The 133012-nt window shown below is 36.4% G+C and overlaps 4 protein-coding genes and 1 pseudogene across 4 annotated transcripts; 2 read left to right on the plus strand and 3 right to left on the minus strand.

Moving 5' to 3' along the window:
* Window positions 1-14422: 14422 nt before the first annotated feature.
* LOC132552367 (protein fem-1 homolog CG6966-like) lies at window positions 14423-20289 on the minus strand. Its single transcript, XM_060216530.1, has 3 exons — window positions 20251-20289; window positions 17781-19038; window positions 14423-15909 (listed from the first exon to the last, which is right to left on the minus strand). The coding sequence occupies exons 2-3, from the start codon at window positions 19008-19010 to the stop codon at window positions 15262-15264; spliced, it is 1878 nt and encodes a 625-aa protein (XP_060072513.1). The 5' UTR covers window positions 19011-19038; window positions 20251-20289; the 3' UTR covers window positions 14423-15261.
* Window positions 20290-22452: 2163 nt separating this feature from the next.
* On the minus strand, window positions 22453-23406 carry LOC132552387 (uncharacterized; annotated as a pseudogene).
* Window positions 23407-30807: 7401 nt separating this feature from the next.
* LOC132552389 (uncharacterized) lies at window positions 30808-76105 on the plus strand. The gene is made up of 17 exons (XM_060216557.1): window positions 30808-30937; window positions 39509-48940; window positions 49299-49425; window positions 50002-50134; window positions 52071-52220; window positions 54459-54523; window positions 54725-54883; window positions 57312-57443; window positions 59258-59459; window positions 60287-60385; window positions 61232-61348; window positions 61634-61640; window positions 65828-66082; window positions 66910-67047; window positions 68538-68558; window positions 71088-71678; window positions 72644-76105. The coding sequence occupies exons 1-17, from the start codon at window positions 30808-30810 to the stop codon at window positions 72760-72762; spliced, it is 11877 nt and encodes a 3958-aa protein (XP_060072540.1). The 3' UTR covers window positions 72763-76105.
* Window positions 76106-81613: 5508 nt separating this feature from the next.
* LOC132552371 (bleomycin hydrolase-like) lies at window positions 81614-94706 on the plus strand. Its single transcript, XM_060216536.1, has 11 exons — window positions 81614-81640; window positions 84160-84314; window positions 85122-85271; window positions 85727-85957; window positions 86948-87040; window positions 88187-88342; window positions 88524-88682; window positions 88941-89008; window positions 89651-89768; window positions 90896-90959; window positions 92643-94706. Exons 1-11 carry the CDS (start codon window positions 81625-81627, stop codon window positions 92819-92821), a joined length of 1389 nt encoding a protein of 462 aa, XP_060072519.1. The 5' UTR covers window positions 81614-81624; the 3' UTR covers window positions 92822-94706.
* A 1084-nt stretch (window positions 94707-95790) lies between these two features.
* On the minus strand, window positions 95791-105776 carry LOC132552361 (T-complex protein 1 subunit eta-like). Its single transcript, XM_060216522.1, has 12 exons — window positions 105750-105776; window positions 104809-104962; window positions 104164-104270; window positions 103715-103840; window positions 103366-103418; window positions 102721-102892; window positions 101527-101691; window positions 101232-101365; window positions 99123-99275; window positions 97806-97957; window positions 97193-97381; window positions 95791-96800 (listed from the first exon to the last, which is right to left on the minus strand). Exons 1-12 carry the CDS (start codon window positions 105750-105752, stop codon window positions 96583-96585), a joined length of 1626 nt encoding a protein of 541 aa, XP_060072505.1. The 5' UTR covers window positions 105753-105776; the 3' UTR covers window positions 95791-96582.
* Between the last annotated feature and the right edge of the window lie 27236 nt (window positions 105777-133012).

The following is a 133012-nucleotide window of genomic DNA, read 5'->3' on the forward strand; positions in this document are numbered from 1 at the left end:
ACTCGTAATGTGTGTACCAGTAGCCAGAGTTGCTATGGTGATCTGAGATCAGCTATGATGCAAGATGATGTTAGTGACTTTCAGCATGATTTTGAAGGAAATAGTGAAGAAACATTCGTAAAAGAGCCTGTAAGTGTTCAAAATGTCACGGGTGACTGTGATCCTATGTATCCCTCCACCTATGATGTCCCTGTCGATTTGGTTCATTGTGTTCCACAGGCCCATTCCCCTGTATTACCCCAGTCATCAAACCATAATCGGTCACATAATCAAGAGTTAATCGATTATATAGACAGTAAAGTTATCAATCTCGCAAGAGATGAATATGTGAAGAAAATTACCGAGATATGTGAGCAATCAGAGGGGACTGTGATCTGGTATAGAAACATTTTACTTGGCCGAGCGATGAACATTTCAGAATGTCCAAAAGGAAAGCCTGTCGTCAGGAAAACTACGTCTGCAAGCCCGAGTTATATAAAATATGCTAAAGACTGCTATGTTATTCAAGCCTTTATTTCTGGTGATAATTCCGAGATAGACTCTGTATTCAGTAAAGGTAGAGCTACTGGTGTGGGGGCTCTCGATGGGACAATTCCGGGTAGTCAATTCTCTGGTTCACATCTTCGTGAAAGTACTCAGTCTGAGCTCTCACAGGGGATATTACGTCACCATATCCAAGATGTTGGTACTGCAATTGAAAACAATAGTATAGTTCATTCCATCTGTGAACGACTGAAAGCAGTAGAAAACGCACTGAAAGACAGTCAAGTAAGAGAGTGTCGAATGCTCAAATTAATGGAGGAAATGAAAACGGACAATAAACATCTTGCTGATACTGTCATAGAATTACGAAATGCACTTTCATGTCTTACAATTAAAACTGGAACAATCCCGAAGTCATATTCGGACGTTTTGCGGGGCGACAGTGGAGGTATAACTCCTGCACGGAACCCCACCGTACCACTGGCTCAAATTCCTAACGGGACCGTCTCACCTGGCGAAGGTGTGAGCGATACTACCTTACCTGTCACCAGTCAACAAGGACCCTACGGAAGCCCTCCGAACCGACAACACCGCCGTCGAGGATTAAACCTACGCCAGTTGGTAACGATGGGCCACTTATAAGCGCTAATCAACCAGGTACGACAAGGTCAACAAAAACAAATAGAAACAATGCATCGACAGTGAAATTAAATCACGACGCCAAAGAGGACAATGACGTGTTTATTGGTGTTCATCGTAAACAAACAGCGCGTTACTATTTAAGTGGAATCGGATCTGAAAGTACCAAAAACGGTATTCTCAAATTCATTCGAAACAAAGGAGTAAAAGTTACTGACTTACGAATGTTCGAACAGCGTAACGGTTCCTTTACAGCAAAGGTCAATGTTTCCGCAGCCCATGCGTACTTGGTAGAGATTCCAGATTTCTGGCCCAACAGTGTAACTTGCAGACCTTGGCTCAGCAGCAAAGAATGGCAAGAAAAGCTAGACGAGCGTAAAAACTCCGATCGCGATTCGTCTTGGAAATCACGTAATGACTTCAGTAATCCGAACACAGATGATTACGAATGGCGTAATGACAATGGAGACTATTACAGCAATTACGACCGTGATTCCGAAAATTACTGGCGCTACAACGACCGTCATTAGTGAAACACATCCATATTGATAAAACAGAATGTTACAAACAGCGTTATATTTATACCTAATGGCATTCTCCATACTTACATGGAATGTTCGAGGAGCGTTTTCATCAGCAAAAGGTTTGTCTACGCTATTAAAGCAATCGAACTGTGACATCGCCGTTATAACCGAACATAAACTGAGTCATAAATCACTACCTTTCTTGGACACGATAAACTCTGATTATTACGCAATTAACGCCAATACTGTCGAATGTTCTAGTAATGGTACTGGTGTTTCGCTTTTGGTGAAAAAGTCGCTACGATATTGCATTTCTTCCTTAGAAGAAGTTACTAATAATCGTATTGCTGCTATAAAAATGACAACAGTTTCCGAGCAATCCGTTTACTTTTTTGGAGTATATATGCAAAGTGATAATGACATTAAAGAGTATAGAGACACTCTGCAGTATCTATATGACATACTTACCTTCTACTCACTAAGAGGAAAAGTTGTAATAGCTGGTGACTTTAATGCGCGTATTTTAGATAATCCCCAATATTACGCGGCGAAACAGAAAGTCAGTGCATTGAACGACCTTATAAACGATTTGAACTTGTGTGTCGTAAATACACTGCCGATTTGCAAAGGGCCAAAGTATACGTTTAGACCTTGCAAAACTACTTTAGATTATATTCTTGTTGATGATAGTACACTTAGCAATATATCCCATAGTAATATCACAGACAGTGCCGATATTGAGATCGCTTCGGATCACCTTCCAATCGTTTGTGGGTTTGATTTCAGCGCTCCAAATCACAAAATACAACCGAAAGATAACGTGGACCATATTGCGTGGAGCAAAGCTACCGTTGATCATCTGATTTCATATCAGCTAACCTTGGCGTATAAGCTACGTAATATTCATGAATATGACATGTCGACACAGTTTGGTATCGATGCATTATATGAACAGTTAACCTTATGCATGGCAATATCAGCTGATGAAACTATCCCTAAACGACGTTTTAGGGAGTATCTTAAACCGTATTGGACAGGAGAGCTTGAAAGTGCTCACAATGCAGCACTGAGGTACCGTCAGGTATGGATTAATGAAAACAGACCTCGTGGGCTACAATATGATTCATACAGGAACTATAAAAACGCAAAGAACGTCTTTCGGAACCTACATAGAGAAACACACGATAAATATTTAGATCAAGTTAATAGCGAGCTAGACGAGACAGCGGATGTGGATGCTAGATTATTCTGGAGAATTGTGCGGAAGCGTAAAAACAAAACACTCGATGCTTGCACGGAACTAGTCTACGAGGGAACACTTGCCCGTGACCCCCAAAGCATAGTCGAAACGTTTGCGGACTTTTACGAAAAATTATATGCAGATAACACGATCATCGATGACTGTAATTTGCAATTCGCAGTAAAGGACGATCTTGATAGCAAGTTCACTTTTGAAGAAATCGTATCAGCTGTCAGGCAGATGAAACTTGGAAAAGCTCCTGGAGCAGATATGATATCAAACGAACACGTTCGCTTTGGAGGAAAAGCCCTCATCGAAGTTATCCAAAAACTAATGAACTCCATCCGAACCACAGGATATATTCCAAAAACGTGGAAACGAGGAATCCTTGTTCCTATTCATAAAGGAGGCTTTAAGAAAAAGAATGACCCTAACAACTATAGACCGATTTCCTTGCTACCGGTACTCTACAAACTTATGGAAAGAGTGATTTGCAAACGAGTATCACGCTGGCTTCATGATTCCCACGTTGAATTTCCTTCTGCTCAACAACAGGGTTTTCAGAAAGGTTTAAGCTGTATAACTACAGCATTTAGTCTGCGCGAGTGTATATATGAGAATTTAGAACAGAACAGCAAAGTCTATGTAGCATTCTTAGATACATATAAAGCTTTTGACACGGTGCAACACAACAGTATATTCAGTAAGCTTTACAAGATTGGAGTCACTGGAAATTTGTACAGAATATTGCGTAACGCATATCAGGACATATACAGCGCGGTAGTTTACAATCGTGCCCGATCTCGTTGGTTCAAGGTCCAAAGATCAGTCAGACAAGGTGGAATCATCTCGACATTTCTATACTTGCTGCATATTAATGATATGCTAATTGAATTGGAGACTACTAACGTTGGCACGAAAGTACAATCCATTGAATGTGGCAATCCATGTTTAGCTGATGACGTTGCCCTTGTTACTACTAGCCCTAGGGCCTTACAAACTCTGCTAGGTGTCACACAAAGGTATGCTGAAAAATGGAAATTTCAGTTTAATGCATCAAAATGCAACATAGTAGCTTTTCGAAGTACATGCAGAAATCTGAATTGGATGATTAATAGCAACCCACTTCGTATAGTCGATAAGGAGGTACACTTAGGAGTACTTCTGTCCTCCAACCTGAAAAACGCCGACGCCGTTGACAACGCTTGTAAGAAAGGCCGTAACATGTTACACTCAATCACACGCATGGGAACTGACTGTACTTATACGAAACCGCTTACTCTTATTAGCATCTACAGGAAAGTTATACTTCCGTCGATGTTATATGGATGCGAATTATGGAATAATCTAACTAAATGCGATATCCGAAAGCTCGAAACTTTCCAACACTATGCAGTAAAGCATATACTTAATCTACGGACATCCACTCGATCGGATATGTGCGAAAGTATAGTCGGACTACACAGGATCCAGTGTGAAATTGAGAAAAGAAAAATGTACTTCTTACGTTGTATTGTTGATTGTTCACCAAACAGCATTCCAAAAAGTATTTTTATTCGTAGAGTTCTTAAATATATAGATGGACCGAAATCAAAGCAAATGGGGTTTATCCCTGATATCCTAGCAATCTTAACCAAATATGAATTATTAGAATGGATACAGTATTATATCCTATGCGCAGATTCCCGTCCAAGGCTCAATGGAAACTTTTAGTTAAAGGAGCTATTCAAATACGCGAAGATCGCTTATTGATCGAGAGAATGAACAGTGATGACGAATTCGTTCGATATCGATCTGTCCACTCTACCTATAATAAGCCGTATGTCATGCTCAAAACACCGGACATCGACAAAAGGACAGTCTTTTATATTTGTAAAATGCTAACGTGTGTTCCTGTAGAACAGTACAATACATGTAGGTTGTGTAACAATCCGTTTTACGACACAATAAGACATTTTGTCACAGAATGTACAAGTACATTTATTTTGAGAGACACATTCATGACAAAAGTGGTGGATTATTACGGTGTACAACCATATTTGATCATGTCCAGCCTTGCAGAAGAACTCCTGCTCCAGACAGTATTTAGAGGGAACATTTCGGGATTTGAATTTGAAAGTAATTCTATAACAGAGGAATTTACAAAGGACTGTGCCTATCTACTGCATAAAACAGCGGAAATCTATTTCCATGCTGGTGAACTGTGAAATATAAATGTATTTTGAGCTCAGAAAATTGGTCAAAAGTGATCCTTGATTGCAATGTGCTTTTAGCACTCATTTTCTTCATGTAAATTTATCCATTTCGCTTTAAACTTTCTTTTTCTGTACTCTCAGCTTTGAGGAATAAAGAATGATGATGATGATGATGGCTGACAGGAGGCCATCTTTGATTTTGACTATGAAAGTTTCTTATTACTTTTTCTTGAGAAGTACATTATGGATCTCTCAAATGTCATGTCGGCGCCTTGGTTCAAAGGTGTACCCATGTAATTTAACAGAATGGCCGAAAGACGGTCATTTTGGGTCTTAACTTTGAAAGATTATTTTTGCCATTTCTTGAGAAGAACTGGATGGATATTTCTTAAAATGCATATGTAGGTAGCCTTTGGCCCCTAGTTCTCAAATTTCATGTGTATGCTTTCCTTGATTCCTAATTGTGCCCATTTGATTTTGGTACTGATCGGAAAAAACAAAATGGCCCACAAGCGGCCATCTTGGCTTTTGACGTCAAAAGTTTGATATCACTAATACTTGAAAACTACACTAAAGATCTTTCTCAAATTTGTAGTGTAGTTTCCTTTACGTCCCTTGTTTTGCCTGTTTGATGCAGCCATCTTGTGTCTTGCCGAGTAAAGATTGTTATTGTTATTTCTTAAGTACTGTATGGATATCTCAAATTTCATATTTATGTTCCTTTTAGTAGCTACTTGTGCTCGTTTGATTTTGGGACTGACCAGAAGAAACAAAATGGCTTTTAAGTGGCCAGTTTGGATTTTGCAGGTAAAGATTCTCATCGCTATTTCCGCAAAGGCGTATTCAAAAGGCTAATCATTAAGAGCAAACACAGAGAAAAGAAGGGAAACGATCCAACCTTCAAAGAGCATCGAAAGATCAAACATTGGTTGGCGCCAAGATCAACCTAGTAGAACTTGCAAACCAATTTTGCCTAGTAACGAGTGCCTCAGTAATGACCCTGACGGGCTGCCGTACACCATGGTTTACCTGATCAAGGTCTCTCGGTGACGTATCCGGTTATCTGGAATCGATTCCATAATCGGGAAATGACTCATTGTGGCGCATTAAAGTGTGCAACCACAGTTCGTTGTGACCTGCTTGCAGCATCCCGATTGCTCGACCAGCCTCTGCAGCTGTCGTGTGACGTCTCATGCAAATAAATGTTCAATACAGGATGCAAAATGACAGGACAAAATTTGTTGATTCATTTGACGTCAAGACTACACAGAATTCCAATAAAACCAGAATTAAAAGTTTGATTTGAACCTTGTGTTACATGATGTCTTGTTGCACGTTTACTGTAGGTTACACTGGCAAATCATTACTGAAAAGTTTTTGTGCAAACTTTGGTGATAAAACAAGTGGTCAAGGAGTGCTATTTTAATGGCAGAAAAATTCACATCTATTTATCCTGAATGTTTTGTGTACATTATATGTTGGTGCTATCACGGAACGATTTTGTTGTATCAGTGTACCGTAATCCGTTGAAATTTCTGCTAAATTCCCAGATTGATGTTTCACAACTTGTGACTACTAAGTAATCGAATCTGAGCATAAGTGCATCCATTAGTAAATTTGTATGAAGTGCTATTTAGTTTTGTACCACATCCTTTTAAGCATTTTACAAACAATAAATAAACGGTCATCAACATATTAACAGAATCTTTATTCAAGATCGGATTGTGCGGTATGAATGGTTCGACATTAGTACGTCCTGTTCATTTCATAGTAATTGACGATGTTGTCATTTTGAAAACGTAACATTTGGATTAACGAAAATTTGCATGGCGAATGTCAACAATGAAGCAGAAGACGCTTGCACTTCCAGAACACTTGGTCTTATTATCGGTTTTCTTTTTTTTAGTTGTCTCCGATTTGTATTTTCTGTATAGTTTGCCTTCGTCGTATGAATTTGAAGTTTGAATTAGGACTTCAATGACCTGTATTTTTGTGTGTATATTTTTAGATGTAATTAGATAAATACCAAAATGAGTACAGTCATAATCCAAATTCAATTGAATACGGGCAAAATATGAACAGAAGAGCGACAAGATTTTACATGGAGACTTCTGAAAAAGTACAGAGGAAATAAGACCACATGTTTCGCAAGAGAATGCGTCTTCTATTCCGTGGACGGCACAAAAAATTAACATTTATGGGATCATTATGACGAATATAGTTCGTGAAGTCTTGGAGGAGATTTACAAAAACTCAGAAATGTGTTTGTGTGATTGATTTATTCCGTCAATTTTCTTTTGTAAATGGAGACTACGTCCACCAAGCTGCCCTCAATTTTATTCACACAAGCTCTTGCATGTAATTCAGTCACTAATCAGGGTACCACGGAAATAGTCTCTGAATTCATCTAAAGCATATCTTCGAAACTTGCAATATATAATTGCAATATTTTTTCCCCACTGCACATTTTCAAAGAACTTACGTTATTTTATTATTATTTCTTTTTTCATTGTATCGGTAGAAACGCGTTATTAATCTACAAAATTCGGTAACCGTTAAACGATTGAAACACTGAAATTAGAAATTATGAATAGCCGTGATATTTGTGAAGATGATTAAAGAGAAGTTCACCTGCAAAATTAAAATGACTATCGATGAATTATCTTACCCCGTGCGTGTGAATTTTAATAAAGCCGTAGAATGCCTTTGGGAGATTTTCCAAGAACGCTAGGTTGTATCGAGACACAGCTGAAGCCGGGAGACATTGGAACAAACCCGATATCCTGACTTGCTCTAGGGCGCTCTTCCCATTCAAGTTTCTAGCATGTACGTAGTTATCTAGAAGACACTCGGACGCTTTGTGACTCTCTGGTTTTGTACAGTAATGGTGGACTATGTAGCGGTAGTTGTCCATACTATCTGTATTGGCACCAACGCCCGCAAGAAATTTCAAAACTTGAAACGAAGGAAACAAAGTACATGTATGCATATCCTTTAAAATAGGTAGTTACCTCGTCCATTTACATGCATAGAAGTGTCTGATGACATTTCACATATAAATTTATGACAGGACTACTGATAGCATGATACTGGGCGGCTGAATAGGCGTGATCATCGCGTGCTGTACCCTCTCTTGCTCATATTTATAAAAACTAAGAAAACTCGAACAACTTTGTTATTTCGAAGTAAAAAAATCGGTCCCGTAAATAAAAAAACCGAAGTCCTAATTGTTAGCCATGAATAACACCTGTCTGGCCATTATCAATCTGATTTCAAAAAAACGTTCAACAACAATAAAACGGTATTAACGGAAAGCCCATTGTGACGCAGAAATATGGGTCACAGCGCGCGGACACGCGAAATGCACAGCTGAAATTACAACTTTGGTCTGGTGTTACAACTTGTGTTTCCACACGAACGGATATAGCTTTGATATCAATAGTGTAAGCCGTGAAGAACAATACTCCAGTTACCATCTAGTTCGTGACTTCAAGTGTCACATTTTTAGTGTCGCGTTTCGTTGTTGTTTAGTGCTTTTGTGTGACCTGTAGTACTTATATATTAAACATCGTCAACTAAATGAACACTCCAACACTATTAATTGCGCATCTTCATTTCCTGTCTAAATGAGCTTACACATGTACCATATGTTACCTTCATAACTCTTCATTTAACTATGATATGATACAAAATCTTATAGCAAATTCGAATAATCGGATAACTCGAAGTCTTTACACAACCCTATCGAGTTCAAGTTAATGAGGTTTGCTTGTATAATCCCTTTCTTAATCATCATTATAGTATGGTCACACAGGATCCATATCAAGCAGTGACTTTTGTACTGATTACCATTAGAGATTGTGGCTGATGATTCAAGCATAATAAAATTTAAAACGGTAAGATAGATGACTTACTCGTGTTTGTTAATTTTGTTTTGGTGAGAGAAGGGACGAATGCAACAAGATACATATAATTTCATATATATCCTCGGATATATATGAAGATTAAACAAACGAAATGAAGTATATCATTTTCAATCACGATTTCTACTAATTTACGATAAATTGTGTAAAAATGTAGAAATTAGCATGAAAAACAAAAAAAAACAAAACATCACAAAGAAAAGAACCAAAGAAAAATAAGCAAAAAGAAATAGCCAAAACATGACAAAGAAACATAACAAATAAATCATAAAAAAACTTATATAACAACTATTTATAACAATATTTGAAAAAAGAGCACAGGCATCAGCAATTACATACTGATGATTGTTACTACACTACTAATCTACTGCAAGTCTGATGCTTTTGTGTAAACAATGTTTATAATGATCTGAAGTACCAGTTACACATACTTAAGCAGTGAAAAGCATTAGGATATCTAGGTAAGTAATGTATTCCTAATTTAGCTCAACATATTAACTGTGCCTAATTCTAAATGTGTATTGAGATGTGCTAGTGGTGTGTCTTTTGCACAATCTTTTAAGTTTAAATCTTATTTATTATCTATATTACAGTGGTACATGCATTATACATAAATGATAGGATTAAGAGACATGTGTTGCACAGCGTCGTGTAGTAAACACACACAAATGTATTTGATGACACTAAGCATGACTGGTTGTTCGTTGTTTATTTTGAAAACCCATAGTACATTAACCACCCAAGATGTTTCCCTGCTCTCTGCCTCGGACCCGTACATTGCCCCCGTGCTCAACTTTCCCTCGGATTCTCTCGCAATACCTTATATCCTCTATACTTATGTTTTACAACTTTCCTACCATCACGCCCATTGTGCATATAATAAAAAAGCCACGTGCGTCTAGGAGTACCTGTTATTAACTCCCCGTCTTTGATCTACCTTCTACATTGTTTCTTATCTTGTTTATACATATATGTTCGACAGCGCGAGACAGACAAGAGAGAGAATTTATCTGTCTTGATCAATCATACCGGCGATATTCTGCCACGGTGCTCCAACACTGGGGTGCACACCCGCCCGTTATCGTACGTGCATCACTACCTATCACTCACGGGATTGTTTACCTCGGTCCAGCATTGACTCACTTTTGACCTGATGTACTTTAAACTAAGATGCTGCTCTCTACGATACACACCATTCCAACGTTATCATTAAACCTATTTTTTTCACTCATTTTCTTACTAAAGTCCACGATACGTATTTCAAACAATGGAACAGTACCATATAAATAGTGACAGATATGAGGGGATTTCCTTTCTAAGAAACACTTACAGCAATTCTAATCAAAAATAGATAAAGATGAGGCCCTTGTAACACCTGTATATAAAGGAAAAGGATGGAAAAGTGACCTGTCAATAAGTCAATATTTATTACAATCCCCAGATTTGTTTTTTAATTGTTTTTAAATGCATGTTCAACTATCTCACAAATCATAATATATCTACTGAAATCAATAAGATTTCCTACCAAAACAATCACTGTCAATCAACTCTTGATTATCTATGATAGATTTGTTAAGCATTTGAACAACGTAATGCATTTGATAGGTTTTTGGCATGGTGGTCTAGTCTATAAATTGAAAACATATGACATCAGTAATGACATGTGGCTTTCATCTTGCCTATCTCGTGTTAAAGTGGTTGTCACCTTAACCATCTGATCGGAGGTAGAGAGTGGTCATAGATATATACGAATCCAACGGGAAAATATTATAGGCATGGGTACATCAAGGTTCAGTTCTAGGCCCATAGCTTTTTTATTATTATACTATATATTATCAATACTTGATAATTTCCACTCTAAATATGAAGTTATTTGCTGACGTTTCATCTTTTTATGATCTAATTGAGGGAAACAGAAAAGTTGCGGCCGATATACTAAACGATGACACCAGAAAACATGTAATTGGCCTAGTAGATTTATTATTTGTAATACAGAAAAGACTTAATCATGACCTTTTGCTAGTCGGATTGATTCCAAGATGTTGCATCCTGGCTTGTATTTTAACAACTTAGCCATTCAAAATGCTAGTAGCTATAAACATCGTGGTTTAATTTTAAGTCTTGCTATTTATCCCCCGCTTTCACTGAAACGGGGGATGTAAATTTGGGTTCGTCCATCCGTCCGTCTGTCTGTCTATCACACTCTCGTTTCCGTGTTCTAACTTACCCAAATATCACCTAATTTGGGTTAAACTTGGTCAGCAGATGTATCTTTGTGTCATTAAGACTGAGTTTGACTAGCAGTGTCATCTGTTAATAATTATGCATACTAACGAGGTATCCTTTGATTTCATTAGTCAGTTCATTCCCGTGCTCTAACTTCCCTAAATATAATCCGATTTAGATGAAACTTGGTCAGCAGATTCATATTAGGGCACAAAAGACTGCGTTCAGCAGTCAGCATCATCTGTTAACATCTATGCATACTAATAAGGTATCTTTTCATTTCTTTCACATAAAGAAATCCATGCATAGAGTATGTCGGACAAAATTACAAAACTAAGGTTGAAAATAAATATCAGGAGTTGAAGTTTATTGTTAAATAAATATAAAAAAAAGTTTCAAAGAACGATTCAAAACATCTTTGAAATCATAAAATTCAGACCCCTCGCCTGGTCTTGCACATTTCTGCTAGGCTAGCTACGCCCCTGATTTAGATGTAACTTGAAGTCCCACAGATATTATCAGTTTATCATTAAACTATATCATTTTATATAGCATTATTACATGTTTACTCCTAACCTCTAAAATATTTACTTACAATATGTTTGGAAAGCAGGGGATTTAAATTCCATGAATTTGCTTGTTGGTCTTAACAAACAAATAAATTATGCAGAATGTTAAAATATCAAACTGACAGAAAGTCAACTGAGTTTATATATACACTGTACTACATCCTTTCGTCTTGTTTTAGAAAATGCTGGTGTAGTATAGGAAAACTGTACAGAAAGGGAATAGAACATGTTGGAGTCAATCAAAACAAAGGCACTACACAAGACTGGTTCGAGGCAGGACACAAATCACGCTATCTTACATAACGAGTCTGGCCTACGGGTCCACTAGTAAAACGAAGACATTTCAAAATATCCTTTTAAAGTAAATAAACAATGGATGTCCTCCGAATGTAATTAAGTTAATCCAACATTGACTCAATAATGATACTGATCATAACTCCCTTCTACACAATAGATTTTATCCAACATTGACTCAATAATGATACTGATCATAACTCCCTTCTACACAATAGATTTTATCCAACATTGACTCAATAATGATACTGATCATAACTCCCTTCTACACAATAGAATTTTTATGCACCTTTATCAAGAACCCTGCAATACAGCATATTTTTATGTTTTTCCCTCAAAAATCATAGGCTTAATGAAGTAACCTGTCTTGTCTGCTTCCAAAAATGACATCTATAAGTGCTATGAAAAAGAAAAGTATTTTCATCACAAACAGTTACTGTTGTGCATCATTAGTGCACTGATATTTTAAAACATTGTGGAAACAGAAAGGTAAATATGATTCTGTCAATTAAGAGACTCTACTAGTTATCTTAGTTCAGATTTATTTATGTCCCACCTAGTTAGAAGTCCTCTTTGTCTGAGTTCATTCTGTAGAAGACTGTACTCACTTTTTCCTCCGTTATACTCGTTTCACTATCCAAAGACACCTCCTCATTAACTCCCCTTCTAGTCTAAATGATTTCTAGAAGGTTCTCATACACTTCATGCAAACATGAGCATAACAATGCTTATGTCGACCCAGAGATTCATTACTGGACGTCTCTTTCAAATGATGAGAAAATAGTAAGGTGGGTTGAAAATTAACGCAAGTGAAATGGTAACTTTATCTCGATATACAATGACTAGGGATTGTAAAAATCATGTAGAGTTTTAAAGACTTAAGAACTAATATAAAAGTGCAGTACCAGGTGCAATGCTTTTGGTAAAGTGTGCTGGTCCCTTTTAGAGATTAGAATGGGGCTACGTACGTCTTTTCACTTCAGAAAATATATAGTAGGCCTATCACTAAACCTTTTTCTTTTAATTTTACAAAAGCAATGAAACAATTTTTATCTTCGTGAAATACGTTTATATACAGCAGACTGTATTTCTATCTACGTCATGTGTTGTCCCCACTACCTTTTATAAAAAAAATCCGTAACTTCTACATTTTGGCCATAGAATATAACTTGATTGAAGTTCGATCCACATGGCCTCTCGTCTATTTGTCAAGACGATGTTGGCATAAATCCAGTGCAGTAACACTTCGCTGAAATACTTATGCAACTCGTACCACGGGTACTTGACACGAGTTCCAACCCCAGGGTCCATAATTGTATACGTATTAGCCACTACAATTGAATGATTTGTGCCAAGTCCCCGTGGTCCGTATCGATTCCATTTTATCTAAACACTCTTTGAAAAAAAAATGGTCAAATCAATTACAAGCTGCGCGTGTTTCATTGTTCCAAGTCTAAACCGAATTATTCTAACGTGTTAAAGACTTTTTATGTCGGTCTGAAGTCGATGAATTCCGAATGTATATATAAAACAGTATGCAAGCGACGATTGAGTTTGTTATCGCCTTATCTGAAAAAAAGTATTGAATGGGTAATTCTCAAACTTCATATGTAGGATCCTCTAGGTCTAGATCCCTTGTTGTGCAAGGTTTATTTTTGGACAGTTTGGAAAAACAAAATGGCCACAGAATACTCACGGATAGTAATACTTTGTTATCTTTTACTTGCGCATTACTGGATCGATCTTAGTTTCAAATTTCCTACAAAGGTTGCCCATGATCTCAAATTGTTTTTTTTTCATTTTTGGGCAGATAGGAAAAACAAAATGTCCGACAGGCGACTGTCTTGATTTTTTATGGTGCTGAATACTTTGCTGTCGATGTACTTTATAAATATTGAATGAATCATATTCTAAAATCTCTTATGTCGGTTACCCTTGATCCCTAGCAGTGCAGGAAAAACAAAAAGGGCTAGCAGGCGGTTGATATTTTAACAATTATCATTATTTCTTGAGAAATCCAGAATGATTTGCTGTCAATTTATCCGTTTCCCTTTGCCTCCTACTTTTACATTATCCTTTTTTAGGCCAATATAAACAAAAATGGCGGCAAGGTAGCCATCTTGGAATCTGACAGTTATGGCTATATTTCTCAGAAGTAAGTTGGAATCTTCCACTTTCTGCATTGCATAAAAGAACAAAACATTCCAAGCATTCTTTCCAATTTATGATGTCAAAATCTCTTCTGGTCATTTTCCATAAATTGGTTTTTTATATAGAGCTCCATAAAAGAAAAGTATTTCCAATATCTCATAAAGCAAACAACAGCACCTTTTATTAGTAGTTATATTTATTGTGGCATAAAAAATAAAATTCAACATTTAACCTTTATACTTGAAAAACATATCACAGTGTTTGGTTTAATAAGAAGGGCATCATCCATCTGTTTGAAAACTACCATAATCACAAAGTGAGTGAAGATGGAATAACATTCATATTATGTTTCAGATGTTGGCATTCCCTATTTTTTTCCTGAAAATAATGTCATGGTTCAATAGAATGTGAAATCCACCGAATATTTAGTGCTGCTTCAAATTTTAACATGTACTGTATACAAATTCTTGATCAATTTATTGAAAATGTCAAGAGTTTATCTTGAGGACCTTGCAAGTTTCAAGTTAATTAAAAAATTCCAAAACCAGTCTTCAAATTTTTAATTTTATCTCAGTGATGTAGATTGAATGACAATGTTTTAGATTCAATGCTGGAAACAAATGCAAGATTCTATTTATCACATAATTTCAGTTCCTTAGTGATACTCTCACTCCATATCTCCATACCATGAAATAAAAACTGGAATTTTCAGTTAATCACAGCTCTGCTAGGTGTTATAAAATGTACAGTTATAACAGTACAAAGTATATAATAAAAAAACTGAATAAATACAGAAATGACTTCATCACAATGCAGTCTCTATATAACACATAAAATAATGTTAATACATATAGAAATGTTACTCAAAATACATGTAGCTTCAGTCCAACTTCTTCAGTCTGTTTACAAAATAATAGATTGATTCTAAACTCTTAAAATCAAGCTGACTTTCACAATATGGATATGAGGATTATATGTGTTCTGGAAGGGCATTCTTTGAATAAAAAGCATCCGCATTTAAGCCAGTCCATGAATTTGAATAAAGCCATGGAGTGTCTTGGGCAGACATTCCCAACAGGTAATTTTGTTCTGAGTCACGGCAGTTGCAGCAAGACACTTAAGTGTGCAGTAATCCATTAGACAAACACGGTATCCGGAAGATAGAAGTTCCTCTATAGCACTCTTCCCATCACAGTTTCTTGCATCTGCATGTGCATTATTATCTAGTAGATACCTGGCTGCTTTGTGACTCTCTGGTTTTGCACAGTAATGGAGGACTGTATTGTGATAGTTGTCCATAATATTTGGATTGGCACCAACATCTACCAGAAGTTTCAACACTTGAAACGATGGGAACATGGTATATGTGTATTCATTTGTAGTGGAAGTTTTCTCTTCCATGGACAAGTGTAAAAGTGTCTTGCCATCATCATCTATGATGCCTGTTTTCATGGCACACTCTGCTAAATGTGTCAGTCGTTCCATTTCAGAATCACAAAGATTTTTTGATAGAAGAAGATTCATAAGTTGCAGAGCCATTTTCATTAGAATGGATATCTGTTTTGCTGCCAGCTCTTCTCTCGGTCGTATTCTGAAGATTCTGCTGCCACACTGCATACTGCATATAAGTATTTCAAAGATATCTAGCAAATCCTCGGATGGAAACTGAAAAAAAAAAAAATCCATATATTGATATTTTCATTTTCTTATCCTCAATTCATGATACATGCAGGTAACTTTTCCTCTGTTGTACTACAAGTCCAAGCATGTTTGAAATTTAGATAAATTACAATAAATTTCAGTTCCTTGTTTCTTTTTTAACTTCTGCCAAGAATTGAATTACATATATGTAGTTCTGAAAACATCTCTGACCCCAGTAAACAATTCAAAGCGAAATTAGATTGTAAACGGTTCCAAGTTCTGAATATTCTAGTTTTTAATTCTTTTCTGATGCAGAGTGGTGACAAGTCACTGTACTGCAAGAAATTTAAAGTAAAAGTAAATATAATTTTGTGAGTGATTAGAAACAAACATTCTGATAGTCTGGACAACAGCTACAAAGAGTCCAGTCTGAAACTGTATTTATCCCATATTAACCTCAGGAGTCAAAGCTGTAAAGAAAGGACGTGCATATTTATTCTTGCTTCAGATTAAAATGTGTGTTTGTGTGAAAAAGTGGAGTTGTTTAAAAAGAAACATAAAAGTTTTGTTGTTGAAATTTTAATCACTATTCATATTAGATGTTACAAAAATTTAATAATCTTTACATCCACCATGGTATGATCTTTATTTCAACTTTATTAGTTTGATCTTTGCCCTTCTTTCCTCTTCTATCATCTTTCTTGCACTGAACACTGAACTTGGGCAATAAGGTATAAAGGAAAACCTATATACATAGACAAAGTTGTCTTGTGCTCAAGTACTTTTCTTTTTGTATTTTTAATTTTTTTCAAATTATGACTAGTATCTTAAGAAATAGTAATAACAAACTATTACTGGGTAACTGTTAAAATCCAAGATGGCCACCAGTCACCATTTTGTTTTTCTGATCAGTTTCAAAATGGACAATACATCACTAGTTATTGGGACTAATGGCAACCTACAAAGCGAACCAAATGAATTTAAAAAGATCCATTCTGTGCTTCTCAAGAAAAAGCTATGATTAACTATGACTGTCAAAATCCAAGGTGACCACCTCTAGGCCATTCTAATTTTCTAATCTGTCCAAAAAATAGACAATACAAAACCAAGGACCTACATAAAATATGAAATTACAGAATGATCCATCCAGTACGTATCTAGAAATGTTGCTAAAAAAGCTTAAGAAGTGTTTGAGGATGGACAACAGGTCACAGATGAATGACAAATCAGATTGTCCATCATCTGATCATGGCTGGCTAAAGTGTTGTACATGTCTAATACATACATTTGCACGTATTTCAAATAAAGTACCTGTATCAAAAAGCATAATAGAACTGGGATTGCAGTAGTTAAGACTGTCCAGCTTTTTATTCTAGCAGAAGCTTTTATTTTGTGTATGATTCATTGAAATAACTTGCAGTGGATCTGAGCATGGTGGCAAAACTTTTATGACATGTAACATGACACCCACTTTCCTTTCTAATATTCTCAACATTGTAAATGAATGTTAGCATTAAAACAATATTTCAATAGATAATGATAATTGTTTAGCACTGCGTTAAAAGTATGTTGAAGCACTAGGGGTCTGCTGTAGGCTAACATACACCTGTTATATGTCAAGCACACTCAAAGCCAGCTAAATTGATCTAGACCTACACTACTATTGGTTTCATATATCAAATGCTGGAATCCATGAAGAGCTCTCTATAGGTATATATGTATATGACAATGTAAGGAATGTTTACTGAAAATGCAATAATTGTTGGTAGACTTAGTAAATATGTGTCATGGGGTTATTGCCAAACGAGAAAAAAAATCAGTTTGAGATACCTTTTAAAATTATATGATACTATAATTTCATTATCACAATATCTCATCCTCTAAACTACATTCACCTTTGTATTTTCTTGGCCAATGTCCACAAATACTTTCATAATGGCTTGGATCCGGAAGGAACAATCTTCACTGTAATGATTTCTCTTATCAACTAGACGTCTGTAAGCACACTTCCAGAGTTGTATACAACATCCGTAGTTGTTCATGTCAGCATACACTGCACCACAGTAGTCTAAAGACCAGATGGTTTCAGAATGTGATGATCCCAGTATACGTTCACGCACCAGTAAACTTTGCATCATAAAATCTTCCTTACTTGTAAGTCTTTTGATTCCATCATTGCTAGATACCTCTCTATGAGCCGTACATTTATCCAATGTATCACAGATTTTCTTTTGTATTGGATTTTCACCGTTGAGATCTCTCATTCCTAATGCAGACATCCAAGTTATAGTCGCCTTCACATAATCATCTTTTTCAGCATGAAATGCTCCTAAAAGTTCATACATCTCGATAATCTCTACTGCATCATGAGAAACATTTTGAGCTATATATTCCACAATGGTGTCATTTCCTTTCAGAGCAGCAAGTCTGAAAGAACTCTCTCCAGTATCATTCTGTAACATGTAATCACAGCCTTTTTCTATCAGCAATTTCACAACATCCAGTCTGTTTTCCTCCACTGCTCTATGCAGAGCTGTTCTACCATTACAATCTCTGCCTCTAACATCAGCACCATTATTTATCAAAAATTCACACAAATCTAAAGAACCTTTGCTAGCTGCATTTAATAGTGGTGTGGCTCCATATATGTTTGGAATATTGACATCTGCTCCAGCCTTGATTAATTCATTTACACATTCCTCACTGTTGTGAAGACAGCCCACAAGAAGAGCTGTTCCGTTTGTGCTTGATGTACAGTTAATATCTGCTCCAAGACTGATTAACAAGCGCAATACCTCAATGGAATTACGTTCCGTACAGCTCCACAGCGGTGGTACATGATCACGAAAATGTTTATGTGTATAGCTTCCTCTTTGTTCAATGTTAACTTCACATTCAGATACAAGATACCTGATAATGTCTAAATCGCCTTCCTCACAAGCAACATACAATGCTGCTTTTTCATTTATCAGATGATGCAGAACTTTGGTGCATGAATCACCTGTCAGATCTTCAGAAGACAAATTCTCCTTCAAAACTTTTAACTTGTTATCTCCAGTTTGAATTATTGATTGAATGAAATGTGCATAAGAGTGCACTATTTCTGGACTCATATTTTTCCTCATTCCCTTATCTTATACCAATTCATAACATCTGAAATAAACAAAAGCAAGGTTAAATACAATATAAAACAAATTTACATTCCATTCCATTGTCAATCAATGTCTACATTCAGTTGAAATCCATTTAATATATTTATCTACAGTACATATTACAGTTGGTTGAAGAGCTTTCACTATTAGAATTTAATCATTATCAAAACTTTTCTATTTGAGGCAGATATTTTTTAGTACTCAACTGGTGTATTTTCTTCATTTCTTTCTTCAGAATTTTACTAATATAACTGCAAATTTTATCTTAGCATAGACTGTCCTTAAATTTTTTTACAAATTTCAAACTCTACACTATTGTTGATACTGACCTGATTTTATATATAGGATAGAACACTTGGGTGGTTATCTTTTTTCCAAAGTTCTTTGGAATCCACTTTCAGGATTCCAAAGAACCTTGTTTTAACACTAAAAATAATCCTTTTTAATATTTTAACTGAATGGTTGATTTAGACTTCACTTGCTCTTGTTAGTTTCGTCAGATAAAAGACAAATAGGATGAATTTACAATAATGTCTAGGACCTGTGATAGCTTAATCGGTAAGAGCATATGCCTCAGGTGATGAGATCTGATAATGAGGTACATTCATTGTATGTAGTTCAGCTCTTACTACCCTTGCCCGTTTGTGTTTCTCGGGAAACTACCAGTATGTGTTGATGTCCTTGGGCAAGACATATTACCTCATTGCTGTGGTAGCCACCAGCTGCAACAAGGATATATCGTCTTATAATGACCCTGGTTGTTCACAGGGCGATCAACCCAACATACAAACAACAATGCGATGCTAAATAAACGTGGATAATTTTTTCGTCACTCTTCGATAGGAACACACTTAGTCCAATGTGCATGCATATAACAACAAAAAAATTTAAGTTTAAAAAAAAAATTATCAACTCTGACAATTTAGCAAAATATTCATTATTACAATAAACATGTCTCAAACCATCATCGCAAAAAGGTTCCAAAATTCTGACCGATCTTTACGCAACCAGTAGTGTTCTGGTGACGTGATCCGCGGAAGAATGCGATATAGGAAGGGAAGGCCAGAACACCCGGACGCAGACGCCTACTTTGTTTCACTTGGTATGATGTCTCTTTTTCTACAAACCTGTAAAATGACAGTCCAGTCTACAAAACACAGGTAAAAACATATGCTATTTAGTTACGTAAAACGATTGACATATATGTCATTACCTCTCTAATGCTGGTAAATGCTGACAAGTTCATCAAAATCTGACAGGAAGTGTACTGGCAGTGTAAATTGATGGGACGGATGGCGGTGAATAAATTGCGGATATAAACCAAAAATCTATACAGTGGCGTAGCAAGTGTTTTTTAGGAGTTTCAAGAGATGGTCCAGGGGCTTGATGGGGGATCTGTGGGACGAAGCCCCCCTAAAGCTGTCGTATTTTAGTTGATCAGAAATCTTTTCTATTTACATCACGTTCCATCAGGGACGTATATATCACGTGTTATATATGTCACTGGTTCTATTCAACAAAAATGAGGACATGCAGTAATAATTTTTGTTAACAATAATCGCTGTTTCGAGCTTATGCGTATACGATATCGCTACACCACTGGTATATCAAAGTCCGTACTTTAACTAAAATTAAACACGTCAAGCTTCAGAATCTTATGGATAAAGAGGTTTCATAAGAAACGAAATAATAAACTTTGTTGGTCGGGATCGAATAGATCGAGGGCATATTGTTTTTGTACTGTCTGTTTGTCTGTTACCAACTTCAACCTTGTCCGTAACTATGTACCGTGACCATTGACTTTCATTTGAAAGTAGACAAAAAAGATGAAATCTTTTCATATGTACAAATATCCATGCTTTGAAATATCTCGCAATATGGCTCGTTATCGTTTTACAAGTCGTTCACTGTAATCTGATGATTTAGGAAATTAATCTATTTGATATCAACAAATAGCAAGGTGAAAACAGATCAGTATGCACTTGTCCTAGTGTTGCTATTGTCCAGTGATATTGAACTCAACCCTGGACCTACAGGTGACAATACCCCCTCTAATGAAGGGATTAGCCCTACACACCTGGCCTGTACCTATTGTGACTTTAATGCACAGTTTGACAGTGTGGAAGTCTATTGTGTTGGGTGTCTACAGTCTTGGCATAAACAATTGTAGTAGTCGTGCTTCTTCGCATACCAAAACCACAACTCCGAGGGTTCGCTTAAGCTTTTATTTTCACAGATAGTAATATAAAAAAACCTGCAACAGATACAACATATATTAGTACGAATTAGACACTAAGAATATCACACAATCAATTAATGTCACCCTGACCGTAGCCAGTTACAGTATAAAAAAACTAATTTAACAATTACACTATTAACTACATTCCTATAAATTATACAGAAATTACAGCTGAATAATTATATATTAACGAATATATAATATTAGACATTAATACACACGTATAAAATACCCACCTCTTCAATGTGAAGAAGGTTTTCTTTCCGGACGAAGTCCGCCGAGCTCCAATTCTGACTCGAAGTTTACACTATATATAAGGAAAGTACGATAAACATCAAAGCCTTCTTCTTTAAAACTATGGACCTATACGCGTATTACAAAATGTAAATTGACCACACCCAATATTTGAATTTACTCGATTCCGAAAACATTTACTTTTACTTGAAACAAAACTATTACGTAAATTAAATATATTATTAAATAGATACTATATTAAATTATACTTATAGTAACATACTAAGTATCGGGTACTTACATTACTCCTACAGCTAGTGTCCCACAAATAGCAATAATGATTCTAGGTAACTTATTGATGTTGCCGCATCGGCCGCTCTGCCCAAAATGACCAGTGCGCTCCTAGATCACCCAATATCCCCCGTAAATATACTAATAATATACTTAAACTGGTTTACAAATACAAACGTCACACCCATCTCGCGCTCCACTCTCACTTTCATGTGCCATGCTCGCGCGCGCGCTAAAATCCATGTCGCAATGCGCCACGTACCGAATAATACGAAAGGCTGACTTCCGGTTCTGACACGCGAACGCCTAACGATAATATTAAAACAATAACAAATGTATATAGCACATATATTAAAATAATATGTCAAAATAACATTACTACATTCTCCCCTCCTTAGATGGAAGATGCCCTCATCTGTGTAACTAGGGCAGATATTAAACAAATTACAATCAAATAAGATACAACTTTCAATATGAAATCTAAAACCGTGAAAAGAAAATTGCAGTTATCAATTTCCCAATTTCACTTAGTACTCTCCCGCTCAAATGAAAGATGTCCACATCTTCCAAAGGGTCACAGTAACACAACAATCACATCAAGAGAGGAGTTTCAATGTAACAACGTTGCAACAACACAAAAAACACATAAAATTAACCGATTAAAATACTGAACAGCGCCCGCTGAGCTGATACTGGCATGGCTCCAAAGGACGCTGACGAGGTTACGTTCACCAAGAACATAGCTTTCGCCCTCCACTCCGTATCTGCTCCAACAGGTTGCTGCGAACATACGAACTCGCCTGACTTCATCCAATTCGGCGGTCGTCTGTCTCTCGTTGACCTCCTTGGTGCTGGAATCACCGGAATAGGCAAAGAAACATTCCCCTGCTCTGCAGCTGCAGGTTCATCTTCCGGTTCAGATTCCGACGTCTCCACATCATCGAAGTCAGTCTGAGGCCCAGGCTCAGGTGCTATATCCCCAGTCAACTGCACCTTATCCAATGTGGATGGCCGATGAACGTCGGTAGGGACGTCCATTCCCACAAATTCCTCTTCTGAGCTGTCATCGCTGTCACTTACATGTGGCGATTCAAAAGGCTCGGTCACAGACTCCTGATGACGTGGTCCACATTCCACCCTCGACCTCCTGACGCGTTGCACCGGTCGGGGCGGCCGTGATATAGTTACTGTATCCACTTCCAATGGTATAGTCCCAACGGGAAGAAGATTATTTCGATGAAGGGTTTTACTTTTTCCCTCTCCGTCCTCTCTAAGTATGGTATATACGGGTATCTCGCTGTTGGGCTGACTTTTCACAACATACACCCCAGGCTCTCAACGATCAGCTAGCTTATGACGTCCTTCAAAAGCGAAGACTTTAACCAAAACTCGGTCACCAAGTTCCAGAACTGCTTCTCTACTGCGCAGATCGTAGTCCGTCTTCTGGCGCTTCTGTGACTCCCGAGCCTTGCCACTTGCTAACTTGAACGAGTGAATCATCATATCCCTCATGTTCTTGACGAAACCTGGCATACTAGATGAAGGAGTTTCTTCAGTAAATCCGCACAGCAGATCAACGAGTAACCGTGGCTGTCGCCCAAACATTAATTGGAATGGCGAATACCTCGTCGTCTTATGGCTCGTACAGTTGTACGCATATGTTAGCGAACCTACAAAACTCTTCCAGTCTTTCTTCTGGTGCGATTCCAGAGTGCCTAACATGTCGATAAGGGTTCTGTTGAAACGCTCACACATTTCATTTCCGCTAGGATGATAAGGTGTTGTTCTCGACTTAGCGATTTTCAATGTGTTACACAAACTTGATATAACTTTCCCTTCAAAGTTAGCCCCTTGGTCGGAATGTAATCTTCGAGGAATTCCATAATGCTCTATGAACCCTTGCAATGCCTCTGCTGTCGCCTTAGCTGACTGATTTCGAGTAGGAATGGCTTTGGCATACCGAGTAAAATGGTCGGTGATCACTAAAACATCTTGGATTCCTGCCTTGGATGTTTCCAGCTTAAGAAAATCCATACATACCAAATCCATTGGTTGGGTAGTGACAATGTTAATTAAAGGTGTTCTTATGTTAGTCGACGATTTCCTAAGCAGACATCTTCTGCATTCCTTCAACCACATCTCGACGTCTTTTGTCATTCCCGGCCAAAAGAATCCATCCCCCAACAAAGATAACGTCCTTACTCGGCCAGGATTGCCAATATCATTGTGTAATGACGTCAACACCTTCTCCCGCATGCTAACCGGAAGTACCAACTGATCTACTTCAGTCTCACCATCCGATATACGGCGGTACAACACCCCACGCTTCAATTTACAGCTATCCCAGCATCTGGTAAGGGTAGCGTTTTCTGGAATAGCTGATGATTGTCTGTGGTTAGGCTTCAAGTTCCTCCTTATGACGGGTAACCATTCTCCAATGACCTCATCCTCCGCCTGAAGAGTTCGCCACTGATGTGGTGTCATGGCTTGGAATCCGTTTCCATCACTCATGTCCAGTGTATCCAGAACCTCAGATGACAGACTCAAACATTTTACCAGGGAACCGTTACAAGAGATTGCTGCTTTACAGACAGTTTGTACAGTCTCTGACGTAATATCACATCCGGGAAGCCTCGACAAAGCATCCGCGTCAGCATTATTCCGTCCTGGTCGGTACTTAATGCTGAAATTGTAAGCCGACAGAGTTGATAACCATCTATGTCCCGTGGCGTCGAGTTTAGCCTTTGACAAGACGTAGGTCAACGGATTGTTGTCTGTCAAGACAGTGAATGTCTGTCTATATAGATGGTTATGAAATTTCTTAGTAATGGCCCATTTTAATGCCAAAAATTCTAATTTATGAGCCGGATAGTTCTTCTCCGACTTGCTCAATCCTCGACTGGCATAGCAAATTGGTCGCATTTTCCCATCCTGCTCCTGGTATAATACGGCTCCTAGTCCTAGGGTACTTGCGTCGATGTGAAGTTCAAACGGCTGCCTGTAGTTAGCACAACCAGGCACAGGTGGGTTACTTAGTGCTTCCTTCAGACCGATGAACGCCGTGGCGTGTTCTGATGTCCATAGCCACTTAACACAATTCGCATCAGGTTTCCGCTTTCCCTTCTTGGCTCTAGTTGGGGGTAACAGGTCAGTCAAAGGTTTAGCTATCTTTGAAAAATCCTTAACGAACTTCCTATAACAATCGGCAAATCCTAAAAAACTGGCGTAATTCTTCAGCATTAGACGGCGTCGGCCAGTCTCGCACCTTTTCAATTTTTTTTGGATCCGCTTCAATACCTTCCGGAGTGACGATATGTCCGACATAGGCAACTCTGTTCATAAAGAACTGACACTTCTTGGGCGCAAGCTTCATACCGTTATCCCTGAGTCTCTGAAACAACCTGCCTAATCGCACCAGATGCTCATCATAAGTCCGTGAAAAAAAACAATTAAATCGTCCAGATATATCAAGCAGATGGCTAAGTGGAGATCCCCCATGCATCTCTCCATCAAACGCTGAAACGTCGCGGAAGCGTTTGTAAGTCCAAAAGGCATCCTCGTGAACCCATAAAATAAATAAAACATTACTACACAATGCCTTAACATTGAAGGTCACAACCTACTGAATGAAGACTCTGCAGATCTCCATACCTGGATATGTGATCAGTGTATTCAAGATATTGACACAGAAAAGAATAATCCACATTTCAAATTACTACCAGATGAATACTAGAATAAGGGAATATCATTTGTTTCCTGGAATGTGAGGAGTTTACCTAAACATTTTGAGGAAATTAAATACCATATTCTTAAATGTAAGCCAAAGATTGTGAGCCTTTGTGAAACATGGCTTAATGATACTCATCCTTCCGAATCTTTCTTAATTCCAGGATATCACTTTATTCGGCAGGATAGACTTCATAAGAGATGAGGTGGTGTTGCTCTCTATATAAGCCAGAGTATCAAATTAAAAAAAAAACGGAATGACCTCATCAATGAAACTATTGAATTATCTTGGATTGACATACGCCAAAATAATTTTAAGCCCTTTCTTGTGTGCTCTATCTATAGACCACACGATGCAAATTCAATTTGGCTGAAACATCTGGAAGCTACGCTTGACGCTTTATCATCAGATAATGTGTCCATGGTGGTATTGTGAGACTTCAATTTAAACTCTGTCAACATGTGTACTTCTTATAAGTCTCTTTGTTCTGACATGGAGAGTTATGGACTCTATAATATTGTTAATGTCTCAACAAGAACTACAGAAACCACTTCCAGTAGCATCGACCATATTTGGACAAACATACCTGACTTATTCCCCGTGTGTGACACTAGCCGAGTTAGTGTTAGTGATCACTACCCAGTGTATGCAATAAAGAATTCTGATGGCAAAAAATCATCTGGAATCAATACCATTCGATACCGATGCACCAAAAACTTTGATGAATCAGTTTTCAAAAATGACCTAGATTCTGCTCACTGGGATCTCCCTGAAGTGAAATCCACTGAGGATATAAATGAGCCAATCGAATCCTGGAGTAAAACCTTCCTTAATATCCTAAATAAAAATGTGCCTTTTAAAGAAAAAAGGGTAGAATACAAAACTATTCCTGATTGGTGGAATGAAGACCTGTCTACAGCAATCAGAACTAGAGATAACCATAAACATCTCTCAAATAGTGAACTGTATAAAAAAATGGAGAAATCGTGAAACAGCCCTGGTTAAAAAAAGCAAAAAATGAATTTTACAAAAATGTTCTTGATTCATGCAAAAAAGAACCAAACAAGTACTGGAAATATTTCAAACAACTTGTTCCAAACAAGTGTAATAGTATACCAGACTTTATATTAGCAGATGAGAAACAAATTGATGATCCTATAGAAATAGCAAATTCCTTTAATAGTTATTTTACTGACATAGTCAAAGAATACATATCTGAAACAAGTGATGAAACTCCTGCACACCATTTTTATAAAATTCAAAATTTTGTTTCTCAAAAGCTCCCTTCAAATACATTCTATGATATACCAAAGATTTCATATAGTTTTGTTAACAAATTCCTGAAAAATCTTGACTGTAAGAAAGCTACGGGCCTAGATGGAATTTCAGCCAAATATCTGAGAATGTCAGCAGATTCCGTGTCTGATTCAGTAACAAAGCTATTAAACATGTGTATTGAAATGAATGTTTTTCCTGACCAATTCAAACATGCTAAAATAAATCTTGTCTTTAAAAAGGGTGAGAAATGTTCAGTCCGTAATTATCGACCAATTTCCATTCTTCCAGTTTTGTCTAAACTTTTAGAGAAACATATTCAGTCTACTTTTTACCAGTTTTTAAATACGCATAACATACTCCTTGATAACCAGTCTGGTTTTCGTAATATGCACTCCTGTCAAACTGCCCTTACTGCTCTCACCAACCGATGGTATGATGAACGGGACAAAGGGAATCTTATAGGTGTAATGTATATAGACTTTCGTAAAGCCTTCGACCTAGTGAACCACAAGATCCTCCTTCAAAAATGAAATTATATGGCTGTTCCAAAAAAACTATTAGTTTCTTTGCTTCCTACTTATCTAATCGACTCCAAAAAGTTTCATTCAGCGATGTACTCAGTAATTTCCTTGAAGTCGAAACTGGTGTTCCTCAAGGATCCATACTAGGCCCCGTGATGTTTTTAGTATATTTTAATGACCTGCCACTTTGTTCAAATCGATGTGAACTCTTTATGTATGCAGATGATACGTCTATGCAAAAAGCAGACAATGATATCAATGTCATTGAATCATGCCTGCAAGATGACTTTGACAAAGTTAGAAATTGGTGTAATGTCAATAAAATGGTTATAAATTCAGAAAAAACTAAAACCATGGTAACTGGTAGTAGGCAGAAGAAACAAAGGCTTTCAAAAGGTCTTGATATCTCAGATGGTAAATGTAATGGAAAAACTTTTAGGTGTGAATGTAATCCTGGGATATACAAGATGTACTAAAAAATAAATTTTAAATTATACTGCTGGTTTTGATGTTATACATTTCATGTATTGAATTATGTATCTGTTTTTTTTTTTTTTTTTTTTTTAGACTTTTAGCTTTCCATTTTATTATCTGTGATTATATATATAATCATAACATTCAAGCGGTCTCTTGTTTTAAAGCTAAAAACATTGGCATATATGTATATTGGACACTTAGGTATTTAGTGTTTATAATCATATTTTATATGCGACATGAGATCTTATGTATGCATGACTTTTAATACTTAATTTATTATAATGAATACTCATATATCTTTCATAATTCGGAAATTCTGTGATATCAATGTTATATTCTGTGATATTAACAAACATTTTGTAATGTTCTATGTTTTAATTATGCTGTAAATACTGTATATTTTATATTTTCGACCACATGTGAGAAGGGTCTTTGACTCAATGTGTAATCGAATGAAAATAAAGTCTATTATTATTATTATCACATCAGCTAAAAACTTAAATTAAGACATCTTAAGTTTTAAAAATTCGGCATTTTACGTTGAAATTCGTATAGACTGCTGAAACACACAGTTTAAATGTTACCGACGTCGGTAGAGTACGCGTTTGAATGTCGATCACCCACATTGTTTGACAGATACATCTGCAACCAATCAAACCAAGTGTTTCGATATCTCTAAACCAAAACCTCAACCCATTCATTTCTAAGATACCATATATAAATATACCTGTACAGCGCCTTATCTCTGTAGTCACTGCGGATCATAGAAGATCATTATGGAATCCACCCAGATCCCGTAAGAATGACATTTACAATTTCACGAAGCGCTACAAGGCGATGCCGTTTAGTCTCGCATTGGATATGTCCGTGGCACTGACCAAAGAGCTGTCACAGAATAAACACCATGTAAACTATATACTAAAGGAAATGCTGTCATTTAAGGAGGAAACACATGACACTGTGCATTCTGTGCCAGATCAACTACTGGTACCCCGTACCCCGCTAGGTATTTACCAGAGTTCAGCCCTTGTCTCATGCAACCCCTTTCTCCTGTCTCCACAATGTAGGTACCGCGTTCATCGCAAGGTATGTATAAGTATCCAAGCACCGTCCCCCAACCGTTTTAAGTGAAAGTAGTTTGCCCCTCACAAGGTAGAAATATGGATGTGTTTTGTCCCCACCGGGTAAGTACTTCGTCCTCGGTAGATACACAAGCATGCCATCACCCAGCTATATGAATATAATTTGTCAACGTCATATGATCACGAGTGTTCGATGGTATTACCGTTAAAGGGATTTTTATACTTAATTCTGTAAACTTTCATTTTTGTGATATTGCCTGCCTCGGCTTTTCCCTTCGACTAAAATTAAGAAACGTGTTACACTAATTAAGAGATTGGCTTCTAATGAGTGAAGAACAATTTCAAATAAAACAAATAACTTTGAGTTCTTCACCCATTACAGGTAAAGTTCTGAGCTAGTGATGTCATGTACCTGTTCTTTTCAACATATTAATTCTTACTGTGAAAGATTCCTTTCAGTATGCTGAATCTTCATTGTCCACTAAATGTGTAAGTCTCCAATCGTTATCAGTCTCTGCAATTGGTCAAACTGACAAGCCTGTTTGGTACAAGCAATTTTTCGTTTAAAATGTATTAGTTCACTATGATTGGGTGAAACTTGTGTGCGTCAATAATGTAATGAACTTTCGTGTTTGAGTTGTGCTTTTGATAATTTCGATTGTGCCTGCTATGATTTTAGAACGTAACAGATTGACCAGAACATAAGAGGGCCAATTATGAACGTTAACATTGAGTTTTGTATCAGTTGATATCCTCACCATATCGAGTTAGATGTCGATGTCATTTTATAAGGATCTGGTAGACTCTTATCTTTTGTATACCGTAGTGATATATTGATCTGTAAATCACACACACACACACACGCATGCATGCAATCTCTCTCAATCTGTCTGTCTGTTTCACCACCCTCGCACACACACACCCATCCCTCCACTCCCTACCCACACCCTCCCCCGACATACACACAACATAGTAGTACATTAATATACGCCCACTCCATTATACACTAATAGTGAGAAGCGATAGGAGAAGTTACTCGGTGAGATCAGAATGGTGGACATGAAGATCGTTGAATAAAATAGATAAAAGGGTTGGATGATGGAGCCTATTTGTCTCCGAAAGACACTTTCTACACAAAGGGTTTAAAGGGTACATAATCACAGGACTTAGAATCTATTTTAGTCCGTGAAATAATAAAAAAAATATCCTTTCACAAAAGGTTTTATTCCAGCGGTCCACTGTTTCCAACAACGTTATGAATTTTTCATGAGATCATAGTGGCATATGACATGGTTACATAGAGGCCTCGTATCATTTTATGGATACCACAACCTTGATTTACTATTATTGATAAATACCCAATCCAAAATGAAATGTAATGTACAAAATTGGCAAAACTTGAATTAATCAATATTTCCGCATAGATTAACTATTTATTTTATTTTGGTGTCTTTTTAAGATGTTATGTCATTTATCAACAAATATGATATGACTTTTCAAAAGCATTTTAATGATATACTCTCTTTTGCAAGATTTAGCGGATACGTATTCGAATGTTTTTATTTAATACAAATGAATGATATTTTTCATTAAAAAGCGCTGATACAAAAACTCGTGAAGCCGTTATATTAAATTTATTTTCAAATGTGCAGAACTTACCTCCAATGCGTGACTTCCGGCATAACACGACCACTTGTAGCATGATTTAACCAAGAATCCGGAACTATATTTCCCGTTGCCGTTTCCGCTGATTTTAATTTTCCCGCGATTGTAACAATCCCAGAATGCCAAACATAGCTGTAAACACATGGACGTAATTGTGCCCGAAAACGGGAAGAAAAGCAACGATTTTGGTGATGTCATCACATAAACCAATGATGCATGACCACGACGGGGCTTATTATGACCCCTTGTGGACAATATGAGCGCAAGAACTCGGAAAAGGCATTGGCAAACTCGAAGTATTGATGACAACCTACTCCAACAAGTCGCCTCATCTCCTAAACCATATACATCTGGCGATGTCGCCTTATCACTCAATAATATTGGATGTAAGTTTATGTGTTGTAAACACTGTAACAACTAACTAAGTAAACATATCAATGCTAAGTCTTGCAACTGCTGTCACTTTTGAGAGTGTAAAATTTGTGTGATGAAATTGCATTATAAAGCTCAGCACAGTCGACTGTCTCGCCTGAAAAATATCGTCGTGTCTACTTTTCCCAGTAGTTTATGACTGACATTTATGAAGTAAATCTATTTGAACCACAAGATACATGTTTGTAACAGTCCTCCTGTTTTTGTGGTGTTATGAAATATCGATAAACCATTTCAAAATTTCTCTGTCGTATAATTATAGCTTACACTTGCAGAGTTGCAGTTATCCGGTAAAAGTTTATAAACATTGATGCAGACACACTCTACTCATGTGTGGAGTATATTGTATACTTGTAACAAAGCATGTGTTAAACTAAAAATCAGATGTTGGTGCTACATGTATTAGGGATAATAATATTACAGAGTTGGTGCACAGGCACATGTATCTGGAATGTAAACAATGCAAGCAAAAGTCCAGTCCACTATGCATCATACACAAAGGTAGGAAACTTGCCTGTTTGAGTTCCTTTAACAATGTTTTGACCTCCTGCAGAAACTTCAATATCTCCTAAAGAAAATGCAATATTTGATATTTTCATGTTTTGCACCATTTAACAGTTTTACCATTAAAACATCAAAGCTTGCCATGAAATATCAATATATCTTCACTGAAGTTTCTCAAGTGGTAAATCAATCTGTAAGATGGCTGTACATCATTCAATTCAAATATAGATTCCTCAATAGTAACTCCCAAGAGTCTGCCAATCGACTAGCTCTTTGAAAATCTCTGTTTAGAAACTACATATGTCGCACCATCAACTCGGATTCCTTGTGTGTTGATTGTTTTTATTAATACCCCTAGTTTAGGATTGCAACCACCTCACTACACCGACTGTCGGGTCGTGTCGTGTCAGTAATTTACATCCATAACTATGTGTGGGGCCTGGACTCCCGAGGACATCCAGAGCGACATGGCTAATCTGTGGTTCTGCCCAGCATCCAGGAGTATCCATAGTTTTATTACCCTACACACTCACTCTTGCACGACTTCCTCACCTGTCCCACCTGGACATGTACATGTCTCAAGACAACACCATATAAGGACAGACACTGACAATACCTAACAGGTAACTCACCAAATAAGGACATACACATAAATGCACGGACAGTAATGAATACAAATTAAACAGGATGTTTACAGACACTTACTCCTATTTACCCTGTGACACATACTTCATCTTATAAAGACTGGCCTTAAATGGGCAAGTTTCCTACTTTTTAAGTCATCTGGCCATAGGGTCAAGATGACCTATTGCTTTCATGCGTCGTCCGTCATTGTGCCATGTTTGCTGTCCATAAACTTTTGCTTTAAAACACTACTCCTGTTAAACACCAAGGCAGATTTCAACCAATTTTGGTCAGAAACATTGGTGGTGGAGGGACATATCTTAATTCAGAAATTTGATTCAGCTTCAAGGGACTTGGGAAGGGAAAGGGAAATTAGACAATATTTTACTAAAACCTACTCCTTGTTAATGCCTGGGTAGATTTCAACTAATTTTGGTGTGAAACATTGTTGTAGGTGGGTTCTCATTATTGTATGCTTTGGTCCAAAATCCAACATAACTTATCTAGAACAAATAGTCTGAATTTCTTCTCATGTTTATTCACACCAATGAGAAAAATATTTGGAGGTTTATTTTTTTAAAGAAAATAAGGAGATGATTTGTTGTTACTTTTCAATCTGATCAAAACTGAACCTACCGTTTGAGAGTTTCTGATACTGTTAAGGAATGTTCAAAATTTGAATTCATCAGATTTTTGACCGCCATCAGCGAATTCTGTGGTTTGTCAATTCATTCATAGATTTTCAGATGATCGTTAAGGGCCACCGCCCTCTTGTTTGTATGATGTATAGTGGACTAAGTTTTTGCTTGAAATTTTGTCAACCAGTACATGAGTTTGCATTCAGGTAATGTATATATGATTTACGATAGCACAATGCCAATAAATGATGCATTGATTAGAGCCAAAACATTTTCATTTACATAGGCATCACAACCGTGGACAGTTGATCATTGAATTCATCAACTTTTTTCCCCTCTGTTAACTGCAATTTCAAGAACTTTTTCAAAAGAGAATTTTTTATGACTCATTTCTACTCTTTGAATAAGTTAAAGAGTAGCAGACCAAAACACTATATTTGAACTGTTTGTATTATATAAAAAAGTAAGAAATACAGCTCATTTGAAAGAGAAAAAAACCAAACAATTAAAACTTTTTTTACGAGTACTTGCCCATCATATTGTTTGTGACTGAAACAGATTGTCTTGCAATCATGTACAGAATGGTTTGAAGATTGAAAAGAAAATAACATTCTTGTGGATTTAATCAATCATACCTTTTAATATACATCACAATAATATCTTCTGGACTTCCAAGGTTACTTTGAAGCCATAGTAAATGTTTACAGTAGCCATTTGCTTTTACATGCTGGGATTGATAGGTCATCAGGTTGCCCACCTAATGTACAGTTTTCTTCTTTTTTTTTTTGAGAAAATTAATGTCCAATATTGGGGGTGCACACATTTGATTTGATGATTTCTTTATGAATAACAATATTAAATAAGATAATTACTGTATATGTTAATGCAAATTTTCCAAGTCAATATCATGCAAATTAGGACAAAGTGTTTATAAATGTGATAGCAACTAGTAAGACAAAACTAGACAATGCCTTGTTTGGGACATTGAAATATATGTTGATTATAATATAATAATTTCTTTAAACTCTTACATGTTCACATCTTAAGAAATTGACCGGTTTTGTTTCATTTTCCTTCAAATCTGATATCACGACGAACCAGAAGCTTTGAGCACATGGTCTGTTTTCATGTGTAATAGTAGACGTTTTAGTTGACATAATAGTATGCAGAGTGTTGTTTGAGCCTTATCATCAGACTATGGATTTAATTAAATATTTATCAAAATTATTTTTGTGTTTTTGAATGATATCTTTATGTCTAATAAAAACAAGAGAATAGCCTTGGCACGATTATCGATGTGTAATGATATGCTGTTCTTCATCTGACAATACACATATACATGCCTGCAGTACATTCTGTGTGATTCCATTCCATGAACTGTATGCCGATTGCTAGCATATGCAGAGTTGGGGCCTCAATTTAGGTCAGCTGGTTCAGTTAATTGGATAGGTAAGTGAATGGTAAAGTGTAACAGTTAACTGGATAGGTAAGTGAGTGGTAAAGTGTAACAGTTCATTGGATAGGTAAGTGAATGGTAAGGTGCAACAGTTAATTGGATAGGTAAGTGAATGGTAAAGTGTAACATTTAATTGGATAGGTAAGTGAGTGGTAAAGTGTAACAGTTGATTGGATAGGTAAGTGAATGATAAAGTGTAACATTTAATTGGATAGGTAAGTGAATGGTAAAGTGTAACAGTTCATTGGATAGGTAAGTGAGTGGTAAAGTGTAACAGTTAATTGGTTAGGTAAGTGAATGGTAAAGTGTAACAGTTAACTGGATAGGTAAGTGAGTGGTTAAGTGTAACAGTAAATTGGATAGGTAAGTGAATGGTAAAGTGTAACAGTTAATTGGTTAGGTAAGTGAATGGTAAAGTGTAACAGTTAACTGGATAGGTAAGTGAGTGGTTAAGTGTAACAGTTAATTGGTTAGGTAAGTGAGTGGTTAAGTGTAACAGTTGATTGGATAGATAAGTAAATGGTAAGGTGTAATGTGTTTGATGTCAAAGAAAACAAACAAGAAATTCTGAAGCATTAGGCATTTTTTCCTACCCTGTATTCTAACAGAAAGTAATTATAAGTCAGTAAATGGAATAAAAGTTTTGGACTTTGCTATCATTGGTCTGACATGTTAGCTGAATGTTCTGAGATCAATTTCTTGGCTTCCAGAGATCAATTTTGACTGAATTTTTAGATGTACTTATTATGCAATTAGAAGCATTTTTTACCATTTTCAACCCCAAAAAGTACTTGCATATATTACATAGGTGCACACATTACACAGGGTTTTAACAGTAGAATGACTGTCATGCTTTTTAACGATATAAATGGCTTCATGTAACTTACAAGAAGAAGTAATAGGGGACTTTAAGAATTTGGCCAGGATGCAAGGGCCTTTGTTAATATTTAACTGTACAGACACTGATGGAGAGATTGTTTAGTAAACTGTACGTATTGTCAGGCCCTATATATGTGCTTAGACAAAATGTAAAGGCCATAAGCCAAACAAGTTTGATGTTTGATATTTCACAGTTTTTGAAATACATCAGTAAAATAAAGGATTATCTGTGTAGAATTTATTTGCTAACTTTATTAAATATTTCACTAATGATCTTGATAAATTGCTCTTAGTTGTCTGTTATATCAACAAACTTTGGTCAACGTAACGGTTACCACTTCCTAAGAACTGTCTTCCATTATCTGTTATCGGTATATCAGACGTCAACAAAAGTAGTCACCATATCATAAAAAAGGTAGCGACTGTCAACATATTGTAATGAAGTGTGTGGCATATAACCCAGAAAACATGGTAATAATTTTCACAGATTTGTCATGCATGGATTGAATGTCAGTCACTGTAAAACATTTTAACCCATTAGTAATCATTTGAAATTCTGGGCTTTCAAGTGTTGCCAATTTTGGTGAAGGTACATGTCCAAACAGTTCTCATGGATATTTCATTTGTGTGAACGACTAAAAATATTGAAAGTAGTTACCAAAGAGCCAATCAGAAGTATTCTTCTTTTGTTTTGTGTGACAAGTGGACTTTTATTAGCCCACCATCTATCTAATAGATGGTGGGTTATTCAAATCGCCCTGCGTCCGTGGTCCGTCGTCCGTCTGTCTGTAAACAATTCTTGTTACCGCTATTTCTGGAAAAGTACTGGATGGACCTTTCTCAAATTTCATATGCAGGTTCCCCTTGGTCCCTAGTTGTGCATTGTACCTTTTTTGAACTGATTCGCATTCAAGATGGCCGACAGGTGGCCATCTTGGATTTTGGAAGTAAAAGTTTGTTACCGCTATTTCTGTGAAAGTACTGGATGGATCTTCCTCAAATTTCATATGCAGGTTCCCCTTGGTCCCTAGTTGTGCATTGTTTCTTTCTTGGACTGATTCGAATTCAAGATGGCCGACAGGCAGCCATCTTGGATTTTGGAAGTAAAAGTTTGTTACTGCTATTTCTTGGAAAGTACCGGGTGGATCTTTCTCAAATTTCATATGCAGGTTCCCCTTGGTCCCTAGTTGTGCATTGTACCTTTTTTGAACTGATTCGCATTCAAGATGGCCGACAGGTGGCCATCTTGGATTTTGGAAGTAAAAGTTTGTTACCACTATTTCTGGTAAAGTACTGGATGGTACTTTCTCAAATTTCATATGCAGGTTCCCCTTGGTCCCTAGTTGTGCATTGTTTTTTTTGGACTGATTTGAAATCAAGATGGCCGACAGGCAGCCATCTTGGATTTTGGAAGTAAAAGTTTGTTACTGCTATTTCTTGGAAGGTACTGGATGGATCTTTCTCAAATTTCATATGCAGTTTCCCCTTGGTCCCTAGTTGTGCTATATCAAGATGGGACAGGCAGCCAGGATTTTGAATGTAAAAGTTTGTTACTGCTATATCTTGGAAAGTACTGGATGGATCTTTCTCAAATTTCATATGCAGGTTCCCTTTGGTTCCAAGTTGTGCATTATACCTTTTTGGACTGATTTGAAATCAGGGTGGCCCACAGGCAGCCATCTTGGATGTCGACAGTAATACAGCACAAGCATATTGTCCATTATCCACCTGTAACTGACTGCTATCTAATAATACTTTGGGATCTTTTTCAAATGAAATTTGCTTATAGGTGCTTAATAAAAATATCTTGTGCCATCATTGAGTACATTCAATGAAGACCAGTTCATGAACATTTACAACACCTGTTACAAACAGAAAAAAATAAACAAATCTTCAAGAACTGAAAACAGATCCTCAAATGGTGGGCGCCAAGATCCCTCTGGGATCTCTTGTTTTCTTTGTCACCAATCAAATACCCTAGGAGTAAGTTTTTATGTGCATTAGGTGGGGTCTAATCTTATCATGCAATAATTCTCCAATGCTTTTAGCTGGCACTGGTCTCATTAAGGGTTAAAAACTTGAATCTATCAGATAATTATTTCCAGGCAGGTTCCTGGGGAAGTTCTGTGTTATCTGTTTTTCAGCCCACCCTCAATAATGGTTGTTCTATTTGCCCAGCGTCCAAAATGAAATGGGTGATAGATGGCTAAATTGTATTTTTAGCCCATCATCTAATAGATGGTGGGTTATTCAAATCGCCCTGCGTCCGTGGTCCGTGGTCCGTCCGTAAACAATTCTTGTTACCGCTATTTCTGGAAAAGTACCGGGTGGATCTTTCTCAAATTTCATATGCAGGTTCCCCTTGGTCCCTAGTTGTGCATTGTACCTTTTTTGAACTGATTCGCATTCAAGATGGCCGACAGGCAGCCATCTTGGATTTTGGAAGTAAAAGTTTGTTACCGCTATTTCTGGAAAAGTACTGGATGGATCTTTCTCAAATTTCATATGCATTTCCCCTTGGTCCCTAGTTGTGCATTGTACCTTTTTTGGACTGATTCGAATTCAAGATGGCCTACAGGTAGCCATCTTGGATTTTGGAAGTAAAAGTTTGTTACTGCTATTTCTTGGAAAGTACTGGATGGATCTTTCTCAAATTCCATATGAAGTTTCCCCTTGGTCCCTAGTTGTGCATTGTACCTTTTTTGGACTGATTCCAATTCAAGATGGCCGACAGGTGGCCATCTTGGATTTTGGATGTAAAAGTTTGTTACCGCTATTTCTTGGAAAGTGCTGGATGGATCTTTCTCAAATTTCATATGCAGGTTACCCTTGGTCCCTAGTTGTGCATTGTACCTTTTTTGGACTGACTTAAATTCAAGATGGCCGACAGGCAGCCATCTTGGATTTTGGAAGTAAAATCTTGTTACTGCTATATCTGAGGAAGTACTGGATGGATCCTTCTGATATTTCATAGATATTGGTTTCCCTTGGTCCCTAGTTGTGCATTGTACCTTTTTTGGACTGATTTGAAATCAAGGTGGCCCACAGGCAGCCATCTTGGATGTCGACAGTAATACAGCACAAGCACATTGTCCATTATCCACCTGTAACTGACTGCTATCTAATAATACTTTGGGATCTTTTTCAAATGATATTTGCTATTAGGTGCTTAGTAAAAATATCTTGTGCCATTATTGAGAACATTCAATGAAGACCAGTTCATGAACATTTACAACACCTGTAACAAACAAAAAAAAATAAACAAATCTTCAAGAACTGAAAACAGATCCTCAAATGGTGGGCGCCAAGATCCCTCTGGGATCTCTTGTATAATTAAAGATTACAATTGCTACTAGAGGAATTTTCATTTTTCTTTTAACGAACAGCAAGAAAGAGGAAATAATAGAAAAGACGAGGAAAAAGTCCAACTTTTAACTTCTAAGCCCTCTGGGATCTCTTGTCTACTTATAGAAGACTGCTGATCAAAGTCATTGAAGGAAGCTAGTTTTAAATAGCCTCTAAATGAGCATCTTAATATAGGAATTACATGATATGGGCCCGATTTACATAAAAAATTGGACACCTATACTAGGGATGTACTTACATATTAAGACTAGATTAGGAAACCCATTTTCCTGTTTGTATTTACCCAAGAAAAGTGAACTGTCAATAAAGCACTTTGTTTAGCCAGGCCTTAATGTTACAGTATATGGTAACATTAAAAGCACTTATCTTTAAAAAAATTGATGCTAGAATGAAATGCCATTTCCAGGAAACATCATGATATGAACCTATTTGCAGAGAAATGGTTCTGGAATGATTCAACTGATCATATTATCCAATAACTTGTATAGTCGAAATTAACTTCATAGCATCTAGTGATAGAACGATGATCAGGTTCAATCAATTATCTAATCGTTCAACCTCATCTAATGCAATGATTGATTGTAATTTTGTATAATTGATCATCGGTACCACAGTATTTTCTTGTGTGTTAAAAACAAAATCTATAGTATGCATAATAATACGAAAATTCTAGGTAACTTAAGTATCTTAGCTTAAAGTTACAAAAAATAAAGTATTACCTTAATGAAGAACATATAAACTTTCTATTAATATTGAACACACAGGCAGCTGATTATGTAATTGATTATCTATGTCAGAGAGCTTATCCAATTTTAACCGATAATCGCTTAAAAAGACATTATAATTCCAAACAAAACTGAGTATTTTTCAGTATGTAAGTTATATGCTTGAAATATCCAGATCATGGTTGACTTACTACAGGCTTCTTTTGATGACAACGAGATTTAAAAAAAAAAGGACAAAACTAAGAACATAAATAAGAAAAATAAGAATTGGATTTTATTCTTATTAACTGGCGTTTCAAGTACTAAAGTCATATCCTTTTGATCTGTTTACAGATGATGATGTTTCCACAGTCGAAGATGTTGAGGGTTATTATAGTACAGAATATGCAGGTTCGTTGGTGAATGAAAATTCAGAAGATCTGTGTAATAATATCTCTGACTTTAAAATAGATGATATAGAATTGACCGATCAACATGAATTGTCAGATGACTTGAGTGAATACAAATGTAAATTTTGTGAACATCTTTTTGAACACCATTCTGATTTGATAAAGCATACAACAGATTTCCACATGAATGAACAGGATCGGGATTCAGGCTGCTTAGGTGAAAAACCTACTTCTTCAGCTTCTGACAACAAACTCGTCAAAAGCTGCAAGCACAGAGCAGGTTCTTTTAAATGTGAATTTTGTGATAAAGTCTACAAATATGATTTTGATATGAGTAGACATGTGAAGAAAAACCACTTGAAGGATTTGAAACGATGTAAAGGAAACAATTTATTAAAAAACAAAATCAAAGCTTATGTGAAAAAAAACCTCCCATACCAGTGCAAGGTTTGCGGCCTTGCCTTTGTTTCAGAAAGAGGTTTGTCTTATCATACTAGTCGTGTTCATACAGCCTCAGCATCAGCCAAAGCAAAGTGCATCAGAGAGATCAGTGAACGTAGCAAGAAGTTGCTCTCTTTGATAAAAACTGGGAAGTCAAACACTGCTGCTAGATCATCCATCCAATCTCCAGAATCAAAAGAGATGAAAGTGAAAAAAGCACAATCTAAAGAAAAAGTATCGCCAAAAATCAAAAGGATACAACCAAAGATCCCCTCCCGAGGGACTTTGGTGCACCCCAGTGAAAGCTCTTCATTGCCTTCTGAAGAGAAATCCCCTCGTGCAAAAACTAACTCTGCCAAAAAGAGTCTTCCAATTGAGATAATCCGTGAAAAAAATGAAAAGAGATTAAAATGCAAATTGTGTCAGAAAATGTATGGTACTCGACCAGGAATAATGTACCATCTCAAGATAATACATCTCTACTGCTGTGTGTGTTACAAGCAGTTTTGTTACCAGAAGATGTATGACAAACACATGGAGTTAAAGCACAACCAGCCTCACATTGTCATTGACGATAATTATTTGTCTTATTTCTCTAAAGCAAACAATACTGAAAGTGTGTCCAAGGCAGAAGATATAGAACACGACTGTATGGATACAAAAGAGAAGACTTCGAAGGCACAAGTATGTACAGTAGAAAGTTCTGCCTCTGAGTCAGCAGCACCTTGCACATCAAGCCCTTTTCACTCTAATACTACTGCTGTGAAAATTCCCAAGGGAACTGTTCTAAGTCCAGTCAAAATCAGGTTAAACCGCCTGCCTTCAGACCCTGTTTCTCTTCAAAATCTCACAAATAGTGCGAGATATGTAGTTGTTCCCAAAACTAAAAATATAGATACTGGATCATACAAGGAAAGTTCAAATGAGAACAAATCAATTTGTGCAAACAATGTAGGGTCCTCGGAGTCTGGAGACAATGTTGCTTCAACTCCAGACAGGAATGAAATTGACATTTCATATAAGAAACCTGTAACACGAGCCAAATTGGGACCAAAGTCCTGGAAAGAAAAGTTTAAAGTTGAAACTAACATCAGAGATCTGCAAGGACAACCAGGAGCAGTTTCTGAGAAAACTGTGAGGTCAGTTACTGGAACGGAAAAAAGCAACATTTTTTCTGTAGCAAAGACCGAATCAGCTAATCGGGATAAAACTATTGTCAGAAAAACTCGGAGCAGACCGTGGAGAACAAGGAGTGGAGAAAGAACAAATGTTTCTGTGAGTGAAGTAGGCATAGAAAATACCACACCATCAGTAAAAAGTGACTGTTCGATGGATGTGGACAATTTTAGTCAACAATCTGTGGAATGTTCAATGCTTTCCTCAAACCAAAAAGATGTAAAAACCCATTCAGTCAAGCAAACAGACATTTCGACAGGACAACCTACTGTAACAATTTCTATCGAGCGCATTACCAGAAGTTCTATCCAGCCAGCTGCAATGGAAAGTTCACGATCAGTTACCAAGAGTTCCTCATTGCTGGATAGCAAATGTTTACCTGCATCATTTTCTGATTCTTCATTTGCAGTTGTGAGAGAGGATTCTTCAGTAGAAGGCGTGGGAGATGAGGATTTGCAATCAGCCAAGTCTACAAATCTGACCAAGAGATCTTCACGGCGAATTACAAGGCAAGGTTTTTCTAAACATGAAATATCACATGCATTGAGGACCAGAATATCAGAATCTCAGACATGTTCATCACAGTTTACTCTATCAAGCAGGAGTCATTCTCTACCGTCAACTAGGGAAGATGTAATTTCTGAATCTTCACAGTTACCTCCCTCAACCAGAAATAATTCTCTCCCACCTCTAACAAAGAAACTTAGAACTTTTGAACCTTCCCAGTTTAATCTATTAGCCACAAATTCTTCTCTGCCACCAATTATGAAGGAGAAAATTTCTGAACTTGCAAAGGTTAATATTTCCACAAGGAATCCTTCTCCCTCACCAACAAGGAAAAGCACATGTAATGAATCTTCAAAATTAGATAATATAACTACAAATTCTTCACCACCAAAAAGTAAGAAAAAGACCACTTCCGAATCTTCAAAAGGTAAGAATGCAGTGGGAAGCCCTTCTCTGCGACCGAAGAGGAAAGAGTCACCATCAAAACTTTCAAGTTTTGATAACTCAAAAGGGTATTTTTCTCCACCTATACCTAGGAAAAATTCTCATTCTGAATCTTCAAAGTCAGATAATTCCACTGGGAATATTTCTCCAACAGCTAGCAAAGAGACAATGCCTCAATCTTCAAATAATTCTACAGGGAGTTTTCTCCAGTCTCCAACTAGAAAGGACCTAATGTCTGGGCAATCATCTATAATATCAGCCAGTTCATTTGAACTAAAACCGATTCCTTCACAGCCTACTGGGAATGGTAGCACATATGACCCACCTTCTCAGTCAGCAAGGAAAGAGTTTAATGATGCTGATTGTAAGGAAAAGGACATGTGCACTGGAAGGAAAGGAATGCTTGAAACACATTCAACATTGCATTCAAGAAGTAAGATCTCATTTGAAACATATAACCATGATATCAGAGAATTAATGTTTGGGAAAACCTGTAATGTGTTGGATTTACACGTAGATGATCAAAGTTCACCTGAACATCATGAGGATTTGGAATGGAAGGTTGTGCATGATGAAAAATCGTATGATTTAAGCAAATTATCTTTAAAAATTACAAGGGATGTGAAAACTGGAGCAAGAAGTGTAAAAACACACAAAAGATTTTTTTGTAATTTAACTGGACTGAAACTGAAAATTGTTCGAGATTTTTCACAGAAGAAAAGAACAGTTCTGTCAGATGAGGATCAGAAATGCCATGGAGAATCTGAACTGTCGGACACATCCACATATTCCACACCACAAACTGTACATGCTGTTTCTTCCATAGAGGATTTGTCCTCTGACAGTCCTTCCTTTGCAATCAGTGACAGTGATGATCTTGCATCTCCAGCAAAGAGGAGCACTTATGTACCATCAGAAGAATGTATGTCGTCGTATGAGGGTATTTTTAGTTCTGTGAGACAAACTCGCTGCAGTAATGGAAATGATAGAAAAACATCATGCCTTAAACCTGATGTGGAGGCTGTTCTTAAATCACCAGCATCAGGTGGTTTGGAAGATCAGAATGACACCAATTCACAGAAACAGATTGAAATAGTCTCTGGTAATGCTAGTTCTCAAAGAGGGATTCTTGGTGTTGACAATGAACATATTGGAATTGCAAGAGACACGATGGTTAATTCTGAGGGAAGGGTACAGGTCACTGACAGGGCTATGATTGGACCCTCTGGTGATAACATACTAGATACAAGATCTGTGGGCAGAGCAGCTGTGGTTAGTGTAGATAATGGTAGTCTGTCTTTTAGGAAGAAAAGTTGTAGTGTTGAAGAGAGAGGGGACATGGGAGAACAGATGAAAGCATCAAAGTCTTATTGCCAGGAAGAATGTCAAACACAACACTGTAGTGGCAACAAAAATGATGCATGGTTGGAATCATCACTGAAATCCCAAAGGAAGGTATTGGAGGTAAATCAACAGAACTGTGAGGCTAATAAGATGCTAGCATTGAGTTCTTTTGACAATCTCCTACAGCATGTTGAGGAACGAGGCATTCCAAAAGTAGTCTTAGAGAAAGTACAGAGTCCATTAACCCAGAATGAAACTGTTTCAGACCATTTAGTTAAAAAGCGACGCTTAACAAAAGCAAACAAACCTGCTCCTGCATCTGTAAAGAAAAATCGTATGGTATATCGGGAAACATTAGGAAAAATTACAAACGAGACAACAGAGGATTCAAAAGAACATCGCAAAATTGTATTGAAAGTCGACGAGAAAATGTCAAAAAACTTTAATATTACTGTTTCTACTAAAAAAAATTCTGGTGTTGATGAGATAGACGGTTCACGCATCAAATCACATTGCTTAAAGGATTTGCTACCACTTCCTCTGACAAATTCAGATGTTCAGAATAGACACGGTGGCAGCAATGGGGCAAGATCCCTTAATGTAGGACAAAGTGGTGGCAATGGGGCAAGAACCCTTAATGTAGGACAAAGTGGTTGCAATGGGGCAAGAACCCTTAATGTAGGACACAATGGTAGCAATGGGGCCGCAAAACCCCTTAATGGAGACATGATAAGCAAATATCTTTTGGAGGAATTCAGTGAAAGTGATTTAGATCTGATGTTAAATGATGATTCACATGGAGGAGAGGAATTGGTGGATAAAAATGTAGAAGTGACTTTGTCAGAAGATGGTTTGTCTGCTACGGTGAACAGACTGCAGAGTGACACAATTAACAACAAATTCAAAAGAAAAGTCCTAAAGGAGATCATAAAAATTATTGAGTTTGCAAGCCCAGATAAATTCCAAACCAAGTCAAAGTTTCAAAATAGTAGTTCTGATCAGGATAGGATTGGATGTATTAGAAATCCGAGGGTGCGAGGGAGGAACCACATCGTGAATTCTGCACAAGTCACAGAGGAGACAAATATTACCAACCTGAATGAAAACGATACTGAAAATCTGCAGTTAAAAAATACTGGTACTTTTGAAGGATTTGATAAAAATACAGATACCAAAGAGAGTAATGTTCTAGCAGTGATGAAGTTAAAATTCACAGATGAAGACTGCAGTGTATGTGAAATTGGATCCAAAAACACCAGCACCTTCAAAGCTAGTGATAATTATGATGAGCAAAAAAAAAGTGTTCATAGCAAAGAAATGAATATGAATTCTGATCAACCCCTTCATCACAATTTGAAGATGACAGATACATACTATGCAAATATCCAGTATTGTTGTGTATTGTGTGGCATGGCCTACAGGAGAATCAGCAGTGTTATTTGTCATATTGAGTCAAGCCATAAAGAGAGGGATAAGCATGTTAGTCTCTGTTACAGAATGGAAACCATGCATGGTGGTGGCACAGTTGATTTGACTGGATCCCAAACAAACAAAATTCAATCTTGTAACACAAACAAGATGAATGAGTCAGAAACAGCTGTACAAAATCTGTTGGAGAGCTTTCAAGAAGATGTCTCGTACAACACGAGTGAGATTTTGACCAAGGGATCTGTTACCATGTACTCTGAAACACAAGGAGCATCAGTACTGGACGAAGCTATCCTATATCCTTCTGAAATGAAGGAACTTCAGAAACAGGCTCAAGATATTATTGTGAGTTCCTCTAAAAATGTGCAATCTCAAATGCAGGATGATGATATTGTTTGTTCCACTGAAACACAAACAGGAAGCACAGGATATCCTTGTCATAGAATGACAGAGACTTGGAACGTAGGACAGATTCCTGGAGATCAGGACAAAGGACAGAGTCACGAAGATCAGAGAATAGACCACCATCATCAGCAAGACCACAAACTGTCAGAAACAACATCAGAAGATCCAACAGAGGAGCATCAGAGAAATCGGGAGAAGAAATCTGAAGGACTGGAGAGTTGTGAGAATATACAAGCTGAAGGACTGGAGAGTTGTGAGAATATACAAGCTGAAGGACTTGAGAGCTGTGAGGATAAAAAGCCTGAAAGACTGGAGAGTTGTGAGGATATACAACCTGAAGGACTGGAGAGTTGTGAGAATATACAAGCTGAAGGACTGGAGAGTTGTGAGAATATACAACCTGAAAGACTGGAGAGTTGTGAGGATAAAAAGCCTGAAAGACTGGAGAGTTGTGAGGATATAGAACCTGAAGGACTGGAGAGTTGTGAGGATATAGAACCTGAAAGACTGGAGAGTTGTGAGGATATACAACCTGAAAGACTGGAGAGTTGTGAGGATAAAAAGCCTGAAAGACTGGAGAGTTGTGAGGATATACAACCTGAAAGACTGGAGAGTTGTGAGGATAAAAAGCCTGAAAGACTGGAGAGTTGTGAGGATATAGAACCTGAAGGACTGGAGAGTTGTGAGGATATAGAACCTGAAAGACTGGAGAGTTGTGAGGATAAAAATCCTGAACTGCAAGAGAGTGAACTCCAAAAAGCTGCATGTATTTTTGATGAGAAAGATTCCACAAAAAAATTAGTACTGGAAACAAATCAGGATATGGTTTTTATGTCTGAAACAAATTCTCCTGAAATGGTAGAGCCAAATCTTACATTCCAGGAAGAAATTCAAAACTACAGTCATATAGAAAATGATGTACACCAAGATCATCATCCTTCAAAATTCCATGCCTGGTGTAAAAGTGATGATGAAATTTGTGAGAAGATTATCAATCAGACTGGAATTGTTATTCATCAGAACTGTGTGGTTAGGTTAAGTACTCTGCCTCCTGGTGAACTGACAGTAGGAAATCTAGTTTTGAAGCCTGAGAATTCAGGGAAAACTATTATCTGGAAAATAAGCACTGTCAGTGGCATCACAGAGCCAAGTCCTGTGACAGATCATGTGATCAATCATAAGGAGGTGGCTGTAAGACCTCTTGATCATCCTAAGGAAGGCTGCAAACAAGGTAAAAGTATCATAAAGTGTCCTGCTAAATCTGATGAAGGAACATCAAAGCACAGATTTTATTGTGAGTTATGTGGATTATCATATGCAAATAAAAAGGGTGTGAAGAGACACAAAATTAACAAGCATTCAGGTACAGAAATAAAATCTGATGAAAATTATAAAATGAGATATGATGAAGGGAATTCCAACACTGCAGACATAGCAAAGTCAAATTTTACTCAAATACAGACCATCACCGAGACAATAAGCAGAAAGTCAAACAACAATTCAGGGGAAGATACAGATACCTCTACTGTTGTATCTGAAGGACAAGCAGATAGGAGGAAATTTAAAGTAGTCAGAACTGATGAATCGAGTGATCAAGAAAGTGCAAAACAAGGTCAACCAGTCCTTCAATCAAATCATCAGTTCGATATTCATCTAGACAAATCAGAAAAGATCGCATGTACACAGCTGGACAAATCAGACAACTTAGCAGGTACACAGCAGGACAAATCGGATAATGCAGCAGGTACACAGCTAGACGAACTGGATAGCCTGCAGGCTGTTCAACAAGACAAATTAGGTGGCTTACCAGATATCCTGCAAAACAAACTAGATGGCAAAGCAGAAGCACAGCAAAAGAAATTTAACAACCAGTCTGACATAGCCCAAGACAAATTAGATAACTGGCCAGATGTGTTGAAAGATGAAATAGGGGCAAAATCAGTGTGTGAAACAAATGCAGCGAACTCGCCATCAGTTTCAAAAGCATCATTAGATTTTCATCAAGGCAGCGAAAACAGACAAAAAGGAGCTAAACACAAGAAAGAAAGGAAGAAAACTAAAAACAAATTGATGAAAAGAAAAGTATCATCAGAAAGTACTTTGTCCAATTCGGCCATCACCGCATTTGAAATGGCCATTTCTACACCAGCACATTCTCAGCGTAAGTTAAAAAAGAGGAAACTGGAGCCGCAAAATTCCTCTGAAGAGCCATTGTCCAAATGCCCGAGTTCAGTCCAGTCAAAAAGTTGGTTAGATAAAACAGCTCAGGAGGAAGAACAATGCCCTAGTCATGTGGAAGAGTCTGTTGATACAGAAGAGGTCAATAATGGACTTTCAAATGCATTGCAAATAAACGACAAGGAAATGCAAAGTGGCTCAGAATCAACATCCCCAAGAAAAACGGAAAGCCCAAAGAAATCCAATAGAAAAAGTATAGATAAGATAGTTCAGGGTATTATACAACGTCAGAAGGATAAGGAAAGCAAGAATAATCTTAAAGCGTTGAAGCCACCAGAAGTAGACTTCCCTGCTCCGTTTGAGGAGATTCTAGCCCAGAGCAAAGTGAAGGCAGTAAAATCTCCGGAAGTGAATGAATCAAAAACACTCTTTAATGAGAGTTCAGATTTGTCAGGAGTGTCTCTAAAGAATGTAAAGTCATCGACAAAAGCTGTTGATATATTTTCTTCACTGCGAATGGGTCCAGCTGTTAAGTTTGGAAAAAGTTTCCGCAAAGTTTCATCTCCGATAGCTTCATCAACTGTCGAAGAACCTCAAGAAAAGTACAGATCACCCCTAGACAGAGTTAGAGCAGAAATGCCTATGAAATTTGGAGCAACACAGGAAAAAAAGAAGGTTGGAGAAGTCAGTTCTAGATCCACGAAACAAAGCAACAAAAGCTATTTGATAGATATACTGAAGGACATTCCATCTATATATGATTGCAGTAATGAAGGAGGGTCCTATATTTCCCCTTGGGACAACCCCTCCATGACTTCTCAAGAAAAATCTACTAAAATTTCAGTTTTTTCCAAAGCTGAACACTTTAGCTCAGAGGTGAGTAATGAAGCAGGTGTTAAGTCCAATAAAAGTGCTGTCATGGATACGACTGTTGAAATGTCTAATAAGCAGGGAACCACTTTGGAGATTTCAAATGAGGGTGGAAGCATTGATATTTATGATAATTCTGAAATGCATGTAGACACAGAGGAACAGATGTTGATGTCAGTGGAAAAACAAGACTGTGTTCCTGTGACAACTGATGAACATGTAGAGGAAATGCATCATTCCTGGACATTGTCTGAAGATGAGAAGATGGCTGATGATGATGACAATTTTTGTGAGGATGAAATTGAAGAGAATTCTGATTATGAATGTGAAGAAAAGAATGATAGATTAGATGAATGTGAAGAAAAGAGTGATCGATTAAACAATGAAAGACTAGATGATGTTGATTCTGAAGATGAACCAAACATTGAAGAGGAGGAAGAGATGAACAAATCTGATGATGAGTTTAGAAATGATGACAGATCAGTTGAAGACACAGAGAATGATATTCAAAACAGTGGAGATGAGAAAGACAAAAATGCTTATGATTCTGACAATGAAAAGGAGGAAGAAGAATTTGATTTCTGTAAGTACAAAATGTCTAACCCATTTTTCTCATAGTAAGGAATATTGCAGTTTATAATGATCTATGCTTAACCAATGTCTTCAGATTTGAAGTACTGACCATGAAGCAAAAAAACGTTGATTAATTGAGGAAAAGTGATTGATTTTAGTGAAAGAAAGTAAGAAGCATGCTTTGGTTATTATATTTATTAAAATAATTCGTAGGAAATGTTTGTGAGAAAAATCTTCAGTCACCAAGAGAGATATAAGCTGGTTGTTATTCAGTGTCTCTGGTTAATATGGCAACTTGAGTAGGCTACAGTTCAAGTCCAGTGCTGAATTCATCTGACTAATGTATACATCAATCTTTGTTCACAAAGTGCCTCCTCTGAAACCACCCATGAAAACTCCTGAGAAGAGTGGAAGTGATGAAGAACGAGATATTCTCTCTATAGACTATGACTCAGATGAAGCCAGTTTCCTTGATGATGTTGGATCTGTTGTCAGGTAATACTTGTGAAGCATGGGACGGGGTTGGAGTCCCACAGAATTCTTAGCAAACAATAGTGTAAATGATGTAAATACAAACATTATCATAGTTACTATTCTGGTAAAACCTACCCCAGGGTTTGTTCAGGGGAATCACTCATAGAATTTAATTGATAACCAAACCATGGATAAAAGGGAGTCCAGGGGTCAGTTAAACGTTTTACTGGAATAGGCTTGAGATCTTATCGATGGGAAGTTTTTAACAAACCTGAGAACCATTTTTTCTTACGCGTTTTCACTAAAACTTGAGACAAGGTTTGGTTATATATAAATGTAGTTTTTATTTCAAATCCTTGTATCCAATATTTTTATTGTGGTTATTAGTTTCCTTTACGAAATCTATGATTATAGGTTCCTTGACTTTAGAGGAACTGTCGACACAAAATGAAATGTCATGTTTATTGGTGACAAACTATTATGATTGGATTTACATTACCTCTAATCTGAAATTGAATTTGTATATAATGATTTCACACAGCTATTAATATTACATGAATCGGTGTTACATTTTGAAATTCCTGGTTTGATTTGCAGTAAAAAATCTTTTTCAAAGAGGAGGTCTTTGGTTGCTGTTGAGTCCGAATTAGAGGTTGTTGAGAATTCACCTGTAGATGTGTCGGCAATGGATCTCCCAAATGAATCATCAGTTACCACATCCATTAAACAGGTGAGAAATAAAGATTAGGTTTTGATGTATGTTTTTGCAAACAATTTTTACAAGGAGTGTTTATAGGGTCATTTATTGAAAGCCTCAAAATTGTCATCACCATAATAGTGTAAACTTATTTCATGGAGACAAAATTTTGTTAAGTTTCAGAAAAAACATCATTTCTTCAGTACTTTATTTCATGTCACAATTTACTTTTGAAATCCATTCAGTTCTAAAAATTTTAATTAAATTTTAACTGTTAATCATTTTTTGAACATCTGAATTCATTGAACAAGACTCCCAACAAAATCAACAAACCAAAACTTGCAGAAAATTTAAGCATTTTACAGGTAACATATCATAGATTTTAGCATTTTACAGTTAACATATCATAGAATTTAGTATTTAACAGTTAACATATCATAGAATTTAGTATTTTACAGGTAACATTTAGAATTTAATATTTAACAGTTAACATATCATAGAATTTAGTATTTAACAGTTAACATATCATAGAATTTAGTATTTAACAGTTTATCATAGAATTTAGTATTTTACAGGTAACATATCATAGAATTTAGTATTTTACAGGTAACATATCATAGAATTTAATATTTAACAGTTAACATATCATAGAATTTAGTATTTAACAGTTAACATATCATAGAATTTAGTATTTAACAGTTAACATATCATAGAATTTAGTATTTTACAGGTAACATATCATAGAATTTAATATTTAACAGTTAACATATCATAGAATTTAGTATTTAACAGTTAACATATCATATAATTTAATATTTAACAGGTAACATATCATAGAATTTAATATTTAACAGTTAACATATCATAGAATTTAGTATTTAACAGTTAACATATCATAGAATTTAGCATTTTACAGGTAACATATCATAGATTTTAGTATTTTACAGTTAACATATCATAGAATTTAGTATTTTACAGTTAACATATCATAGAATTTAGTATTTTACAGTTAACATATCATAGAATTTAGTATTTAACAGTTAACATATCATAGAATTTAGTATTTTACAGGTAACATATCATAGAATTTAGTATTTAATGGTTAACATATCATATAATTTAATATTTAACAGGTAACATATCATAGAATTTAATATTTAACAGTTAACATATCATATAATTTAGTATTTTACATGTAACAGATTATTAGATTTTAGGATTTTACTGGTAACAGATTATAAAATTTTAGGATTTCACCAGTGACAGATTATAAAATTTTAGAAATTTACAGGTAACAGATTATAAAATTTTAGGATTTTTCAGGTACCAGATTATAAAATTTTAGAAATTTACAGGTACCAGATTATAAAATTTTAGGATTTTACAGGTAACAGATTGTAAAATTTAGGATTTTACAGGTAACGGATTAAGCTGTATATTGGACTCAAGAGTGCCGCATTCAGTCAGACTTTTCTTGCAATGGAACCAATAGATTTAAAAGCATGCTACTTTAATGTGGCATGCAGACTTTGTGAGAGGAAACAATGAGTTTTCTGTTTAAAACTCTTTGTTATCATCTAAAACATATTAAGCCTGACATACATAAAACTCCTATAGTTCAGCTATTAACATCAAACTCCAGCCAACTTTTTATCTTTACTCTGTAGACAAAAGAGCAAAATGGGTTGCAAGTCTGGTACCACAGTGACATGCAGGTTATAGGATGTATGAAGATATATGAATCTCTTTTTTTAGAAAAAAAGTTTCACACAGAAGAAGTTAAGAATAATTTTGCCAGTTCTTTCTTAAGATTTTTTTTTATGAGAATGCCAAACCCATGCATTCAGAATTAACTCTTCCAAAGATCTTACATGCAGTGATGGAAGGCAGAGTTACTGTTTCTTTAAGCTATGTGATATTCATTGATTGATTGCCATGAAGTTATGTATACTTTTTACTTGTTTTCCAGTGCAGTATACCATCTGTGTTAACTCCAGCTGTGGTTTCAAGAGCTGCCAAAATATTTTTAACAGGAGGTGGTTACTGTTATGTATACCTGCTGTACGGTTCCTGTCGACGTATGAATGTGTGCCGATACCAACACACTGTACCACCTCTGGTGAGTTACTGTATTGATGTGGTTCACAACACTCTTGTTTTAACAACATAGATGTGTGTATCACTGTTAACGTATCCTCATGAACCTGATTATTTTGTGTTGAAAGTTTGGGAGGATTTGTCCGAGGATTACCAAACCAAATTTTTTCTTATGGCAGGAATTTAATGAATGTATGATTTAACAAATAGAGATTGATTGTCAAAGACGTGAATGTCACTTTTGAAAGTATTTGTTTGTTTTATCAATCGTCACTCACATTCTAATTAGAAAAGTACCTATTTTGGCACAATTCATCATGGATTTCTATCTTGGTTTTGGAATTTGTTTTGATAAATTTTGATTTTCTTCAGTTACCATAAGGCTTCAAAATTTTGGCCCCTAGCATCAATGACAAGTCCTAGACCTACAAAACAGCTGTATGATGCGGTTAAATTGAAAATTTAAGGTTGTTGGGTGGTGCAGTGGTAACATACTAGTCCCTTTTTCCTAGACGTCCTAGGTTTGATTACCTGAGCAAACAGAAAAAGGTATGGAGGTCACAAGCCCCGACCATGTAGGTTTTTAGGTCACCCGAGGCAAAGTCTCATGAAGATTTATTGTGATACACTTTTGTTTGGTATCATCCATCATCCAGTGTCCAGCATGGGGTGTGTGTCTGTAAGCTTCTTACTTTTTTGACTTCTTCTAAAAAAACCCTGAACTGATTGAATTTGGCAAACTTTCATAGAAATGTTGCTTTAGAATGATGTTATGCCTATATTGACACTCGTTGAACCCCAGGGGTTGATGGGCTTGGCCAAAAATGATCAGATTGACTTGAAATTTTAAAATCTTCTTTTCGATACCCATATTTTGTAGAATCAAATACTTTTCATGAATGGAATAGTCTTGAGGTGCATTTCTCCCTGAGGATGGGGTAAATGTGACTAAAATTCATGTAGGAAAAATTCATTTTTGAGCATAATCTGTTTATTTTCTATTGGAAGTGGATCTAAGCAGGTTTGAATTGTTAGAATAGGGTGACAGTTTAATGTTATGCACATGTTGACCCTGGCTGACCCTCTGGGGCATATTGGCAGGTCCTTAAATTATCAAATTGACTGAAATTTCATTAGATCTTATGAACCATAGATGATAGAATCAGATATTTTAGGTCTATAGTTGCTTTACCAAAAATGTAAATTTCATGACCCCAGTTGCAAGTTCTGTAAAAACCTTTCGTATTATCTCTTCTCTGTACTGCACATTCATTTCAGCTGTTTCGGTTTGTTAGTCCATGCAGATGACTGTTTAGGCCCCTGTGTCTCTTGTCTTTGGGTGCTCTGGTTTCCTTCCACAGTACGACCCCTCACATGCTTCCACCATGCCAACAAGAGTGATAATACAAGCTGGTTGCTCGCTTTCCAATTGTTTTAAAATGAATTAAGTTTATGTATAATTCAGTTTTTAGCTGTAAGAAATCTAATCCCAGAATTGGATCAGAAGGTGCTATTCACTCATGTCCTTGTTGTAAAGTCTTTGAACTTGCAAGTGGTAGACACTACTGGTGTAATTTTAGTCCCATAGATTTGGTGTAACCTGCCTGTCATGTTTTAATTGATTTGAATAGTGAGAAATGTACAGCCAAGCATATACAGATCGGACTGTGATAGGTCAGATGATCTGAGCATTGACCTTTATAACCCCAGATAAAGATGTGAGGTGGGTGGTCCAACGTACCCTACCCATTGTTTTTTTTGTTTCTCATGAAGGAGAAGAATGAACTGGTCTGTCATTGTTGTGTCCTTTGGCTAGACACTCTGCACTAATTGCTCTGGATGGCATGTCACATATGTTGTTCAGTGAGATATCCACAAGCTGTTCACCAGGCAATAAACTTTACAAACAGATTACACACATGTGGTTAGCATTGTGAAATTATAAGACGAATGAAAATTATAAAATTTGAATTTTGATTTATTTGAATTTGAAATTGAATTATGAGACAAGGACAACCCCACATCTAGAATTGAACCTTTTTTTCCCCCAATCAATTTTGATCTTCAGTGGTCTCTGAGATTTCATAATTTAGGCATTTAACAATCATTACAGTTGAGTCCAAGGAAGAAACAAGTGTCCAATGCAGTTAAAACCGTTATTAAGCTCTACTTTTTCTAATTTGTATTGAAAGGTGCCATTCCGCTAGGATGTCTTCTGTATAGTCTATGTGATGTATTGATGTGATAATTGATTTTATAGGAGTGGTTTTACTGGCGAGGCCAAGCAACTATACTGGATTCTCGAGAGAAACCAAACAAAGAAAGGTAAAACCAAATTTTCTACAGAATTTACCAGAAATATTGTTCTTGTAAAATTTCACCAAATATAAATGGGAAACAGATTAGATCTTATAGATATTACACTGTTAATACTGTAGAGAAAGAAAATTATAGCAGAAATTTGTTTAAAAAATAGGATGGTACTGTTTTGAAAAATCAAAAATAGAAATCTTTTCATTCCATAAGAGCTTTTGAAGTATACCAACTGCTGAAGACACTGAATGTGAAGCCATTAACACGTGAAGCTGTAGAAGTCCTACTTAAGCTGGCAGTGAATGCCTGGGACACTGATGCAGCTTTCCAGCTATTCAGAGACCTGAAATCTACTGACCTTATCAATGACATGTATGTATATACAGCTGAAAATGCTTGTCTTGAAATTGCTGGAGTCAAAATTTCAAAGTCTGGATTTTTCCCTTCTTCATCTTCGTAATTTTAGTTTGGATGACTCAAATTTCACCGAGTCAAAATTTCGTTCAAATCTGAAGTAACTTTTCAGTCCCTTCAATTGTATAGGAAGCGAAAAGAAATTTGACTTCTCAAAATTAAATTTTGTCAAAATGACTTCTATAGAGTTTGATCTATACATATACCAAATCGAAAGTCACCTGTGCTTAATATTTGGCTAAATATACAGTGCAATATAATGTGTAATGTGTTCAGGGTCCAGCTGACACCTACAGAATCTGGGGGAATGTATTCAGGGTCCAGCTGACACCTACAGAATCTGGGGGAATGTATTCAGGGCCCAGCTTACAGCTACAGATATTATGGAAATGTATTCAGGGCCCAGCTGACACCTACAGAATATAAGTAAATGTATTCAGGGCCCAGCTGACACCTACAGAATTTGGGGGAATGTATTCAGGGTCCAGCTGACACCTACAGAATCTGGGGGAATGTATTCAGGGTCCAGCTGACACCTACAGAATCTGGGGGAATGTATTCAGGGCCCAGCTGACACCTACAGAATCTGGGGGAATGTATTCAGGGCCCAGTTTACAGCTACAGACATTGGGGGAATGTATTCAGGGCCCAGCCGACACTTACAGAATCTAGGGGAAGGTATTTAGGGCCCAGCTTACAGCTACAGACATTGGGGGAACGATTCAGGGTCCAGCTGACACCTACAGAATCTGGGTGAATGTATTCAGGGTCCAGCTGACACCTTCAGAATCTGGGGGAATGTATTCAGGGCCCAGCTGACACCTACAGAATCTGGAGGAATGTATTCAGGGCCCATGTATTTAAGGGGAAATGTACCGTAAATATTCGCGTATAGTGCACAGGGTCAAAAAGGGGGTGCGCACTAGCAGGTACATGCCATTCCTGGGGTTACACACATCCGCCATATCACATAGTTATATGTAAAAGTCATCGGTCTTATATGATAGTTTGGAGGGAATGTTTTAATCATCTGGGCCCTAGCATTACGGTGAACAGCTATTGGTCGGGGCAGATTTTCTGCCTCATTTTGATGATGGGAATGTAGTTTTTAGGGCCCAGCGGACAGCCCACACCGATGCCCAAAGTTGGTGACCCCAGAATCTGCATGGCCCGGGAAGGTATTTAGGGCCCAGCTCTCTCCACAGCTACAGGTCTTTTCTTTCTTCCGTGCCTTGATATTTCACTCTGGAATGTTGAAGTGAAACTCCAGTCTCTCGGCGTAGTCAAATGGCGTTCGCAGTTTCCCCATGTCGAAGTCGGTGTAAACAATCCATCATTAAATACCTTTGGATACCGTGGTGACACCATAAAAGATCACAGAACAAACCACCTGCTGGGTGAAAATGTTCAGACAGTTAAAACAACAGGGTCAGCCCAAGCCGGGTGTCCCAGTCTCCTCATACTCAACTTGTTAACTGTCAGTAACCGTTAATTATTCAGAGCCTTTCATGCTTGTTAGGTCACCTGGGTAAATTTGTTTACTTAAGGTAATTACATGTGTTAGGGTCACGCTCATTGTGGTTTCCTAATTATCAATGGATCAGACCACATCAAATGTTTTGTTGCAGTGACCAGTCAATTAATTTTTCTGTAGATTTTTTTTTTTAAATCTGATCTCCAAAAAGTACCTGCGCACTATACGCGAGTGCGCACTATACGCGAATATTTACGGTATTCAGGGTCTAGCTTACAGCTACAGACATTGGGGGAATGTATTCAGGGCCCAGCTGACACTTACAGAATCTGGGGGAATGTATTCAGAGCCAAGCTTACAGCTACAGAATCTGGGGGAAGGTATTCAGGGCCCAGCTTACAGCTACAGACATTGGGGGAATGTATTCAGGGCCCAGCTGACACCTACAGAAACTGGAGGAATGTATTCAGGGACCAGTTGACAGCTACATAATCTGGGGGAAGGTATTCAGGGCCCAGCTGACACCTACAGAATCTGGAGGAATGTATTCAGGGACCAGTTGACAGCTACATAATCTGGGGGAAGGTATTCAGGGCCCAGCTGACACCTACAGAATCTGGAGTAATGTATTTAGGGCCCAGCTGACACCTACAGAATCTAGGGGAATGTGTTCAGGGCTTAGGTTACAGCTACAGAATCTGGGGTAATGTGCTCAGGGCCCAGCTTACAGCTACAGATAGGATTTGTTTGGTGGTACCTTAACCTTGTGACCTAAAGTTTCTACAAAATTAAAAAAAATTGCACATGGTGATGGAAAATTCCTAAAACCAACATTCTGGTAATTTGTCTCCAGAAAGGATGTCATATACATACCTTTAATAAAAAAAATTGTATTTCTAATTTTGTTTGTAGGACTTCAGTGATGTTGGTGCGTTTGTGTAGCATTTCACCTCAGAATTATACAGACCAGTTGTGGGCGCTGTTCCAAGAAATACTGGAGAAAAATCTGAAGCTCACTGGGGATTGTATCGATACAATTGTACAGTAAGCAAAGCAGCTTGTATATGTTTTCATAAACCAAATTAAATTTGATGTATTAGGTCATAGATAAATGTATTAATTCCATGGCATCAGCATTGGCTTCTCACCTCAAAACTGTCATTGGAGAGGACTTGTATTGACGTTGCCTGTTGCCAAATTCCAATTGTTATTTTGATTTAATGAAGTATTTTGAAATGAAATAAAAACTAAAATGTTTTGGGGAAAGTTACAGAAGACATTTACTCTTCTGAAACTTCTTGCTCCATGTACTTGTTTAGGAGTTTCTTTTTTTCTTTTTTTTTTTATTACTTTTATGTTGATAATTTGCCCTAGTTTTATTGTGTCGCCTGCAGAGCTGGTTGACACTTAGGGATCACTTTGTCAGTCGTCACACGTTGTTGTCGTCGGCGTTGTCGGTATGAAAGCTTTCCAGACTTTTTTCGGTAATGCTTTGAGCTATAAAAATGAAATTTGGCATATGGCTTTTTATTGCAAGGGTACAGATTAAGTTTGATTCCCTGCTGTCTGTGACCCTTTTTGGCAGAGTTATGCCCCTTTCAACTTAGAAATTTTCCTGGGAATATTGTTTTCCGGATTTTTTTGGCTTATGCTTTGTGTTAATTGAAATGAAATTTTATATATGGCTTCTTGTTGCAAGGGTACAGATTAAGTTTGATTCCCGGCTGTCTGTGTCCCTTTTTGGCAGAGTTATGCCCCTTTCAACTTAGAAAATTTCTTTGGAATATTGTTTTCCGGACTGTTTTGGCTTATGCTTTGAGTTATCGAAATGAAATTTGGTATATGGCTTCTTGTTGCAAGGGTACAGATTAAGTTTGATTCCTGGCTGTCTGTGACCCTTCTTGGCTGAGTTATGCCCCTTTGAACTTAGAAAATTCTCTGGAAATATTGTTTTCTTGACTTTCTTTGATTATGCTTCAAGTTACAGAAATGAAATTTGGTATTACAACTTTATGGTTGATTGTTGCACATCCAATTCAATCTCTGTATGATTTTGGGTCTGATCAGAAAAATAAAACAGTCAATAGGCGGCAATCTTGGATTTTTGCCTTGAAGTTTATTGTCGCTATTTCTGTTTAAGAAATACAGGGTGGATCTCTCTCACCTTTAAAATGCAGGCCTCCGTTGGTTCCTAGTTGTGCCCTTTTGATTTTGAGATTGATCAGAAAAACAATATGGCAAACAGATGGCAATCTTGAATTTCAACAATAAAAGGTTGTTATAGCTATATTTGAATAAGTATGTGATGGATCTCTCAGAAATTTCATATGTATGTTCCCCTTAGTCCCTAGTTGTGCCTGTTTGATTTTGGGACTGATCAGAATAACAAAAAGCACTGACAAGTTGCCATCGTGGATTTTGACAAAGACTTCTTTCATGAGAAGTACTGGATAGATCTCTCTCAAATTTCATATGTAGGTTCCCCTTTGTCCCTAGTTGTGCTGGCTTGATTTTGGGAATGATCAGAAAAATGAAATGGCTGAAAGGTGAAGGTCTTGGATTTGGCAATCTAATATTATTGTCACTATTGGCTGCCCTGTTGTGCTATCGTTGATTTCTAGGTACTGATCTTGATGGTTGTAGTTTCTGATTAAATGATGAAGTTTACGAACTTTTAAAATTCCAATCTTTGCTTCTCAGTTTTTATTACATGGCATTTCCAGTATGAAAACATTTTAAATGTTTTATGAAAAGATTTTTTGTGTATCTTAGTATGTGTGGAATTCTTTCACAGTGGATTAAGTTTGCATGTCAGGATGAGTAGTTTATCATGTTGAAGGTTAATTCCTACTTTGCAGAGCATTCAGCATGAGACGAGAATACACCAAACTCCTGGAAGTGTTGTGCTATTCTAACAAGGTTCCTGACTATTTGGTACCCATGCACATATTGCATGTTCTTTTGTTCACCTGCCTCAAGTCTCCCAAGGAGTACTTACCTGCCATTTCTAGATGGGCTGAGACTTGTAACCACATGCTGCTGCGTCAACTGGACCCTAAAGTAAATATTACTGACATATATAATCCAAAATTCATAAGAAAAGCATCAGCTCTGGTTGTCAAGGAGATTTACCATTACACTCCTGTTAAATGCATAGAATTACAGTGTTGTCAAACTTTAGTCAACTGTTATGTAGTCATAACCCTTCAGAATCAAAGGTGACAGGGTGTTTTAAAAAGAGTCATCTGTTAAAAAGACCTTATAATCAGCTTAATTGTATAGTTATCACATCTGTATGTGATGTTTGGAAAATGTTCTATGTTGAGTTTGAACAGTATTGTGACTCATTAATAGTTAAAAAACGAATATTTAAACAAAAATTTTGAATAGTTATCAAAAGTACAGATATCTGGTGATTCTGACCATTTTATATGGCCTACAAATATTTTGACAGGACGTTGGTATGACATTGGCCGTCTCTCAGTCCCTTGTAAACTTTTTGTTTCTCAATCTCCCACAGTTCTCAACTGATCTTTTCAAACTTGGTAGCTCAAACTCAATTACAATGATATGAAGTTGGGTTTTCCTGACCAGTTAACTAATATTGATGATTAAACTCAAACTTTCTGAATTGAAGAAGTTGCTACATCAGACTGTTTATTGTTATTAAAACAACTCCTTTACATTTCAGTGGATCATTGGCTTGTCTGTATGTGCAAATTGAAATTACAGGAAAACAATTAATCTTTTATCTTTGATGTTTTTAACAAATCTTTTAAAAGATCTTATGACGATGTTGCTATGTTGTTAAGACAGTTAAGTTTCAAAAATGTGTTGGTTTAAAAAATTTGCAGATATCATTTACACCTTTGTTTCATTTGCCATAGATCCTTACAGAGCTTTATGGTGTGTGTGTGAAACATAAGTACAGGGTTCTTCACTCCCTGCTGGAGCAACTTACTGCCACTCTTCTACCTGAAAACCAGGTAAGATGATAATTAATGGCCTACCAGTAAATCTGATAAAATGTCAGTTAATGACTTTCTACCTGAAAACCAAGTAAAACATCAGTTAATGACCTTCTGCCTGAAAACCAAGTAAGATGTCAGTTAATGACCTTCTGCCTGAAAACCAGGTAAGATGTCAGTTAATGACCTTCTGCCTGAAAACCAAATAAGATGTCAGTTAATGACCTTTTGCCTGAAAATCAGGTAAGATGTCAGTTAATGACCTTTTGCCTGAAAGGTAAGATGTCAGTTAAAGACCTTCTACCTGAAAAAAGGTAAGATTTGAGTTTATGACATTATACCTAAAAACCAGGTAAGATATCAGTAATTGACCTTCTGCCTGAAAACCAGGTAAAATGTCAGTTAATGACCTTCTGCCTGGAAACCAGGTAAGATTTCAGTTAATGACCCTCTGCCTGAAAACCAGGTAGCATTTCAATTAATAGTCTCATACACGTAATAATTCAAAACAATTGGGTATATAACAGGGTGGTATTATGCAGTTGGTATCACTGCTAAAACCTATCTGTAATGATATCGTTCAGCTAATTATTCTCTTTCTGAAGGAAAGTCCTGTAAAGCACCACTGCTAATGCTAGTGATGTTCTTCCTTTTGGAAGGAAATTTCAATAAAATGCTAATATAAAAGTGATAAACTCCGATATAAATCTTGTGGATTGAATCTCGCACATCCTAGCCTACAATGTATACCAATATGTAAAGATATAAGATATTTGTGTTTTCAGCTTCTTGAAAAGGCAAATCTGATAGGTTTACATAGTGGAATATTTCCGATATTCATTGTCATGGTTTTGATGTCGTCAGGGAGAGCCCCAAGAAACTACTGATATACTGACAGAACAAGATTGGAATGGAGACAATGTAGGAGAGGGTGTGACCACTAGTTCTGATGAATACAAAGGACGACAACACAGAATACGGGTAGGTTTGTGGTCTCTGTGACAGAATATGTGTAGGCTTGTGATCTAGGTTTGCAATCTATGTCACAGAATATAAGTGGGTTTGTGATCTAAGTCGCAGAATACCAGTAGGCATGTGATCTATGTCGCAGAATATGAGTGGGTTTGTGATCTAAGTCGCAGAATACCAGTAGGCATGTGATCTATGTCACAGAATGTGGCTAGGTTTGTGATCTAAGTCGCAGAATACCAGTAGGTTTGTGATCTACATTACAGAATATGAGTAGGTTTGTGATCTATGTCACAGAATATGAGTAAGTTTGTGATCTGGCTTTGCAATCTATGTCACAAAATATGAGTGGGTTTATGATCTTTATCGCAGAATACCAGTAGGTTTGTGATCTCTGTCACAGAATACCAGTAGGTTTGTGATCTCTGTCACAGAATACCAGTAGGTTTGTGATCTATGTCACGAATATGGGTAGGTTTGTGATCTCTGTCACAGAATACCAGTAGGTTTGTGATCTAGGTTTGCAATCTATGTCACAGAATACCAGTAGGTTTGTGATCTATATCACAAAATATGAGTGGGTTTATGATCTCTGTCACAGAATACCAGTAGGTTTGTGATCTCTGTCACAGAATACCAGTAGGTGTGCTTTTACCTCTGTCACAGACATACAGGATTGGTTTGTGATCTCTTAGACACCTGGTTCACAGGGATTGCTTTTACCTCTGTCACTTCTGTTAGACACCTGGTTATAGGGATTGCTTTTACCTCTGTCACTTCTATTAGACACCTGGTTGATTGCTTTTACCTCTGTCAAATACCTGGTTACAGGGATTAGGTTTACCTCTGATCAGACACCTTGTTACAGGATTGCTTTTACCTCTGTCACTTCTATTAGACACCTGGTTACAGGGATTGCTTTTACCTCTGTCACTTCTATCAGACACCTTGTTACAGGGATTGCTTTTACCTCTGTCACTTCTATCTGACACCTTGTTACAGTGATTGCTTTTACCTCTGTCACTTCTATCAGGGATTGCTTTTACCTCTGTCACTTGATTAGACACCTGGTTCACCTCTGTCATTGCTTTTAGGGATTGCTTTTCTGTCACTTCTAGGTTAGACACCTGGTTACAGGGATTGCTTTTACCTCTGTCACTTCTCTAGACACCTGGTTACAGGGATTGCTTTTACCTCTGTCACTTCTATAGACACCTGGTTACAGACACCTGGTCTACAGACACCTGGATTGCTTTTACCTCTGTCACTTCTATTAGACACCTGGTTACAGGGATTGCTTTTACCTCTGTCACTTCTATTAGACACCTGGTTACAGGGATTGCTTTTACCTCTGTCACTTCTATTAGACACCTGGTTACAGGGATTGCTTTTACCTCTGTCACTTCTATTAGACACCTGGTTATAGGGATTGCTTTTAGGGATTGCTTTTACCTCTTCACTTCTAGACACCTGGTTACAGGGATTGCTTTTACCTCTGTCACTTCTATAGACACCTGGTTACAGGGATTGCTTTGTACTTCTCTGTTACATTGCTTCTATTAGACACCTGGTTACAGGGATTGCTTTTACCTCTGTCACTTCTATCAGACACCTGGTTACAGGGATTGACACCTGGTTACAGGGATTGCTTTTACCTCTGTCACTTCTATCAGACACCTGGTTACAGGGATTGCTTTTACCTCTGTCACTTCTATCTGACACCTGGTTACAGGGATTGCTTTTACCTCTGTCACTTCTATTAGACACCTGGTTACAGGGATTGCTTTTACCTCTGTCACTTCTATTAGACACCTGGTTACAGGGATTGCTTTTACCTCTGTCACTTCTATTAGACACCTGGTTACAGGGATTGCTTTTACCTCTGTCACTTCTATTAGACACCTGGTTACAGGGATTGCTTTTACCTCTGTCACTTCTATTAGACACCTGGTTACAGGGATTGCTTTTACCTCTGTCACTTCTATTAGACACCTGGTTACAGGGATTGCTTTTACCTCTGTCACTTCTATTAGACACCTGGTTACAGGGATTGCTTTTACCTCTGTCACTTCTATTAGACACCTGGTTACAGGGATTGCTTTTACCTCTGTCACTTCTATTAGACACCTGGTTACAGGGATTGCTTTTACCTCTGTCACTTCTATCAGACACCTGGTTACAGGGATTGCTTTTACCTCTGTCACTTCTATTAGACACCTGGTTACAGGGATTGCTTTTACCTCTGTCACTTCTATCAGACACCTGGTTACAGGGATTGCTTTTACCTCTGTCACTTCTATTAGACACCTGGTTACAGGGATTGCTTTTACCTCTGTCACTTCTATTAGACACCTGGTTACAGGGATTGCTTTTACCTCTGTCACTTCTATTAGACACCTGGTTACAGGGATTGCTTTTACCTCTGTCACTTCTATTAGACACCTGGTTACAGGGATTGCTTTTACCTCTGTCACTTCTATTAGACACCTGGTTACAGGGATTGCTTTTACCTCTGTCACTTCTATTAGACACCTGGTTACAGGGATTGCTTTTACCTCTGTCACTTCTATTAGACACCTGGTTACAGGGATTGCTTTTACCTCTGTCACTTCTATTAGACACCTGGTTACAGGGATTGCTTTTACCCTCACTTCTTAGACACTTGTTACAGGGATTGCTTTTACCTCTGTCACTTCTATTAGACACCTGGTTACAGGGATTGCTTTTACCTCTGTCACTTCTATTAGACACCTGGTTACAGGGATTGCTTTTACCTCTGTCACTTCTGTTAGACACCTGGTTACAGGGATTGCTTTTACCTCTGTCACTTCTATTAGACACCTGGTTACAGGGGATTGCTTTTACCTCTGTCACTTCTATTAGACACCTGGTTACAGGGATTGCTTTTACCTCTGTCACTTCTAGACACCTGGTTACAGGGATTGCTTTTACCTCTGTCACTTCTATTAGACACCTGGTTACAGGGATTGCTTTTACCTCTGTCACTTCTATTAGACACCTGGTTACAGGGATTGCTTTTACCTCTGTCACTTCTATTAGACACCTGGTTACAGGGATTGCTTTTACCTCTGTCACTTCTATTAGACACCTGGTTACAGGGATTGCTTTTACCTCTGTCACCTATTAGACACCTGGTTACAGGGATTGCTTTTACCTCTGTCACTTCTATTAGACACCTGGTTACAGGGATTGCTTTTACCTCTGTCACTTCTATTAGACACCTGGTTACAGGGATTGCTTTTACCTCTGTCACTTCTATCAGACACCTGGTTACAGGGATTGCTTTTACCTCACTTCTATCAGACACCTGGTTACAGGGATTGCTTTTACCTCTGTCACTTCTGTTAGACACCTGGTTACAGGGATTGCTTTTACCTCTGTCACTTCTATTAGACACCTGGTTACAGGGATTGCTTTTACCTCTGTCACTTCTATCAGACACCTGGTTACAGGGATTGCTTTTACCTCTGTCACTTCTATTAGACACCTGGTTACAGGGATTGCTTTTACCTCTGTCACTTCTATCAGACACCTGGTTACAGGGATTGCTTTTACCTCTGTCACTTCTATCAGACACCTGGTTACAGGGATTGCTTTTACCTCTGTCACTTCTGTTAGACACCTGGTTACAGGGATTGCTTTTACCTCTGTCACTTCTATTAGACAACTGGTTACAGGGATTGCTTTTACCTCTGTCACTTCTATCAGACACCTGGTTACAGGGATTGCTTTTACCTCTGTCACTTCTATCAGACAACTAGTTACAGGGATTGCTTTTACCTCTGTCATGTCTATTAGACACCTGGTTACAGGGATTGCTTTTACCTCTGTCACTTCTATCAGACACCTGGTTACAGGGATTGCTTTTACCTCTGTCACTTCTATCAGACACCTGGTTACAGGGATTGCTTTTACCTCTGTCACTTCTATTAGACACCTGGTTACAGGGATTGCTTTTACCTCTGTCACTTCTCCTGGTCTATCAGACACCTGGTTACAGGGATTGCTTTTACCTCTGCAATCAGGGATTGCTTTTACCTCTGTCACTTCTTAGACACCTGGTTACAGGATTGCTTTTATGCATTCTTTGTAAGAATGTACAGGTACTAGAATCTTGATATTTTTGATACTGTACCCAGTATCTCGCTATCATCAGATGGAGGATGTTTTTTCAGTTGCTGAACACATGTTCCAAGTTAGTCTTATCTAGAGGGATCTTTCTCAGATTTTATATATGGTTTGGTTTACTATTTCTGTGTTTACTTTTGGGGCTGATCAGGCTTGCAGTTTTTCTTAGATGTCAATAATACAAATTATGAGAATGAATAGAATAAATCAAACTTCAATAAAATTTTGTAATTATGGTTGCTGTGTGGGATCCAAGTTTATGTATCAATTTTTAGCTGTCTTGATATTTTAAAGTCGATTTGCAAACTTTTATGTGCTCAAAATAAATATGAATTATTTCAGAGATGCAGAAGAAGATGGCAGACAATATGGATGTGCTGGACGAGCCATCGCTGGCACGTATTGGCGCCGGTCTGCTGAGTTGGTGTTACCAGGAGGGACTTTGGGAACAGGGATATCATCTACTGTTTGTGATGCACCAGGCCAGTGTCTACTATCACAAGTGTACTGGTAATGGAGCGATGGGGACTGCCCTCATCGCCATGGAGATCTGTCTCAACACCAACAATCCTGACAGTGCTCTTAGGATTCTAGAACGTAAGCAGTACATTTGGTAGCATTTTGATTAAGATGTTATAGAGATATGAAGATGTTATGGGGTTCAATTTAATGGAAAATATTGTGGTATACAGCTTTATCTCCATACATCAATATCACATTGATGAAGGAAGTAGGCAGGGTAATATTTTTATCGCTTCCCAATATAATGTAATATAAATAAGTCTTTTGAAGTGTTAGTATGACTTTGGAAAATTTATGATTTAAAACACAGATATTTAGAAACACTGATCAAGAGCCAAATTTTTCTCTGTGTGGGACAGCATATAGAAAGGAGTGTGGAAAAATTAATTTTTGAAAGAATTATGAGATTTAAAGCTCATGATTGAGTTATAATTATTTGATTATTGATTGGCAGGGAGATATGAGGTAAGAGCCTATAGTTTCCAGAATAGTGTAGAGGTAGGATTGCAAGAAAACTTAACATGCTCTGATCTGAACCCTTGTAGGAATAGATAACTTTTTTATTTAAGAATATCTTTGGGTTATTCTTGTAAAACATCTATACCATCCAAGGGCGCCAGGTTTTATTCAAGTCAACACCTGTAGAATTTAATAATTTGCTTAGAAGTAATAGGCTATAAACTGTTTCGTGGATAAAACTAATATAATTTGAATTGCTGGGGTCAAGAGTAGATGTTTTATTAGAATAGCCCTTAGTGTGGTGTGGAAAAAAGCTGTCTGCAGAAAAGTTTATGGATGATTTGTTCATTAACATAAAAGGAACTGTTCTACATTTACCAAATTTTAGCATATTGTCAACTTTTTTTGTCAGTGATTTATTTGGAGACCTTGATTTATCACAGGCTGCAAAGGACAGATTATGACAAGTGAAAATGCAGCCAATGTCACAAGAATATTGAAGATCTTATTTGAGAAATTATTGGAAAAGTCATTTACAAAGATGGCCTTCCACGTGCTTGTCATAGTCATGGAAAAACGAGGTAAAATATGTTATTGATTTTCAAATATAATTTGCTAAGTATTTATATGTTGTCAATATCTCTTGTGGAGAGTGACTTAGTTTTGTATTGTATCAGTCACTTTTTGAATATGTTGATAAAAAACTAAGTATTGTTAGAAGATCAGAAGAATTTCTACATCTGAATTGCTGTGTGTTGCCAAGAAAGAACGCTCTTCAATTGTCTAATGTAGACTATTCATCCTGTTTTATTTATTGCCTCTCTTGAAAAATCACACTCATAGTAAATGAAGTATACTATTCATCTCATGTCTTAAAAAATGGGTTTTTTCATCCAACATCAATAAACATTTGAGAAACATTGAAAATATGAAAACACCCATGAGTTATAAAATATGTGTCATATAATTGGTCTGCAATCCAGTGAATTGGTCCATGTAATAATATTTGTGCATATATGTCATAAGTGTTATATACCCTGGACACAGGTGTTTCATTAGGAGTTGAAATAAAATAAAATGGCTGCCACTGTTTGCATTTGTCCTCTACATTTTGACTTAAAAACTTATCAAAATTAAATTTTTGAGGTCGCCTGAGACTCAAAGGTGAAAAAAAGTTTTAAGAATTACACATCATAACATAACCAGGAGAAGATTAATTAGAACTATTTTTCCTATTATCATTACCATCCCGAAGAAAATATTCTGAAATATGAAAAAAGGCAGGTAAACTTAAGAGTATATGAAGGTTATACCTGTCAGTATATGTATGTCATACTTGTTGAGTATATGGAAGTGATACCTGTTGAGTATATGGAGGTGATACCTGTTGAATGTATGGAGGTGATACCTGTTGAGTATATGGAGGTGATACCTGTTGAGTACATGGAGGTGATACCTGTTGAGTGTATTGAGGTGATACCTGTCAGTATATGGAGGTGATACCTGTTGAGTGTATTGAGGTGATACCTGTCAGTATATGGAGGTGATACCTGTTGAGTATATGGAGGTGATACCTGTTGAGTGTATTGAGGTGATACCTGTCAGTATATGGAGGTGATACCTGTTGAGTGTATTGAGGTGATACCTGTCAGTATATGGAGGTAATACCTGTTGAGTGTATTGAGGTGATACCTGTCAGTGTATTGAGGTGATACCTGTCAGTATATGGAGGTGATACCTGTTGAGTATATGGAGGTGATACCTGTTGAGTGTATTGAGGTTATACCTGTTGAGTGTATGGAGGAGATACCTGTTGAGTATATGGAGGTGATACCTGTCAGTATATGGAGGTGATACCTGTCAGTATATGAAGGTGATACCTGTCAGTATATGGAGGTGATACCTGTTGAGTATATGGAGGTTATACCTGTTGAGTGTATTGAGGAGATACCATTTGAGTACATGTAGGTTATACCTGTTTCCTTAGCAGTGTCATTAAACTGTTGGACAAAAATTATGTGTTAAAACCAAGAAGAGTTTTTAATATTGATTTGTACTCTATCTGTTTCAGAACAAGATCAGACTCACACAGGTATGTATTCTCTTCATTTGAAATATGAACCCCGTCTACAAATGTAAAAATGAATTTCATGCTTTGTCCATCTTTTGCAGTGTGCATCTTGTGCCATGCATTGACTTTTTTACCTTTCAAGCATCTTCTCAAGTTCCTCAAGTGGGATTGAGATGAAACATGCCTGAAATGATCCTGACCAAGCACTGTTGTGGTCAGTTCAAAATGCAATATCTTGGAAAACACAATTTAAACCCCTTCTCCAGTTCCGTTGGTGCCACTGAGGTGACAGTTGATGGAAATATTAAGGAAGGGAAGCCAACAATGTTGTTATTTTCAGCCTTATCAAAAGTTCAGTATGGCAGCCATCTGGTAACATGATGGCACAATCATGGATTCTCTGACCAACACCTATTGTAAACTTCTTCACAAAGCTGAAACATGCTTGAATGATGCTGAGGTGGTCCTGTCTCAGTGTTGTTACCTTTCAGGTCAGTTCAAAATCCAGTATGGTAACTATCTTGAAAACCACATTTCAAACTTCCCAAGTTCCGCTGGCACCGTTGAGCTGGAAATCAATAGGTGTCAAAGGTCATGTTATACTGGACCTAGGTTAACGACCAGTGATGGACACGTAGTATGCTAACACCAATGATATCACCCAGGGTGTGCCTCGTATCGTCATCGTGGCTAGATAGCCAGTGAGGGGATCACTGATTGGAGTAGATAGGTAGCATGCATGCTGTCCACCAGCTGCAGCGATAAAAGTACATCTAGATATCTGGAGCCAAGTGAAATAAGTTAGGTATGAGAGCACACGTGCCTTAATAATGAGATGCACAAAGGGTTTGGTTTTAGTTATCCAATCAGGCTGTAATAGGCTTTAGATAATTTTGTAGTTTTTAACACTTAGACGGGAGTCAGTTGGGAATTGAGGGGAGTTGGAGACTAGAGTTAGAGAGGAGAGATGGAATGCAGAGCAGGTGGTAGCCTAGGTGAGCAGGGACTTAGATGAGTACAATGATGGTGAGGACAAAGTGTACCTTGTGGAGGACCAAGTGTACCTGAAACAATGTTGGGGAGGACCAAGTGTAACTGAAACAATGTTGGGGAGGACCAAGTGTACCTGAAACAATGTTGGGGAAGACCAAGTGTAACTGAAACAATGTTGGGGAGGACCAAGTGTACCTGAAACAATGTCGGGGAGGACCAAGTGTAACTGAAACAATGTTGGAGAGGAAAAAGTGTAACTGAAACAATGTTGGGGAGGACAAAGTGTACCTGAAACAATGTTGGAGAGGAAAAAGTGTAACTGAAACAATGTTGGGAAGGACAAAGTGTACCTGAAACAATGTTGGGGAGGACAAGTGTACCTGAAACAATGTTGGGGAGGACAAAGTGTACCTGAAACAATGTTGGGGAGGACCAAGTGTACCTGTAACAATGTTGGGGAGGACCAAGTGTACCTGAAACAATGTTGGAGAGGAAAAAGTGTAACTGAAACAATGTTGGGAAGGACAAAGTGTACCTGAAACAATGTTGGGGAGGACCAAGTGTACCTGAAACAATGTTGGGGAGGACAAAGTGTACCTGAAACAATGTTGGGGAGGACCAAGTGTACCTGTAACAATGTTGGGGAGGACCAAGCGTGCCTGAAACAATATCGGGGAGGACAAAGTGTACCTGAAACAATGTTGGAGAGGAAAAAGAGTAACTGAAACAATGTTGGGGAGGACAAAGTGTACCTGAAACAATGTTGGGGAGGACCAAGTGTACCTGAAACAATGTTGGGGAGGACCAAGTGTACCTGAAACAATGTTGGGGAGGACCAAGTGTACCTGAAACAATGTTGGGGAGGACAAAGTGTAACTGAAACAATGTTGGGGAGGACCAAGTGTACCTGAAACAATGTTGGGGAGGACAAAGTGTACCTGTAACAATGTTGGGGAGGACCAAGTGTACCTGAAACAATGTTGGAGAGGACAAAGTGTACCTGAAACAATGTTGGGGAGGACCAAGTGTACCTGAAACAATGTTGGAGAGGACAAAGTGTACCTGAAACAATGTTGGGGAGGACCAAGTGTACCTGAAACAATATTGGGGAGGACCAAGTGTTAATTTATGTAATTCATGTAACCACTATACGAATGAAGAGCCCAACCCAAATACCACGTGTCATATTTTATTATGCAACATGTGATTCCTCTCAAATTCCACTAGTGGGATTGAGGTAAAACTAGCCTGAAAAGGTCCTGATTGAGTAGTGTTATTCTTCAGTCAATTCAAAATTCAGATTGGCTGTTATGGCCACCATCTTTAAGAGCAAATTTTAAACTTCATCTCAAGTTCCACTGGTATAATTGAACTGGAATTTAGTGGCGACAAAAAAAAAAACAAAGGAGGAATGTATTTTGCTTTGCTGTTGAATATTCAGATCTTATTTAAATCCTATATATACTTCCTACTGATATTACTGTTGCGATAACATATATAATCGGATGGCCATTAAAATTCATTGACTTTCATTTTTCCTTTTCGTTTACTTTTCAGATTTATCTGGATATTTTAACAGGATTGTCAGGAAATCGCTGGCCATCAGTGATATACACACTGCTTTGGGAGTGTACAAAATACAAAAGGACACAGACAGTGGTAAATTAAATGGGCTTTGCTTGCGAGGACTTCTCACTGCCTGTGGCAAACACATGTTTGACAGCAAATATATAAAGGAAGTGTATGAGTCGTGTGTGACGCTGTACCGTCCACAAACTTTTGACATGCCGAGATCTATCTTGCTGTCATGTATGATGACGCGTGTAGAAATGTATCTTTGTATCAGTGACTATCTGAATGTCCTCTACAACATTATTTGTGACTCTGTAATGGAGGGCGAGCATCTGACAATGGATAGCTTCTGTCTGAAAGTGTATGTCTGGTGGGAGGAGAACCCACTACAACAAATGGACTTTCCTTACTTAACTCTGGCACCACGCTCACGACAAGACGTATGGCAGATGGCAGTCCATGTTCTTCAAAAAAACATTCACCCTCCTTTGCATGGTGAATACAACCCGGCCAGTAACTGTATCTTCATCAACCCGGAATCTCTTTACAGTTATATGCAGGTGAAAGATGGAAACGGTAAGTACAAACTACAGCTGGCTGTCAGTACTATTTTCTTAATATGGAAATAGAGCAAATTCTTTAAAATTCTTCTTTTGTTGGAATTTAAGGATTCTTTCCCGATATGATCTGAAGTTTCCTTGAATGAAGGGGAATGAATTTTGTTCAAACAATGGGTCTCAAACCCCTGGGATGAGAGGGGCAAGGCCCCATGGGGATAGGCAGCTAATTCTTTAAAATTGGTCTCTTTCAAAGGAATGCCAGAACTCTGTCTCAGTTTGGCCTGACATAGCGTTCTGGTGATGTGGAACAACCATGCATCTCTGCTCCCTGGGTTGGAAGGGGCAGGGTCCAATAGGGAAAGAAAACAAAATTCACTCCTTCTTTTGTGGGAATGACTTGATTCTGTCCTGATTTGTTCTGAAACAAACCTGTTTGAAAGGAACCAAGAATTTTATAAGCCATAAATCTGACCCCAAAAAGCTAGACGTATGGGGCGCAACAGGTTCTACAAATCCTTCTTTTGTACAACTACAAGGATATTATCCAAGTTTGGAATGAAGCATTCTCGGGTGAATGGAACTCAGTTTTGTTTAAACTGTGGATCAGACTTTTATTTCACAACGCTGACTAAAGAGCTGAAATAGCCAGGTGAATGATACAGGCTCCATTGGCCTCTTGTTCTTCTCTTGCTATCTGTAGGAAACGAGAGGTGAGATAAATACCATGAAATTCATGCAAATGCACCTTTAGTCTGCAGCATTTGTGTGAACTTTTATAAGAAAAGTTTGTAAATAGCTTTAAAAGGAGTGCTGAGTTTTAAAGACTGAAACAACCTTTATCATTCTCTACAAATTTGTTGGTAGTCAGCCTTATTGGAAAATACAGCACAGTTTTGTACTATTGTAAAATGAGATTAAAATCTTACAACTTTTGGACTGTATAATCTGTTATAAACCATGTTCTTGTGTAATGCATTACAGGCAGGAAGCAGGGCCTAAATATACTGACTAACTCTGGAGGAGCTGTCCCAGTGAGAGGTCGAGCTTGGGCACGTCAAACAAACTTCTCCAGTCGTGGGCGGGGCCAACCATACAGGTGATGTTCAAGCCATGGAGGTAGCTCTATATGATGTGATTGGTGCTCTGCAGAATATATGTTTGAATCCAGGACACAGCCTTAAGACTGATATTCATTTCCGAGTCAAGATGATGTGTCTTCTTGAGGGTTGTTCAGGTCTGATGCATTTTGTTCCTTTTGGAGAAATAGAGACTCAAAATTTGGATTATAAGTTTTCATCATTCTTGACAGAGTTGTCATGCAGTCCTTTGCAAGATACATGGTTTGAGGATTGGAAAGCTATTGTTCAAGAACAACTGTGTAGATAAATCCTTAAAGTTTGTCAGGAAAGCTGTAGAGGTAACGATTCAACCCTGAATAAGGAGCAAGTGTAATCATACTTCTGATATTGCCCATTTTACACTGGAGCACAAAACTGGAAATGCACTATCGAAAAGTTAATGGAATTCCTCTCTGTTAAAATAGAATACTTACTGATAGACAACAAAAACACACCTGAATAAGGAGCAGGTGTAATCATACTTCTGGTATTGCCCATTTTACACTGGAGCACAAAACTGGAAATGCACTATCGAAAAGTTGATGGAATTCCTCTCTGTTAAAATAGAATACTTACTGATAGACAACATAAACACACCTACAGGAAGTTTTGTGCTGTGCAGGAAATATTAATTTCCAGGGTTTTATGGTCTAATTTAAAGCAGGGATTTTTAGTGATAGACACAATTACTTGTAATATATAATCAAGTGAAATTAAAGTTTACCTTAAATGTATGAACTCTAGTCATTATGTAAAATTTAATTTTAAGGTTTTTGCTGTTCCAATAAAATGTCTACTTGACCCGAGGACTGCCAAATTCATGACTTCTTACCCATGATTGGGTTTCCTGCCTATATTGTTAGTAAGTAAAATATCATTTAAAGAAGTAGTGCAATATGGTTACAAAACGGAAATAAAATTACAGAAATACCTTACAAAATAACGGAAAACAAAGAAATTTTTTTTCCGACATATCGTTTTAGAGTAATTGGTGTAAATGTAATGCCTGTACGAAAACATACCTTTAAAAAACTCTATTGGTTAAATCCCTAAAGAAAACTTGAAGTCTTGAGGATGGAATTGATGTTTTACATACTCCAAAAATCAAAGTAAATTATAATTTATGTTAAATTAATGTATTTGAAAGGATCAGGCTTTTTTCATCTGAAGGTATGTTATGGCGTCTGTAGCCCTTCAGTCAACTGGTTCTGTTTGAAAGATTTCTAGTCAAGTGGAGAATAAAAGATCAAGTTTGATCTCAAGTATAGTAGGGTAGAGCCTTTGGGGACTTTACCAAGTACCTTTTGTATAACAACTAGAAATGGGAAATAGAGGAAAAACCTTTCCATTCTGATAAAAAAAAAATTCTTGCCCTCCTAACTACCCTCCCCTTCCCCAACTCTCGCCCCCACATTTCGTTGGTTGTATGTAAAATAACTGCAACAGTATAATTTACTCTCAAAAGTTGAATTAAGTGATGGAATACACAGCTTTTGGAAATATTCATTTGTATGTAAGGATTGCCTTTGAGAGCATTTATATTGGCCAGTATCATTAGCAGTGTCATGTCTGTAACAGGATAGTGCACTTCATCATACCAACTTAAATGTTTCATACAGTGATGCTAAGAAAGTTTTAAGAAGCATTTTATAAAATCACAGCATTTATAAAAGACTCTTAACGAGACCATTGTACAAACAAACAGTTAGTCATTACTTTTCATCATTTAGCTGGTCATCGTAGTTTATTTACATGTATAGAAATATATTATTTGTTTTCATTCATGTACTTGCATTAAAAATAACTTATCAATGGAGCTTCAGTGTATAAATTGTGACATTGAAATTTTATGGGTTTTTTTTTTCTTATTTTGGTTTCCTTTTGAGTTGAAGAGAAAGATGATGTTTTAACTTCCCAAAACTGAAGAAACAGTCAAAAAGGTTAGTTATGGTAAGAAATAAAATTGTAGAATTTATTTCCGTATTTGTGAAAAACATCTGTTTCTTGGGAACTGACTTTAATTTGAATTCCAACAAAAATTTTTTACTTGTTCTTTAAAGGAAACAAGTACATATTAAAAAAAAATCATATTTGCCATTTGTCCTTTCGATAAAAAAAAACTGGAATATTTTTTCTTTTGATATTTTTTGTAGTTGACTGTCCCTGCAAATGTCCTATATATTACTATGTATCATCTCATTTAATTGGAAATTAAAGTATTCAAATGATGATAGACATTGTTTGACTCGTTCAAGTTTTGCACTTTATAAAAGGTATTTACTGTAATTGTTCAGTGGTACACCCACCTGAACCTGACTTTGAGTGAGATTTTGTATTTTACCCACTGAGTTAAATGGAGGATAAATATTGTAATTAAATTTAACATGCATACAAAATGTTTCCATCTGTTTTAATTTTGTTTTAATATTACAAATTTTGATTGTTCACTGGCGTCACCTGTTATCCAAAACTTAATATGGATGAGTGTTGGATGACTTTTGTGGGAAGTCAAGCTAAGAAGAACAAGTCAAATTTCATTTGATATTTCACACTGCATTTAATTTTCAACATATTGATATTATAAAAACTATATTTTAGATGTATAAAACCCATTTTACCTAAACCTACGTCTAATAGGGGAACAATAAAATAAATAAATTGTAAACATTTCATTTACAATAGCCTATGCCCTCAGCTTGATCTGCACATACAAATCTATACAAAATAACAACTTTTACAAATTTACTTGTATCTATAGGCCAAAGTTACAAAACTGTCAAGCAGAGAACTGATGCTTGGTGGCATATAGGCCACCTTTTGAGTAATTAGAGTTATTCCCCCGTCTACTTTCAATTTTAATTTTGAATACCTTATATGTTTTTGGTAATATCACATACTAGGGTATGTTTTTTTCTTTTTTTTTTTAAAATTAATTTTGTCAGTTTCTTGACATCGTTGAAACTTTCATTTCAATTTACAATGTTACATTGAATGATTTTCACCTTAGGTTGTAATTTGTAAATTCAGAAATTTTGAAGTGTTGTCCAGCTGTTAAATTAATAATCCATGTTGTACTAGACTCTTTGATATGATTTAAATGGAAAGTAGAAGAGAAATTACAATGCAAGTAATGGAAGTTTTACTATATAAGGAATATTAATTCAGATAACTGACCAAGCTGAGCAGAATGTATTAGTTATTCATAGACATTTAATTGAATTAGTCATGCTTCAAATGGTTATTGTAACTTGTGCTCATTTAGTACTTTATGCTATGGTAAAATACAGTGTTGTATTTGATTGAAATAAACCATTGATTTGTACAAGGAATGTTAGGGTTGTTTTTTGATAACTTTCACGAGTTTCGTTAATTACAAAGTTGTTAAAAAGTGGTGACAAGGAGATATTATTGTATGGTGTTGTCTGTCCCTCTGTCACAAACTTTAAATTGTCTGGAGATTCCCCCATCCTACAGATTTCAAGTGAACTGTTTTACACTTGGTAGGCTTAATCACTTGGACATGAAATTATGTTTTCCTGTGCAGCAGTTTTATTTGACTGTATTTGAAAGAGTTACTGCCCCTTGTTCTTTGCATGGTAGTAATCTTGGTGTGTAGGATCCCCTCTCTCAGTTTTCGACCATTTTCTTTCAGAACTTAGTACACTTTCTGTAGTAGTAAGTATTACATGAAATAGCGTATTCCTCAACAGATTGTGATTTTACAATTTTTGGAAGAGTTAGTGCCCTTTAGGGTTTTTTCCAACCATTTTAGGTCACCTGACCATAGGTAAAGGTGACCTATTGCTGTCGTTCATATGTCTAAGTAAATATGAACCAATTTTGATGAAATAATTTTTAACGCAGCCATTTATCAATACAATTTTGTATGATATTGACAATGGAATTGATTCTTGTCATAATTTACAGTTAAGGGCCTTTGTACTTGTATCACCATCAGACCTTGTAAACATGATTACTTGAGTAAATATAAACAGATTATTATAAAACGTGATATATGCAGCCATGTATATTGTACATAGACTGATTCATTCATAATTTGCAGAGTCATGGTTCACTGCTGTTCCATTTTTATCTTATCCCTCTGGATCAATTGCAAACAAGTTTAAGGCATGTACATCAGGGGATTCCTAGTTTCCTCTCCCCTGGTTACTTCTGTCTTTTTACCTCCCCTGGTTACTTCTCTCCTAGTTTCCTCTCCCCTGGTTACTTCTCTCCTAGTTTCCTCTCCCCTGGTTACTTCTCTCCTAGTTTCCTCTCCCCAGGTTACTTCTCTCCTAGTTTCCTCTCCCCTGGTAACTTCTCTGCTAGTTTCCTCTCCCCTGGTTACTTCTCTCTTGGTTACCTCTCCCCTGGTTACTTCTCTCCTAGTTTCCTCTCCCCTGGTTACTTCTCTCCTAGTTTCCTCTCCCCTGGTAACTTCTCTCTTGGTTACCTCTCCCCTGGTTACTTCTCTCCTAGTTTCCTCTCCCCTGGTTACTTCTCTCCTAGTTTCCTCTCCCCTGGTTACTTCTCTCTTGGTTACCTCTCCCCTGGTTACTTCTCTCTTGGTTACCTCTCCCCTGGTTACTTCTCTGCTAGTTTCCTCTCCCCTGGTTACTTCTCTCTTGGTTACCTCTCCCCTGGTTACTTCTCTCCTAGTTTCCTCTCCCCTGGTTACTACTCTGCTAGTTTCCTCTCCCCTGGTTACTTCTCTGCTAGTTTCCTCTCCCCTGGTTACTTCTCTGCTAGTTTCCTCTCACCTGGTAACTTCTCTGCTAGTTTCCTCTCCCCTGGTTACTTCTCTGCTAGTTTCCTCTCCCCTGGTTACTTCTCTCCTAGTTTCCTCTCCCCTGGTAACTTCTCTGCTAGTTTCCTCTCCCCTGGTTACTTCTCTGCTAGTTTCCTCTCCCCTGGTTACTTCTCTCCTAGTTTCCTCTCCCCTGGACACTTCTCTCTTAGTTTCCTCTCCCCTGGTTACTTCTCTGCTAGTTTCCTCTCCCCTGGTTACTTCTCTGCTAGTTTCCTCTCCCCTGGTTACTTCTCTCCTAGTTTCCTCTCCCCTGGACACTTTTCTCCTAGTTTCCTCTCTGCTGGTCACTTCTCTCCTAGCTTCCTCTCCCCTGGTAACTTCTCTTCTGGTTACTTCTCTCCTGTTACCTCTCCTGGTTACTTCTCTCCTTTTACCTCTCCTGGTTACTTTTCTCCTTTTACCTCTCCTGGCTACTTCTCTCCTTTTATCTCTACTGGCTACTGCTCTACCTCTCCTGGTAACCTCTCTCCTGGTTACTTTTCTCCTTTTACCTCTCCAGGTTACTTCTCTCCTTTTACCTCTAACGGCTACTTCTTGCCTTTTACCTCTCCTGGTTACTTTTCTCCTTTTACCTTTCCTGGTTACTTCTCTCCTTTTACCTCTCCTGGTTACTTTTCTCCTTTTACCTTTCCTGGTTACTTCTCTCCTTTTACCTCTCCTGGTTACTTTTCTCCTTTTACCTTTACTGGTTACTTTTCTCCTTGTACCTTTACTGGTTACGTCTTGCCTTTTACTTCTACTGCCTATTCTCTCCTTTTACCTCTACTGGTTACTTCTCTCCTTTTACCTCTATTGGTTACTTCTCTCCTTTTACCTCTACTGGTTACTTCTCTCCTTTTACCTCTATTGGTTACTTCTCTCCTTTTACCTCTATTTTGGTTACTTTTCGCCTTTTACCTCTCCTGGTTATCTCTGTCCTGGTTACTTGGTTCCTGGTTAAGTTTCTCGTTGTTACCCCTTCTGGTCACATCTCTCTACCCTAATAACCCCTTTACTGGTTACTTTGTGGAAATTTAGATAAACCAAGAAGTGCTACGCTAGTGAACGTAGCCTGTAAACTTGTCCTAACGCTATATGTTGGTGATGCAGTCGACCAATAAATCAGTTGAAACCTCGACATCCATTATATACATATTCTGGTTTCAACTCAATAGTCGTGTCTTCAACAAGAACAGTGCTTGTCTCGTTGAAAACGACGTTATATACTGTCTTTTGTGGGCCTTCCAGCAACTGCAGTCCTTTCCATCTCTCACGATACGATAGTATGCTGTATACTGTCTTAAGCTTGCTCTTCTAATTTGTAAGTTCTTTGTCCACCTCCATTCACACATTATCTTTAGCTCGAACGGTTGAGGTCATACTAGTAATCCAGAAGTCTTGGGTTCGTATTCTAGCGGAGGCATTGAAATTGATACTTACCTCTGTTACATATGTAAATAAACGAATGATACCATGACCTAGATTTACAAATCATATAGAACGATTTCATAGATACCGTCAATGGAGGCCTGGCCGAGGACGTATAAAACAGATCTATATGATACGCCCATGCTATAACTAATATGTACAAAAATGTACACGCAGTTAATCATTGGCATGAAATAAATAGAACGGATGTAAGTACATATGGGAAATACACATTAGCTACAATCCTATTATGTACTTATTGTGTGCTTTATGTATCGGTGATTGCATAAATCCTGGTAGACCTTAAGTACAGACTTTCAAAATGCATTTCAAAGACAACATAAAATCTTCTGGCAGATAAACTCAGAAATTAATTACAATGAGATACAGTATCTGATCAACTTAGTGAATTACTAACAAATCTATGGTCAGTCCACCATAAGACAACACTTCCTGTTTTCTGAAGACCAATTACAATACATATACAAGAGTATATCTATGTTGTATGATACTGCTTTAATTCAGAAGATTTTTTTAAGCATACAAAATAAAAAGAACTTTATCTTATGAAGTTATAGATTCAATACACAACGCATTCATCCTTGAAATTCCATTTAATTCTGGAGCCATGTGCATGCCAACATGCTATCATTTTTCTTCATTTGAAAGTGGCGGTTAGTTTTTGCGAGAGAAGTGCAGAATACTACCGAGAAGTTACATTGTAGCTCGCTAAAATGAGCAGTGATACTAACATGAGACTGTAAAACCACAGGCACTCGAGGCCAGGATATTATTTTTTTAAACATTGATTTTTGTTTTAGCACTCATGACTGACGTTATTTAAACGAAATATCAGCAGAATTCAAGTTTATGTGCCGGTTGACAAATCCGAGGTCCACGGTCATTAAAATATGTAAAAAATAATATCCTGGCCTCGAGTGCCTGTGTGTAAAACACGTTTTTTTTTTCTAACGTCAGCAAATAATTGCACCTAATTAAGGTGAGCAATTTCTTCACTGACACCAGTTAATTTGCAAACATTTCTAACTTGTTTCTTATGTGCTGCTTATATGCTACTCATGAGCTGCTCATGTCCAAAAGTTAATATTTTTTGTAAAGGTAAATTATTTTATTTCAGGTCAGCATACTGCTATATACTGCTCGACTTTTGAAGAAATTTCCTTTCAAGTTGAGACATACAAAAACAAAGAACATACCTTATTGAATTAATTGGCACACGTTTAACCACAATTATCCTGAAAATCAATCTAATTCTGGAGTCATGTGCACTCTTTAAACCAACTGGCAATAACGTCCCACACTTTTAATTTTAACCTTGACCTTTATGATTCATACCAGTTGATGGCTAATGCTTCCGAAGTGTTACTAACCGCTTTGGTTTCAGTAAGAGTCCATTTCATGGTAGTTCCCTTAGTGTTATTGAAGCTATCCTCCCACAACAAAGGTTATTCGTAGTTTGGCCCTCTACACACGCACAATTGAGATTAGTGACTGATGGTTTCTCCTTAAGATGTGGTTTTTCTGGTGTTGTTGATGGCACCTATATACCCATATATGGTCCAATAGGAAGGATATCCTTAGCGTCCTCCTACAAGACGTGTGCGACATTAATCTAATGTTTCTTGATGTGTATGCTGGCTGACCAGAGTTCTTGGCATTGTGCAAGAGCTTGGCGTAACGGCCCCATATGCCTTTACTGCCACCTGACTAACATGTCTGGAGAGTTTCCGCGTACCCACTGTCTACAAACTTGTTGCTACCCACTAGAGACAAAGGCTATCTCACAAGCGTTGAAAAGAAGTTTAACAAGAAACATTCATCATCCAGGATGGATACTGAATGTGCTTGTTAAAAATGTAAACTCAGGCGACATAATTTTCTTGGTATGCATTGTTGCGTGCTGTGTGTTTGCACATTTTCACTTTGGCAGAGGGAATCTTCTGATGGTGTAGACATTGAGATGCTAGTTGACACATGCTATCCACCCACCGAAGAAAATGCAAACGGCCATTAGCACTTGAAGCACGGATGGAAACATGTCAATATGAAGTAATGGTTTTGGCGATGAATAGCATTGCTCATTAGCTTACAACATAATGAAGTGCTATTTTCACACGGGGCTAACGACGAAATTCTCTGCATTACTATCTAGATTTTGGAGCATCAATTCCTCCACCATCAGAGTTAACCTATTGAAATAGCTGTAGAATTTATTTTTTATTCAATAAAATACTTTGTGCGAAAAAAGAACACCCCCCCCCCCCAATAAAAAAAAATTATCAAAAAATGAAAAATAAAACCAGTGCATTTGTTAGAATTAAATAGTATTTTATTACATAACCTTATTAGCATTAACAGAAAGTTCAGTATGTAATTATAAAAAAAATTTACCAAATTCAAACATGTCAACACAATTATTAGCACTTAGTTTGAGACTTAGTTTGCCATTTCCACTGATAACAAAAGTGAGATGAGAAAAAAATGTTCAATAGAAAAAGAAAAAAAATGGCAACATCATCTTAATCGCGGTCATTCAAACGTTTGTTTCTCGCGTTTTGTAAAATCTTAAGCGTCTGTTTGATGAACTTGTCACAACCACCGCAAACATGGATGAAAATGCCGGTGAGTAACGTGCATTGTGTTGTATACAATCTATTCTTTTATTTAGAGTATAGTTCTGTCTAGTTTCACTTCACATACAAACAAAACACACAACTTCATTCCGTGCAACGACCGCGTACTTTTATGGTTCGTTCGAACCGGAAAACAAATAGGTCAATCGGAATTCCACTAAGCTTACCGTTATCACTTGCTCCGTTACAGTACAGTACTAGTATACGTACTGTGTTACTAGAACTCGAAACCCTTGGTTGATCATGTGCATTTCATCTCACTTGAGTTTATCATGTAATATACTCACCATTCTTCCGTCTTTTATTATTGATTATTAAGTAAAAACCAGATTGTTTAAATTATGCAATCCAGATCGTGGTCTATTTTTAGATACAGTACAGGATGTGTACTTCAGTTAGCGAGTGTTGGTGAGCTCGAAGTTGACACTGAGTATGACAATGATGATGGTTTACCGGTGACGTTGAGTATGACAACGTAAATTGTTAATTATATAAGCGTTTATTATGGATAATTAAGCCAATCACTTTAGGATGGGTATCTATAAATAGATATGAGTTAATTCCTGATGTATAGGGATATATATATAATTTGTAAAATAAACTTCCCTGAGCATAATGCATATTGAACATGTTGAGGCAACAAATCTTCCTGCTGGCCTAGTACAGGAAGGATTGGCTGCAAATGAAAATTCATATCCAAATGATGTTATGTTTACTAATATGCCACATTTACCTTACAATTTTGATAAAAAAAGTATGTGTAACTATGATTTTAAAAAAATGCTCAAAAAATTTAGATTTAAAAGTGGATCAGCGGGTAAAGTGTGGAGTTCCGGGGAAGTTGAAATGTTGAAATCCTGGTTTAGCCTTATTATAGTAATGGGTTAGCTGAATCTTGGGTGCAAATGAATTATAGAACTACAAGTACATGTACACATGTGCAATTGGTGCATGCTATACATTAGTATGTACAATGTATTTTTGGTTTGGTTTAGTTTGGTTTCAAATTGTTGAATTTATTTAGTGTACCAGGTTAATGTCCTATGAGTATTTTCTGTCATTTAAGGACAGTGTACACAAGGATGCTAGGTGACTGCATAATAAATGCAGAAAACATCCAGTGGAATATCCTACTGGTCACATCATATACTAAATATGTTCAGTTGAACAAGTCATTACACTGCCACAATTCTGAGCATAAAGCAAGGAATAGTAACTACTTTTTAAAGACTCTAGAATGTCTTGGCTAGGGGGACATAGCCCAATTAAAGCCTTCCTCACAGAGAGGCACATTCAAGTAGGTGAGGCAGTGTCAAAGGAGACATCAATGAAAACAGTAGATAGAAAGAAAATATCACATTCCAGTTTTAGTTGGCTCTTACCATCATGCAATGTGGGCAGCAGGTACAATTGTTATTGTAGCCGTCCCTATTGCCTGAGTAGTAAGAGTTGATTTTGAAAGACTTACTCAAATTGAAGTGGTGCTATGCTAAGTTGTATTGTAACTGCAAAGCAGTCAAGTGTAGTAAAAAATTGTTTTATAATTGGACAATTTTTAAGACCTACCTTAAAATTCTCAAGTAATTTTCTTAATGTTATTTTTGTCTTGCATTTATAAAAATGTAAAGAATCAGCTTGACCAGTCTTTTATCAAATTGTTTAACATGTACTCATTAAAAATTGTAAAATGCTTTTTCTGGTTTTTCCAAAAACGAAGTAAAATGATAAACGATTACCCAGGTGATTAAAATTCTGATGCTAATAACTTGGATTCTGCTTTCTAAAATTGCAACTACTGATGACCTGCATTGTATAATACAGTGCAGGTAATCAGTAGTTGCAATGAAAATTTAGATCTTAATATCCGTTATAGTATACAAGTTCAATGCCTCCACCTCTGGGTAACAGGTTTTCAAGGCCTATATAGGGCAGTCACCAGGTAGTGGTCACATGTCAGTTGTTTTTCTCTGGGACCTCTGGCTTTCTTCTACCACAACAAACCTGGCACATCCTTAAATGATCTTGGTTGGCATCAAGCAACAATACACCAATCCCTAACAGCAGATTTGATATTCATTCTGATTTACTAAAATTTAGACTCTACTGGATCACAATTTTCCACTGCAGAAAAGTAGATATGACTACATGATGTCAAGGTTGTATTTTAATCATTAGTGGTTTGCATTCTTGTAGAAGACAATGTCCAGGCATTATATTTAAGTTTTGCCCTGCTGTAATGTTTTTTCTGGTCTCTAATGCAGTCTGACTGTTTTCTATCTTATTGTAATAAACGTAGTACCAACCCAGCTTAAAATGTCATCATATTATTTTTGTGGTCTAGTATATGTACATCTTCTCCTGTGATTACTCGGAGATAATGAGAAGCCATTAACGTAAACTAAAATGTAGAAAGGACAAGCACACTTAACCACCAAAAGTAGGTTTAGTTGTCTATTATGGAGTATAGCAAAATTTCCCTTAAATATTATTCCCTCTTTACCTTCATAGGAATACCTAAAGCAACTCTTTCAAACTTCAAAGAGAAATTTTCCAGTGATGAGAAGAATCTATTGGCCCAGAATGTCTGTTACAAAACAGATCTTTGGGAGACCTGTAGACAGCAGGATCTGGTGTGGAGTAGTCCTCATGTGTTCAACTGTAAGGTGTGTAGACTTCATTAAATATATATATAATATTTGTTGAGTTCCCTTACCTAAATTCAATTAAGTGTCTATAAATAAATAGATATACCAGTTTCTAACATAATCAGCTCCATGCATGGAAGTCAAAATATATGTGAAATATTGACAGAAATAAATTTATTCTGACTTTATGACCAATTATATTTGAAATTTGAATACTAGCTGTGACAAATCATGCTGAAAAAAGTACTCTTACTAGTTGTAGCCAATCCTGTGTTTCATCATTCATAATTGTGCAGTATTTTTGTAGCGGTGGCATTAAATCTACTAGCCAATGGTCAAAGTATCAGGCTAGTAGAATTGTATATATACAACTATTTATGTTGTTTGAGCATGATTTTAAATTTGGACATTTTTTTCAGCCATGACAAAAATATTCAAATGTAAGGTCACAATTGCAAAACTCAAATTAAAAGAGAAACAGAACATTAAAACTACAAAGAATCTTGAATTATAGAACTATCCCCAACTATTGTTTGAATGCTGAATTAGGTGTGGGTCGCTTAATTAACTCACATTATATAATGATGGAGTTCTAATGTTTATCGACTCCAGACCCATAAAAGAAAGACAGTTCAATTTGGACTATCATTGTAGTACTCTGTACTATATATATTCAAAATCAATGGTACGCTGATAGCAGTTTTACCAAATTTCAGTTAGGCACATATCATATGTAAAACAAGACAACGCTTTCAGAGTGAATGATTAAATAGCGATTAAATTAGAAGTTTATGTTATCAATGTATAATTTTACTTCTTGTTAAGGCAGGAGAAGGGAAACCAATGACAAATCAGAAAAGCTCTGGACGATGTTGGTTGTTTGCTTGTCTCAACGTCTTACGAGTTCCAGTGGCAAAACACTTCAAGCTGGATGAGATGGAATTCAGCCAAAACTATCTGTTCTTCTGGGATAAGGTTGGTAGTTGTGTTGATAGTGTGGCTGTTACAGCAGACACCTCTTACAATATATTGTGATACCTTGGAGAGATATACTAATAGATACTGCAATTTAAATGATTGGCTATTAATTGGACTTACTTTTTAACTGTAATTTACTGGATTTATTGAACTGCAACTTGCAACAAAATTTTGTTTTACCATGCTTGTAATTTAACACAAATTTTTTAACCATTGTCATGTGTAAAATGTTGGCAAGGTAACTGTTGTATGTTCATTATTTTCAAGAGCAAATATTGGGTTTACTAGGATCTTTGAATAACATATTTTTCATGCTGTTTCATGAGGAAATATCTTGTGGCAATGAACCCAGTAATTTGCCAACTTGCGAAAGTCAATCAGAAGAATTTCCAAAAAAATCAACTTGCATGATAAGTACAGGTGTATATTGTAATTGTTGGTTATTGTTGTAGGTTGAGAGAGCTAACTATCTTCTAGATGTATTTGTCAACATTTCAAAGAAGGGAGAGAACCCAGACGGACGACTAATGAGCCATTTACTGCACAACCCTGTAGATGATGGTGGTCAGTGGGACATGTTAGTCAATATAGTGGAGAAATATGGCCTTGTACCCAAGAGCTGCTTTCCTGATGCTCACAGCGCTGAATCTTCCCTCAGGATGGGCCGATTGATCAACAATAAGGTATACAGGTCAAAAAGCATTATCACATGTCCTAAATGGCCTTCATTTTAAAAGAATTCCCAATTGTGATAACTACAATTCTAGCAAGATTAGGGGTCTAAAAGGGTTTCCAAGACTGAAAGGTTAGGGGTCATGCAAGGTTCAATGTTAGCAAGATCAGAGGTTGCATTTAACACAACTGAATGCTAATGGAATGGTTCAATTTAAGACTATGTTAGATAGAATGATCTGGTGCCCTTATTCTACTTGGAATGTTTAGTGCATACTTAATACTCTGGACAATCTCTTGGTATGCCTTAATGTAATTTGTATGTAACTAAAGTTATTATTCCCCCACTGAGTTAAGGGGGTATAGTTATCACATTGCGAGTTCTTGTGACCAGCTTGTGAACATGATATCTATGAACCCCTGAATAGATTGATATTCATACCATAACATCAATTTCTACACCCGATGTGATTTCGGTGGTCATAAGTCCAGGTTAAAGTTGAAAGGTAACACTTGGTCATTTTGAACTAAAAAGCTCATGTATGATATATCTTATGAACCCCTAAACAAATTGAGTTAAAATGTAAAAGATAAGGGATTTGTAGGAATGTCTGTGTGAGCTCATGTTTGCTTCAGCTTTAAATGATAAAATAATTGATTTATTGTAGAAAGTGTATTTCACTAATTATAAAAATTGTACAATCAGCCTATCCTTGTTTTGTTTGATGTTGTGGAATAGTACTGTATGAAGGTAAACATTCATCCGGGTTTCTTTCATTCTAGCATGAAACTTTGTTTTTTCCATGTGTCAAACTTTCCCATACATAAAACTGCTATCAAATCTAACTTTAGCCCTGTTTTTATTTTCACCCTTTAAGCCAAAGGATGAAAGAAATGAAAATTTCCCTGTACACACTAGGTTGTTTGTTGTAATAAGTTGTTGTATCCAAATTGTAATTTTTCTCATGAATGCTGGTTTCACACCTGGTATCTTTTTCCAGATGAGGGAATTCTGTATGCGTCTACACAGCATGGTTAAAGCAGGGAAATCAGACGAAGAAATTGCAGCAGAAAAGTTGAAGATGCTGGAAGAGGTAAGAGAACAGACTAAAACACTTGTATGATATTTTCTCCCACTCAACATAAGGAAGAGACTGGCAAAAAGGGAAGGTATGGGATGGGGTAAGCCCAGTTGAAAGAATGTTGAGATTTCTAAACTCAGATGAAGATCCCAGATAAGATCTGAGGTGTGTGGTTCAGTGCTACATGAAAATATTGTAAAAATATTGTGATTGTGTCCTTGAGCAAAGCCCTTTTTCCCAATTGATCTTAATGGCATGCGTCAGGCCACCCTGTATGTTGTTCAGTGAAGTCTCTTCCAGCTACTACAAGGAACCTGTTCACTGGGCCATAAACCCATCATGCTAACAAACTCCAGGAGAATCTATCCTATTGATATAGGTATGGGGATATTCAAGAAACCAGTAATTATATATAAACACATGGATGAGATATCAAAAAGGGTTTGTCTTAAAGTTAAATACCTGATAGCTCAAAATTCTTCATCTGAGGGTTTAGTGTCCTGGAAACATTTTAGAATATTTAGAAAAATAAAGAATTGCTCCTTTAAAATCCAAATGATTGCTAAAAAGAGACAAATTCTGATCTGCCACATGTCTGGAATAAAAACATCATACAGTAGGCACCATGTAAGTAGTAATTCAGTTTATTGAATTACTGTAAACTCCAAATAAAGTCACATCCATGTGATATCACATTTTGTATGATATCATGTTTTTCTTTGATAAATGAAAATTGCTATTAAGCAGATTTCACTTAAGAGCTATTCCTATAAAATATCGCTCCTGTCCCAGGGCTCAGTATTTTGTTTAGCGGTGTCATCCATAGACTGTGATTGATAATTTGTATAGAAGTATGGTCAAACCTGTCTATAAAGGCCGCTCAAGGGAGTTAAGAAAAGTGGCCTTTATACACAGGTGGCCTTTATGAAGAGGTTAATTACTATGAATTGCATATCATAAGGAACCAAAAAAGCAGCCTTTACTTACAGTTGACATTTGTTTATTCTAAACAGGAAACTAAACCATGGATTTCAGAGTCTGAGGGTCAAGGTGTTTTACTAGAATAGTCCTGATATATATGAATACCAGTAGTGATATTTGCAGCCCAGCAGGGATTTTGTTTTGAAAATTTTTACCTTTATTTTGTGTTGTTTTTAGATCTACAGAATATGTTCCATATCTCTGGGAACTCCACCAGAAGTCATAACCTGGGAATTCTATGACAATGAAAAACAATACAGGAAAGTTGGACCAATAAAACCTGTAGATTTCTACAAGGAACATATCAAGCCCCTGTCAGATTTGGAAGATAAGGTAGGTGGTGTTGGATGTTATAGATTGTTCTAAGCTGAAAATAATTGGTTTTTGGTTTAAAATGTGTCCACCTAATTTTCGATGTTGTAAATTTGTTGGGTTTAAAATGTGTCTATTTGATTTTCTTCAGACTATATATGTTATGTACATATTGTATCAAAATATTGTTTTTGTTTGCCAGGTGTGTTTAGTAAATGATCCCCGTCCTAAAAATGTGTACAATAAACTGTACACTGTTGAGTATCTCAACAATATGACGTCTGCTCGAAATGTCCTCTACATTAACCAGCCTGTACAAGTCCTGAAGGAGCTTGCTCTTGCTTCAATCAAAGGAGGGGAGGTAAGCCCCTTTTTGTATAAATTCATTGGATGATGATTTTTCATGTAAATGTCATATCCTGAAAACTCCTCATTTCACATTTACCTCAATAGTATCATAACATTTAGTTCTGCATCAGATCAAATTCTGATTTATATGTGAGTGGGGACATTTATAATTAATCCACATTCTTTCTTTTTTTCTTTTTTATTGGTTTGTGTAATTTTCTAATGAATTTTAAATTGTGTTGATTAATGCCACATTCTTTTTTATTCATAGTCTGTATGGTTTGGATGTGATGTTGGCAAATATTTCAGTCGGAAGCCAGGAATCCTAGATCTCAACATGTGAGTACTTTTAATACTTTATTTAAAATAAAGAGATTTTTGTTTTGTATCAAGCTTGGACTACATGCTGTTGTGTGGTTGTACTAAAGCTTGGAATACATGCTGTTGTGTGGTTGTACTAAAGCTTGGACTACATGCTGTTGTGTGGTTGTACTAAAGCTTGGACTACATGCTGTTGTGTGGTTGTACTAAAGCTTGGACTACATGCTGTTGTGTGGTTGTACTAAAGCTTGGACTACATGCTGTTGTGTGGTTGTACTAAAGCTTGGACTACATGCTGTTGTGTGGTTGTACTACAAGAAAGATTTTGCCATGACACCACTTTTCCTTTTAAATAACTTCTTCTCCATAAGTAAGAGGAACAGAGTTATGATATGTAGCATATGTCATGTAGAGTTTAAGAGCTACTAAGTTGTTTGTTTTCAGGGTTACAAGGCTTTTGTGTATATAAATCCTGAAAAAACTCTCCCAATAACCAAGAGTGTTGGGGTCATATTTAGCCAATATTATGAGAGGAAGGACAATAACATTTGTTCAATTGACTGACCTTGACTCACTCTTCATAAATCTTCACCTTGTCAAAGTAAGCCTTCATGCACTGGCAATTTAAGACACTGTATCAATTTTTTTTTTGATTTTCAGAGTGAATACTGATTTAGTTTTTGGCACCAGCATGTTGGGGATGAATAAAGCTGAACGTCTACAATATGGTGATTCTCTAATGACTCATGCTATGGTACTCACAGCTGCTCATGTTGAGGTATGACCCACAGTTTGTGTACTGTGTACACAAAAAACATCAGTGATGAAAAGTTGTCAGTAGTCTCACTAGAAATTGATAAGCTATTTGTTTTGGAGAATGGTTTTTCTTTCTGTTTTAGTGGTTTTAAATTTTTTTTTCGCAAACATGATTATGTCAGGTTATAATGTCTGTTTGATTAAGGGAAAAATAATAACAATATTTACCTGACTCATTAAAGGTTTGCAGGTTGTTGAAAGTAATGGAGAAATATTATGATAGCCATTAAATTCATAGATCTTATTGATTTTGTTAAGATGTCATTAGCTTTGCCAAATAATCATTCTATTTTTTTTTAAAAAAACTTACTATAAACCAATGATCTCAACAATTAATGGATCATCTAAATAGTTTTTGTCAAAAGATTTTTATTTTTATGAACACAAACTTAATTTTTCATTCGTGAATTATCTATGGTTTATAGTGTAAGTTTCTGTATTTTTTGTATCACAAATTTGAAATAAATCCTCTTGACATTGTGAAAATGATAAGACATTAATGATGCACATATGCTGTTCTCTGAAAGAACAAAAATCACATATTCATAATGAAAAATTCTGTTGAGTTTTAATTTTGGATTATATTAAAAGGTTCAAACATGATAATAATTTGATCTATCTAGCAGTAATTAGACAAAAATCTGAATCTATTCTGTAAATATATTTTGGTCTATTTAACCATTGAACAATTGTCTAATTGTATTTATTATCAATATCAATGCAGTGTAGATTACATGTATCATGGTTATTTAACTTTAGTCAATCTTGTATATATGATTGAGTTACAAAGGTAATGACTATGTATACTTATTTATTGGAAGAGCTTCCTGAAAATCAAAGCCATCAGAATGTTTAACATAAAGGTAAAATGTGTGTTACTGAGGCAATGTGCAAAGCCTGTATGTAGTGTTTGTCACTGTAGCACCAACGTGATATCATTCATTGTCTTGTGATCAAGAATGTATTTACACTCTTATGAATACAATCCAGATCAACACAGAGTTAATAATGCAAAATACTCATTTACCATTTAATTAATTAATTGAATCTCTAAATGAAAATAACATCACCTAACAAATTTTATTTTAGGATGAGAACAAGACAGTAAGATGGCGAGTGGAGAATTCCTGGGGAGATGCAGATGGTGATAAAGGTATTTAAACACAGTTTGTTTGGTCTTCACTAACCATTTTAAAACAGGATTTAAGAAGTATCCAAAAAAATCTGGTATATTGTACTTGATGCTTGTATGAAATAGAACAATTTTGCTTAAAATTCAGAAGGATTTTACTCCAAAACTTCTTAATTTTCCAAGAAAAAGATATATCTTTTCTTGTATATGGAAAAGATTACCCAAAAGGATTTTTGAAAGGACCAACATGATATGGTTTACATTGTCACTACTATTTCATTAGTTTTATCATTAGCCTAATCTAAACAGGCCAAAGAAACTTGAAATTAAATTGCATTAAAATTTACTGAATTGGAAAGCTCCTCCAACGTTTTACAAACTCTCCACTATCATGCAGGAGATGTATACATTTCTGTGGAACTGAGTTGCTTCCCTTTAAGCCTTGCAAATTATTATTAATTTTGATATGAGTATGTATAAGTAGCTGTTCAAGATAACTCACCTTCATGATTGATTTCTGCATTAAATAGGTGTATTTCAACTAATTCATCAAGACAATTGTTTGGTATTGTCTATAGGAGTTACAACAAACAAAACCAATATATTGTTTGGTATCATCTATAGGAGTTACAACAAACAAAACCAATATATTGTTTGGTATCGTCTATATGAGCTACAACAAACAAAACCAATATATTGTTTGGTATCATCTATATGAGCTACAACAAACAAAACCAATATATTGTTTGGTATTGTCTATAGGAGTTACAACAAACAAAACCAATATATTGTTTGGTATCATCTATAGGAGTTACAACAAACAAAACCAATATATTGTTTGGTATCATACAACAAACAAAACCAATATATTGTTTGGTATCATCTATAGGAGTTACAACAAACAAAACCAATATATTGTTTGGTATCATCTATAGGAATTACAACAAACAAAACCAATATATTGTTTGGTATTGTCTATAGGAGTTACAACAAACAAGACCAATACCGAAACAAAACAAACATAGCTGGGGTCATACATACACCAGCCCAATCTAATATCACAAAGACAAAAACTTACAACTGATAAGAAAAAATTGTCAATTTTTTGTGAGATATTTTTGTACAGCAAATTTGGAATTTTGAGTTAGTCATTGAACAGATGAACACTGTGTGGAATACTAGTTATCCTTGGAATGACCATTTTAGCTCGTAGTTGAACAGATGAACACTATGTGGGATACTAGTTATCCTTAGAATGACCATTTTTAGCTTGTAGTTGAACAGAAGACCACTGTGTGGGATACTAGTTATCCTTGGAATGACCATTTCAGCTTGTAATTGAACAGATGACTACTGTGTGAGAAATAAGTTATCCTTTAATGACCATTTTTCAGCTCAATGGTTATGTGAACTGATGTTAATCCCCTAGTTTTGAAAGACTTCAAATTAAAGCCCATAAGTATACACCTTCCCAATTGGGATGTTCAATATTTCAAGGTCTAAGACTGATGTTATAGCAGTTTGATAATGATTTCCTCTTGTTTTCTTTTTGTTAAATTTTGGGCCAGGTTTGTTAAAGAGTTTTAAGTCAATAAGTATATATTTCACACCCATTCTATTTTGGATATATACAATCATTTAACGTTTTTATTTATTGCTGCTGGTGGTAAGCTAATTAGCAATTGTACTTGTTTCATCTTTCAGGTTTTATTACGATGACAGATGACTGGTTCTCAGAATTTGTGTATGAAGTTGTCGTAGACAAGAAACATGTACCGTCAGAAGTCATGGATGTTCTTAATCAAACACCTGTAGTGCTTCCAGCTTGGGATCCCATGGGCGCTCTGGCAGTTGATGTAGATGGTCACACTTCAAAGCTATAAAAACTTTCCAGAGATGATCAAAAACATGGATTACTATTGAAGATCTTGTTTTTTGGTCTCTGTAGGAACAATGGCAATAATAATTGACATTTGTTTTTAATCAGGAAAGTAAAAATTAGTTCCAATGATTAAGTGTATTAATTTTGATTTAAGGTATAATTGTTGTATTTTGCTACTGATTTCTTCAATATTTATATACAAATAATAATAATTTTATGCAATTTACATGATTATGTATGCTCAGTCATTAATCTTTGTGAAAATTTATTTTCGTGGAATTTTTGGTTACCTTATATCCATAATTTTTTCTTTGTCAACAAAATGATAAACAGATTAAATTTGACAGATATGGATTATGATACTAGTGGATTTGTCAACAAGATTTATCCATGAAATCAAGAGTCAGTGAAAATATATATTTTTTGTAAAGCCACGAAATTTGACCCCCACGAAAATAAAGTGCTGTGTATTTTGTTGGTTTTTATAAAAATTCAGACACTGAAGAATGTGCCTCCATTTTTGTTAATCAGTATGTATGATCTTTAATTATATTGTACTTAGCAAGTGTAACCACTCAGTCCATTTTATGTTTGTCTACATGTACCAACACAGCTGTGTGTTTATTTAAACAAAACCAATGAGATGAAACTTGCGATTCACGATACCTTTATAATCTAACTGGTAATCATGAATATTTTGATATACTATGCTTTTGTAGCTGTTTTAATGATCCATTAAATTCTTGACTTTGTATTTGACCAAAACATAAAACTGAACCATTTATTTATTGTTAATAATTTACATCTTCATTTTATTGTCTTCCTATCTGGAATAAAGTCCTGTCATTTTGCTGTTTTAAAAATACCATTAAATCCGGTGATTTATTCATTGTGTGACACATCTTTTGTCGTAAAAAATGAAATATATGTTAACATTTTATAAAAAATCCTTTTTTTAAGCCAAACTTCAAGTGAAATTAGATACCTTTGTTTAAAGACCTATGTTGTTAAGTAGCAAAACACCAATTTTTCTTTAACTTTACAGTTCCTACATATAAAAATTTGAATATTCTGAAATATGAAAATTTGGTCGTAGCTTTCTTTATACGAGAATTTCGATGATGTTTCTATTGAAAATAGTTTTTGATGGGCGTTTTTACTGGTATCAAAATGGCAAGTTTTGTGATGAAAAACAAGAAATCCATTTACATAATGTACATATCAGAATGCTGATTCAAATATGAAAATCATATTTTACTTGAAAAATTATTTTTGAGGGAAACTATCAGAAATCCGTGCAACTCTTCACAACAATAGCTAGCAATAACAGTCTGAAATTTTATCATTGCTGAAGCTCAGTTGTATTTCTGGTTCAAAAATATATATGTATAAATAGCAAACTTGTCCAAGAATACAATTACTAGATAATGCTTGTTGTGTTGTCATTGATAAGTAAAGATGTACTTAAATGATGAACGAGATGTAGTTGATTCTGAGGTTTCTGCAGCTGAAGCCTAGCCTAGTACTAAATAATCATCTGTATCCAGATGAAACAAATCTCCATAAGATTGCACAAAGTGTAATTATGTCCCATCTACAGCTATCAGGACATACACTCAAAATCCTTGTAATTTCATGATCTTGTTGTCAAAGTACAGCGAAGAAAATTCTTAATGTTTTTGTCCACTGCCCTATAAAGAAAAACAGGTGTTAATAACTTTTAGGTAGAAATGACCATGCCAGGAAAATGGTCTTTTTCAATCATGTGGGTTATCAATGTTAGGTTTCATACCTTCTCAAAACTTTATAGTGTGTAGTAATTCTTAGATACAAGTAAATATACATATGTGTTTTTATTTTGTACTGTTAAGTATTTATATCAACATGCAGATAAGAATAAATCCATTTTTTCTGTATGTATATACAGTTTTGTCTTTTATGAGCTTTCATTTCACAAGAGAAAATGGTCTTTTCAAATCACTTTGTATTTGGACTGTTTGTCTACACTGATGTGATAACTTTTTTTATAATAAATTATATTATAATCACTATTTCTAGACTTCTGGACACTGGAACAGATGACCAAACAGCAGTGTCAATTGCTATATGAAGTTTGTGATCACCACTGCTCTCGTACTTACAGGAGCATTTTCATGAAGATGGCAACCAACAGTCCTTTAAAATTTGACATTTAAGAAGTTGCACTGCTTCAAAATCTGTATCAAGGTAAAAGATCAGTTTGTTGAACTCATCACATTTTGATATTTATCTAATGCTCAAGATGGCAATTTTGAGAGAATGGATTTTACCATTTCTTATGACTTTCAAAATTTAATTCATTTCAAAATTGTTTCCAAGGGGGTAGGAGTGAAATGAATTTGACTTTTTTTTTCTTTTTTGAATTTGATTCAACTGTATCTGTGGTCGGAGGAAATTTGCTGAATACGAATCCAACACTCAGGTGTTTCTAACAATGATGTCCAAATAGATTCTGGGGCATTCACAAATGCTGGACAAACAACATAATAAATGCGTGAACAGGTCACTGCAGATTGTGGCGATCACATTTGTGCAGTAATCTAGTCTCTTGGAAACACAGCAGGAATTGTTAATGCAATTCTGACATGTAGCTTCCTTGAATTGAACTCTCTCCAAAATGAGGCAAGCTTTATCAGGGCATAAGTGATTTCTGTCAGCATTTTTCAGTTGCTGCTCTTATTTTTCTTGTGGCACTCCTTTAGCAAGTTTCATCTGGCCATGAAGGAATAACAATTTTTATACTCATCAGCCTAAATCATTTAACTCTGCATATTCATTCACTTCATATGTTATCAAATTTCCAAAGTCATTGTTTATATCCAGTTTCATAACAAAAGATGAAGCACTTAACAGGCTTTTAATATAGACGACAGATGCAACACCACCCAACGTTCCAGCAGTCTTATGAGCTGATAAAAACAAAAAAGTGAATTAAATTCAGTCTTTTTATTTTGATCTTTTTTTTTTTATGAAAAAATGTAGAAATACACAAATTATGCAACGCATAAAAAATGGTTTAGAAATACTTCTTTATTAGAGAAGCAAAGGATTGTGGGGTCACACACGCATCAACTCTCTCTCACACTACCTCTGCCAAATGGTTCCAATGTGAACATGAATTCATGGACACAGGAAATAAATATTTATCACATTGATCAATTCAAAAGCACTAGTTCATTCTTGTATTGTTCACATCCACAGAGACAAAGCTTACATGATTTTACAGAACACAACAAGCATATACATACTGCTCATTCAGTCTTGGGTCCAAACAATAATGATCATTTTCCACATGTTCAATAGGCATCGAGCTGCTTCATTGAAGACATTTTACAATGACATGTCTAAGATCACTTCAGCTGTTATGGGACTATTCCATAATTGTGTGGGGGAGGTTCGAGGCATCTTCAGGACCTTTTCTAGTATTAATAAAGGTAAAGTGGGATCAACTACCCCTCTCCTGTAATTTTCAATGAATGGCAAGCCCCCAGAAAGAAAGCCTCCCACCACCTATATACAATTAATGTGGAACATGGCCTCCAATACCATGGACTAGTCCATGCCACCCCTCCCATACCATATATATGGAACAGTTCTTATCTTTGTCCATTACAATGCCACCCCTCCCATACCATATATATGGAACAGTCCTCAACAGTGCCCATTACAATGCAATACCCATATTACAATTGGTTAAATTGTTCTAATATCTATAAAGCTAGCCTACATAGGCCTGCCACGCCCCCTACCCATTCCTCCAGGAGCACCACCTTCTCCAGCCTTTGGGTTTCGTATCGTCTCATCCACCGAGAGGATGAGACAGGCAGCTTCTGCAGCAGCGGTTAATGCATTGATCTTGACAATAGCTGGTTCCCAGATACAACCTACAAAGTTGTCAGCTATATCTTCTGTCATTACATCCACACCATACCACATAGAGCCTGCAAAACAGAAATAAAATAAAATGTTTCACTCATGAAGTCTGCAAAATAAACAGAAAATTATCAAACAATGCATAGCAAGCTGCAATACAGACATTGTGAAATAAGTTTAGTTTTTCATGAACTTTATGTAGAAATCATTATATTCTCGATATTCTAGATTATTTGTTTGGATTATATTTAGAAAATACAGGTGGAAATAAGCTTTGTTTCCATTTTTGAATGGAGTATTGTGGTTAAGGAATTTGCTAATCTCCAGTTACTGCTGACAGAATCTTAAGATATGTATGGAAAAAACAAGAGCTGGTAGTAACAAGATGTTAGTTTTATCTGACACCATATTAACACAAAATCTAATTTCCGATCATATCCTTCCATCATACAATACATACCACTGGCATGTTTCTGTCGGAGTTTATTGAGAATGTTTGTAGCATCAAATCCAGCGTTCTCACAGAGCTGGCGTGGAATGACCTCCAAAGCCTTTGCAATAGCTGCTATCAACAACTGTTCTTTACCAGCGATGGTTCTCGAGTAGTCACGTAGGTACTTGCTCAACTCCATCTCGACAGCACCTCCACCTGTGACACAAAGTTCCAATATCACTTAACACTCTCATTAAGGATTTAATTCACATCAAACTGACTAATCTTCAAATCACATCATAGAAAACAGTTCCAAAAGTTGTGTTATGCCAAGAAATTTTTTTTACCTATTATCTAGATGGCAACTTTTCCTGCCTTTTCTGTTGAAAACTTTCTTCTCAACGTGAATGTTCTGCCAATGGTCACTTAGTATTTTGAGACTGGAGGTATTGTGTATCCCTAATAATGAATCTATAACGGAGAGTGTTTGGAAAAGAGGGGTTCAAGTTTTAGATTTTACCAATTTCAGGGTTTTCTCTTAATCTGCATTCAGTTGTAATGGAGAACATTGCTCATTATACACATTAGAAAAACAAAAAAAAATAACAGATCTCTTCACACCGACTGTGGAATATACTACCTGCCACAACTGCATCATTCTTCATGGCCCTTCTAACTATCATGATGGCATCATGAAGAGATCTCTCAGTTTCCTCAATAAACTGTTCAGCACCACCTCTCAGAATCAAGGTGCAGGTCTTAGCTTGGGGACATCCCGTAAAAATATTGTACCTGCAAATTTCATAAAATTTGACATGAAAGATTTAAACATTATTGGGAACAACATTATTCAACACGATGGAGCAGGACTCAGATAAGCTTAGGATGGAATATAAGAAGATTAAGAATGGCATTAAAATCACTATTTGTTTATTCTGTCGTATATTCAAAGCATAGCACAGTGTCCCACTGCTGTGGATGTATACACCCCACTGGCAGATTGTTTTGGGAGTTTTATCAAATATGGGTATAACATTTCATATTAACTTTACAGTTCATATCTATGGACATATACTACTATAAGTATGTATCATTTTGTCCAGGAAGATTTTTCTCCACATCAGTGTAAGTAGGAAAGTATACAAATTGTTTTAAATGTTTGTAAGCAAGGGGAGATCAATGACCTTAATTATTGACCAGCTGGACTCCACAGGTCAATCACAAGGCAATAACAAAAGCAATGAACATAATGCGCCTGATTACTTCAAAGTGTCTGCTGGTTAGGTTTAACCCAAGTTGTTTAAATTTTCGCTTTGGAGTCCTTTGCGTTATCCCTCACTATAACAATTAAAAAAATCTGTAGTTTTACCCTGTGTAGGAACATCAAAAGTAACTCCCTAGAGACATAGTAAATTACAGATAGTTTTCCATACGTATTTGGTCAACCACCACACAAGATTTTACTGTCAACAGAACTATTAAATCACTGATGTATTTCAAAACTTACATCACTCACTCTCAACAATTCTCCACAATCTAGCTGGCATTTCTGATGCAAACATGTTAATTGTAAGTTCCAAAGGCAGATACTGGTCAAATTCAATATTACAACAAAAAAAGAGGAAATTTATCAGCCTATCCTCATATATTTCAGTCTTAACTGAGGGTAGTGTGCAAATCATGTATGTATGCTGTTGGCAGTGGTGGTGGTATCTGATTGATCATATACATTTGGCGGTTGAATGTGTATTGGAGAAATCATATACATACATATGCTCTTAGTGATATAAGGGTTAAACCCTGACAAAAACTTGAATTTTAACAGTATGTAACTATCCCAATGTACTTCTTCCCATTGCTACCAATGCTGTCGACAATTGACCTCTTGTAATGGGGCCTACTTAAATTTTGAGGAAATGCTAAGTGACAGTTATATCAAAGCAGTTAAACAGGGTACCTTTCTCCTCCCACTTGGATTTCTTCAAATTTCTCACAGGAGCCAAGAACACCTTCATCGAGATTCTGAATTGATGTTTGGATCGATCCTCCACAAGCCTTCATTGTTCTTCTCAAATCTTCATCTGCTACACGACCAGCACAGAACATGTCTCTGAAAAAGGTAATGTATCCCTCTAAAAACTTCCTTAAAGAATGGTTACAGATCGAAAAGTTGTAAAATTTAAACTTGCATCACTAATTTGAAATGAATGACATGTTACAATGTGTTACAGTTGACCGATCAAATTGTTTGTTTCAAAAACTATGATGGAGATCTTAACATATTCTCCATCAACTCTCAAGAAACAGAAGACAAAGTCTGAACAAGAGCATCCTTGTCCAGAACAGACAGAGACACAAGCCAGACAGAGTCATTAATCTACCACAGGTGTAACGCTGGGACCAGCTATATAGCACTGACCAGCTGACTTACCTGTGGAAAATACTTTTACGAAGATTGAGTTCTATCAGACCATTGTATAACATAATGATCTGTACTAACAATGTAACTACCGTAAATATTCGCGTATAGTACACACTTTTTTAAGCTGAAACTGTCGTGTCAAAAAGGGGGTGCGCACTATACGCAAGTACATGCCATTCCGGGGTTATCATTCCCGAGTTCTGCATCTGCCATATTGGATTACCTCCCTTCACATAGTTATATGTAAAAGTCGTCGGTCTTATATGATAGTTTGGAGATAAAAACAACAAAAAAATAAAATGTTTTAATCATCTGCCATTCACGCTAGCATTACGGTGAATCTAATTTTTTTTCGTTTCCCGTCATTTTGATGATGTATCTGTGGAATTCAATGAATCCGGAAGTTTTTAGGCGATTGTCGTTCTGTTCATAAATCGGACAGCCCATCCCACCGATGCCCAAAGTTGGTGACCCCATGACCTCTCTTGATCTGCATGGCCCACACGCGCAGTTCTGTTGTACTGGCAGCGATGCCGGGATATCGGCGATTGCATACAAAGTTGAACAGCTCTCTCTCTCCATCTCTGGGTGTTTCGCTGTCGCACCTATGTCAGCCCTTCTGGTCAGTGGTTGGGACTTTAAACGGTCTTTTCTTTCTTCCGTGCCTTGATATTTCACTCTGGAATGTCGAAGTGGCGACCGGCGGCATGAAACTCCAGTCTCTCGGCGTAGTCAAATGGCGTTCGCAGTTTCCCCATGTCGAAGTCGGTGTAAACAATCTATCATTAAATACCTTCGGATACCGCGGTGGGTACAGATACCATGAAAGATCATGCCTATACTGAACAAACCACCTGCTTTTATGGGGACAAGGTAGGATTGAAAATGTTCAGACAGTTAAAACAACATCGTTTTCTGACCAATAGTACGCGTTCAGCCCAAGCCGAGTGTCATCAGTCTCCTCATACTCAACGTGTTAACTGTCATTAACCGTTAATTATACAATCAGCCAAGCCTTTCATGCTTGTTAGGTCACCTGGGTAAATTTGTTTACTTAAGGTAATTACAGGTGTTAGGGTCACGCTCATTGTGGTTTCCTAATTATCAATGGATCAGACCACATCAAATGTTTCGTCGCAGTGACCAGTCAATTAATTTTTCTGTAGATTTTTTTTTTAAAATCTGATCTCCAAAAAGTACCTGCGCACTATACGCGAGTGCGCACTATACGCGAATATTTACGGTATTATCTAATTCATATCACTTTTACACCATGGTACGAGACCCTGAAACATGCCTCCTTATGATGGTAATGGAAACTGTTTCAAAGCATATTGATCAGATTTCAATGGGCAAACCATATAGACTCGAGTTCAAAGAAACAATTGATCAAGGATCAGAAATATTTTGCTGCATCTGCATTTACTTTGACCTTAGTTATAGCTTGAGAAGAGTTAAAAATCAAATTAGAGTCCCTCCCACTTATTTATGCAGGAGACTTCACATTATGTGACATTTAAAACTTTGCAATAGTTTGCAATTATGAAAACAAAACGTGTTTCAAAACAGTCATAAAGGAAGGTAATGATTACATATTTTCAAATTGTTAAACTGTTTTTGCTTCTTCAACACCGTGAAAATTACCTGTCAGCAAAATATTGTGTAGCCACATCTCCAATTGGAAGCTTGGATAACACTACTTTAGCTCCACTCTCATGGATTTTATCCAGTTTATCATATAGAATTTTCCATTCTGCATCCACTATAGACTGGTACTCCTACAAAAGAAAAATCATATAGCACTAGTATCCTTAATACAGGAACAACTGTATTTTGATTTTCCACTCAATGATGTCTTAAGATCTTAGCTGACTTAGCAAACCTAACTATAGTGGCTCCTTAGTTACATTTAATGTGATGTACAAGTTCTTATACTTACCTCTACACTGTCCACTCGTACTTCAGCATTTTCTTTCTCTGCCTTCAGTTCCAGTTCCACATTCAGTAGGGCTATCTTGGGATTTACATAATTCTTCGGTTGCATTTCAAATCCAGCATAACTGAATGTTTTTTTGAATGCTACACCAGCAATTAACCTAGAATCCTGAAAAGAAACTCAAAAAATTAGTTAACTAAAAAAATGAGCTTTTCCTGATATATTTTCAACTCTTCTATGGAAAACTAAACAAATCTTTCTAAAATTCTACAGTCAAATGTAAAATTTAACTGATTTACCTAAAGAAATGAAAAAAAATGAAGTTCAACTCATGATCTTTACTCCGAACTGAAAAATTTAAGTCAAGATTTCAAAGCTTTATCATTCAATTTTCTCAGTGAAGATAACAGGCCATCAAGGATAGACAAAATCATTCAACACGAGATCTAGAGAAATCCTGGTGCACAACATTTTCTAACATCTAATTTTTCTGTTGCTTCTCTTAATTACATTGATTTTAAAATTCCTCTTAGAAATAGCAATAATATTTAAATGTCAAAATCCAAGATGGATGCCTGTCCACCATTTTAATTTTCTGAGCAGTCACAAAATGCAACTAGAGACCAAGGGGAACCAACAGATGAAATTTGAGAAAGATCCATTCAGTACTTCAAGAAATGTTGATAAGACATTTTTGTGGAACAATGTGCCACGGAAAATAATTCCTTTATAAGGTACACTTGATTATTTTAGAAAATCATCCCTTTGATAGTAAAATGGATAAAGGAACATAATCCTACCTACTCACAAATCTGATTCTGTTGTATGGAGAGGATTAACAAATAAAGAATACTTGTGAAGAAACAATTTGGCCTTAACAACAAACACACATTTATTTGTCCGAGAAAACTTGTCTTACAAAAATAGAAGACAATCGTAAGTGTAATCAAGTTCTCCCTAAATAATTTCCCAAAGCTTTGGCCCTCTTATGTCCATGGAAAAGGACAAAGAGGAATTTGACATACTTTGGATTGCAATTAACACAAATAATATCGATCACTAAATGCAGAGTGCAATTATTTCAAAATAATCAACATTACTATTCTTTTATAACTTGAGGCCGATGACATGTTAGTTTATTAGATATGTGTATTTAGATGGAATTGATGAAAGGATCAATAGAAGAACCAGTTTTACCTCTAATCCACCTCCGGTGACCTTCTTGACACCAATCATATTCAGTGGCAAAAGTTCATCCAACAGACTAACAGCTTCAACAACCATCTTGGCAAAGAAGTCTTTCTGATGAGCCACAAGTTTAGAACTCAGTGTTGTAGCAGCACATTTCTCCAGCAAACTTCTCTGCTCACTGTAGAATCAGAAGAAAATTCTGACAAAATTTTCATAAAAAGGTAATGTATCCCTCTCAAATTTCCTTAATAAATGGTTACAGATCAAAAAGTTGTAAAATTTAAACTTGCATCACTAATTTGAAATGAATGACATGTTACAAAGTGTTTTAGTTAACAGATCAAATTGTTTGTTTCAAAAACTATGATGGAGATCTCAACATATTCTCCATCAACTCTCAAGAAACAGAAGACAAAGTCTGAACAAGAGTATCCTTGTCCAGAACAGACAGAGACACAAGCCAGACAGAGTCATTAATCTAGCACAGGTGTAACGCTGGGACCAGCTATATAACACTGACCAGCTGACTTACCTGTGGAAAGCTCAGTTAGTTTTTTTGTTTTCTTTAATCTTTAACCCAATCGAGGATTTGGGAATAACAAAAAAAAAAAAAAAAAAAACACCAAAAATAAAATCTTGATTAACACTTACTTGGGATCTTCTTTCTTAATCTTTATTGATATTTCTTTTATTCTCTGTACTGACTGAAAAAAAAATCACAAAAATAATGAATCTCACAATCATCAAGATAATGTTAAATTGGTCTTTAAAATGTACAAGTTATTGATATTTGTGGAAACAAATCTTCATTAACATCGAGTTTATTGCATATATATAGATTTAGATATATCATCAAGCACTTGAAAAATACAAAACACTAGCTCAGAACTGAAATGAGCATCCAATTTTTTTAAAAACATGCATATCTTAACAACTAGTCTATGAACATAACCATGGAGATCCCTATGGTCTAGATTAGATATCTGGGAATGCAACATACCAGAGATGCAGCCTTCCTGTAGGCCCGGACCAAGACTTGTGGATGAACGTTTTCCTCTACATATGGTTTTGCCTGCTTCAGAAACTCACCAGCTAATAGAACAACTGAAGTTGTTCCATCTCCAACCTTTAAAAGTTCAACAAGAGAAAACACTTAAAAATGAAAATTGAAATAATGCTAGAAAGTTCAAAATTAGGAATGAATGGTTGTTACAAGCGATAGTTTAGATCTTTCTTGTTCCTTTTTTACTTGGCAGTTTGCTTTTGTGTGTTTGTATTTCTTTTAACAAACTTTTTATCCATCATCTCGCATGAGAGAGAATGCAGGATCTAAATAAGCTGAAGTCATGGATATATATATAACGCTAGTGAAATAATGATTCAGAGGAAAGGAAGGAAACCACCAAGTCAACTTGAGTAAACCAGAAGTGAAAATAAAGTTTTATTTACCTCAGCATCTTGTGACTTGGCGATATCAACCAGGGTTTTGGCAGCAGGATGAACAACATCCAAAGTTTTCAAAATAGTTGCTCCATCATTGGAAATCACAGCCTTTCCTATTGAGAGAAAAACAAAGCTGAAGTATTCAAATTTCATTCAAGTTTTTCATTCAAGTTTTCTTCAACTATTCCACATCTAGTTTCTCATCACTGCATGAATACATTAGTTTCCAGTAAAAACAAATTGCCTCAATTGTGTTTTTTGTTTTGTTTTTGTTCCTTGTAAGGCACTCGAATATTCAAATTACACATAAAAACATTTTTGCAGGTTTTTTCATTAATGATTCAAATGCAAAATTCATTTATGTCCAGTTCATGATCATATGTTAGTGCAAGTATGTGTGTGGATAATTATTCAGTATCTGAAATAACTGAAATATTCAATTGTTTATGTTTTCATATGATTTAATGTAACAGAGTATTAAAATACAACATAATAAGCATATGAAAATGTATGTTCACCGCGATAACCTTGTAGAAACAACTGCTGGTTATGCGAGATTCTTCATAAAATTTCCCTGTACAGCTGGACTTTTCCCCTTAGGTTTAATATGATTCAAACCCTCATGCCAGAGAGGATCTTTGATCAATTTACCCTTATCATCCACAATGAGTTTGTCCATGCCCCTGGGGCCGAGGGTGGTTCGGACAGCATCAGCAATGGCCTGACAAGCACTTATGTTACTCACTACCTGGGGGATACCCTGGGAGGAGTCAGTCCCCTCCTTCAGTAAAATTATTTGGGGTTGCTGAAACAGATGAAAGTTGCAAATGTTAAATTAATGCATTTTTATTAGATAAATACTTCAGAGGGAACATAACTAGTATTCAAGTTGATTGTTATGTCATGCTGAAGTGAACAGCATTTAAATCACACAAGACAAAACTTTGCACTTCTCTCATTACTATGAAATCATCAAGTTACTTCACTGGAAGTCTAGCATTGTTTCTCTATAACGAATCGCATACTACTGTAACCGATTTCATTTTGCATTGGTATAGGGTAAAAAATGAGTTCGGAGTGTTACATTAAAATGAATATATAAATAAAATTTGAGGACTCCTGTAATATTTTTATCATACTTCATATTTTCACTATAAGTTATGTACTTCATTCAAAAAAGGCATATAGTACTACTGTTTCTACAAATTTAGTCGGGTCTCCAAAGAATAAACAATGAGTAAGAAATTTAAAAATGAAAAATAGAAAAAAACAGGATCTCGTATACGAGTGAAAAATGTGTCTACCAACAAGTAAAACAATGGTAAATTAAATTGGAAATCTGAATCACTGTAACTAACTGACATGTTTCTACACATAAACACTGACCGTGCTCATACATGTTGGAGAACGTTCTGGAACATGTGCAATATATGAGACCGGTAACTAACTATCAGAGTATTTGTGCACGAAATTATGACTAGAAATTATCAAATGATTAACATATATAAACGTGCCGAGGAAGAATATCATTTAAGATCAATACAAAATCAGATGTTAATAGATTTTGAAAGCACTTCTCAACGGATACCCACCATATTGCCTGTTTGGATTTGTTTACTTCGCGATGGAGAGCTAACGTAAGGGCGATAACTCTATTGAAATATAGATATATAAAAAAAAATCAATTTTCGTATGTAAAAGTCCTCGTTCCAAAAGGATAAATATAAGTTCCGAGGAACGTTTTTCTTGAATGGTTAATTTTAAATAATAATTTATGAAGGAAAAACAAATGACAGAAATTTTTGGGAACCATTAACTTTAGGGTCGATAATTGTGAATTATTTTTGATAGATCTACAGAGAGAAGAAACTAGGACCAGTGGAGACTACTCTGGTGTTAAGTTTTAAATTATGTTCAGTCCAGTTATATGTATTTGGAGTAAAATAGTTTTTAAACTAGGCTAGTTGACTCGAATTCCTTCGCTTGCTTAACAAATATATATAACCAATGTCTGATCCCTCTGTATTATACGTCACTGATCAATCTCAGCCAAATAACGATTTATTTTGTTAAAAGATGATATAACTGTGTATGCAACCACCAACTTCACGGCTTAACGTAGAGATTTGTACAACGTTAAACTTGTGTTATTAAAGAAAGCACAAACAGTTTTATGATGTATTTTGTGTCTTTTGTTGGGATTACTTAATTGATAATGTCGACAAAATGGCAGAATTCCAGAACTTTCTAGAAACTCAAAGCTCTGAAATAATATAGCGCCAATGTTACGTGTAGACTCGTTTTAGTCAATCTGTTCAAGACGTGGATGTTAATTAGCTTTTGTCTGGTATAATCCCACTGACATTACGCAAAATGATTTCTGAAATACAGAAAAAATACCGAAAACATATTATTATTCTCATTTCTAAAATCAGTTAAAAGATAGCCCATGTAAACAGAAATAAGTCAAAAGATTGCCGAAGCAAACAGAAATCAGTCAAAGTATTGCCCACGTAAAAAGAAATCAGTGAAAAGATTGTCCACGTAGACAAAAATCAGTCTAAATATTGCCCACGTGATCAGAAATCAGTCAAAAGATTGTCCATGTAGACAGAAATCAGTAAAAATAGTTTGCCCACGTAAACAGAAATTAGTCAAAATATTGCCCTAGTAAACAGAAATCAGTCAAAAGATTGCCAACGTAAAGAGAAATCAGTCAAAAGATTGCCCACGTAAACAAAAATCAGTCAAAATATTGCCCACGTAAACAGAAATCAGTCAAAAGATTGTCCACGTAAACAGAAATCAGTCAAAAGATTGCCAACGTAAACAGATATAAGTCAAAATATTGCCCACGTAAACAAAAATCAGTCAAAATATTGCCCACGTAAACAGAAATCAGTCAAAAGATTGCCAACGTAAACAGAAATAAGTCAAAAGACTGCCCACCTAAACAGAAATCAGTCAAATTATTGCCCACGTAAACAGAAATCAGTCAAAAGATTGTTCACGTAGACAAAAATCAGTCAAAATATTGCCCACGTAAACAGAAATCAGTCAAAAGATTGTCCACATAAACAGAAATCAGTCAAAAGATTGCCGACGTAAACAGAAAGTAGTCAAAAGTATTGACCACGTAAACAGAAATCAGTCAAAAGATTGTCCACGTAAACAGAAATTAGTCAAAAGATTGTCCACATAAACAGAAATCAGTTAAATGTTTGCATAGTGAACAGAAATAAGTCAAAAGATTTCCCACATAAACAGAAATCAGTCAAAAGATTGCCGACGTAAACAGAAATAAGTCAAAATATTGCCCACGTAAACAAAAATCAGTCAAAATATTGCCCACATCAACAGAAATCAGTCAAAAGATTGCCCACGTAAAGAGAAATCAGTCAAAAGATTGTCCATGTAAACAGAAAGTAGTCAAAAGTATTGACCACGTAAACAGAAATCAGTCAAAAGATTGTCCACGTAAAGAGAAATCAGTTAAATGTTTGCATAGTGAACAGAAATAAGTCAAAAGATTTCCCACATAAACAGAAATCAGTCAAAAGATTGTCCATGTAAACAGAAATCAGTCAAAAGATTGCCCATGTAAACAGAAATTAGTCAAAAGTATTGACCACGTAAACAGAAATAAGTCAAAAGATTGTCCACGTAAACAGAAATCAGTCAAAATATTGCCTACGTAAACAGAAATCAGTCAAAATATTGCCCACGTAAACAGAAATAATTCAAAAAATTGTCCACGTAAACAGAAACCAGTCAAAAGATTGCCCACGTAAAGAGAAATCAGTTAAATATTTGCCTAGTAAACAGAAATTAGTCAAAAATATTGACCATTTAAACAGAAATCAGTCAAAAGATTGCCCACCTAAACAGAAATCAGTCAAAAGATTGCCCACCTAAACAGAAATCAGTCAAAAGATTGTCCACGTAAACAGAAATCAGTCAAAATATTGCCTACGTAAACAGAAATCAGTCAAAATATTGCCCACGTAAAGAGAAATCAGTTAAATGTTTGCCTAGTAAACAGAAATTAGTAAAAAATATTGCCCACGTAAACAGAAATCAGTCAAAAGATTGCCCACGTAAACAGAAATCAGTCAAAAGATTGCCCACGTAAACAGAAATCAGTTAAATGTTTGCCTAGTAAACAGAAATTAGTCAAAAATATTGCCCACGTAAACAGAAATCAGTTAAATGTTTGCCTAGTAAACAGAAATTAGTCAAAAATATTGCCCACGTAAACAGAAATCAGTCAAAAGATTGCCCACGTACACAGAAATCAGTCAAAAGATTGTTCACGTAGACAAAACTCAGTCAAAATATTGCCCATGTAAACAGAAATCAGTTAAATGTTTGCCTAGTAAACAGAAATTAGTCAAAAATATTGACCATTTAAACAGAAATCAGTCAAAAGATTGCCCACATAAACAGAAATCAGTCAAAAGATTGCCCATGTAGACAGAAATTAGTCAAAAATATTGCCTACTTAATCAGAAATCAGTCAAAATATTGCCCACGTAAACAGAAATCAGTCAAAAGATTGCCCACGTAAAGAGAAATCAGTTAAATGTTTGCCTAGTAAACAGGAATTAGTCCAAAATATTGCCCACGTAAACAGAAATCAGTTAAAAGACTACCTACGTAAACAGAAACAGAAATCAGTAAACAGAAATAAGTCAAAAGATTGCCCATGTAAATAGAAATCAGTCAAATGTTTGCCTAGTAAACAGAAATTAGTAAAAAATATTGCCCACGTAAACAGAAATCAGTCAAAATATTGCCCACGTAAACAGAAATCAGTCAAAAGATTGCCCACGTAAAGAGAAATCAGTTAAATGTTTGCCTAGTAAACAGGAATTAGTCAAAAATATTGCCCACGTAAACAGAAATCAGTTAAAAGACTACCTACGTAAACAGAAATCAGTCAAAAGATTGCCCACGTAAAGAGAAATCAGTTAAATGTTTGCCTAGTAAACAGAAATTAGTCAAAAATATTGCCCACGTAAACAGAAATCAGTTAAAAGACTACCCACGTAAACAGAAATCAGTCAAAAGATTGCCCACGTAAAGAGAAATCAGTTAAATGTTTGCCTAGTAAACAGAAATTAGTCAAAAATATTGCCCACGTAAACAGAAATCAGTCAAAAGATTGCCCACGTACACAGAAATCAGTTAAATATTTGCCTTGTGAACAGAAATAAGTCAAAAGATTTCCCACATCAACAGAAATCAGTCAAAAGTTTGCCCATGTAAACAGAAATCAGTAAAAAAGTTTGCCCACGTAAACAGAAATCAGTCAAATGTTTGCCTAGAAAACAGAAATCAGTCAAAAATATTGACCACGTAAACAGAAATCAGTCAAAAATATTGACCACGTAAACAGAAATCAGTCAAAATATTGCCCACGTAAACAAAAATAAGTCAAAAGATTGTCCACGTAAAGAGAAATCAGTAAAAAAGTTTGCCCACGTAAACAGAAATAAGTCAAAATATTGCCCACATAAACAGAAATCAGTCAAAAGATTGCCCATGTAAACAGAAATAAGTCAAAAGATTGTCCACGTAAACTGAAACTAGTCAAAAGATTGCCAAGGAAAACTGAAACTAGTTAAAATATTGCCAAGGAAAACTGAAACCAGTTAAAAGATTGCCAAGGAAAACTGAAACCAGTCAAAAGATTGCCAAGGAAAACTGAAACCAGTCAAAAGATTGCCAAGGAAAACTGAAACCAGTTAAAAGATTGCCAAGGAAAACTGAAACCAGTTAAAAGATTGCCAAGGAAAATCTAAACTAGTTAAAAGATTGCCAAGGAAAACTGAAACCAGTCAAAAGATTGCCAAGGAAAACTGAAACTAGTTAAAAGATTGCCAAGGAAAACTGAAACCAGTCAAAAGATTGCCAAGGAAAACTGAAACCAGTCAAAAGATTGCCAAGGAAAACTGAAACCAGTCAAACGATTGCCAAGGAAAACTGAAACCAGTCAAAAGATTGCCAAGGAAAACTGAAACCAGTCAAAAGATTGCCAAGGAAAATCTAAACTAGTTAAAAGAATGCCCATGTAAACAGAAACAAGTGGAAAGATTGCCGAAGTAAACAGAAACTAGTCAAAGAGGGAAGGGGATGGTTGGGGTGGGGTGGGGTGGGGTAGGGTGGTAGTGGGGCACACAAATGTATTATATGGTGACGATGTAATACACAAATACAGCTCGTGGTGTGGGATTCGTTCCAAGTCTAAGTGTATACAACAAATGCTAATTTCCGTTATCATGTCAGCTTTGTGTATGTCTCGTTTAAATAACATCTATTCAATAGTTTAGCAATATTACGCTTACATATATTTTCGATAGATATCACCTGATTTATAGACAGCCATTACAAAAATATCTTTAATTCGTATGACAGGGTGTTTTTTTTTTATATCATCAAATATCTCCAATTTTATCAAAATGATCAAGGTGTGAGGTTAGCACGAATCCTTTATATTTTTTTCAAACTCTTCAATTTTTGAAGAACGGAGAAATGTTGTGATATTAATAGTTAATTGTTTAATCTACAAAAGCAGGTATCATTTGAGTAATCCAGATTTTAAAAATGCAATAAATCCCGTAATGAATAATTTTTTTCTAATCGTAAATCTGATGTTGACTTTCAAATATGCACGGAGGAATATGTAAGGCTATGTCAATTTATTGGGTTTGGAAAGGAGGAAAAAGAAATCAGATTAGTTTTCTGCAAATAGTATTAAAATTCTTTATTGTCTAAGCATGAAAGCAACGAGGGGAGAAGTAATCGCGCGAGGTAGTAACTACTCCTAGTTATGGTGACAATGATCGCAGACGTTCCGCGATAATTAAAACAAATTATCCACGCTGATTACCAAAGGAATAATTAAAATCTTTGACTACAGGTAAAAGGGTGATTTATCCACTAAGTTACCCTGCTATCACGAGAAAAATAAAGTTTTAGGAGGGCACCAACTCGTAAACTTTCATGACTGTGACTACAATCACGGTTTACAACAAGAGCGTTGTCAAATTTTTCGCGTTGAAGATCTAAAATCGATTCAGTGGCCCCTAGACAGCTATTCGGTAAATGTCAACTGCCCTCTTTTTCAACCTTTTTGATGAGCATTTTAACATTGGGATACACTTTTCCCCCTGCTTATTGTATAATGGTATCAGTTGTTCTGGTCCTCCAAAGGAACTTTGTAACACCTGTAGGTAGGAAAGTAACTACAGAACTCGCAATAAAACTCTTTAGAAAGTCCAAAAAGCAGCTAACTGTATTGATAAAATGAAAAAAAAAATGGTAACAGAAAATTAAAACTGAAAGCTCCATATTTCTCTTTTATGTTTAAATGGGATAGCTTTAAAACACCATATATCGAAAAAATATCTCAATTAAATTTTCTTTTTCTTTCTGGGACTGTCCTTTATTTCAAACATAAAACTCTTTTTAGAGATATCATATTACTTTATGTTTGTTTTTGTGAATATTATTCATATATGCTGACAAATTATTTAATACCAATTTTTTGACTTACAGTTGCCCATGTTTCATATTGACTCATTGACCTGATTAAATAGCATCGAGTCAATCTAACTTTATATCTCTCAAGGGCAGTGACTATTTCCCACAGAGAAAGCTTTGACGACCCTCACACTCTCCGTTTGGAAACTAGTTCCTGTTGGTTTAATTGTTGGCTGACGTAGAAGAATCTGGCCTTCTCTGACGATGCCCGTTATTACGCCTGTCTTTTTGACCTGTTTTGATAAGTTCCTCGATAAATTCAACCTTGTCAGCCTTGTATAAAAACAAAACCAATGGATTAAGTTTGCTCCCTGGGTATGGAAGTTGTCGAAGATATTACTTCAAAATTTGACAAAGATATTGTCGGATAGAAACTCGACCATGTTAAACCAAAGAACATTCTTATTCTGAGAGTGAAGGCGTTCCTTTCGTTTAAAATGGTTTATGGCAACGTGCGGTGGACAAATCAAGTGATTCTCTTTGAACGCCACACTTTGATAACCATTCAGTCAAATAGACAAAACAGCGATAAAACGATGTTTCTATGAATTCTTGTAAATTTGGGAATCTAATTTATGAAAAAATATCCGGTTTAAACGAGGACGGTCTGTAGTCTTTCCGTTAACTGGCAATCTGAGCCTACGTTTTTCGTATGTTTAATTACGATGCCTTCGAGTCTATTCACCATTCCAATACATTTCCATTCTCTATCAACTTCCCCCCTTCATATTTCCTTTGTTCTGGAATTTCTTGGCGTTCACGTACATTTTGGACATTATAAAGTTCTTTCTGTACTCGCTCCTGTCGGGATGAAAGTTTTACCTCTTTGTTTTAACTCTGCAAATTCTTCATTTTCACGTCGCACTGAACAAAATATTGTCATCCCGAACATCCGTTTCTCTGTTACGTCCTATTCTAAACATTCTTTCTCGCGGTGTATTTCTATGTCAAAGTAAGGTTTTCATGTCTCGGTTCCCCAATGTTACAATCATTATAATGCTTAATTATCAATATGTGATATTTTCCTTTCTTTCATCAACAATATTAAGACTGCTGGAAATCATTGTTTAGCAGACATTATAAAGAGAGGATGGGAAACTGTCATTAGCCGAAATTATACTAGAACTTGATTTCAAATCCGGTCAAGAAAATGAGGAAATATAGATTTCAACTTCTGTTGGCTCCCTCAAACTCACAAAGTATTGAGCAATTATTGAGAATTCTACCGGAACCCGGTCCCCACTGATTTGTTTTCATCTATTCAAAACTTTGTATATACGATTATTAAACACAATTAGTTAACTTCTACATCTGTGGATGATTATGAGGAAGAGGATGGATATAAATAAATGTTTTCTTCATACCAGTTTTTTTTTATTCCATAATGAATTACCTTGATTTATCTTTATCGGTTGTATTACAAAATATTACTAATTAAAGAACATGGAAAAATCCATTCGGCGTATGATGAAACACGTATGTAACCTAACGAGAAAACAGCAGCAGAATTCTATTATTAATAAAGCAATGGTACCAGTTAACCTTGACAGGTGATGGGGGTGATGAAAGTCCGATCTGACGACCACTGAGATGAAACGACTCCGAAGGAGGATATGGGTCGGAACGGACTGTCAAGGACGGTAAAGGTAATCTCTCACACTCGCTGACTCCGGCTACCCAATTTCCGTGTGTACTGGTGTATCCCGATCAGACATGACAGGGGTCGCCCCGTAGTGTCGACATCTGTTCCCAGGTGGCGCCACAGCCGAGACAGTCAAGAAAACAAAATCTAAGGTTCAACAACGCTTCAACAACATGCCATGTTATACCTCCTCTGGGACAAGAGTTGATGAGAAACTGAAACTGAACGCAATTCTTTCACTGTTTGACAGCAGAAAGAGAGATTCGTGTTACATGACAGCATTAAATGTTTCCTTTCTTGGAAGATTGAGGAAGACTTAATCAAAATTCACATTAATTTTGAAATTAAATGATTTTACACGCTGATTCAAGGATAAGTTTTCTACTGCAGTCGAGCCCTCTGTAAGCGTTTTATTCCAAGATTTGTAAATGGTTAAAGACATCATTGTGTGCCTTATTTTGGTGAAATATTTACACTGGAGTTTCTTTAGGAAGAAAAGGTTCCAGGTGTTTTTGCTTTCACGACAAAAACTCATAAAATTGAGACTAAAAGTGTCACCACCGCTTCTTTAATCCCCACTCTTTGAAGTGTTATATGGAGGTTACCTAATCAGCAGTTGTTGTATTTGGTATCTGTTTGAATCGAGTTAGTTATCATTTAAAGTGAAACACGTGACATACACAACAACCTCGGGTTTGTGTGACCTGTTTTCTGACACTAAAATAACTATTCATACTGAACAACTCTTTTAGAACCCATTTAAAATGACAATGAGTAAAGTACCTTGTCACTAGGTCACAGGCTATACAATATAGTTTATTGAAAAGGAACTAGAACAAAATATACGGAAAATGATTCAAATCTCAACTTAACTATATATTGAACAAAATACTGACAACAAATGTCGATTTCTAATCGTTAACGATTACGAAACTTATATTTTCGATATCGCATGCTCATTTTAAGTCCGTTAGCTAGATTTATTTACATAAACTACAACTACCTACAGGGTAAACAGTATCGTTGAACTACACTTGTCTACAGGGTAAACAGTACCGTTGAACTTCACTTGTGTACTGGGTAAACAGTATCGCTGAACTTCACTTGTCTACAGGGTAAACAGTACCGTTGAACTACACTTGTCTACAGGGTAAACTTTACCGTTGAACTTCACTTGTCAACAGAATAAACAGCACCGTTAAACTTAACTTGTCTACAGGGTAAACTTTACCGTTGAAATACACTTGTCTACAGCGTAAACTTTACCGTTGAACTACACTTGTCAACAGGTTAAACTTTACCGCTGAACTACACATGTCTACTTGGTAAACAATACCGTTGAACTACACTTGTCTACAGGGTAAACAGTACCGTTGAACTACACTTGTCTACAGGGTAAACTTTACCGTTGAACTTCACTTGTCAACAGAATAAACAGCACCGTTAAACTTAACTTGTCTACAGGGTAAACTTTACCGTTGAACTACACTTGTCTACAGCGTAAACTTTACCGTTGAACTACACTTGTCTACAGGTTAAATTTTACCGCTGAACTACACATGTCTACTTGGTAAACAATACCGTTGAACTACACTTGTCTACAGGGTAAACTTTACCGTTGAACTTCACTTGTCAACAGAATAAACAGCATCGTTAAACTTAACTTGTCTACAGGGTAAACTTTACCGTTGAACTACACTTGTCTACAGGGAAAACTTTACCGCTGAACTACACATGTCTACTTGGTAAACAATACCGTTGAACTACACTTGTCTACAGGGTAAACTTTACCGTTGAACTTCACTTGTCTACAGGGTAAACAGTACCGTTGAACTTCACTTGTCAACAGGATAAACCTTACCGTTGAACTACACTTGTCTACAGGGTGAACTTTATCGTTGAAATCCACTTGTCTACAGGGTTAACAATACCGTTGAAGTTCATTTGTGTACTTGGTAAACAGTATCGTTTAACTACACTTGTCTACAGGGTAAACAGTACCGTTGAACTACACTTGTCTACAGGGTAAACAGTACCGTTGAACTACACTTGTCTACAAGGTAAACTGTATCGTTTAACTACACTTGTCTACAGGGTAAACGTTACCGTTGAACTTCACTTGTCTACAGGGTAAACTTTCCCGTTGAACTTCACTTGTCTACAGGGTAAACTTTCCCGTTGAACTTCACTTGTCTACAGGATAAACAGTACCGTTGAACTACACTTGTTTACTTGGTAACCAAAATCGTTGAACTACACTTGTCTCCAGTAAAAACTGTACCGTTCAACTACATTTGTCTTCTTGGTAAACAGTATCGTTGAACTACACTTGTGTACAGGGTAAACAGTACCGTTGAACTACACTTGTCTACTTTGTAAACAATACCGTTGAACTTCACTTGTCTACAGAATAAACTTTACCGTTGAATTTCATTTGTGTACTGGGTAAACAGTACCGTTGAACTACACTTGTGTAGAGGATAAACAGTACCGTTGAACTACACTTGTGTAAAGGGGAAACTTTACCGTTGAACTTCACTCGTCTACAGGGTAAACGGTACCGTTGAACTACACTTGTGCACTGGGTAGACAGTACCGTTGAACTACACTTGTCAACAGGGTAAACAGTATCGTTGAACTACCGTTGTGTACTGGGTAAACAGTACTGTAGAAGAACACTTGTCTACATGGTAAAGAGTATCGTTGAACTACACTTGTCTACAGGGTAAACTATACCGGTGAACTACACTTGTCTACAGGGTAAACTGTACCGTTTAACAACACTTGTCTATATGGTTAACAGTATCGTTTAACTATACTTGTCTACAGGGTAAACTTTACCGTTGAAATTCATTTGTCTACAGGGTTAACAGTACTGTTGAACTTTATTTGTGTACTGGGTAAACAGTATCGTTAAACTACAGTTGTCTACAGGTTAAACTTTACCGTTGAACTACACTTGTCTAGAGCGTAAACTTTACCGTTGAACTTCACTTGTATATGGTAAACAGTATCGTTGAACTAACTTGTCTACAGGGTAAAACAGGGAACTTTATTTGTGTACTGGGTAAACTTCGTTAAACTACAGTACCGTTGGAGGAACTACACGTTAAACTTTACCGTTGAACTTCACTTGTCTACAGGATAAACAGTACCGTTGAACTACTCTTTTTGACTTGGTAACCAAAATCGTTGAACTACACTTGTCTCCAGTAAAAACTGTACCGTTCAACTACATTTGTCTTCTTGGTAAACATTATCGTTGAACTACACTTGTGTACAGGGTAAACAGTATCGTTGAACTACCCTTGTGTACTGGGTAAACAGTACTGTAGAAGAACACTTGTCTACATGGTAAAGAGTATCGTTGAACTACACTTGTCTACAGGGTAAACTGTACCTTTTAACAACACTTGTCTACAGGGTTAACAGTATCGTTTAACTATACTTGTCTACAGGGTAAACTTTACCGTTGAAATTCACTTGTCTACAGGGTTAACAGTACTGTTGAACTTTATTTGTGTACTGGGTAAACAGTACCGTTAAACTACAGTTGTCTACAGGGTAAACTTTACCGTTGAACTACACTTTTCTACAGGATAAACAGTACCGTTGAACTACACTTGTTTACTTGGTAAACAATATCGTTGAACTACACTTGTCTCCAGGGAAAACTGCACCGTTGAAATACATTTGTCTTCTTGGTAAACAATACCGTTAAACTACACTCGTCCACTGGGTAAACAGTACCTTTTAACTACACTTGTCTACAGGGTAAACAGTACCGTTGAATTACACTTGTCTACAGGGTAAACTTTAGCGTTGAACTTTATTTGTTTACTGGGTAAACAGTACCGTTGAACTACACTAGTGTACAGGGTAAACTGTACCGCTGAACTTCACTTGTCAACAGAATGAACTTTACCGTTGAAGTACACTTGTCTACAGGGTAAACAGTACCGTTGAAGTACACTTCTCTACAGGGTAAACAGTACCGTTGAACTACACTTGTGTCAGGGTAAACAGTACCGTTTAAATACAATTGTCTACAGGGTAAACTTTACCGTTGAACTACACTTGTCTACTTGGTCAACAATACCGTTGAACTACACTTGTCTACAGCGTAAACATTACCCTTCAACTTCACTTGTCAACAGAATAAACAGTACCGTTGAACTACACTTGTCTACAGGGTAAACATTACCGTTGAACTTCACTTTTTTACAGGGTAAACTTTACCATTGAACTACACTTTTCTACTAGGTAAACAATACCGTTGAACTATACTTGTCTACAGGGTAAACTTCACTTTTTTACACTACATTTGGGTAAACAGTACTTTACACTTGTGTCAGGGTAATCAGTACCGTTGAACTACACATGTGTACAGGGTAAACTGTACCTTTGAACTACACTTGTCTATAGGGTAAACAGTACCGTTGAACTACACTTGTATCAGGGTATACTGTATCGTTGAACTACGCTTGCCTACAGAGTGAACAATACCGTTGAACTACACTTTTGTACAGAGTAAACAGTACCGTTTAACTACACTTGTGTACAGGGTAAACAGTACCGTTTAACTACACTTGTCTACAGATTTAACAGTACCGTTGAACTTCATTTGTGTACTTGGTAAACAGTACCGTTGCACTACACTTGTGTACAGGGTAAACTGTACCGTTGAACTACACTTGTGTACAGGGTAAACAGTACCGTTGAACTACACTTGTGTACAGGGTAAACAGTACCGTTGAACTACAACAGGGTAAATTCGTCTACCCTTGTGTACTGGGTAAACAGTACTTTGTGAACTACACTTGTGTACTGCGTAAACAGTACCGTTGAACTACACTTGTGTAGAGGGTAAACAGTACTGTTGAACAACACTTGTCTACTTGGTAAACAATACCGTTGAACTACACTTGTCTACAGGGTAAACAATACCGTTGAACTACACTTGTGTACAGGGTAAACAATACCGTTGAACTACACTTGTCTACAGGGTAAACAGTACCGTTGAACTACACTTGTCTACAGGGTAAACAACTGTATTGTTCGGTAAACTACACTCTGGTAAACTTGAACTACACTTGTCTACGTTGAACTACATTTGTCTTCCTGGTAAACAATACCGTTTAACTACATTTGTCCACTGGGTAAAGTAACTTTTGTTGAACTAGTGTACAAGGTAAACTGTAACTGCAGTTGTCTACAGGGTAAACAGTACTGTTGAGGAACACTTGTGTACAGGGTAAACAGTACCGTTTAACTACACTTGTGTACAGGGTAAACAGTAACGTTTAACTACACTTGCCTACAGGGTAAACAGTAACGTTGAACTACACTTGCCTACAGGGTAAACTGTGCCATTGAACTACACTTGTGTACAGGGTAAACAGTACCGTTGAACTACACTTGCCTACAGGGTAAACTGTGCCATTGAACTACACTTGTGTACAGGGTAAACAGTACCGTTGAACTACACTTGTGTACAGGGTAAACAGTAACGTTTAACTACACTTGGCTACAGGGTAAACAGTAACGTTGAACTGCAGTTGTCTACAGGGTAAACAGTACTGTTGAGGAACACTTGTGTACATGATAAACAGTACCGTTGAACTACACTTGTGTACAGGGTAAACAGTACCGTTGAACTACAATTGTCTACAGGGTAAACAGTAACGTTGAACTACACTTGCCTACAGGGTAAACTGTGCCATTGAACTACACTTGTGTACAGGGTAAACAGTACCGTTGAACTACACTTGTGTAGATGATAAACAGTACCGTTGAACTACACTTGTGGACAGGGTAAACAGTAACGTTGAACGACACTTTTCTACAGATTTAACTGTACCACAAAAATACACTTTTTCGGAGTAACCTCTACCTCTCTGCAGAGTTAACTGTGCCTTCGAGCTACCCTTGTATACAGCGTTAACTGTACCACAGATATAACTTGTCTACGGAGTAAACTGTACCATAGTAATACACTTGTCTGCAGCGTTAACTGTACCATAGAAATAAACTTGTCTACAGCGTTAACTGTACCATAGTAATACACTTGTCTACAGCGTTAACTGTACCATAGAAATAAACTTGTCTACAGCGTTAACTGTACCATAGAACTACACTTGTCTACAAAGTAAACTGTACCGCCTATCTGGAATTGTGAATAGGATAATCTGTACCACCGAACCAAGCTTGTCTGTAGGACAAAACGTGTCAAAGAACTACACTTGTCGACAGGGTAAACTGTACCTCTGAACTATTCTTGTCCACAGGATAGACTGCACCGTCGAACTGCTCTTGCCTAAAGGTGTAAGCAGTGATTTCATTTGTACCATTTTTAATTGGTTATTGTCGATGCCTTAAGCGTTCATTAGTTCTATTACATCTTTCTGCTAATTACAAACGTTGATTGGATTTTGGTACACACATATTAAGATGTTAGGTTTTGATGGACGAGAGAAGAAACGACACTCTGATACCTGGCTAAAAACAGCAACTTTTTCGCAACATTCAGGTTGTTTAGCACGGAACATGCTATGTTACATAAAGAGTGTTCTTTCTTTAGCAATATATCCATTTTTGGTTCTAGACAGGCCAAATTTTTACCGATGGCGACATTTCTGTTTAAAACGTTGTTAATATGGTGTTCAGAAAAATTAGAGCATTGTCACTTTGATGATAATGATAATTTTTACATTCATAATTAACTTTTATATGAACGACATGTAATTAGCGCAACGGTATTTCACTGAAAAAAAATGCTGAACGTGTTTACTACTAAAAGATGCACGTGAATAGTATTTGTGTAAAAACACACTTGAAGAGGAAATATTTTAACGGAGAGGAAATCCTGAAATTTTTGTTAATCTGACGTATGATTACACAGCAGGCGAATGGATATTATCTAAAATCAAGTCCATAAATAATTAAAGAATAATGTATTTGCTTTTGTATGTTCACATATCCATATTTTTTTTATATGTTGTATCCTTCAAAACAGTCGATAATGAATAGTGCACAACTATCTTATAAATATTGTTCTCCCTTAATTCGCTCTGAAAAGTCATATTTCACCGAAAATGACCTTACTCAAAAAAATGCACGGCGAGTGTAATTGATAATTAGGACCAATTAGTCGTGAAAAAACGGTTTCGTCTGTGCTTCATTTTCCCAGCTACTTAATTCTCTACACCGCTGCATTTTGTCATTTTCACTGCCCAGTTAATAGCGAAGAGTGCTTTGTAAGGGAAGTAATTGGATCAACTTTCGGTTGGATTTTTCGTTTAAGACAAGTCGGCAAGTGAGGCTTTCAACGGGAGAGTGTTTAATCAGCATATATATATATAAAACTTTCCAGTCTTATTGATCTAGACTCGATACCAGTTAAATTATTTATATTCTTTAACAAGTGTCCATTTGGGGCTTAAATACCAACCTTTGTTCGTTATCTGCAGTCGACTATCATAGATTGGATCATTTATTCTCAAGTATAACCGGTCCAAATCATTTTGACGTTTTATCGACTTCGGTTTTGGTTATGTCTGTCTGGAGTCGATGAAAGTCAGAATAATTTGGACAACTGCAAAACAATTATTATCCTGCATTACATCCGAGGAGACAGGGAATGGATTCTTGATCGGGGGTGAGCTTATGACTGTAGTGAAATAGTATTGGTTTATAATTTTATTGAACAATGGGCTTATTACCGGACACGATTTTATTGAATTGCCGTATTTATCCGGCACGTATATAAAAGAGGTGGAACTTAAAATGTAAAAAGGTCAATGCATTTTCCCCCATTAGGATGCCCTAATATTACACAATATGTTTATTCCCTTTTGTCATTCCTATATAAACTATACAAGAATTTAATTTCAATACACTGAGTAAATTTCTTTCCTTTTTTCTGCAGACAGTGATTGTTTTTGGTGATTGCAAGTCACGCTGCGGTTCATTTAAAACACATTCCAAAAGCACGTCTGGATATTTGCGAAAGTTTGGATAATAAATGTCAGTATTCGTTAAACACAAATAAAAAAGTACAGGGCAGTTTTAATCGAAAACTTTATCACCCTCTGGAGCCTCATCGATCCTCCAATCAAACGTGAGAAATAACCAATCGTCATCAAAGCAATCACACGGAACAAACGTTTGGATGATGAGGAGTAGAACTGCTTGCTGATCATTCGGAATGCCTCGTGACATGTCGACCTCCCATCGTAAATGATTAATGGAATAATAGATCAGTATGTAGCACTGTCATCCACAATCCCTGACTAATCTTTCAAATATTGACAAGTTCAGATTAGATAATGCTGGTCGATGTAGCTTCAGCGAAGTATCCACGTTTAATTTGACACAATGAGGTGATAATTGAAGAATGAAACTGTTTTGCAATCTTCGGCTCTGCTTCAGCACAATGTCGCAAGGTCCCGTGCCTGCTTTACGACATTATGAACCCTGCTTCTTTATTTCCTTTTCTCTAGTTTTGTCATCTTAGTCATACAGGCGGTTTCTTGAGTCCGACAGGGAAAGTGCGAAAGATTTACTGATTTTTCAGCCTCCACTTGCCTGTATATAGTCGTCAATTCGATAAGACTTAGTCCGATGATTTGGTTCTGGGTCCGCCAGCATATAACAGTGTTATTGCAAGACACGCTAGACAACCTTTCTCCGTGAAGTTCTTCCACACACGGGCCTAAATCAGACCTGCTCTGACTCTGTGATGGATCCTTATCGAATATATCCAGCCTTACCATATTCAATTTCATGGAACTCTGTTTGTGTATATTTTTACACTATTTATAATTGACGTATTGTGACGAAAATGAACATTCGACATCAACTAAACTATTAACTGCGATAGATAACGGGCTGCTTGAAGTGGATAAAAACATAAGAAATAAATATATATAGATTGTAAGATGTCACTGCATTGTAATATTTATATGGGGTAAACATCCCATGTTACCTAAATATAGAGCGATAGAAATGTAGGCATACTTTTTAATGACTCAAAATTTAATAACATGGACAAATGAAATGTAAAAATATTAACGTTGTAACACAAAAATTTTAAATCTAAATAGATCGGCGACAATGATTCTCCCTGTTGTACAGACTGAGTAAAACGTGCAATTCCAGCATAATCATATACCACATAGGTAATTTATCTTTTTAATATGCAATCATACGTTCTGGGAAGTCGTTTAAATTTTGTGCATCTCCCTTTCTTTAACAAACTTTCCCTTGGACCGAATTTGATTTTTCTTTCTTCAACCCCCGAACATCGATAATCTTAGTCATACTGAATAGACTTTGCATAACTAAATTTTACTCTAATCTTTATAGTGTATCTAGTTTTAAATTCGAAATATTGAAATGTACTGATCATCTGTGTGACTCACTTATAAAACGTTTTAAGCATGTGTCACTCTGCCAAATCAAGGTTACATCAACCTGTTGAACCTTGTAAACAAGTCACCTTTGTCAACAGAATAAATAACTGTTTAAAGTCGCCAAAGTCATTGAAACATCGTCTGTTTGCTTGTATCTTAACTTTCTCAAAATGTAATTTCATTGCTACGTTTTTTTCACGATCATATTAGGACCAATGTGTGGATATTAGTATCATAAGTAACATGCGTACATTTGATATTACTCATTCACGGCGACAAAGATTGTGAAAATGTGCAACATCCCTCCTATTTTAGGGCATACTATAAAACATGGTCTGATCTTGTCTTACTGGTTTTGTCCAAAAGTTTGGTGTTTGTCTGGTCAGGTAAAGTCTCCTTCGTCTGTTTCGGATTCTTAATCTGGTCTTGTCTAGTCTGGTCGGAAGTTTTATTCTGGTCTGGTCTCATTAGTTTGTCGGAATTTTGAGTCTGGTCTGGTCAGGTTAAGTCTCCTTCTTCTGTTTCGGATTCTTAGTCTGGTCTTGTCTAGTCTGATTTCATTGGTCTGGTCGTAAATTTTATTCTGGTCTGGCCCCATTAGTTTTGTCCCATTATTCTGGTCCAAATTTTGAGTCTGGTCCGTTCAGGTATAGTCTGGCTCGAATTTTCAGCGGTGTATAGTATGATGCATGGTTAATTTTTCGAACCTTAATTTTCATGTCAAAAGTTATGTTCACTAACTTGATGTATAAAACACTCCCACACAAGGGTTGCATTGAAGGGCACGGTTTGAAGTATTGCCCGTATATATCTTTCTGTTATTCATATCCTTCGTTGGCGTCATCGAATTTGAATTTGTAATCAGATTCTGTCGTCATGTTTCATCATATATCACGCTCAGTCTGAAGACATATTTATTTATTCCAGGTCGAATTCCTTCAAAGTCAGACTTTACAGACACTTAAAAATTTGTCAGAATAAGAACAACATTAAATGTTATGAAACACAACGTTAACCGAAAGTATACTATCAAATACAAGAAGTTGCTTTCAAAGGCATTAGGATAGTGTGCAAACCACACCCATCTCGTCCGGTCTAGTTTGGTGGTTAATAGAGAAGAAATTTCTTTTTTTTTCGCTCCGTCACACACGAAATGGTGACAAGCGACAAAATGAAAGAACGAAATATTGAAAATCGTGAGTAAAAAGACAGCAAAGCGTAACTTAAAGATCGAGCTGTGCTTCTATTTATCTATTCGTCTATTTATTTATTTATTCATTAATTTATTTATTTTCCGTTTTTAGCTTTGCGCCTTGATTCTGATTATATTTGGTTTTTGTCAGTCGATTTACAATTAATTTTCGTCATTCTGCGTTTGTTTGTTTTTTATTCTTTGCATATTGTTTATGGAATTCATGATAATGGATATAAAAAAAACTAAATTATCTTATAACTTTGTTTACGTGGTTAATGAGCTATCCTCGGCTGGATTTCAATGATACCAATCGGGGTCAGCAGGTACTTGCTCGATAGCTAGGGTCAATCATAAACTACTCTTATATCTTATCGGATAGTCAAGAAAACACTATAGACATTCACACAAACAGGCGATAAGTTCAAAGTTATCTTTGAATCAGCCTATCATCATCATGATAAAAACACGGATTCAGAAACTTTCCACAACAGACGTAGTCGGGCCTGCATCATTTATAGGATAACCGCACGTAAGCCGACATGAACCTCATTTGTAATGAATAAGTAAACACAATGAAACGAGTACACCCGGAATACCGTCGATCTCTAACTTGAGTTGCCTGGGGCACATGAACACCCGATCGAGTTCACCCGATTTTTCATTTGTACAACTACAAACTCTTCATCCGTTGGGAGTAATGATAGAACGAAACACAGGTGATAAGCACATTAACACCATAAAAACAAAAGATTTCCTTGTAAAATATCAGAACCTTGTGTGTAGCATAAGATTACTTTAAAAGAAAGAAAGACAGCAAGAAAGGAAAACCTGGTATCAATTCTAAGCATGGTAGAACAGATAGGAAGAAAATAATTAAATGGAACAGTCATTTAAATAAATGAAGGAATCTATGTATAGAGATCTGTTGAGAATAAGACGTTAACGTACATGATGTAAACGCAACACAAACCTTGACCACAAAGGATATTTTCTCTCAGATAACTTCCATGTAAACGTTAAATAGAGGGATCTACAGAATCAAGGATTTTCTTCTCTTCCTTCTACCATAAACAGAAATATAACAGGATATATATATAATCAATGGCTTATTGTAAAGAGACATTGAATGAACCAAACCTGATCATATGTCCATATTTGGACGCTGAGATATTTGCGTTCACCTTTCTTTTCATCGTTGGACAACTTCACAAATGTAAAAGATATTTTTTACACCAAGATTATTACCGAAACTGAACTAAAGTCACAGTTAATTTTGATTGTTTGGTGTCCGCATCTCTGAACTCAGTCTATGTAAATCTATGTCAGGCACCTACGTGAATGTGCTTCAGGTTACTGCTAACATAAGAAAAAAGTTCACAGTAATTTTTTCACTATTTGCAAAATGTTGATAAAAATATGGTCCTTAGCTAAAAAACTCATTGTTTTTTTTATTTATTATTTTCAATTGTATTCTCAAACATGTCAGCATAATGATCATGGTAATTAACTTTCAAACTACATGGTTAATTATACTCCGTTTCTGATGGACCGGATCTTTGGCTAAACGAAATAAAGGATCTTGACCTTTAGGGACAGCAACTTTCTATAAGTACACTGATTCATTTGTCAATAACAGAAATGTTAATGGATATCTCGCAATATAAAAAAATCGTCGTGAGAGATCCATAAATATGTTGTTGAAAATGAATCCACTTCAAAACGGAGTGGATTTCGGGTAGATTTTAGTTTGTTTTAGCAGCTAAGGTCATTTAAGGAGAGCCTCCTGGTGCATGCGAGGTCAGGAGACATGACAGACTTGGTTCAACCCATGGTCCATATGAATGTATAATAGTAGCAAAGTTTGACTCCCGAGAAGGGGAAACTCGCCATATTTTTTGAAATTATGTTTTTTGACATTCTGAGGGTCATATAATTATCTTAGTAACATATATATTACATTTAAGAGAAATATTTTGAGTGCTTGATGAACGAGATAGACCAAGTTTAGACCACGTAATGGCCTGGCGAATTCGGAAATGGGAGCTTTTCCCCTGTCCGGTCTCTTATGAGTACCTCAACAGCTTTGTCAAAATCGCAAAATCTACGCTTGTTGGGTATACATTACCCATGGCCTTGTCCACTCATAATGTCCTTTGATGGTGTGATGTCTCGTACGCTCTTGAAGTATTTGTGTGTGATGTGTATGTTGAATGTGTTTTTGGAGGATGCGATACCTTAATGTTAACCTCCTAAAGGCAATGTAATTTCGGTCGATATCTCTTTTTGAAGGACCCCTTGTGCTAGTTATAAAAACAGTGTGTTCATACAGCGGCTATTCCGATTTGGTTGCTATTTTTGTAAAAGACTATTCCAGACGAAGGTGGTGATCGGTGGACGTCATTTTCATATTTCAGAAGTATACATACTGCTAGCCATATTCGTTAACAAAGAACTTTCAAGGGAACATGAATCGTCATTTCTAAATTTCTCCCACGGGAACTTGAAAACAAGCTCGCTCCATGCTTTACACCAGTGGGACTGCCTATGTGTTTTTGCACTGACTAGCAGGACGGTGTTGCACCTGGTACTCACACTCGTTATTACGACGCCGTGACCACATCCTACACCCGGGATGTTTGCCCAGTGTTAATTACATTAAACATTCATCTATGTCAATTACGATGGAGTCTCTTCATTAAACATGAGTGGCTGAATTCTTGACGATACACCTACCTCAAACAGACTACCTTCGTCCACACACGAGTTAATTTAGTATTTAATTAACGATATTTGATAAGTATGAATTAGTCTTCGATTTGTCCGTACGTGGTACGAGTTAGCTCCCTTCTATTACACTAAACTGTTGCATTAATAAGTAAAGAAATCGTTTTCCTTGCTTTCACCTACAGTTTAAGAGTTATAATAATCATTTTAACACATGTTCCTCCTTTGACTCTACTTATTCCGTATTGGGCTCATTGACCGCCAAATTGTATTTATTAATAGAATGACCTTCGATAGGGGACAAAATCGAAACTTAAAAAGAAAAAGTATATTGAGATAAGTTATAACCCATAAGGGATTCCTGCTGCTTTTATTTGACTAGAGGTCAAACCATCTCTCTTACGATGACGTAAGCAATGTTTTAAGTAGATGTCGTTTAAGTCGTATGCCACTCCTAAGTTCTATGATGTGGAAAATGACATTTATGTATCTACTTGTTTATTTATATAGAACTCTTAGTCTATTATTAGACAAAGAATTTCTTTTTCTTCAAAAACACATTCAGGTAAAAAACGTCTCATTTGACCAGAAAATGAGGTGTTTTTGCTTGTTGTTGATGATTTAGTGTAAATTTTAATATTGGAATATCAATTATGCTGAAATTGATTCCTAAATAACAAGATTTTGTTAATCACACCATTTTAGGTATTATTTTCTTCACTTTCAATTTTTCAAAATTGATGAACTGTTGGTGACTGAAAAGAGGAAAGTGCCCATGTTAAATGAGATTCCGAACAGATGGCTATGGTACATGCCGCGCCATTTTTTAGGTGGGAAATTCTAAAAAAAAATATTTTCAATTTATCTTGAGCAAATTAGCTCTAGAGATTTTTTTCTTCCTTTCTAATTTTACATGGATGTTTTGAGATTTTTTTCGTTAGAATTTGTCGCAATTGTTTGGCAACATGTAATGAAAATCCCGAGACACTGTTTTGAATTATTGAGATACATTTAGTGTTGGTATATCCGTTCACTGATAGACTCTGCTTGTGCTATCATTATATTAGGTTATTTGTAGTGTCGCCAAGCTCAAAATATCGGACGGTATGTATTATTCAGTTACTCTACAGTCCCACATAAGACCATCTATGACGAAATTTCTATCGAAAGTTTGGCTCCCAATGATTAACTTTTAATATATTTAGTCTTTGTAAAGTAAACAATCAACCACAATATGTATACGTAATCTAGAGACTTGGCTATCTCTCTACAGCAAACTAACAGAAGATAGAACTACAGACATAGGTAAAAATATGCCGTATATTCGAAAGTCGATAGAAATTTAATTTTAGTTTTGTCCTTCTTGTGACCTTGGAAAATCACCAAACCTTAACGTTTAAGTACACGTATGCCATGTTTATTAACCTATGCTTTACTGTGATAATAGTGTCTTTGTATGTCTTGTTTAATGTTTCATTTTGTTTATAATACATTTGTTGAAGTTCCTGAGCGAGTATGCTTTTTGTTAGCAAGTTTTGACAAAAAATGAAGATTCTTGTATATCGGAAACTTTTTAATCTTATGTCCTGCCAACACCCGCATATCCCCTGTCAATAGGATAAGCTCGATCTATTTCGACCACCATCCAACTGAGTTTCCTAGATGTTTCTCAAGAACCTGAATCTCCAATCGATCACGTGATCTGGATGTATTCAGGAGGTCTGTCAACACATAGGTAGCATTAAGCATGGTGTCGTTTTCCCCCTGATTCCCTCTTATGAAGCACGTCTGAGGAACATAATTGCCTTTCCTCTGGGAGGTACCCATTACAATTTCACCTGGAACCTCAACTCCGGTATATACCGCATCGATTGGATTTCTTTTTCCCCTTTAGTGTGTTCCTGTTAGGATGAAAATCTTCATTTAGATGTTTAAGACAACAACAACAACAAACAAACATACAAGTGTCAAGTGCCAAAGTTTTTAAGGTCATACGTACTGATATGTATTTAAAAAAAATATTGAAACATTGTTTAAAAATTAATGTAAATGCCAGTCATTTCACTCGCTCTATTAATTAAAAGCCAGGAAACATTCAATAATATGTATTTCTTTTTTTGAAGTTTACTGTCATTTAATCAACAAATCGTTTTTTTCGATCTGCTGATTTAGAAATCATACAATCTCGAATTCAGATTAATTAAAAAGGGACGCCATTTTTGTATGTTCATTTGTTTCTTTCAGTCCCTGTGCCTATTGTGTTTCGTCAGAGCCTGTACGAATAATTAAGCCCAGGTATGATTGGAGATCAACGTAACACTTTTGATATATCCCACGAGTGAACTGAATTTTCATTAATTGTATATGTACATGATACCGAATCCTCGCACTGCCGGTCAAAGCGAAAGATATACATTTCTTTTGATCTTACAAAAATACAATTCAAAATATTTCATCATGTACTACATATAAATAAAATAGGAACGTATCATCTAGCCACATGCATGTGCACACAGATTAATCTATCAATATATTCATGTAAGTAACAAGGGAATTAAACATAGAAATTCTCAAGGAAAATTGATAAACGAAGACATAATATAGGGAAAACACACACATTCACAGACAATAGAAAAAATAACCAACGTTGTCCTTTTCCATCACTTCCCCCGCGTACCACAGGTGTGATAGAACCATGTCAAACGTGATACATATATTGGTGCAGACACTAAATACATGCGAGACGAGCAGAAAACTTTGTGAACACCTGCACCACATTCACCAATGGAGAAATAAATAAGGATCAGTACCAATATTGGTCTATACCTCCGCCTTTCCTGATGTCAATCCAACCCGAAAGGTCTGACATTGTACCTCCCGATACGCCGTAAGGCAGACTAATTGCTTCTAGCTATTATTGCAAACGGCGTCGTAATCATATGCAATGATAATCGAATCTACACAGTTAGGAAAATAGGAGAGAGAAAAATAGCTAGAATACGAGGTCAAAGATTGTGCAAAATGACACAAGCGAATTTGCATATTTCCACATTGATTTAGAATAAGATACACTAGAGCCAAATAAGGAATTGATTTGCATAATACAGCTGTGATACAGCAGGACTAAAACTCAGAGACAGATGAGGAAAACACAAATAGATCGAAAGAAATGTAACTGGGGAAATGCACTAGCTCCATTAGTAAATAGGTTTCCTAACTTCAGATATCTTATAATTCAAAGGAACGCCCAACAAAAGCCGAAAGAGAGTTGCTTGCCTTGTTCTAGTATGTTACCATTGTTAAGTATATTATAGGCTTTATTGGCAATTTTTGTTAAAATAGTACGGGTATCAGGTAATGATATTTATTATTATGCGTCGTTTAGTTCAGTTTCTTGAGCTATGAGGAATACCCTCAGGCCCAAAGCATCACTGACACGTCTTAGAAGGGAAAACCAGCGTTGAGGTGTATTTTATTCCATGATTTGTTTCTAATTCTACATTGTTTTGTTGAAAGGTGATATGTCCTTTTGAGGACGACCTCTATGAAGATTTACAACTTTGCCCTTGTTAGTCTTTCCGAGAACCAAGGCAATAGTAAAGGATTTCGGATACTGATCACTGCAGAAGATAGTGAATCTAAGAACGACGTGTAATAGTATTGAAAGGACGGCAAGACAATTAGACAAGCAGTGGAGTAATAACCAATAAGCAAATTAAATGACGTTATTGAAACACAAGGAAAATACTAATTGTTACATTGACGGCAACGGTGATCTGACTCAACGAAAATGGCGATATATGAAAATACTAATTGTTACATTGACGGCAACGGCGATCTGACTCAACGAAAATGGCGATATATGAAAATACTAATCGTTACATTGACGGCAACGGCGATCTGACTCAACGAAAATGGCGATATATGAAAATACTAATTGTTACATTGACGGCAACGGCTATCTGACTCAACGAAAATGGCGATATATGAAAATACTAATTGTTACATTGACGGCAACGGCGATCTGACTCAACGAAAATGGCGATATATGAAAATACTAATTGTTACATTGACGGCAACGGCGATCTGACTCAACGAAAATGGCGATATATATCATGAAAGAAGGATCAACAGGCGGATATATTAAATAAATAACTAAACTTATTGAAACAGCTGACAAAATGCTGGTGACACTGTTGGGATGCACATACTACTGTACAATAACATATTTCCGTGGGGTTAATTTTTCGTGGTTTTCCAAAGAGAACTTTTTGGCGCTTGATTTCATGGATAAATCTTGCTCACAAAATTCACTAAAAATACTATCTCCCATATCAGCTTTTATCTGTTTATCATTTCATGGATATAGAAATTTGTGGATCTAGAGTAACCATAAAGTCAATGAAAATAAATTCCCCGTGAAAATGAATGATTTGACAGTATCTCAATGATGCTGTGGATAGGAATTGAGGTCAATTCAATTAGAGTGAGGACATGGAGTGTTAAAACATGGATAGAGAGATTAAATTACTAAAACGCCTGTAAGGGAGACAAATTCTAAAACTTATCTATACACGTCTTTTTTTCTGTGGATATGACGAAAAGTATTAGGAGCAATAGATGTTATACTAGAGAACAAGTATATTTTAATTATCTCCCTTGCCGAATACACCCTAACCAATTGATGCTAGTTATTGGTCAAGGAAAATGGATAACCAAGTATGAGTACTGTTTGTCAGATTTCTTACATCTGATGGTGATCAAGTCAAGTTAAGGAGTTAGGAAAAAATAATATCCACTGTATTAAAAATTATAAGGTAAAGGAAAACAAGTGTTAAATCAAGTATCTACCCAGTATGTGACAAATAAGTGGTTTGGCATGTAAAGTATAAGATTTTTGTCCAAGTTGTATTGGGTAAATATGTCCATATTAGGTGAAATTGAAAATGAGAAAATGATGGACTTCTATGGCTTTGGTAGAATGTAAAAATAACCTTCCACGAATGACAAACATGGGTATGAGAATAAAAGAAAAGAAAGAAAACACGAAAAAGAGTGACAGAAGTCGAAATTCGAGTAAAAGAATTGGAAAGCAGAAAATGTTGAAAACACTAAATCAAAAAGTGAAAGGAACAATAATACAGTAGATTGAGTAGGAATTAGATCAAGTTGTAGACACTAGGATAAGGGAATGGAGAATAAAGGCTGAAAAAAGCTATTAGTAGCAAGGGATCTAACACCGCAACAAAACGATAATGTGATGAATCAAACGACAGTGAAAGAAAAAACCGGAAAGGGGAACACAGAGGAAAAGGAAAAACAAAAGCACTACCATAATCACCCGAAACATCCCTGTATATATGGGCACAACTCAATGAAAAAGGGATTGTACCATCATCTTTAATTGTAGAAGGAAACATTAGTTTCTATGAGGGCCGCCTGATGAGCGGAGACTGCATTACCACACGTGGGAGAGAATTCAGCATTACCACAGGTATCTCACGTGGGAGAGAATTCAGCATTACCACAGGTATCTCACGTGGGAGGAATTCGGCATTACCACAGGTACCTCACGTGGGAGAGAATTCGGCATTACCACAGGTACCTCACGTGGGAGAGAATTCGGCATTACCACAGGTACCTCACGTGGGAGAGAATTCGGCATTACCACAGGTATCTCACGTGGGAGAGAATTCGTCATTACCACAGGTACCTCACGTGGGAGAGAATTCGGCATTACCACAGGTACCTCACGTGGGAGAGAATTCGGCATTACCACAGGTACCTCACGTGGGAGAGAATTCGGCATTACCACAGGTACCTCACGTGGGAGAGAATTCGGCATTACCACAGGTACCTCACGTGGGAGAGAATTCAGCACTTAAAAAAATGACTGAGACAATCTCTCTAGTAGAGATAGCAGTGTCATGGAAGATAATATGCAAAATGATGAAGAACCTACACTGATATATTCACAGAGTCGATTACAAGGCATCATGTGAGATGAACTTACTTGATAGGAATTCGATTATATTTTTATATTTTTGTAGTACCAACGATGAGGTACATAGAGTGACAGATGTAGCCATTGAGATGATGGTTATTAAGGTTTTATACAGTAACGTTGAATCGTTCTTAGATAATTAGAGAAATTAATTGAAAAGTAGCATTAGAAATAGAGAAATCTGATATTAGCTATAACTGAAGTTTGGCCTAAAACAATACCGGTAACGTTCAAGAAAATAAATGATACACCAATAATACCGATTTGTCTGTAATGTCCATTGACGAAGGAAGACGAGTGATTGTATACACAATATAGATGTAGAAGATCTG

This window comes from Ylistrum balloti, unplaced genomic scaffold (genome assembly GCF_031769215.1).
Source record: "Ylistrum balloti isolate Yb309-2 unplaced genomic scaffold, AGI_CSIRO_Ybal_v1 Utg370246, whole genome shotgun sequence".
In the NCBI taxonomy this organism is placed as follows: Eukaryota; Metazoa; Mollusca; class Bivalvia; order Pectinida; family Pectinidae; genus Ylistrum; species Ylistrum balloti.

What these genes read in the sequence shown, in the direction of transcription:
- LOC132552367 (XM_060216530.1), bottom strand. Translation starts at nt 19,010, where the DNA reads ATGAGGAAAAATATGAGTCCAGAAATAGTGCACTCTTATGCACATTTC. An exon ending in TTGGCCAAGAAAATACAAAG is followed by an intron (nt 15,910 to 17,780) that starts GTGAATGTAGTT and finishes TTTTTTTTTCAG; the next exon opens with TTTCCATCCGAGGATTTGCT.
- LOC132552389 (XM_060216557.1), top strand. Translation starts at nt 30,808, where the DNA reads ATGAGCGCAAGAACTCGGAAAAGGCATTGGCAAACTCGAAGTATTGAT. An exon ending in GATGTTGGATCTGTTGTCAG is followed by an intron (nt 49,426 to 50,001) that starts GTAATACTTGTG and finishes TTTGATTTGCAG; the next exon opens with TAAAAAATCTTTTTCAAAGA. An exon ending in TTACCACATCCATTAAACAG is followed by an intron (nt 50,135 to 52,070) that starts GTGAGAAATAAA and finishes CTTGTTTTCCAG; the next exon opens with TGCAGTATACCATCTGTGTT.
- LOC132552371 (XM_060216536.1), top strand. An exon ending in GGAATCCTAGATCTCAACAT is followed by an intron (nt 89,009 to 89,650) that starts GTGAGTACTTTT and finishes TTTGATTTTCAG; the next exon opens with AGTGAATACTGATTTAGTTT. An exon ending in TCACAGCTGCTCATGTTGAG is followed by an intron (nt 89,769 to 90,895) that starts GTATGACCCACA and finishes ATTTTATTTTAG; the next exon opens with GATGAGAACAAGACAGTAAG.
- LOC132552361 (XM_060216522.1), bottom strand. An exon ending in TACGAGTGGACAGTGTAGAG is followed by an intron (nt 101,366 to 101,526) that starts GTAAGTATAAGA and finishes TTTCTTTTGTAG; the next exon opens with GAGTACCAGTCTATAGTGGA. An exon ending in CCGACAGAAACATGCCAGTG is followed by an intron (nt 96,801 to 97,192) that starts GTATGTATTGTA and finishes TCTGTTTTGCAG; the next exon opens with GCTCTATGTGGTATGGTGTG.